Source organism: Bolinopsis microptera, chromosome 4, assembly GCF_026151205.1.
Source record: "Bolinopsis microptera isolate Bmic1 chromosome 4, MBARI_Bmic_1.0, whole genome shotgun sequence".
In the NCBI taxonomy this organism is placed as follows: domain Eukaryota; kingdom Metazoa; phylum Ctenophora; class Tentaculata; order Lobata; family Bolinopsidae; genus Bolinopsis; species Bolinopsis microptera.
This window is the reverse complement of record NC_087075.1, coordinates 10,181,400-10,290,823: the sequence shown is the minus strand read 5'-3', so window position 1 is coordinate 10,290,823 and position 109,424 is coordinate 10,181,400. Positions and strand designations below refer to the sequence as shown.

Sequence of the window (109,424 nt, the reverse complement as noted above, 5' to 3'; positions counted from 1 at the left end):
AAGAACATTTAGATGCTTCCTCCTCCACCTCGTCCTCCTCCTCAGTCCTCCTGGGTCCTCTTCCTGGGTCCTCCTTCTCCTCTTCAGTCCTTCTCCTCCTCAGTCTTCCTCCTCCCGCTCAGTCCTCCTCCTCAGCCATCCTCCTCAGTCCTCCTCCTCCTCAGTCCTCCTCCTCCTCAGTCTTCCTCTTCAGCCCTCAGGTCCTCAGTCCTTCTCCTCCTGAGTCCTTCTTCTTCTTCTCCTCCTCACCATCAGTCCTCTTTCTCCTCCTCAGCCCCCTCCTCCTCCTCAGTCCCCCTCCTCCTCTTCCTCACTTTCATCTCTCAATAATTTGTTCAATTTATAATTATTGTTGGTGTTATTGTTTACACAATTTATTGTTATACTAAAATGTTTTTAAACGTATTTGAGTCTGACTCAAAATGTGCTCAAGAATCTTTTGGCTTAACAGAGTTTCACTCTCCAGTAATAATAATATGGAAAAGTTGTTACATGATATTTTTCATTTAAAAATTCCCTTTTCATCCCTTTTTATGTTATTCTTTGTACCTAATTGAGGATTAAAAATTTGAGAAAGGACCATGGTCATTAACCGGGCTACCCATTTCTGCAAATAGCCTGTTACAAATTGTGGAGAAAATTTAAATCAAAAGTTACAATTTTTGTCCGTTTTTGTCCGTTTTGTCCGTTCGGTACCCTATTTTCTGAAAACGGACAAAATTGAACGGAGAGGGCTCTGGTTAGAGCAAAGCAGACACTATCAACTATACTACAGTTGTCATACGTTGTATGACCCGCCGCGCACGAAGTGCGCGACTCCCCCTGTATCGTCAGGACGATAGTGAAACGACCGTGGGGGTCGCAACGACGCAACGTGATACAATACTAGAGTTAGTTTGTAGTTGGTCTATACATCATTATTTCATATTTGCTCATAACTCGTCAAGATTAAAAAATGATTTTCATGCTACGTAATAGGTCTTATTCGAAATCAGCGTAAAAAATACATTGGTATACTTATAGCTTACTTTCACAATAATCACAATCCCACAGCTTACTCATACAACAAAAACATATAAGTATCATGTAGACGAAACGGTCGAAATTTAATTGCAACCATGTATAATTTTGTATGCTAATTTCGAATTTGGAGGACTTCGCCGCTTCGACTAGACACGCCGCGCAAACTAGCATTCTTGCTTCGCATCGTTGCTCTGCTTCCCCTTGTCATACGTTGTATGACCCGCCGCGCACGAGTGCGCGGCTCCCCCTGTATCGTCGAAACTCTACAGGTCACTATAGTGAAGCGACCGTGATACAAGCTTCCCCCTGGTTTGTTATTGTTTGCAAATTGACTATGACCGCCGCCTTTAGCGTTTTTACGATACACTAGGGCCGGGAGCCGCGTACTCGTGGGCTAAAACATAAAACCAGGTTTTCGATCATTGGATCGCGCCGCGCATCAAATAATGTTTAGATCGACGAGATGCCGCGCCGAGCTGCAAATAAAAGGATTAACTTCGTAAATTGACGCTTGTTAGTGTGATGTGAATTTTTAAAAATTTATATTTAGTTGATCATTTTATTTATTAAAAAAGTTGTTAACAATTTTTATTACGTTCAATTTATTGGATTAGTCTATTCATTTTTGAGGATGTCTTATTTTAACAGGTGATACTCGTAAAATATCTGTTCCATAGGATTAAACAGGATTAAACAGGATTAAACATAAATTTGTCAATGAGAGCCCTAACACTCACGTCTTGACTATACATCAATATAATAGAAATAAATAAATAAATAATGTGCAAGAGTTTTCTTAAAATAAAAATTTAAAAATCATAAAAATTTAACTTCGTCACATCTTTTGTTGAAAGAGAAACAAGTGCAAATAAAATAATTTAATTCCCATGAACATGTTCCAAAATGATATGATATGTTGATCGTGATATGAAATGAAATGAAGCTCGACTTGACCGTCACGTGTCCGCAGAGGAGTTCCGTTGAGGTGTAGCGGGGACTTTACAGCTGGACTTCAGCAGATCCTTCTTAGTGACTTCCTTCTTCGGGAAACGCCTGTTGTTTGCTCTCACCAAGAACCTCGCTGTCTCTCTTATGAGGCTGGTATCTGTGAATAGCCCCTCTAAGTTAGCGAAAAGACAGGTTTTGGCTCTCTGACTAAAGCGGTGTCGGTAGTCTTCATACAGGGAGCAGGTCCGGAGGACGTGTACCTCATCTTCGATGATGGGGTCGAAGAATGGCATTTCTGCGAAATTTTCGAGCATGTCCATGTCCTCTGTTGAGCAAGCTTTACATATCCGAGGTACGATCTGGTTTCTTTTGTGGGTTCCATGACGTCCTGTCTCAATATTGAAATTGTGTGAGCTTGATCTGAATTGAGCCAGCTTTTTGGATTCAGCGTGCGACAGATTCATATTGAGGTACTGCTCATAGCCAAAACTCATCTTTATGGTGTTGTAGAACGTTAGTTTCTTGTTGTTCCATCTCTCAGTGTTCCATATCTGCCTGAAGTTGGAACGCATCGCTTCTTTGATTTGTGAAGGTGAGAGTTTTAGATGATGTCCATTGGGTTGGTTTAGAACCGACCGTGCGGTCTCGATGTTGGTGTTCCAAGAAAGACTGAGGCTGCGTTGCTCTTTGAAGGCATGTCGCACAAGACTGTTAGATCCAGCTTTCTCCATTTTATCTAATCTTTCCCAGTAGTTATACACTTGGGATGATAGCTCTATCGCCAAAGGGTAGCGTCCTGTGTCACCCCAAATTGCCGCATTTGATGTTTGTTTATTGACGTTGAGAGTCCACTTGAGAAACGAGATGTGAAGTTTTTCTAGTGGATCTTGCCTGATCTGTTTTAGGTTGGGAAAGTTACCCGATGAGAAGGCACCCATGAAGTATGTCTGAGGGAGCCAAATCTGGCATCCATAAGAGACTACTGGGACAATAAGTGCATCGAAGAGTTTAAATATTATCTCTTTCCTTATGTGTCGTAAGTCTATCATGCTTTTAAGCGAAAAATAACTCCGAAGTCCTTTCTGCCTAAGTTTGGACTGTGCGACCTTCAGGGATCCTGTCAGAGTGAAAGTCATTCCTAGGTACGTGTACTCACGAACTGAGTCGATCGGTGTTAAACCAAAAGCGAAGGTCTTGCTGTCTTTGAGTATACGACCAGCGCGGTTGAACACCATGATAGCGGTTTTAGACATGTTGACCACTAGGCCCCACTCCTGACAGTAGGCGTACAGAACAGAGAGCATTTTATGTAGGCTTTCAGGATTCAAAGCCAGAAGTACTAAGTCATCAGCCCAGAGCAGATGTGTCACCTTGATGGAGTTAATGATGGGCACTTCGATGTTATCTAGCTCGTTCAGTTCTTCGGAGAGGGCATGTACGAAGCATTTGAACAGTTCCGGGGACATGGGATGCCCTTGTTCAGTTCCACAGAGGACGTCAATCTTCTCAGAGAGCTTGTTGAGGAGTTTTATTTTTGCAGATGAATGGGTGTACATGTGTTCCATACAATTGAAAAATCGCCCTTGAACTCCTAGTTTCCAAAGTTTGTAGAGTAGCGCTTCCCTACAAACAGTGTCAAAAGCCTTTGCATAGTCTACAAAGCAAGAGAAGACTCGTTTCTTTTCGACTTTAACATATTTTTCAATGCATGTTGAGAGCGTTAGTATGTGATCTGCTGTTTGAGCACCCTTGCAGAAACCCAATTGGTTTGGAGTATCAGGGTTCACTACGGATCTAAATTCAATTAGTCGGTTGAGCAAAATTCCCGCAAAGAGTTTTCCCAAGTTGCTGGCCACTGCTATCGCACGGTAGTTGTTTGGGTCATAAACATTACCCTTTTTATGTAGCGGAGTCACGACAGATGTGCTCCACGGGTAGACACCAAATGACAGACATTGGTTGAATAGGTGCAACACAGCTGATTGCATGTTATTTCCCGATGATTTTAGGAACTCATTAGATATCATATCTTCGGACACTGCCTTATTTTTTTTAAGCGTCCTGATGTTGTTACACAGCTCTTCAGAAGAGATATCATGGTCGAGAATTTCCGTAATGCTTGATTGCGTGGTGTCTTTTACCATCTCGTTTTGTAGCCCTGTGATTTTTAGGTTGTCCATAGATGGTTTGCTGTAAAGATCTTTGAAGAATTTACAGAAATTGAACATATCAAACACGTCCAGCGTACTGTCTTTAGTTTTCATCTGTTTAAGTCTCTTGAATCTCCCCCAGTTGACATTTTTGCCTGACTCAATGTCTCTGCAGAGTTCTTCAATGAAGGCAGACCTCTTCGACTTGATGAGTTTCCTATAAGATCGACGCGTATCGTAGTACAATTCCCTGAGATATTGACTTGATGGGTTTTTCCCGTATGATTTAGCCAGCCTATTAAGCTCCCGTTTGCTGTTGATGCATGACCCATCAAACCATGGGGATTTTGGCTTCATCCGGTGCCTTTTGACTCTGTTCTTACTTCCTGGTTTCGGTTTGGTTTGCGAGTTGGATTTTTTCGGCAAAACCGTGCCCGCTAATTCCTGGTACAGAGAGACGAGATTACTATTAAGTTCGAGTACGTCGTTTTTATTGTTGCAACGGGTTGCCGATATCCTGGTTATCTTCGTTTGGAATTCCGGAGAATTTTGAGCAGCCAGAAAGTTGAAGTGAGTCCCTTCGTCTTCGTTGTTCCATTTGTATTTAGTGGGCGCATCTTCAAGAGAATCGAGAAGATCTGACGTATCAATTGTGGAGTTAGTACACTTCAAGTCACAAATGTAGGGTTTGTGATCAGAGTGCTTGTTCAGCTCAAGGATTTTAAAAGAAAGTACCGCTTCTTTGAGGTCAGGGGTAGCTGCCATGTAGTCAACTACACTGCATCCATTATAGTTGACAGATGTGAACTCTCCAAAGATGTCCCCTAAAGTACATCCATTGAGAATTTGGAGTTTGTTACACGCCAGGAAGTCCAGTAAAAGAGATCCCCTGGCATTGACTATTTGGTCCTTACTGGCTCTTTCAGTGGTTCCAGGGTAACTTGCTGTATTGAAGTCTTCAGGATCTGAATCGGGCTCGAGTTCTTCTGCAGCAACGTTACGGTTCCCTGTACGAGCATTCAGGTCTCCAACCAGCAGGATCTCACCCATATTTGGATTCTGTGCTCTGAACTCCATGATTTGCTCTAGAGTGGTCATTTGGGGGTTTGGTCCACTCCCTTTGGCTTTACGTTTGGCTTTGTATGAAGACTGTTCCGGAGAGTCGTACACATTAATAATGGTGAATTTGCAGTCGTCTTGCGGAAAAATTGTCACGGCTTGGAAGTCAGGGCAACCTGTATTTAACCTTTTCACTTTTCCTGAGAGTGAGCGGTGAATTCCGATACAGATACCTCCTGAGCGAGAGTCCTTTCTAGTGCTATTGAAGCATTCATAGTTAGGTAGGAAAAATTCTCGCTTCGTTTCCTGGAGACATATATTCCATATATTGGACCGTCGACGAGTCCAACTCGGCGCGCGTCCTGGTAGGTTATATATAAACCTACAAGTCTTATTGAAACCATTCATAATTGACGATGTCAATTCTTCGCAGCTAGCTCAGCGTTTACTGGGCCGCGCTCAGCCTGTCATTCCGCCTAATGTCTATGTTTATGAACATGATAGCCTGAGGTCCCCAGGTAAATTTTAAGCGGGTAATATCTTGTACATGTAGTGCGATGCGTTACATACTGGGCCGCGCCGCGAACTCAATAATGCTTCTCGCAACCACCTCGCTAGATCGGCGAGGTGCGCTACTGGGCCTCGTACCGAGCTGCGATGAATTGACATCTTCAATTAAGTAATATCAGGTCCAAACTAATGATACATAACACAAAGACTTCATTGTACCTGCTTGATACATGTTTCGTATCCCAAATATCAGAGATTTCGGCGGCGCGCGCTTCGCGCGCGAAAAGTGGCATGCAACGTATGTCAATAACCTGCATGAAAAGCATTAATATACGTTTTCTACATTTTAAGTGTAGTGACTTGGGGTCCATACCCATGAAAAGTTACCGGCTGGTGGTGGTACTAGAGTTGGTTTAATTTAAACAGACGGCTTGACCTCGCGCGCAACAACAAGCATGATTTGCACGCGTGGCGTATTCCAATGTTCAGGCAGCTACCACGTGACACAATTCAGCCAACCAGAGTACAGGAATCCGCAAAGTTAAAGTTGCAAACTTTTGATCGGCCCGAAAGGGGACTTTTCTGGAGATTTTGATATAACTCAACAATTACGTTGTCTTGAATTTTCCTCCTGGAGAGGTAACGTTACATTTAAAAGAGAAACATGTTACAAAAAACCGGAAGTCTCCAACTCTTTTACTTTCAAAGTTAAGCCCCATCCGGTCAGGGTTCCTGGGTGTAGCTGGCTGACGCCGAATAGGGTGTTTTGGCCGTTCTAACTTAAGACTTTTAAGAATTAAAGCAGCCGTATTCATATTGATCTTCCAAACCTACAACTTTCAAGGGCTAGAATTCGCTGTATTTTGCCGTTAAAACACAACTTGAACTGTTTAACTTCATGATTGGGCCGTAGTTCAAAAGCAAATTGGCAAGAAGTGGTGCTCACGGTCTCACTTAACGTCACTTATCGCTCAGTTAAGAGCGACCATGGTCTTAAGCGACAGACAGCCTGCAGGCATATGATCCGAATACGAAATATCCTTGTGTTCGGCATTTAATAGCCCTAATTGGTTACTTCGTACCCATGAAAAGTTACCGGCTGGTGGTGGTACTAGAGTTGGTTTAATTTAAACAGACGGCTTGACCTCGCGCGCAACAACAAGCATGATTTGCACGCGTGGCGTATTCCAATGTTCAGGCAGCTACCACGTGACACAATTCAGCCAACCAGAGTACAGGAATCCGCAAAGTTAAAGTTGCAAACTTTTGATCGGCCCGAAAGGGGACTTTTCTGGAGATTTTGATATAACTCAACAATTACGTTGTCTTGAATTTTCCTCCTGGAGAGGTAACGTTACATTTAAAAGAGAAACATGTTACAAAAAACCGGAAGTCTCCAACTCTTTTACTTTCAAAGTTAAGCCCCATCCGGTCAGGGTTCCTGGGTGTAGCTGGCTGACGCCGAATAGGGTGTTTTGGCCGTTCTAACTTAAGACTTTTAAGAATTAAAGCAGCCGTATTCATATTGATCTTCCAAACCTACAACTTTCAAGGGCTAGAATTCGCTGTATTTTGCCGTTAAAACACAACTTGAACTGTTTAACTTCATGATTGGGCCGTAGTTCAAAAGCAAATTGGCAAGAAGTGGTGCTCACGGTCTCACTTAACGTCACTTATCGCTCAGTTAAGAGCGACCATGGTCTTAAGCGACAGACAGCCTGCAGGCATATGATCCGAATACGAAATATCCTTGTGTTCGGCATTTAATAGCCCTAATTGGTTACTTCGTACCCATGAAAAGTTACCGGCTGGTGGTGGTACTAGAGTTGGTTTAATTTAAACAGACGGCTTGACCTCGCGCGCAACAACAAGCATGATTTGCACGCGTGGCGTATTCCAATGTTCAGGCAGCTACCACGTGACACAATTCAGCCAACCAGAGTACAGGAATCCGCAAAGTTAAAGTTGCAAACTTTTGATCGGCCCGAAAGGGGACTTTTCTGGAGATTTTGATATAACTCAACAATTACGTTGTCTTGAATTTTCCTCCTGGAGAGGTAACGTTACATTTAAAAGAGAAACATGTTACAAAAAACCGGAAGTCTCCAACTCTTTTACTTTCAAAGTTAAGCCCCATCCGGTCAGGGTTCCTGGGTAAGTATTACAACACAAGCTTATTAATCAAGAAGAACAATTTGCAATTGAGGTAGACACTAGACAGGTAGCTCTGGTGGGTGCATAATTCGTATGCAGTATGGTCTTCAGTCTTGTCTCTCCTAGATTAGCCTGCTTATTTAAATTTATTTATCTTGTTGCTTAATTTCTCGTTTCTATAGATACTATGCAAGGGCATGTTTTTCTAAACTTAATATATACTTTTAATTTAACAACTCAATGCAATAGTCAAATTCACCATACCCTTTGTGCATTCCTAAATAGTGGTATGTCTTAATTGTTGCTGTGATTGATTTAAATAAAATTTTGTTGTTTTCTTGTTTTGTTTTGACGGATGTTACTCGTCTAAATTTCTTCGAAGTAGCGCGCGCCGCTTTCTTCTCGAAATGGCCCGATGGCCCGAGCTACGAAGTAGCGCGCGCCGGGCCATTGTTAATGATCTGGCCGGCCAGATCATTAACAATGGTCAAATTTTGTTTGACTGCAACACCCTACTAGTCAGTGTAATAAGCGCAAAGCGCGAGCACAGAACTTTTTTTCTCCGATTTCGATAAATTTGGTACCAAAAGTTGTCTAAAAATGTGAATAAAATAAATCCACCGTGTAGCAATTTTCGCTAAAAATGCTACACGGCGCTTGTTCGCCGCGCATGCTTTTTTCGCGCAAATTTTTAGTTTTTGGCCTATAACTTTCACATTTTCAGTTATTATCACGTAATTATTATGGCATTGTAATAAGCTCATCGAGACGAAACTTTTGGTATTAATATTTTAAGATTTAAAGGAAAATTATTTTCAAACATTTTTAATCTGAACACAAGGGTCCCCCCTTGTGTGAAATTTTGACAAAATTGTTGTGCTTCAAATATTATAATTTTGGTACTAAAAGTTGCGTCTGACTAAGCTCATTACGATCCTGTATGAATTATTTCAAACTATTTAATATGTTCGGAGTTATAGGCATTTTAAGCAATAAATTATCCATTTTTCGTCCTTTGTACACTCTTGCGATGCACAAAAGGCTCACATACAGCTCGACGTTATCGTGCTACACGGTGAATTTTCATTATTCACACTTAGAGGCAACTTTTGGTACCAAATTTATCAAAATCAGAGACAAAAAATTCTGCCACATTTTGTACCCCAAATTTTGTACTCCTTATTTTACAAAAATTAAACCCAATATCTGAGAAAATTAAGTACAATAATCTTCTCTGATCAGCTGTTCCATCTTGTAAACAATTTTTCCACAGCCTTTGAAAGTTAGCCTCAACTTAACTTATAATCCTCCAGAGGGTATAGGAGACCGACAGTGTTTGTTATCTTCCACTAATCCCGAAGTTTCACTGCCATGGCCAATAATGTTGTGACAGAGCTTGCTTAGTTTTAATGGAACGTGTCCAAAATCATTTTTAAAGCAATTTATGATTGAATACTAGTGTTAATTAAGTGTTTGATGAATCATATTTATAACTTACTATATTGATACATTGATAGTAAATCGTCCAAAAATTTTGTTCGAAAAACAATTGACTTTCGTACCATTTAAATAAGTAAGTTATTTAGCAGTTTGACACACATGTACCATGTTGAACCTGAATACAAATAATACGGTATGTTTCATGAATCAAATTGAAATTTGATTAGTCTTGATAACCTTTCTAATTCTTTCAAATGAAGTGGGCGCACGCGCATCTCAGCACTCAAGCTGCCCCTGCATTTTAAACTCGAAAAACAATTGTTAGCCTTCACATATATTTAGATATTAACAAATACATTACTATGGCAACCATCATAAATGGATAATGATTTTTGGAACAGCATTAAGGGCCGGAACCAAGAGTGCCCAATGTCATGACAATTTTACGACAGGATGTGACAATATGAGCAGGGAATGACAGGGAATGACAAGGAATGACAGAGAATTTCAAGGAATAATGACAGGGAATGACAAGGATTGACAAGGATTGACAAGGAATGACAAGGAATGACAAGGAATGACAAGGAATGACAAGGAATGACAAGGAATGACAAGGAATGACAAGGAATGACAAGGAATGACAAGGAATGACAAGGAATGACAGGGAACGACAGGGAACGACAAGGAAAGACAGGGAATGACAGGGAACGACAATATTCGACAAACCGTGGGAAAAAGGGCACTCTCGGTTCCTGCCCCATTAACTATATAATATTCCTCCTGTAACATAAATAATGTCGTGGATTTGTGGTTTCGAAATGTAAAATTAGCGTAATTCAATTCCTTATCTTCACATATTTATATCAAACACAATTCTAATGTTATCCAATAAGTTTGTAGTGAGCAGCGTGATATGACAGAATAATAATGGCACAACACAGTCACACGGGCTCAGAAGAAGATGTGGGGGACCTCTTTAGTGATTGTTTCTGGGAGATGAAAGGGTTTAAACAGGTACATACTACATATCTATTGTTGTATATTTAGCTTATTTTTGTCCCTGATCCACAGCTGTGTGAGCAGGAATTGGTTAGCTAGAGGCAATCTATGGTAAACTGCTGTCAAGTGCTACTGCCTACTGCAATACTAATAGAATGCTTTATTGAAATTAATTTCAAACTAAGTACATATTGATAGCTACCAAGCATGTAAGTATACAAAATGATTATGCTAGTGTAATTTGGACACAATAGCTATGTGTAAAACTGATTACAGAGGGGGGGGGGGGGGGGTTAAAAATTGTCCAAAAAGTGATTACGTAATATGTGAACGACCCCTAACTTGCACACATCTTAGGTTGTAAAAAGGATTGATGACGGCGCTACTCTGACCGACAATCTCACTCAACTAATACATGAGCGTGCAGAACTGGAACTGAAATATGCCAAAGGTCTCAAGACATGGAGCAGAAAGTGGGAAGATGCTGTCAATAAGGGACCTGAATACGGTTCATTAGAACTAACAATGAAAAACCTGACTGTTGAAGCAAACGAAACTGCAGATATTCATTTGGATGTGCGTCAGAAGCTGACTGGGAGCTCTCTTGAATCAATAAAACACTGGAAAAACTCAAATTATCAGAAAACTTTTGTGAAGTGGAAACAGACAGCTGCGGCTCAAGAAGGGTTTGATAAAGTGCAGCGACCTTGGGCTAAGAGGTTTTTGAAAGTGAGTTTGATCGACCTGAAATAGATGTTTTCTCCTCTTTAAATTGTGTTGTCTCTGTTACTTTTATATAGCAGCTAGAATTTACGAATACCACCTCAGGCTATGGGGGTTTAGATTAACCTAATATTTCATTTTCTTACCAGTTTTATGTTACACTATATGTCTTATTTTATTTATTATATAACTTTTTTTATCTAATTTCTGTTGCTGATTAGTTAAAGTGTCCGAATGATCAGGTAGAAAAAGCAAAGAAAGCATACCACTTAGCAGCTAGAATGTTAGAACAAACAAAAGGTCAGCTTGATATTTATACGCGGGACGCCATGACCACATCAGATGCCCTTAAAAAGATGAAAGATAAGCTTAGCAAAGCAGAAACAGAAAGTGACAAAACAAGGGATAAGTACCGGGACAGGTTAGTTTCGTAGAGGTTGAGCAGTGAGCAGGTTTAATTAGTTTAATTAGTTTCGTAGAGGTTGAGCAGTGAGCACCGACCAGGTTTAATTCCGAATATTATTGGAAAACAACTTATATTCTTGTGATGAGCACAGTTCAGTTGTGTCGACCTATATAATGACTTTCTCTCACTGCAGTTCAACTTAGTTAGGAGTTTACCTGAACTTGACGCAATCAGTAATATTTGGACGACTTATCTGAAATCAGCAGCAAGAGCATCAAGAAAAAGTCTAATCATGATTAAATACACATACACAGTACACGCTGGCTTGTTTTTGTGTGAAACTCCTCACAATTTAATGTTACATTGCGATAGTGTCATAAATACCTACACATATGTTTTTATGTGCATATTTTCTCTGACGATGAACATGTTTTAAAAAGGATTATACGCTAATGTCATGAAAAAGGTTTTTTTCTAACATGCAACTCATACAAAATAGATTTAAGTACAAGACACATTTTTCAGACTAAACGAGTTGGACATGGCAAACCAGCAATACATCAACGAAATGACAGTGGAATTTGAGAAATGTCAGGCAATGGAGAAGATAAGAATAGAGTTCTTTGTTGAAACGATAACGGACTATCTGAATTATATCGACGTTTCTAAAGACGCCAGGTAATGTTATTTAAACATTTAGAATCTTTCAACTTCAATTCAAATTTGAATTATTAAGCATGCAAACATAACTTCATAAAACATATATATAACATGCGTAATTTAATTGATTCTATCTATTTTTAGAAAACCGAGCTCATGTATATTGTATAAGAATATGCATATTGCATATTAAACATTTACTAAATATGAATCTAAATGAATTCTCCTTCGCTTTGGCCGGCATTTAATAAAATAATAACTGGACGATAAGTACAAGGAGCGTACAAATTTAAACATTCTTACTTTACGCGAACAGCAGGACACTAATCTTACACACTTACACGTGACGTAATTCAACGTCCACCTGTCTTTGAAGTACAGTAATTAATATAATGTTATCTCACATATGGTTCATATTAACCAAACATGTTAGATTGTAGAACTAATTTATGTTACATGGAGTGTGTGTACTGTGTTTACTGTGTACAAACAGCATGTACTATATATACATATATTGATTATAATACATATGTACATTAAACTGTGTGTATAATTTATATTGTATATAATGTGTATTGTAATTTATTGTAGTTTCGTATATAAAGGTGTGGTTCCATCTGTAATTAATACCAGGCACATGATGATAGGGTTTAGGCTACTTTACTGCTCATGCTGGTTGAGGAACCAATGTGGGCCAGAGGGTGACCAATGTGGGCCAAAGGGTGACCAATGTGGGCCAGAGGGTGACCAATGTGGGCCAGAGGGTGACCAATGTGGGCCAGAGGGTGACCAATGTGGGCCAGAGGGTGACCAATGTGGGCCAGAGGGTGACCAATGTGGGCCAGAGGGTGACCAATGTGGGCCAGAGGGTCACCAATGTGGGCCAGAGGGTGACCAATGTGGGCAAGAGGGTCACCAATGTGGGCAAGAGGGTCACCAATGTGGGCCAGAGGCTGACCAATGTGGGCCAGAGGGTGACCAATGTGGGCCAGAGGGTGACCAATGTGGGCCAGAGGCTGACCAATGTGGGCCAGAGGGTCACCAATGTGGGCCAGAGGGTGACCAATGTGGGCCAGAGGGTCACCAATGTGGGCCAGAGGGTGACCAATGTGGGCCAGAGGCTGACCAATGTGGGCCAGAGGGTGACCAATGTGGGCCAGAGGGTCACCAATGTGGGCCAGAGGGTCACCAATGTGGGCCAGAGGCTGACCAATGTGGGCCAGAGGGTCACCAATGTGGGCCAGAGGGTGACCAATGTGGGCCAGAGGGTGACCAATGTGGGCCAGAGGCTGACCAATGTGGGCCAGAGGCTGACCAATGTGGGCCAGAGGGTCACCAATGTGGGCCAGAGGGTCACCAATGTGGGCCAGAGGGTCACCAATGTGGGCCAGAGGGTCACCAATGTGGGCCAGAGGGTCACCAATGTGGGCCAGAGGGTGACCTAAATTGTGGGACTAAATATACCTCAAATCAGTTACCAAGTTCATCTTTATAATATATTATCTATTATCTGTTGCTGTGTAAGGACTAATGTACCACCGACCTAATGATATTGATACGAAAAAGGCCAAAGTTTGTTCAATCATTCAATTTAAAACTAGTATATAAGAGATTAACTTGAGTTTCAGACTTTCATTAGATTTTCTCGTTCTTAAAAATAACACGGTAACTAAAAAAAGTTTCTTCTTTTCCCGTGTTGCTGATTTGATCCCAAAATATTCGAATCCTGTTACATTCCTTTTTATACCCCACCCATGAGCTGTACTTTAATTAACTTACACATCACCTACTTTAATTAACTTACATATCACTCACATATCTTAAGAGGACAGGAAGACTCACCAGCATACACCTCTATGTTATTTGCTATAAATTCTGATATTTTTATGGAAGGGAGACGGGGTAGACCATGTTTAAACTTATTAGATGTTATTAGAAAAGACTTGACTAGTAGAAATCTTGATATTAGACTTAAGAATTTGACTGATTTCGAAGACCTTAGATTTTTAGCTTTAGATAGGGAGGAGTGGAAGAAGTTAGAAGATGGTTGATGTTTTTTGTTTTCTTTTTTATGCGTTTTGATATCTATAAGGTGCCTAGGATGCTCTTTTAAAGAGATATTTCGTACTTTGAAAGATTTACTACTACTACATATCACCTACTTTAATTAACTAGAACATATTTATCAGTTTAATTAACTAAACACATAGCTTACTCCAATAACCTTAACTTGGTCCGGTCTGATAGTCTAACAAGAGAGTATACACATTTAATTACATAACAGGCTAACTGCATGATTATAGAATAATAGAATACATCCTGTAGGAAATGCTCTTTTGTGTGACCAGTGTACTTGTGAACGTGTATTATATAATACAATATATACATTGGTAGATTAAAATGTGGACATTGTTAGAATTATAAGTTGGTGTTGTCCAAGTTGGTACTCAAGGTCAGTATTAGCGGTGGTAGTTGGGGTAAAGTGTGATATACAGATTACGACACAAGGAATTCAATATGAATCGTACATGTTGTCCAAAAACGAAATCTGATAACGATTAGTGATACGAAATTAACGTTATTCGTAGCTTTTGATTGGAAAATCAACCGGTTTAATAGAAGCAACATTTTAACTGTACACTCTGCAGAGTGTAAACCACCTATTGAGAAACTTTTGATTCGAGTCTATTTCCAGATGGTCCCATAAATAAGTTAGTAACGATTACAGTTCTCGTTTACTGTAGTTACTGATTCATTGTACTTCTTTTAGCCGGTATCCGATAATTCAATGCTAATTTCATTAGACAATGTAGCAGTTATTACATGAAGTTTTTTTGTTTCTAACTATAAGAATTATTACTGCGTTTCGTCATTATTCGTGTGCTTTCGTGTGCTTTCACCGCACGGGGGGTAGTACATGATTCGTGTGCTTGACAATGAAATGTCGTTTCACCGTACTACAGTACATGATAGTGTATATTTCACCATTTCAATAGCACATTTTGAGAAGCTACTATCAGTCATTACTTCATTAAGCTTGTTCACTAATTTCACACATCGTACTACCACTCTACCACAATGTAGTTTTAAAACATAATACCTACTTAGTAATAAGTGATGACTGAATAGTTTTAGTGAACACTGATCTCATAATGTCTGGATACCATCTTCATACCTTTCCCTCGTTATCTAATACCCACACGTGACGTTATATAGGGGATGTCAAGCTTATTGGCGGTAAAACATCATGTTTTTTTTTCTTTGAAGTTAAGTTTTACTAAAAACACAGTTCTTAACAGCTACATCCACTTTAGGAAGGCTGCTGTGTGCCGCCTTACCAGCAGCAGCAACAATATCTACATTTAATGGTGTGATTACCTTAGCAGCTGCAAATAGTAACACTCTTTATTTGTTATATAGTAGTGTTGCAAATAGTAACATTCTTTTCTACGATCAGCAAATTTAGAATTTAGTGCTCTGTTGACTGTTCAAGACAAATACTATCAATAAATGAGAACTGTATGATAATGAGTGATGTTGGATAATGAGTACTGTGTGATCTCTACTTATATCACAATCACGGAGTTGGCTATTTAATTAGACTGATTGGGTTGAACAGCGTGCACAACAACTCACAATGTGTACTGTGTGTACAATGTGTACTGTGTGTACTGTGTGTACAGTGTGTACAATGTGTACATGTGTACTGTGTGTACTGTGTGTACTCTATGTACTGTGTGTACAATGTGTAGTGTGTGTACTGTGTGTACTGTCTAGTCTGTGTAGTGTGTAGTCTGGTATAGTACAGTTAGTGAAGCCTCTCCAGTGTAACCGTGTAGGTGTGGTGTCGTGTTAATTTAGATAAGGTTTGGCTTCTTTCAGTGTTATATATTGGTGTATATATTAGTGTATATTAGTGTATATATTAGTGTATATATTAGTGTATATATTAGTGTATATATTAGTGTATAGTGTGTATATTAGTGTATATCAGTGTATATATTAGTGTATATATTAGTGTATATATTAGTGTATATATTAGTGTATATATTAGTGTATAGTGTGTATATCAGTGTATAGACTCTTTGTTTTGTAAGATGTATTGCTGTTGAGAGCAGTTTTACTGGCAGCAAATCGTGAGATTACGATTAGAGTGGACACATACACTGCTGTTACTCATGTACTGGTTACTGGTTACTGGTTTCTAGTTACTTGTTACTGGTTTCTTTCTACTGGTCGCTGGTTACTGGTTTCTAGCTACTGGTTACTGGTTACTGGTTTCTAGCTACTGGTTTCTGGTTACTGGTTTCTAGCTACTGGTTTCTTGTTACTGGTTACTGGTTACTGGTTTCTAGTTACTTGTTACTGGTTTCTTTCTACTGGTCGCTGGTTACTGGTTTCTAGCTACTGGTTACTGGTTACTGGTTTCTAGCTACTGGTTTCTGGTTACTGGTTACTGGTTACTGGTTACTGGTTGCTGGTTTCTAGCTTTCTAGCTACTGGTCGCTGGTAACGACAACTTAAAAGAATTAAAGATTTACAAATGACAATATAAGGATAATGTAACACAATGGCTCTGTAGTCTTTACACACATACACTAGACCTTGTTTACATTAGACTTTATTTTATTAAATTACTGGGAGAAGTGTACACTGAGAACGTTACAATCTCCACCTATAACAAAGTAATAACCTTATTTAAACAATAACAAGTCGTCTATAAATACAAATAAGTTATTTATGTGACACAATATTACATGATAACATCATGTAATATATAGTTAAGTAACTGACAAGGTAATTACAGTAGGGCTTCACTTTAATAGTTAGTGTGTAATACAGTACAGATCATATCATCGTTAATTTACACTCCTTTTTAAGAATCCTTGAGTGTGCTGTTTTACACAAGTTTACGGTGTAGTGATGAGTTTACCTGTGAGGGGGTTTATTTAAAATTTGTTTTTACTGTTAGACTTAGAGTGACAGTTGATGGTAATTTTATGCGTCCTTGTGGTAAGAAAATGTAATTTGTGGCTTCGATCTCACCAATAAGTTAGCCTACTTAAAATTATTAATAATTAACATTTAAAACGATGAAAATGTAAGGAAGTAAAAAACTCCCCAAAATAATACACTATTGGTAGTTTCCTTGAACTTGCGATTTTAGGAATGTTTAGAAAACCTTGTCAGGAATGTCTATGTTAAATCTGATCTGCTAGTCACTCTCCCTTCTCTTCTCAACTAGTCACACCTTGTTTATAATAAATACCGTAATACTCATTACGTGTTTTATAAACGAGGATATTTATCTGCCACCAAAGAATGTACATTACAAACAATAAACTTAACCGAGAGTAAATTCCAGCTGTGCTGTTAAAAACTGTTAAAAAATCAGCGAAAAGAACTATTTACCAGTTGCAATATTAGAAGTAGATGATAATACAGTTAAGGAATGTCTGTGAGTGGGGGCTAAAAATAACTTGAAGAAATGATAACATCAAGAATCAAGATCCAGAGAGTTTAAGATAGATTTGTCACAGCAAACAAGCATGTTTTAGCTGCAAGTAAGATACGCAATGAGCATCGTGTAATCTAGACTGTGTTATGTGTGTTAAAATGATGGAATTTGATAATCTTAACAGAGGTTACTGTTATCTAATATCTTTATATGTGACATGTACAATTGTGTGGAACTTAATCAATTTATATTGCAACTGATTGTGTGTTGAAAATTTGGTAACAAGTTAACACTATATAACACATTATAACACATTATAACACATTGTAACACATTATAACACAATATAGCACAATATAATGACGTGTACTTAACGTTAAAGTGCCATTCTCATCACATTATCGGTTACTTGTTGTAATACGCTTCTAAAACAAAGCACTGAAATACCTCCTATAACTTGATATCGCAAGATCATGTTATAATTATAGTGGAATTTAACCTTTACAATAGTCATGTTATATCTCATGTTTACGATACACTTTACACATGTCTTATCACATTCTCTAAAACAATATGACAGATTATTTTATGTTTAGTGAGAGAGATGACTCATGTGGTCTAACAATCAAACTAAATTAGCAAGTTATTTTAATTATTTAAAAAATTATGCTATTGGTATACCCACTTAGTTAGCAATAAAATAAATAAATATATAAAATAAAAACTTAAATCACAGATCGTGTAAAAATTAAAATACATGTCTTAATCACGATTCTTCATTTAATCTATTCTACAATTAAATTTGTTTGAAAATCTCTAAATATCAAAATGAGAAATATCTTAAAATTTCCAAGCATTGTCATTAATCAAAAGTTTTCTCAAATCATTGTCAATGTCATGCCAAAAAAAAACACATTTTCTCAGAATAGCGTAAATGCCAGTAATCTCACACAATATAATCGTTCTAGAAAACGATTATTGTGTTGTAACAACAGTACACTTCCACCAGAATGTTAACACATTTTGTGTCTGTGTTTACTGTGTAAACTGATATATAGTAGAATTGTTATATGTAATACTATAGCTGTCTGCAGTATGAAAAGTAAACTTGTATGCCTACCAGTACTAATACTTACAACTTATATAATACTGTCTAAAGTATTAAACTAACTTTACTAGCGAAGTAGTGTTAATAGTTACAACTTGGTAAGAATTAATACCTAAAACCTGATAAGTATTAATACTTACAACTTGGTAAGAATTAATACTTACAACTTGGTAAGTATTAATACTAACAACTTGGTAAAGTAAGAATCCATTTGTTAAATTACACCTGGTTGTGTACTGTGTGGCCAGGCTCATAAAGCAGGTGTGTTTTAAAGAACAATAGTGAAGTCACACAGGGCCCGTTTACCCAGTAAATCTTATAATATGGGTGGTATAGTATAGGTCTATATAATATTCTATATAATATAGTTGGTTACACATTACACAATGTGGATTCATTCCTGAAGAGGTGAATCATACATAACTGAGCTAGGTACTTCAAATCTCACATTTAAATACTCCTCAAATTACACTGTTATTGAGTGTGTTGTTACTAAGTAGTGTTGAAAGCATGAGTTCATTTCCTTTGTAAAATAGCGCTTTGTTAAGATAGGATTATTAAACCTGTACACACAACTAGGGTAGTAGCTGTACTCGTTGCAGGGTGTTAGTTAGCAGGGTGTTAGTTAGCAGGGTGTTAGTTAGCAGGGTGTTAGTTAGCAGGGTGTTAGTTAGCAGGGTGTTAGCGTGGGTGTTAGCAGGGTGTTAGTTAGCAGGGTGTTAGTTAGCAGGGTGTTAGCGTGGGTGTTAGCAGGGTGTTAGTTAGCAGGGTGTTAGTTGCAGGGTGTTAGCGTGGGTGTTAGCAGGGTGTTAGCAGGGTGTTAGTTAGCAGGGTGTTAGCACTGTGTTAGCAGGGTGTTAGCGTGGGTGTTAGCAGTGTGTTAGCAGGGTGTTCCTAAGGTTATTTGTAGTATATGTTGTGTGGGTTATCACGGTTTTTAACATTCTGAACTTTAGGGTGTGAAATATTCTACCTCTGCCAGTGTGTTATTTGAGTTTTAAAATTCTTAATGTGGCGAATAAGATTAAGGTCACACCAATAACATATTAATAATAAAAATGTAAAAATTTGAATTTACCATACTATAGGAGGTATTGGAAATAGCAAAAATGATGCCTGATTTGTTCATGTGCTGTCTGTATACACTGTACTCAGTACAATTAGATACTGAAGTAACATATTTGTTTTGAAAACCCTGTTATAGCACTTGGCTTACATAAAAGTATTTATATAGCCAAACAAGGATACATTTACTAGATATTAACGGTCTCCTGTTATAAATATTGGACGGTTCTCTTGTAAATTGATTTAAATGGAATATAAATTTGTGTAGGGAAAGGATGGTTCGTTTGGTGCTGTGGAATTCTAGGAAGATATTATTTTATGTAGGCTAATATCCGAATAAATTAGAATCATTGGAATTATATTTAGAATGAGAATCAAATGAAATTAATGCTAATCTTAAACGTGACCATCGTTGAGTTTTTTCAATAGGACTTTAATTGTCACATGTTGAAAAATATCCGCCACACATTTTCATTCTTCGTTAAAGCACTTTTTCAACATTTTTTTGCAGGTTGACGAATTCCTTCCAAAACATACAATATGGACTCACTGAGATGACTATTGAAGAGGATTTAAAGAAATATGCGGATCAAAAAGGAACAGGGATGGCGATGGGTTGGCCCAAATTTGTGGTATGTGTATTCTGGCATGGGCAGGAGCAAATAAAATATGTTCAGTATTTGATTTAGAGTTGTGTCATGACCTAATGAAAACGTGCAATTTACAATTACCGTAGATCTTATTTCCGTATTCAGTCAAATTCCAACTATTCCACAATAAAATTGCTAATTTAATAGATGATTTGATGCCATTATTACATCATGAATGTGGAAGTGAACGGGGACACACCCAGCGCCTTAATAACCCTATTAGTGCCGAACTAATTACAACTTTACGTGACGCGCGAAAACGTTTTTGTGATTTAAGTTGTCACATTATGCAAAGATCACGCGCATAATCGAATTAAAGCGCGCGCATAAATTGAGCTGCATAAAATTTCTAAAATTCAATTGGACAATAAATCCTAAATTCTAACTTTCTAACATCTAAGCTGAGGTCTGTAGCCTTACGACTGCATTAATATCATTTCAGGAATACGATGAAGTTGGCAGCACATTACCAATCGGAAGTCTCCAAATGAAGGACAGCAACAGCAACAATGGTTACGAAGATAACAGGTGCGTTATTCCTTTTAATTCAATCTTTCGCTACCTCTTCTTGAACCGTTACCATTAACAAAGTTTACGAAAGATCTTCTGGTTGTTGTTATGCAGAGGTTTCTCAAATCTCACCTCAGTTATAATGAGATAAGGTTACCCCGAGGGTCTACGTCGAAATGGTTTCCATTTCACCCGCACACTCCGCCATTGTTGTGAGTTCCCCTGATCCTCCCCATCAGCATGTTCAACTCAATCTTCCTTCCTGTCAGCTCATTTCTTGTATGCTCGACAGTCTTGCCCAACAAAGGACAGCCCTACATTGCATCGTTCCCTTCAGCCCATCTCTTACATGAATTATAAGACTTCTCTCTTTGCCCAACTCCTCATTAAACCCTTCATATTCTAACCTTCATATAATAACCTTCATATTATAACCTTCATATAATAACCTTCATATTATAACCTAACAATTTTTATAGCATCTTTAGACAACCCCCTATTAGCCCTAGACTCATGCATCAAGTGTACAAAGGATTAACTTGAACAGTGTTGGTGTACTAAGATATTAGCACTAAGATATAAGACAGCTAATGACAAAACAAATCTCTTACACTACACTAAAGCTTTGTTTAACTAAAACCCGATATCCGACCTCATGTTTGTGTAATATTCCATCACGTACAAGAATCCGTTGTAACATTACGCCATGCTAAATACCTATGTAATATTACGCCTTGTAAATGTTACAGGTTGAAAGCTCTTAGATTTCAAAATTGAATTATCTAATCCGTTACTTTTCCCTCAGATCCAATAAAGCTGGCAGTGCCATTGGAGCTCCCATTGGAAATCCCTTCAACGGTTTTGATGATGTTGACTCGGAGTGGGGTGATCAGAATGCATATGTTGCTATTCCCGCGCCTGCAGCCGAGGTAAGATGATATGTGTGGTCTGGAATTATGGGGCGTGTTTACATGCATATTGCATAGTTGTGTGTGTACATTTACATGTGCGTGTGTGTACTTTGATCTATCTATATTCGGTTTTTGTTGGTCATTCATTTCTCATTAATTTGGGCGTCAAAAAAGCTTTGTTCAGAACTAATTTAAAATTATGTAATTGTATAATATAATTAACTCCATTAAAACACGTACATATTGCTAGGTTCGTGTAATGGCCATGTTTGATTACTCGGGAGCAGAGGCAGACGAACTTTCCTTCAAGGAGGGAGATGTTCTTATACAGGTACAATAATTATACATCAAATATTCGCCCCAAAACAGTCAGTTTCGATAACAGCATTAAGTTCTGTGCTGTTTTGATGAATTGGTTATTTTTCAAGAGTGGAAGGAATTTTTGGCAAATTTTCTCACCATTTCTTAAGCGACTTATGTTAATTGTACTAATTAAGCTAATTATTATGCTAATTATTATGCTAATTAAGCTGATTATTATGCTAATTATTATGCTAATTATTATGCTAATTATTATGCTAATTATTATGCTAATTATTATGCTAATTAAGCTGATTATCCCCCAGTTGGACGAAGAAGACGAGAACGGATGGTGTCGAGGTTTATTAAACGGAGTTGAGGGCCTCTACCCTGGGAGTTACGTACAACTAATGAAGTAGCACCACTAACAAGTGCCTGATCTAGTGATATATCTCCATTATGTTTCTCACCACTGAAGTGGAATGTTCCAGATTACCCTGGACTCATGGATTGTTCTGGAACAAAGAGATTGTTCTATCATAGTACAGATGGTACAGAATCTTTGGGGAGAGACTTTCAGATACCAAAAAGCTTACATTTCTCTCCCATGTATCCGAAACATAATTTCTTCAGCATACAGCGAGAACTGGGGAATGTCTCCGGATGGAAAGAATTTTTTTTTCGAATTTTATGGAGCTGGTATTTTGGTATTGTTTGACCGCTTTGCATGAGAATCTGATCACTATTTTACTGAAGAATATTTCGACAGTTTTTTGGTTGGTGTGAATTTCGAGAGGATTATTTGATGTACAGTGGAATTTTTATAAAACCTCGGCATCAGTTAAAAGCAGTAGTTTCCATAAAAAAATGTCTCTGTCCCATCAAAGAACGGCTTTGTTAAAAGTTCTTTGAAAATGGGGGAAAAACACAGAAAAATGCCAGTTTTCTGCTTAAAGTCTAGTCATTAATCACGTGGCAAATAACATGGAAGTTAGCCCTCTCTTTGTACGAGCATATTGTGGGATAGCTTGATTTTGTGCCCCCATGGGGTGCTAAAATCACTTTTTTTACTTAGAGCTATACTGATTTGAATTGTAATATACTGTTGAGCTACTTTGTAAGTGATTTGAAATTGATTGGATTTAAATTTATAGTAAGTTACAAGTTAGACAAATTTGCATGGTCTCAAAGCATTTCTGTGTTAATTTTGGAGTTTATCATTTAAGAAGATGAAAATACCAGCGGCCAAGGACAGTCAGGCCTCTATTCAATATGGCTCTCTATTTTACGCGATTTTGAGGCCAAGAATCTAGCATAACATGGCGCCTGAATGGAGTGTTTACGCCCTTCGATAACTTTTCATATTCATTCCAAGTGTGGTACTAATCCCCTTATACACGAAAGTTATACGCGGATGTCAATCGTCAATCGTCTGACTGTACCGGTCACTTCTCACTCACAGTCCGTGTTTTCTACTTTGGATTGATAGTGATATGTCCAATGTTAGATACCTACTATTTTTTGAAGCATCTCGATTTTATAATGTTAATGGTCAGACTTTTCTGGGACCACTGAATATTGAAGTAAGTGTTTCTGTAATACCACTCTGAAACACGCCAGTTTCTGCCATGCTAAAGTAGAATACTTGTTAAATATCATTCACTGAACAGAATTTATACAATTTCATGAAAGTTTACTAACAATAGTTCACAAATAATTGTAGTTTTACTGACTAAAAAAACAAAACCTATATATCACAATACCCGAACAAGTTTGTCTCGGGCTATTTATAATATCACCAGTAAAACTCCGGTATTTGACTCTTTCCTGCTTGCAAAAATATATTTTAATTTTTCTGGATTAACATGCTTCCGGGAAAATGGAGCTTTAAATGAATTTAAACTGATCCGGTGACCGAAGTTTCACTATCTGATCTCTACGTGAGGAAAAGTTATGGAAAATAGTACCAGTATTATTGATAGAAATTACCACAACGCAACCAAGAGTAGTTTTGATCGTGTGCCAGCAAGAACTTAATCAAGAATTAAGTGAGTCTTGTAGTCAAGCCACAAAGCCGTGCCTTCTAAGTTAAACAATGTACATATATCTTATCTTATCTTATCTTATGAGGATTCGTTGCGACGCAACAAGGCCATCGAATGAGTCGACCACCTTTGTTATTTTACTTCGGCATTACCTGCATTACAATGTAAACCAGCACTTTCAAGGAAGAGCTTTACAAGAAGCCGAAGGATCATTCCTAAGGCCAGCGACGGTTAAGGCACTATGCCACACTTTCTTCGCCCGAGGCTTCGCTGTATTGATCAAGCACAGCTCCTCATTTAACCCTCACACCCGATTTCTCGAGCATTCGGCTGAGTGAACCGTGGGGCTACATAGACCACTCGGGATCCTTAGCAGAGCGTCAACGACGCTCACCCCACGACTAGGCAGGCAGTTGGATTCGAACTCGCAACCTCACGATTACAAAGCCGATGATTACAGATTAACCAACTGCGCTACCTGGCTATATTTAAAATATGCTAAATTATGTAGTTTTGTGAGTTGAATGAATGGCATGTTTTGCTAGAAGACCAGGAATTAAAGTAAAAATGAGTAGGGTTGTGATAACACGATTACAAGCTTTGAGATTGAGATCACAGCTAGACCACACCGAGGGAGTTTGTTTAGATGTTGACTTTCGTCATGGCTGGTGCTTTTTCTAATTAAATTACTTCTGAAATTTGTAGATCAAATGAATATAGTCCATTAATTTAAACATGGTCCGTGATTCGTGAAACTAGTGTGTAAAGTTAATTAAAGTTAACTAGTGTGTAAAGTTAATTAAAGTTAACTAGTGTGTAAAGTTAATTAAAATTAACTAGTGTGTAAAGTTAATTTCTATGAACAATATAGTCCCAACTTGATGCAAAATACTGGTATAAATCACTAAGCTTACCTTCGTACTTGTTGGTTGTTTAATGTGTTACTGGGGGGCGCTCAGCCTGTCATTTCGCCGAACATTATATAGCCTGGGGTCCCCTTTAGTAGAGGCTCTTACGGGCATTGTCTGCTCGATACGTTAGGGACCACAGATACACCTTACTAGACGTATTTTTGACCGTAGAATCGATTGAAAGTGGTTTCAAGATGATTGGACTGATTGTTCTGGGGTAAAATCGCAAAAAACCGATTTTTGGGCCAAAAATAGGCCAAAAAACCATGTTTTTTGATATTTTGAGCAAGTTAATTTTGTTGGCATGCCGGCAAAACTTGCATAAAGATAGCTAAAAGACAGCCGCACAAGATTGTATAAAAATAAAACAAATCCCTCTATTTGTTCTGAGGTAAAAATCCAAAAAAGTGGTAAAAATTTTGACTTTTTTGCTTTAAGTTTGAATAATTTTTTGCAGTTGTATTAAATCAACCCAAAAATAGTCACATCGTGTTTGCCTAAATTTTTCCTTTCCGAGAAGTACCCACTTCATATACTTAATCGAAGTTTGAATATTGTCACTCCGCAAGCGTTTTTGCCAAATTTTCGACGCGCACTACGCGCAAAAGCATTTAGTTGTTATCAATTGGCACCCGCGCGTTCATCATAAATTTCAAACAGCTATAACTCAGCGAGATTATGTCCGTTCTAGCTCATATTTTCACACTAAATAGAAAATAATGTGATCTTATTGCTGACAAAATATGGATATAATTACTTTATTTGCCTTAGAGTAATAGACTGTCAAAGTTTAAAACGCGCATTGGTATAGCACGTGACTAATAAGGCCAAATTTATACTTCTTAACATATTATCGATCCTTAGACATCATACTATTGTGTCCAATTAGCGGTTAGGTCTCTAAACTCGTAGCAGAAAACACGTCTTTTTGCCCGTAAGAGCCTCTACTACTTGTGAGTTGGTTGTATGGGAGGAAGTTGGTTCCATGCACATCAGACAGAAAATAAGATGCTTCTCCGAATAAAAATGATCAACAGGATCGGAAAATATATTTTGTCGGGATGTATTTTACCGGGAAGTATTAATATTGTTGAATGGTTTCATGTCATATGAAAACGTTATGACACGATTAATTTCAAATCAGTCGAAATCACTAAGAATTCAGAATTGACAAACAATATTTCTATTAAAGGTCCTCATATATAATACGTCGGCTTTATGTTATTCACTTCGTTATATTCACTCTACATCATTTACAAATTTATATGTGAGGGAACTGCGATTAAAAAAAGTTGCAGTTTACCTCAAGGCTCGATGGTGTCTACTGTATATATAACAACTAGCTGCCAAATTGAATCGTTCCCCATCATTTAATCCAAAAATATACTATGCGCGCCGCTAACCCAACCAAACTATCATTGTGAATGAAAAATGACAAACTTTGTATTCATTTTATGTTAAGCGCGCGCAGTGAAGTTAGCTCATACGGCAAACCGTGACAGACAATGATTGCCACAATTTCGATATCATATTTTAGGATTCACTTTTCATAATGCAGTTCTTATGATCAAGTTGAAAAAAAAAACGTGAACTTGTGATACCTTTGTTGCTTAATAATGCATGACTCCCATTGCAGCCTTTGAGTTAACAGAAGCGACGTACAGTCCGATACCAATGATAGGATGCAACTAAAAACACCGTGACACTTACTGAGCCAACAAATATGTACCCCACAACTGTCAACATTATCCTGTTTATTATTACTTGCAATTAGATATCAATTTTTCGAGGTTACATCACTCCAAATACCAAGACCGCAAGACATTTATGACGGCAGTTACAGCCGGGATTTAAGCGTCTCGTTATATGAATTTTATCAATAAGAGGAAACCGATGTCACTTACTACAATAAGTGCGGTTTTAAGAGTACCTTGTGCAAATGTTAATCCAGACACTGGTAAATTCGGAGTCCAATGAAGGTGAATCTGGTCCTGTTAGAACGAATAACTGGTAGATCGTTCTGCCTCGTTTAAGTTAACTACTTCAAGCAAAAGTTCCCGGATTTGTTGAGAAATGTGTGCATAAGGAAAGAATTGAATTTTAAAATCTATCTGTTAACCACGTTTACGTAATTCCAACGAAATATACTAATTATATCAAGCTTAGAAAAGTACAGACCATGTTACCTCTAAATCTACTTGATTCAATTGAATGTATGTACGTATTTTCTATTATTTCATTAAAAAAATAATGTTACCTCTAAAATAGTTGAATTTTGGTGTTGGAATTTTTTGAGCATCTGTGCGAGGTGACAGGCAGTTTGTTACTTTCGATATTTCTTGAGTTCAATCAACCTTAATAGCTTCCGAGTAAACTAAGCTTTATCATTTACACAAACACTTCTCCCTGATTGGGAGAAAAATATCACGTGATCAATTTGAAGCTTCCTGATTAGACGTTAAAAATAATCTGAACACTGATTGGCTGAACAAGCTGCACCGTGTTGTGTCACGTGTCGGTTAATTGAAAAGGAAACTCTTACTTTGCCTCCCGTACGTATTATTCGACACATATTTATGTAGCTAACTTTCTACGGCGGCAAAGTTACCCAAATGTCCTGGTCCAGCTCGATGAGGAGTAATTACTCGGGCAGTTCTCATGGTGAGGTCACAGAACCATTGATGACGTCACGAACACACTTAATGACGTCACGGTAGAATAACCGTGCAGAAAATTCGGTCATCAATTAGGGATAGCAATTATATTGATGCACATCCGTTTTGTGGAGGGCACTGCCGTGTGATTGGTCAATTTGCTCACACGTGACCTGTGGGAGACTGCTGATTGGTTTTTAGCTGGAATACTCGAAAGTGATTGGTTGATCGCGATTGCTGAAGGACCGGTGCCAACATCTTCAGTAATAATTTTACCATTGTAGCCAGATTGTGAATAACTTGTAAATATATAGCGGTAAAAATAGTGGTAAATAAATGAGTGCTGAGTAACATGATTCTGTATACAATAATCCCAAATATTTTACATTCCTCACATTTATAAAGAACAGCAGAGTTTTCTTTCTTTAAAACAGAAAATGGTTTATTCGTGGCCTGAAATTGTCATTTCATTAATAAGCCTGCAGTCCCGATTTAGTACGACGATATTGCTTGACTAGCTTGCTGGTCACTTTAGCGTACTGCATTTTAAGTCATCGTCGTCTTTCCAGATTTTAGAAGTTATAGTCAACATGCTGTGATGTAAATCGATAAAAAGCAAGTAAGCAAATAAAAAAAGGCCAGTGCATGGTATTTGGTGCGCAGGACCTATTGTACAGTTATAAGTGAGAAATCTATGTAGTTATTAGTCATATCTGCAACACGTGACATCTTACCACGTAACATCATATACAAGATGTACATTATATAAAACATCCTGGTACTGTATCAGCACACATATATTTATATATTATACAGTGTGTGACAATTGTGGTTTTAATATTTCGAAACTAACGGCAGCAAGACCACTACGGGGAAATCACTTTTGGAATTAAATACTTTTATGAAGGAGTAATATGGTGACCTTTGAACTGTGTAAAGTGATGGAATATGTGGCTGTAACTGATCGTGTTAATTATAAATAATGAAAGTTGTGGAATGTTGAATTGTTTCTGCTTCGTAAGATAATTTATGCTCATCTTTTAATTTAATTATCTTTTTAAATTTAATTACGAACGTTTTCGAATAGAAGTCAAGACAGACACATTTTGTTTAAAATAAAAAGCACAAAATACTTTTTAAATTCAAGGTCAACACATATACACTGTTAATAGACAAGCTCTAACCAATGGTTATGAAGTGACTGGTAAAAGATTTGCGAAAATGGCGACAAATATAAATTAATTTTTAAGCTATCATGGCTGACGAGAAACAAGGACAGTTATCAAAGTTTTCAAAATATTTTCAAATTTGTGAAAATAGTTGTTAACATATTTTGCATATTTGAGAACATACTTGTTAACATAGTTGCATTCTCTAAAGCATAACAAACATGTATCTAACATAGTTAGATACATGTTTGTTAACATCAAGTTGCTGGTAAAATTAGAAAAACATGGCGAAAAAAGCTGTGGATGCAATATGCAGTCACCTAAACCATTGGTTTACACAAGCATCATTAATAAACTTTTAGGGTGATTATTTACATTTTACATAGCACATCTTATTTACACGATGATAATAGAAACATATTTAACATATTTTATGCTCTACATAACTTGCATATTTTATGCTCCACATAAAACATAAAAAGGTCGATCTCGTGATCGTTACAAACATTACTCAGCGCCTATTATCTCTCAGCATAGACTGACAAACAGAATTACCAGCGATTATAATTTATAATGCTCTCGGCAGTTAGAGTTTAGACGATGCATACTGGTATTGTACCGTCAAAACGCACGGCCAATCAAATGCAGGTGTCAGAGCTGCTGTCATCCAATTAATACAAAGAGATGAAATTTAATATGTCCCGCATCTTGACTCCTCGCACTATAGAAAAATAGTTTTAATCATTGACAAAAACCTCTCTCAATAAATATATGTGTGTGTCTAACTCACTAAATAGTATTAAGAGTTAAAATTTTTATTATAAAAAACAACTTGCACTTCTGTCAAAACCGTCACTCTTAAATGAACTACATCTCTGTCAAAATACGTGCGGAATGCATGATGGGAAAAGTTAAAAGAATTTATGGAAATCTTACGCTGCATCGTTTACCTCTATACAAATACAACCAATAACAATTAAACAGTTTCCAGGTTTTATCTAAGACATCGTTAAACCAATACTTATTGTCTTCATGTGCTAGAGATACGAATTTAAAAGTCGTAAAAATAGTCAACTTGCTTTAAATGATGCTAAAAATTTCAGTTAGCAATTAAGCAATTGACACGCATCACACTAAAGTCGGTGTTTAACGGTGATAGAATATAATATAGGCTCGAGAAAGAAGGTTTGGTTTTTAAAGCGATCGTCTTTTAAATGTTGTGAGACATCGCACTAATAATTTAGTCATAAAATGGACACAACAAAATGGTAATCCGTGAGTGTAAATTGACTAATATAAAATAACCAACTGCGCTGCAAGTGACGTCACACAACGCCACGTGACGTCACACAACGCCACGTGACGTCACACAACACTACGTAACGTCACACAACACCACGTGACACCCCACTAACTGATATGAGTGGGGATGCCCTGGTTTTGGAGGCCATGTACCATCTGATGGTCGTGAGGCCCCAACAGGCCCCTCCCTCCCAACATTGTTTCGCCCAACATCTCACCTAGCTCGCAATCAATCTTCTCCTGCTTCACCGAGATGAGGCTGGTCAAAGTGTTCGAAATATTGTTGGAGTTGGTGAAACTGTCGATGGTGAGGGGGAGGGAGGAAACCTCGCAGGAGAGAGGAGAGGGGTGGGTGGCGTAGGGTGGTGAGTGAGAGTTGGAGTGGCGCGGCGTGCGCACGTGCGGCGTGTTGGGGTGCGCTGCGGCTGCTGGGTAGTAGTTGTCGTGTCGTGGTATAACTGTGTGTATAAGACCTGGAGAAGAGTGGGGTCAAATATAGTTACAGGTATGAAAGTGGGGTCATATACAGTTACAGGTATGAAAGTGGGGTCAAATATAGTTACAGGTATGAAAGTGGGGTCATATACAGTTACAGGTATGAAAGTGGGGTCAAATATAGTTACAGGTATGGAAGTGGGGTCATATACTGGGATTATTTATATGGAGAGCCTGGATATTTCTTAAGACAATAAATTCATTAAAAATCAATTAACTTGATTAATTGGATCATAATACTAATAGCTTACCATTTGTAGAGGTGGTCGTTGTTGAAAATGTTGAGCTCGATATAGCTTGAGATGGGTTTGGTTTGTAGTTCGTATAACTCAGGAAATCCAAGTTTATCTCCTGAATCAAAATTACAAAGTTAAAGTCAATGATATCAAGAGCTTCATTCTTATCTGGTTCAAAAGTGAGATTCAGCTGAAAAACATACAAGTTATATCTCATTTTACTTCAATTATTCACAGTTTAGATTTCAGCACGCGTCCATTAATGTACTCATAATTCGTTATTAAAAATAAATAATAATATGTGTCCAGTATTATTAGGAACACAAATAAATACAAAAATAATGAAAAATTTAAATGTACCAACCTCAGTCTTAATCTCAGGACTAGCCTGGCCGTTATTGTTGGAACCCTTACTTTGGAACCTCCCGCCCTCTCCTCTCACTCTTCTGCAGGCGTGTAGGTGCCGTGATTCGTGCAGGTACTTCTGTAATGATAAGGTACTTTTAGGTACTTGAAGGTACATTTACGTACTTTAAGGTACTATTAGCAACATTCTTAAAATCTTATTGTGCAATTGTGATATCTATATTATAATTCAGAGAATTCTTTTTGTTTGTACAATGTTTGTACACTGTACGACCGCCCACGTGCAAATTAGGTAAAAAGCAAAAGGTTGCAAAGTAACCATGGTAACGAGGGTTATTACACGTACGTGCACGTGCAATGATTGTTTTAACGTAATTTTTATCGGTTTTGTTGATATTACGTTGTTTTTAGTACGAGCAACATTTTAATCGGCTGTATCTTCGGTGGGATGAATACTTTTTGACGCGATTTAAACTTACTAACAAAAAATACTATTAGCTTTCCCCCTGTGACCACGGGTTTTCTAGTATCACAATAATTTTGTATACATACAAAATTATTGTGATGTGGAACCACCTCAAATATGTATAATATGGCCCACTGCCTTTTAAATAATATTCATTTATGTGTCATTTTATGTTCACGATAAGGTAAATGATAAAACTTCAATCTTATAGGTAAAATATTAATTTAAAAACTCAAGTTAAATCTCATCAGATTTTAAAGGTTTTGAATCTAAAAAAAGTCTTCAACCTAAATTTGAGATGATATGGTTATAACGACATCTCAAAACCATAACCCATTATTTTAAAATTGGTTATTGCCAAGCAAGTTAATTTGCTTCTCGGCCACGTGTGTGTCACTTAGCTTCCCATTAGAAATCGAATCCCTTTTGACGACAAAAATTTAAATTATTTGGACCTCGAGGGGCTCCGATATAATAGAAATCAAACAAAATTTGTGGACAAAAGACTCGTGCTGGGATTGGAGCTGACCACTCGCTCGAGAATTACGAAAAGATCAAAATTGAAACAATATCTTTGACCTGGTTCGCCAAACCTCGGTCCCTGACCGGACATCTAAAGGTTAACAATAAATTATAAAACTCTGTAGTAGTCAAACTTTGAGGATTTCGAGGAAATCGATTGAAATATCACTGAGCAACTTTTTTTCGCTGATAAAGCAAAATATCGTAAAGCTTTAGTAAAAAAGGAAGAGGGGGACTGCAAATAATCAAATATGGTGTCAACGACCAGGGGCGACACATCAGAGGTACAATACGGATACGGTGGGTGCGAATGGCCGTACCTACGCTCCACGCTCCATGAACTCAGTAGCAAATCATCATAGCATATTGGTCACGTGTAACAAATAACAAATACAATGAGAACAGCCTAAGTCCCATATGGTCAACCGAATAAGTTGGATAAAAAAGTTATTCGCACGTTACAGAGGTTTAATTCTAATGATTTTAAAATAAAATCAGAAAACTCAAACAATTTTTACAGCAAAGAGCCTTACCTTTCGAATCTTGGGTATCTTGCCGTCAGCTTGCAGTTTAGCTCTGGCCTGTCTTCTTTTCAGTATCCTATGGTACTGTTTAGCGTTAACATATAGTGGTTCCTCTCAGGAGACATCTCGTGAAGCGAGGGAACCGGGTAACGGGTAACGGACTGGCTGGACGGTATCATCTGAAATAAGGGGTGACGTTAGAGGGAACCGGGTATTGTAATGGGTAACGGACTGGCTGGACGGTATCATCTGAAATAAGGGGTGACGTTAGAGGGTACCGGGTAACGGGTAACGGACTGGCTGGACGGTATCATCTGAAATAAGGGGTGAAGTTAGAGGGTACCGGGTAACGGGTAACGGACTGGCTGGACGGTATCATCTGAAATAAGGGGTGACGTTAGAGGGTACCGGGTAATGGGTAACGGACTGGCTGTATATTATCATCTGAAATAAGGGGTGACGTTAGAGGGTACCGGGTAATGGGTAACGGACTGGCTGGACGGTATCATCTGAAATAAGGGGTGACGTTAGAGGGTACCGGGTAATGGGTAACGGACTGGCTGGACGGTATTATCTTAAATAAGGGGAGAAGTTAGAGGGTACCGGGTAATGGGTAACGGACTGGCTGGACGGTATTATCTTAAATAAGGGGAGAAGTTAGAGGGTACCGGGTAATGGATAACGGACTGGCTGTATATCATCATCTGAAATAAGGGACATACTAGAGCTGAAGAACATGTATGAGAAGGAAACTTATTGCTAGTTTAATATCGTGTGTACGTGTCTTGATATGCCTGATTTTCCTTTTCATTGCAGCACGAGAATTAGGTGTGATTCTTGATAAAATATGCACGTATCTTGGAAGATGAGGAGAACAAGAGATCATTCCTGGTTTATAGAAACAAATTAAGTTTTAAAAAATTACCTTCTTTGAATGATCAGATTTTTAAATCAGGTGTGAACGTTTTACACCCCTAACTTTAGTGTTTGAATATGACATCACCCTCAAGTAATCCACAGTAGAAAAAACTTGGAAAGTTAACACACACACTAAATATATCAATATATAATAGTTCAGTTAATATATAACAGTTCAGTTACAACTCGAAAGGTCTTCGCTGGAGTATCCGTTAATTGATATAATGTTTAGTAGTTGTATTGTTAAGGTTTTGGAACCAACCATACACACTTATCACTTATGACAATTCGCGGGGTACCTCCTGTCCCAGACTCATCTAGTTAATTAATTGATTAATTAGTTAATTGATGTCGAGGAACTCAGCAAAAACCGAACACAAAAACCTGCGGTCTGTCATCGCGACAGATATCCCTTTATCTATTGATATATGTAATATATATATATTATCGATAGAATTACGGTTAGCGGAATTATGTTATTTTTTCGTAATCTGTCAAACATTGAAGAGGCAGCTACTTTGGCGCAAATCACTCAGAAAGAGAGAAATAAAATAGAGCTGCTGATATAAAAGCACAAAGACCACGATTATAAAACTCTAGGGAACTCAGAAATTGAGGCTCATTAAGAGAGTTAGTTGTAGGGGTAGGCAGTTAGAAGGTACATTAAGTGCGCATATTATAGGTTCTAAATACACAGACCTACGGGAATATTGCACTTGCAGCTGACACACAGTCCAAACGGACGTGATGTTTGATGTGTTTTTACAGGGATTGATCTACCTGGTACCTGTTAAGTAGGTACCAAACAGGTACTCAACAACTCTATGTTGGTACAGAATGGGTGCTCAATAAGTACTGACACTTGACAAGGTACTTAAGGGAACACCTCCAAAGTGTTATCTCTGTACCGGGATAATATCAGATCGTTCGTACGTGTGGGATCTTGGAGTGGCAATGTATGCTTGGACTTTAAGTCCAGGTTTCGGGCAACTGCTCTCATTACCCCATATCCTTACCTCGTACAATTCCGGTATTCTTTCCATTGCTATTTGCTGAGTAAGTAGTAAATGCTTGAAAAGTACATACTTGATGCTTACATAACCTATTTCCTTATAATATGCAGTGTCATAAGGGGAAATATGCTGATTTTAAAGATGAAATATGCTGATTTTTGATTTATAAATTATGCACGTGTTCCTGTAAACAGAGACTAAAATGCGTGCTGGTTGGCGGGCAACGGTCCAAGTTATGCAGTTCTTGCACTGCAAAATACAATTTGATGACTCCATGCCAGGTATCCACGTTACTCTTTGCCTGGCTAAAATTAACTACAGGCCCAGTTTCAGGTGAACCCTAAATGTCCACGCCAACTCCCTAACCTTAAATCCTAAACTAGGCTCTCCCTAAACCCTGGCAACATCTCCCTAACCCCAGATCTCAGTTTTAATGCAGCTGTCTAACTGTGAGTCTGGGAGTACGGTCCTATGCTCCACGGTCATTTCGCCCGGGTCCTTAACTTTGGAATCGAGCTAGGGGATGCGTAGTACCTGGAATTAACGAGGGTACTTTTACTACATTTCCCCCTTCCCATCCAGGGTTAAATACATTATAATTCCAGCTCCTAATCTTACAAGGGAAAATACAACCCCCTAATATAAATGAGTAAATACAACCCCCTAAATCGTCCAGGGTTAAAAGCTAAACGGGGCTTGTATTTAGTTTAAATACAAGCCCCCCCGGCCCGGGTTTAAGAGGTTAGATACTGGTCCCGTTTAGACAATTGAAATGATCCAGGATAAATATGACGAGTCTTCAGTCTATTCTTTAGAAGAATAAAAGAGACAAGTTCCCGGGACCTAGGAGAGTAGTTAGGGTCATCTGATCATCATAGGCTCAATCCCAAGATCCTGTGTGCAGTAATGTTAGCTGTCTCAGAATTTCAGGGACCTTCGAGAACAATGGTTTAAAAAGGTGATCTCAAGCATCAAGGGGGGATTAGCTTTTGACTCGGTTCGATTGAGATGAAATGGGTGATGACATCATAACATCGTCACCCTAATAACATGACTCATCACGTGTCACTCGAAAAGAGCACCTAATGTTACCTGTATCTCCATTACATAGTACATTTACACTACCACGGACCGCCCTTGTTGCCTGGTCCCTAACGGAAATACCCATTACTTAGAAGTAAGTCATGTTCCACGCGCCACTCATTGGAGGAAACAGGGCGCGCTCATTGGCTGGATATTGTCACGTGACCTAAACACGCGGCTCTGATTGGACGAGAGCTGGTCACGTGATGCGGATAGGTTGTTAGGGTGGATAATTGCACTCCTTCTTTTCCTTAAAGCAAGGGAGCAGTAGAAGTATAGTACAAGGAAAGAAAGTAACAAGCTTGCTTGCTCATCTATAAGCATTAAACCTACAGAGGGGAATATATTCTCTCTACCCTTACTTTCTCCAAAACTGTTTTTTGGGAAATGAAAGTCAAACCACTACGATAAATAAGGAGATTGAAAAACGGATTGAACAAAATTAATTCTGGTCCTATTTCTGTTTCTATTCCCGGTTCAGTTTCTACTCCTGTTCTTAACCATATTGAGATGTTTAGAGACGGTAGATCAATGCTCTGGACATCTCCGCAATCCAACCCGGGTCAGCTGAGATTTAGTAAAATTACATGTCTTACAGAGCAGTCAGTCTACTGTCATTAAAACTTTATGTCGGACACAGATCTCCTGAAAGAGACCCCATCAGCCTTACTAATCAAGATATTCATGAACATTATGATCTTTAATTAAGTAACCTTAAGATTAGAGTGATCCTTGATCAGGGAGAATACAACGAGGCCTCTTTATTGAGGAATTAAACAATACAATGGCCTTTCTCCTCCCGAACTTCCTTGAATTAAAGTCCTAAGCATTTTGAGTACAATAAATCGTAGATTCGTAATACACCTTTGAATATATACTGTACGATTGAATGCTATGCTGTCTTATGAGGAAAGATTTAAGAGACCATGTTAATTTTTGTGAGTACTGTAAAGAATTGTTGGCGGGGTTGAATTAAAAAAAGGCTACTTTCCGAGAGAAACATTATGCTGACGACACAGATTAGGATAAGTTGATTTTTACGGAGTACTTAATTAGTACTGTGGAAACTTGCAGGGTTGTTTTTTAATATTTTTTTGATAAATGTAAAAATAGTAAGGGTTATAAGTCAAAAAATAGGTGGTTTCACTTAAGGCCGATCTTATTGAATAAATCATGATCAGATAAAATATATTCTAACAAGCACGGCTACAATTAACAAGCAGATGTTGAACAGTTTTCAACTTGGCTTGATTCGTATCCGTATCTGTGGTCATCACACGCTGACCAGTGACCAATTGCCGTTCAATATGTACACTTGTGGTCACTAAACTATACAACAATTAACATCATATTCAAATCAGTCTATATACTATCAATCGAGTACAGAACTGACCTATACCTTAAATCCGGGTAACCTCATGACAGCATTAGTTTGGTTTCTGCGAACCTTACCTTCAACTTGTCTTCAGTGGTCTCTGGACCTAACTTAAGAGTATATGCTACCATTAGTGTCAATTACTAAACCAAAAGAATTCCCAACACACTCAGCTTAAGTGTGACTTGTGTGAAACAAGCCCAGTTTCGCACAAATCACACGTTATAACTGAGAACCATGTCTAAAAAGGTGTGAATTGTTTGTGAGGGTGTGATGTTTGAGGGTGTGATACTGGGATGTGTCTCTTTACTTCTATAAAGCACAGTCACAAGGGTCATCTTAAACTGCTCCGTTCAAATCTGGCAGTTCGAGAAATGTGTGAGTGTGACGATGAATGATAACGTGTTATGGAGTAAAACGTGCAGTGTTGCGCGCAGCAGTTTATGAGAGCGGTGGGATTAAGGGCTGAACGGGTGGTCACTGGTCGGCACCAGTGGGGTGGTGTAGTTCCGACTAGTGGGTGTAGTTCCGACTAGTGGGTCCTTTGAGCGAGCTAGAGACATGTTCAGTTCGGTGGTAGAGTAAAACCTAGTCTAGGTCGGCAGATTGTTGTGAAATTACTCCGTGTACTTTGCATGTTGTTTGAAATAAATAAGACGATTGAACTACTGAAAGTATATGGCAGGATTGTTCTCAAGACGTTTAGCGACGTTCAACGGCCACAAAGTTAAAAATATGGCTGTGTTATTGAAATAGACAACATGGTTGTAACTGCATGTGATGTCACTCATGCAATGTCTGGGACCTTAGAACTGGATTACTTGCTGTGTTTTGGCGTTTAAATGGCTGACAACAAGTTTTAGCAAGGTATACGATTTGGTTATTGATGCACATTGCACGTGCTCCACAGTGAATATTCATAATATAATAATATTATGAATGGTCATAATGCCGAGATTACTCTCAGAGTTAGACTCAGAAGATGGTAGAAGTATTGTAGGAGCAGCAACACTTTACCTAGATAATCCTTTTAACTAGAAATGGACGGTTTGTATTTCTGTAAAACTACCTGAAAGTATACGACGAACGGCTAAACGCAAGTAAACATTAGTTGAAAGGTAAGCATGCAAAACGTTTTGCTTACCCTTAAAGATCCGTTTTTATAAGATCAAACGCCGCGGCTGATATCCATTTTGTATATTTTCTCAAACGCCACGGCTGATATCCATTTTGTATATTTTCTCAAACGCCACGGCTGATATTATCAATTTTGTATATTTTCTCCGTCAACTATAAAATGTCTTTGCCCCCACCACCGATACTTATGTCACAATACAAGTATTTGTTACTTCTAGCAGTATCTTTATATTTAAATGTGTTTATCGTTTACGTAAGAAAAGTTTTGGTTCGCGAAAAGCATTTAGCCATTTGAATAGCCAGACTATCACAGACAAAATAATCTGCAAGCTTTTAAACATTACATCATGCTGATCTTCAACAACTGCGATTAAAATTTCCATACTCCAAAATCAACCGGATCACATTTGAACGTGTTGTTAATGTGTCTCTATGAAACAAAAAATTCACACGTGATTAACCAATTAACACGTGTCTAATCACTGAAATCATCAACCGATACTGAAGCACTCGACATGGCCACACCTCCTGACTTTTCATAAAACATTGACATACGCCATCTAGTCTCACACCATCCTCCCCTTACTTCATCATAATGGAGATTACGTAACTACAATTATAATCACAACAATATACTTGTCTTTAATATGTTTTCTCCGAGCTTTATATAATACGAAAAACATGGAAAATCTTTTCCAACAGCTCTCTCACGATGAGCAAAATTTATTTATACTTGTCAACTTTTATCTAGCTGCATACCAATAGGTAAGCAAGATTTGACGCGAAAATAAAGTTGGACACTGGAAAAGTCAGAAATACACAGCAATGTTATGAGAATTATAAATTATTTTTTGGAAAAATTGTATGACATGATGTATCTAACGTTTTTGTGGGGAGACTGTACTGTGCTTGGTGATAGTGAGGCGTGGTGTCTGAAAATATGTGGGTAATTTAAGTTTGTACTGAGGTGATCAGGCTGATTTAGAAAGAGAAACTTGGTATCTATTTGAAGTTGGGAAATTTAATTTGTGGGCTGATCTCGTTTGGTAACGTTTTGAAAACCTAGCTAGTATTAAAACCTTCCCATCCATCAAACTCAGCAGCATAGCAATGTTTGACGAAAGTGCTTGTGGTTTCACACTTCACAGTATTATTGGTAAAAATCCTCAATATCTGCTTCAGGTTATAACAGCTAGAATCTAAAACGGCGCTCGGTTGCACCAGAACCAACATTTACCGGGATAAATATGATACCAATATAAATAGGTCCTTGAATATAAAAGGAAAAATTGTACTTATAAAACCGGTAGGAGCAATACCGTTAACTGGGTGCATTGTAACAGTAACTGGTAAACTGTCTGATATCTCGCGGTGCTCAGAAAACTTTGATGATAAACGAACATTATTATTAAGTTGTCTGGTTTTATTCGAAGATCTTATAGTTTATACTCATATTCTTCCAATCCCCATTTTCTTAAATTTTCGGTTTGCAATGAACTAAACTGTAGACAACCGAGTTTTATGTTTACAATTTTTCTACGAAATTCACGATAAATAAGTAGGTGTTTTATTCGTGCATGATTATATCTCCACTGGTTTTGTTTTAAATATCCCGTTAGAAAGGTCAGACGATTCTAAAATACTTAAAACGGTCAAATGGAACGAAATAAAAAAGACGGTTCGTGGAATTGTTCATGTTCTTATTCGAGGGATACTTGGGAGGTTTATTTGATGGAATCGTGAACAATTTTTAGACTCAACATTTGATCTTGTGTTCAAAATAATAGAGATGGGTCAAACTATAAGCAATCCCCAACCAATCAGGCCATTGAATTTTATTGATTGAACTTTGAAGAGATCACTGATTAAGTGCCTGGATCACGTAACCGCAAGATCTTAAAATGGTCATAACTCGGCTAAATTGGAAGCAACCAACTTTTAGGAAAGCACTTCAATTATCAGACCAAATGTGTATGTGCCACACCCTCTCTGATCAATGAAATTTTACGACACTTTCAGGATACCTAAGTTTGGCCCATATCTATATTCTCTGAAATTGTTGTCCAATTCTGACGTGAGTTATTTATATTAAAGGGTTGCATGTGGGCAGTTACTTCTGATCCACCCTGTAAGTTTTCTAAGGAAAATGTTTATGTTTAATGGGATTTGATATCACGTAAAATTTGTAACTGTCCGAAATTAGAAATTAAACCAAACAATGTATACTCACTTAAAGGTAACTACCAGTTTTGTTGCGAAGTTGTCTAGCCAGAAACTAGCCTGTTCTGTTAATAAAACTTCTAATGAGGGGAATATTGAGAACTAGATCATCCCTAGACCTACCCTACAAGACCGAGGAAAGTGCACCGTCCCTACCCAGTCCTACTAGTCTAACCGCCCGGGGCCGGGCCTGTATAAGACCCCAACTTGCCTGTATGTGGTCCCTAATTAACCAGCCCGGGACCTGTAATCTGTATATAGTCCCTACCCTACGCTGGCTGAGCTATATATCCTGACTATTACGTAATTGGAACCCACCTGCCTGCAGCCAAGGTACATTATATTTTGATTGTTGATACTTTACTACGTTCCCTCCTCTCCGCACTACCAAGTACTGTATTTCCTCCTCACCATTTCTATTAGGTCACACGATCACCCACGTGCGTGTCACGTGATGAAGGTAACCACTGATCAGTCGGTACCACTGCAGGGGACCAATTCGTGCAGTGAGACGCGCGCACGTGTCACAACAAGTTAAATATAGCTCGGGAAATGGGCCAATGTGGAGGAAGATAAGAGTCACGTGACAACAAATGGACCAATGGGAAGCTCTCAGTGTCACGTGGGTAATTTAATTGTATTGCCATGACAACATATCCGTGTTGAGCTCCAAGGACCTCCCCCAACAAATCTTGCTGCACAGCCTCCGAACACCCAAACAGCTAAATAGGGCCTGTAAAATATAAAACTATTCTGTGGAATGCGTTCCCTGTGGAATGTAGTATTCCCTGTTTTAGATAAGGAGGAAGAAATACCAGCTAAAAGTTTAAAATCTGCAGAATACGGCGTGACTTGTGCAACAAGTAAGTACTTGTAAACTAGACATAAATATTTGTTGCAATGTCTGGTTGATGTTGGTTTGTCGTCAAAGAATAAGGTAATTTAAATCTTAAATTTAATTTCAAATATATTTTTCTTTAATGATCAAACGAAAGTTTTGCACAGATTAAACTATTAAATTGTGATCATCTCCTTGAACATAACTTCAAAACTATAATGTTTTTTCAGATATACTATAAACGTCTGTTTGGTGTTTTGGTATTAGCTAATACAAGTAACGAAAGTATAGGAAGTAGGAACTTATAAATTTTCCCTATGAAATTGTCCAGTTTCGGTTTGAGTTTTGCTAATAAAAATTGATGATTTCGTTAAATGGCTTTATATTGTAACTGACTAAAATCTTGTCTTTATCTAAGTGGTTGAACACCATACTCAGTCGGTTCAGTGTGTTTTGGTCCGGGCCTTGCTTGCTGGCCCTGCCATGGCTCTCTAGCTTGGGCAGGTTTAACTTATATACCGTAAACAAGTCTACAACTATTAATAACTTTTGAACCAGGTTCCAGCTGTAAAGAAAGATCAAAGAGTCTAGTGGGAGCGCATCTGTGGCCGGACCAGGAGCTGTAGAAAATCAACAATATTTCTTACGGAGCTTTTCAGACGGTATTACTGAATTTATGAAGCCAAAAATCTCGTATCTAAGACAGAGCTTTGTCTACAATAGTATTTTAAGGGGAGCAGTATGGTTTGTTTGAGATGTATAATCACACATGTTTAAAACGTTAAATAGCTTGATCCCAGATACCTGTTAAACGAAACATGATGTATTGGCAGGAAAAACGAAATCAGAATATATTGTTTTTAGTTGTGAAATTTGAAATCAGTTTATTCCAAAGCTAATGAAAATTAAATTAATTGACGTAATTTTCGATCAAGAATTAGTTTTTTTATATGAGTTTTTAATTGAGTTCTTTTGAACTCAATTCTTCTGAGATTTAATTGATCAATGCTAGAAGCTGATTGACTAATTACTGTCACGTGTCAGCAAAAATATGTTTCACTTCCCCATCAGAATCTAAATCTATAGAACCTGTCGTCATTTGCACAAGTAACCTTGTTCTAACTTTCTTTAGATAGTAGTGTTTCTGATATCGCATTATTCCTTTCATAATCATATGAGATGAAGTAAGTAAGTACATGATTAAATATGTTTTTCATAGCAAACTTAACCATATGGCTTAGCCGATATAAGTCGTAATTTATTCAGCGGTAAATTATATGTTTTTTCCTTGTACAACTACATATTATGTAAGCAATCTACGGTGCGTGTCACCGATAGCACACAAATATTAGCTCCTAAATTTTCAAAAATGACGAACAACTTCCTTTTTGTATGCTTAATATCCATAACGTCGAAAACGCATAGACACTTTAATGACATATTTTATAAAATTCGCGGTGCCAAAAGTGTCAAGAACATGGAAAAATCTTTCGACGCTTTTGAAATTCAGCATGTCAAAAATGCAAAATTTCCAGTATAATTGTCAAATTCCAATTCACAGACTAAGTTATCAAGGATCACACACTCGGACTGACACGTCGATTAGACTCGAGCAATAGTTCCACCGACCACCTCTAACCCTAAGAAATCGTATAACTTTTCAACAACTTTTCTCTCTTTTAATCGTCGATCATTAACATTAAGATTGACAACACCGCCGAAGTCATGTCACAAACATTTCGTAACTCTCTCCAGCTGTCCAACATTAAAATCCCAGGAAGAAAGAAGTCAGAGGATGATCCAGCACACATATTATAACTCAAGTTAAATTGTGTATATAAAACATAACATTATACAATATAATGTTATAATGGCGGACATTAAACGTCTATTTACACTACACAAAGGCATTTTAAAGCAGCACACAACTAAGTACGGGTCAGAAGTAGGAAATACACGGTATTAGACGCTCTTTGTAAGGTACGTACTGGCGAGAGAGAGTGGAATTCATTTGGTTGGGATTCCTTTTGAATGAGTTTTAAAGAATAGGAAGGTAACGTGGAATTAGTTTAAGAACAGTTTTAATTAAAACATAGCATGTGGATATTCTGTTTTTTTGGTTTGAACATGATTTGTGCTTTTAGTCCAGGGACGTGGATGTTCCTATCATATATAATCACAGATCAATGACTGGAACAACAACCCACTACTCTAATCACGTGACAGTAACAAACCACTCAAGGTACACTATCATAGCAACGAACCAATCAAGATGCAGTATCTTAGCAACGATAAGGACTCACCATGAGATGGTTGAGACTGAGGGAGGAAGGAGGAGACGGGTTCTGGAGAGCACAGGACAGTCCAGCAGGAGAGTAGGACAGACCGTGTGGAGGGGAGATGGAACTGTGTGATAAACCCTGGAGTAGAGACGGTTAGTTAATATATATATATACTTAGTTTAGGGAGCTGTATTAGTTAACTTGGTTGGAATTAGTTAAAACAAGATTAGTTTAGGGGACTTATATTGGAATTATATTAGTTAACACATATGTTTAGAGTTCAAAACTTCTGATAATTCTGTACATGCGACCAAGGGGAACTTCTATTATATTTATGTTCTCAAATTATTTGCTATAATATGGTAGTGTTGAAAGTATTAAAACACAGTTAATACGTACTTAGTTTAGAGAATTTTGCTGGAATTATATTATTATTAGTTAAAACATGGTTAGTTTAGAGAACTAAAGTGGGTTATAATTTATTTGTTTAGAGGATTAAGTTCGGTTAGATTTAGTTATGTCATGTATGTTAATTTTGCTAGAAATTTATCAGAAAGTTCTCGTCAAACGCTTAATAAGAAAGCTCACACGTTAGCCCGCATTTTCATCAAGATAACCCTTCCTTTTGCTGATTGAACCATTGAAGATGAGTTAAGTATGTTGTGTAATTGTTATCGATGCGGACCTAACGTCTGTCAATAAATGGTTCAGGAAAGAAAGACATATCGGACAGCCGGGTATTGACCCGACATTCACGCAACCATTGGTCTTTGACAGTTAACAAAGAGTTGCCCTTTGACAGGGGTAAAACCTTTGTCAAAGACACCAATACGTGCCGAGATGTCGGTCTAATGCCCTCCTCCCTCTTCTACTCGTTCTCATCAATTGTTGAGAGACATAAGGTCACCGAGATGAGAATTCCTCTAAAGTTTTCCTGAGACTTTTCAACGAGCTCTCTCTCTCTCTGTCTTCAACGAGCTATCATCATGTCATCCCCTTCTGAGTACCTAACACACCAGGGCTCCCCGATGCACGGTCAGAACAACGCATTGTCCACACTTCCCACAGAATGTTAATGGTAACTTCCCAATTAGTGCCCGGTTAACAAGGAATATTAATGAGGTCAAGTGTGTTACTATTAATAGCCCTGAAGATCCGGGTACTACGGGCCACGCCCTTGCACACCCACCACGGGGCTTATTATGGCATCTACTATATCTACTATTATATACTGAATCTTCTATAGTTATACACTTTATCTACTTCAACATGGATATTATTACGGATTATTACCGAATTAAATTCAGGATTATGAACCAGGCCCTCTATTTAAAAATATTCTTTAATTATCCTGTTTTTAATTAAAACTGTGCTCGATTTCTCCCCAATAACTGGCGTAACGTGTTAACCAATATAAATCGATTTACCAAGAGTTTCGATATACCGTGCAGACTGCATATTATTCAAAATGTATAGATGTCAAGGATTGTTGTTCGATATTACCATAGACTAATAATAGAATAAGTCTGTTCCAATTGCACTCTAGTGCTTCTTATTTAAGACGAAAACGAGTTCAGATTATTAGTTCTTGGGGCATAAAACTTCACTTGCGTAATCAACCATTAACATTTCCAGGCTTTGTTCGATGTTTCCTAATGGGGCTATTAGTTCCATGGCTCCCAATAAACGGGGGGTAGCAAGAATGTTGATAGAAAATTACCTCATGTAAATGAGATTGGGGGAGGAGGGGGTCTAGAGTAAAACGAGGAGATGACGTATAAAAATAAATAAATTTGTATTATTTTGTGAATTTATCAGATGAATATTATTGCTGGTCCACTTATCGATTTAGTATGTTAAATGTTTCAGTTCCCTGCTTTGCAGGCGTGAAAAGTGATTCGGTCTGGGGTGAGTTGTTATCTAGTAGAGCTTCAGTGATAATAGTCGTTAAGTCGTGCAGCTCAACAAAGTTCATGTTGGAACATTAAATCATGAATTTTAACAGTCAGACCTCGTGATTTATTATACTTGGAAATCTGGCACAGCCTTCATGAGTGACGCAAATATCCTGGCTGTACTTATTTTGGGAATATTTCGTTTCTTACTCTCAAATTTAACTTTTACTTACGGCGACGTAACATTTAAAATTCTCAGAAAAGAAGAAAAAAATGTTCTAAAAAATATACTTTATATGACAAAAAACACTAGATGTACATCCGGCGATTGGCAATTAGGGCAGGTGTTGATTTAGACTGCATGTGTGCAGTGGACATAATATGTGAGAATATACTAAAGTATGTCTACACTTAACACTTTAACCATCAATACCATGCTTCAATTTAAATATATCCAGTCCATGTTTCATGCAATGGGAGGGTGAATGTGTTCACATGTTGCTTTCCTTTCTGTCAGCCAAAAAGGGATATTTTCTGTGGGAACTTTATTGTATGTTGGATAGTTGGGCCGGATTTTTCTCTTCTTCTCCGAGAAAGTATTTAATTACGCAACCTACTGATTACTTGATAACGACTTATATCGCCTATCGTAGTGGGATAAAACGATTTTTTTTCGTGCGGAATGCTTGGACGGCAATTATGAATCAGTCAACACTAGCTGAGAAATTGTTACTATTTTACCCTAGAAAAAATATAAAACTTACTAATGTGAGATAGTTAGGACATCTTGGTACGCGGAGTCACGGAGTATGTTGAAACAATTGTCAGGGTAAATAATGGAAATTAGCACTGATATGAGGCCTGGCCCGTGAATATAGAGCGGAATTCCATGCAGTAGTGCCTTTAACGGTACAAAATGACTGTCAAACGGGTGTCAAACACGATCTTGTAAGTGTTGTTAAGAGTGTTTGTTGACAGTCAACCAGACGCTCTGACTCTCGACTGTTCTCAGTTGAAAATGGAAAATCCACACGAAATATCTGCTATGCGTGTGATGTACTGTATCATGTGTAGAACGAGCTTCCGAAAACAATTCATGTTGACTGAATATTTTAGAGATTTTTGAAAATTGTTTTAACAGTTCGTAACATTCTCTGTATTATTATTATTATTGTTGAGAGGAAGAAGTGCCGTACTAGACAGTAATATAGCGACCGTTCACTGGATTTAATATTGAATATTTAATATATTCAATATAGTGTATATTGGTGGGATCATGATTTTGGGATCAACAAGTTGCTGTCATCGACAAACTGTTTTGTTTTTAAAATGCCAAAGTGGTATAGGCTCATTAACAAGTATAAGTAAATTTGACTGAATATTTAAGAAATGATGGAATTTATGAGGGAGTTTCTTGTTCAATTAGTTAAATCGACAATCTCTGAGATTATTCATATTTACTAAAATTTGAAGAAAAAGTCGTAAGAGCAAACCTGCATGACATCAGGGGATGACTGGTTGAAGTAAAGTGACTGTGGGTTGGACTCGGTGGGAGAATGTATATCGTAGACACTGTTCAGATTGTTCAGACTCAGGTTTCTCGTCTGAAGGGTAGCAACCAACCCACTTCCATAATGGTCCATAGAGCCAACAAATTCCACAAATTAAGAAGCACTAGCTAAACAGGGCCAAACCAAGTTCTCTAATCCCGTCTCATCAACCCAACAAAAACAATCTAATTTTTACAAGTATTCTGTTTTATTTTCGGTGGGTAGACTAAACTGAGCAGGCAAATGGCAACACAATCAACTTACGGCAACATGAGTTTGTAGAATAGGCCACGCTCGACCTGCAAAATACTTGCAGTTTTATCCAGTGCCGAAAATATATAGCGCTGAAAATAGTGAATGAGACAATTGTTAACGAAGCGCGCGGCGCGATAGCGAGTCTGCGATATGGAATCTGTGGTCTAATCTGGAATTGTTAAATTTATAACGTAATAAAAATTATTGGATTTTCTCTTGTAATTCAAAAATCCTGAGTTCAAATTAAAATTGAAAATGAATTAAAACTTGACGTACATTTTTGCGAAGTAAATAGGTTTACAAAATACAAATAAAAAAACAAACTTTAAAAAAATTACATAAACATGTTAACTTTTAATAAATAGTTAAATGTATTTTAATATTTTGTAAATCTAAAAACCGATAATTTAAAAAGTGGTATAAATGATTAAAACTGCTATCAAAATATTTTTAAATGTTTTTTGATTTTGAGCGATGAAAACTTCTAATATAAATCACATTTTGGCGCCGCGCGATTGCTTTTTGTTTGCAGTGAGTCGCAAAGTCATGGCAAAGTCGAGCGCTACCTAAACCGGACCATGGCTAATTATTCGTCTCATCGAAATATTCTGTAATGATTGCAGATTGCTAATGATTGCTAGTCTGTCAGTATCAAGCGACGGATTTTGCTGTTTACTTTTGGATTAGTCCTCGGTCTGCGAATTTAACATTTAACTTATTAGCGAATAATTCTTTACATAATAGTGACAAGTGTTGGAAGTATTGATAAATGATAATATTTAAAACTTCTGTTTTCTTAACAGTTTCTTGTTTCACCTCCGTCCAAGGCAAAGATGGACGCTCTCGTTAATTAAGTATTATTTACAGCTGAGCATAAGGGTTAAATTAAAATTATGTAACCTTTTGGTGGTGTATAAAAAATAACATTAATTATTATTATAACTGTTTAGTCGGACTCCATTTGTTTGCTGATTTTCAGTTCGAGGCTGGTGTGTGCCCATGATTTTAATAGATGAATCTAGTCAACAAATACTCCATTATTGTATGAGTCCACCATGATTTAGATAATCCTCAAACATTGGAGTGTGCCGAAAAGTTTATTGAATTAAAGTTTACGATTTTAAGCTCCATTTATTGTTTAGACATAGAAGGACTGTTGTCAGAATGTAGAATGATACAGAGCCGCCTTCAGAAGATAAATGTTACTAAAGATTTCAATGAAAAGAAGGCGTTCTGCCGGAGAATGCTCCAGGGTAAAGTAAAAGAAGCCACACGACTAATAGACAATGAGAAGAGAACAGGCATTCTTCCTATTAATGATGACACAATCAAACAGCTGCGAGAAAAACACCCTCCTGCAACGAAGCGTGATGGGCCAGAGAAACATCCAACAATTGATATAGAACCTGTACTGTTTGAAGAAATTGACGGCGAAGCCATCAAAGCTGCTGCCAAGAACACCCATGGATCAGGAGGCCCCACTCTCATTGATGCTGACGGTTGGAAACACATTCTATGCTCAAAGAGCTATGGAAAATGCAATGATACCTTAGCTCAAGCCATAGCCGATGTTACTAAAAGATTATGCACTGAAACCATTGCACCAACCATGCTCAGTGATCTTCTTGCAAGCAGACTGATCCCCTTGGACAAGCGACCAGGAGTCAGACCTATCGGCATTGGTGAAGTCTTGCGAAGGATTATGACAAAAACAGTAACAAGAACTATCAAAGAACACATTAAGGAGGCAAGTGGATCCCTACAAACCTGCAGTGGCATTGAGTCAGGTATAGAAGCCGCAGTTCATTCAATGGCCGAGAACTTTGCCAACAAAAACAGCCAAGGCCTTCTCCTAGTTGATGCATTAAATGCGTTTAACAGTTTACACCGAGAGCTGGCTCTTGATACTGTTGCAACAACCTGCCCTGTGTTTCACCAGTTCCTTAAAAATACCTACCAAGCAACAGAGGCGGCTCGTGGGAGCTGGCTGGCAGTTTTGTTGGGGGTCCAATCGATGGACTGGGGGGGGGGGGGGGGGGAGGGGGGCTTGGGAGCCGGCTCAAGCTGATCCCTCCAAACTACCGATTACATTACACACAGGGCCTTGTAAATGTAATGTGTAACACTTTACAGGCGACAGCAAACAAACACAAAAACTTATAACATGGGTGAAACAGGACACCAGTCCACACGTGTACAATCTCAGCCGCGCAGTATCATATAGCAGTCAAATTGCAAAGGGTCCTGGACCCCCAAATCGAGGCAAATCATAATAGATTACCTATAGTGGGATGCACACGATGTGCTTTGTAACGTTTACAATTAACTATGTGTTAAAACTGCGCGGCTGAGTAGTCCAGAGGTAGGATTGGACTCCCTACAACACAAAATTTCACGAAGATCACGCGTGCGCTTACATTAAAACGTATGATAGTAAATGAAGACCTTTATATTGCGATTTGTTATTTCCTAACACTATTACTAATTACTATTTCTATTTTAAGCACCAGCCACCAGATAATAATTTTAAGGCGTCCATGGACGCCTGGACGCCCTCAATAGCCGCCTCTGCCAAGCAAAGAGAAAGCTCTTCATCTCCGGCTCAAAGTCAGGGGAGTTCATCTGGGGTGAAGAAGGCAACACACAAGGAGATGTTGCAGCAATGCAATTTTATTCCATAGCCACCAGACCTATAATAGATGATCTCAAAGCATATGCAGAAGCAACTATGGTGTGGTATGCTGATGACAGCTCTGCATGTGGAAGCTTCATCCAACTGCTCCATTGGTGGAATAGACTCTGTGAAATAGGCCCAAGATATGGGTACCGCCCCAACGCAAAAAAGACAATTCTGATTGTCAAAAACCCCAAAGAGCTAATAGAAGCAGAAACCCTATTTAAACACATGGGAGTTAAGATCACGACATCCGGAGAACGCCATCTTGGTGCTGTTGTAGGCTCAAAAGAATTCAGGGAAGAGTACATCAGAGAAAAAGTCGAAAAATGGATAGTTGATATTGATCAACTAGCAGATGTAGCGACGGAAGAACCACAAAGTTGGCTTATTCGGCCTTTACTAAAGGAATATGCCACAGATGGAGATACTACATGCGTACTATACCAGACATTGGAGAGCACTTTGTCCCACTAGAGAGCAAGATCATGTATGTGCTCATTCCAGCCCTCCTCGGTCGCCCTGTCAACCAGCATGAAAGAGATATCCTTGAACTCCCTGTTCGATGTGGAGGCCTAGGTATCATCAATCCCGTCAGGATATCATCTCGTGAATATGCATTCTCAGTGGCACTCACTAAAGATCTTGTGAGTTTAATCAACCAACAAGACCAGGATATCACCAAGCTGGATATGGGCAAGATGAAAGAAAAGAAAGAAGAACTGAGAAAACAGAAGGATGAGTTTCTACCACAAAGGTTCAAGATGCTTTATAATGGGTCAGATCATCTTCTTAAGAACCACTTAAACCAAGCAAGAGAGAAGGGAGCATCAACATGGCTTTCAGTATTACCTCTAAAGGACCTCAACTATGTTCTAAACAAGCAAGAGTTCCAAGACAGCATACGCCTACGCTATGGATGGAAGATCCAAGGAGTGCCCTCTAAATGTGCTTGCGGACATGCAAACAGTGTCTACCACTCCCTTGATTGTAAATTAGGTGGATACGTTTGCATGCGCCACAATGCCATTAGAGACACTGTAGCTTTCTTCCTTCAAGAAGCAAAGTGTAAGGATGTAAGGATAGAACCTGCACTCCTACCTGTCCAACCAACTTCATTCTCCAGGAAGACCAACACCCAGGATGAAGCCCGTCTGGACATAGCAGCTGTTGGACTGTATGCACCATTCGAAAGAACATTCTTTGACATCAGGGTCACTCATCCTAATTGCGACTCCAATACATTTAAGCCACTAGATAAAATCTACAGTGCGCATGAGAAAGAGAAGAAAGATCTCTATGAGGAGAGAGTACTTCAGTCAGAGAAAGGGTCCTTTGTCCCACTAGTCTTTACAACATCCGGAGGTATGGGCCCACTCTGCACTGTGTTTGTAGATCGTATTTCTGAAAGGATAGCTGACCACAATAAAGAAGCTAAGAGCCAGGTCAAAAATCACATCAGAACACGATTCAGGTTTGATCTGCTACGAAGCACACTCATAGCACTCAGGGGAATCAGAGGAAGACAAAAAGCCCAGCACCTTGGACTGGATGACATATCCTTCAATCTCATTCCTCAGAAGACGAGCTTTGAGCTCTCTTAAGTTTGTTTATGTAAATTTTATAGATAATTTATTGTAGCTTTTATAATGTGTAAAATTTTACGGACGAAATGATCCCAGGGGGGACTCCCAACCCACCGCCTCGGCGGGTAGTTGATTCACCCTTCACAAGCAAGAGCCACTTTGGTCTACTTGCTGTGAGGTGTCTCAGCTACATGGGTTGGGGGTCCCCCCTTTTTTTTTATTTTATTTTATTTTACGTATTTATTTATTTTTATTTTTTTTATTGTTTAGAATATTTTGATTTCCTAATATTAGAGTCGTCTTAGTTCCTTTTATTCTTCACTAACGTAATATATTCTGATTTATTCAGCAACTTTGCTTCATTTCACTGAAATATATATATTTTTTCACTGAATTTGGAGAAGAGGTACATTTTGGTAAAGAGTGATCCTATGGAATGATCACTCAAGACGTATCTTCCTCATTAATCTTCTTTCGTTTGAACAGAAATTCAAATCAATGGGGTTGAAAAAACACCAGAATGTTCAAACCTATTAGCTGGATATCGGACACACTTGCTTAATGCTTCACAGAGATTTGAGCAATAGTTGTCAGAGATTGGATGTGGCAGGAATTTTGCCCGAACTGGAAATATTGCCTTGACAGGGATTTTTATCAGATGCAGGATTTTTAATAGAGTGGGATCCTATCCTGCTCTGTAGGAATCCTGGTTGATTGTAACTTACATGTCTACTAATGTGATGTAGCAAAACTAAAGACTCTTAAAGACATGTATGGGTTCATTACTTTCAGGATCCGATAGGGAGTGGGGGTTTTAAATTTTTTCTGAAATACTGACACCGATATAATTCACATGGGTGAGAAAGAATCTAGGGGTGTGATATTTTGCAGGATGTCAGTAATTCTCATTTGATTTTTCCACTGCTTCATTCAGTTAATAAATCTGTAGTCTTCTAAGACTTCCAGCTCTTTGAAATCCGTTAACATTGCCACTTCAATGGATTTATACCAGTCTAATTGTAGCTTGCTCAATTTATACTAATTCTACTCCAGATTTAAACAGGATCAGGATATAGTATAGAACTGTATACCTCTCTTACTTTATCCGTTTACCTTGGCTGACCTTATGTCATTTTCATTCTAAAATGGTTCTATACATACATGTTACATGGTAAGGTCTCCTCCTAGTCGTTGGAGTGGCCTGCATCACACACATCGCGTTGGCGGCGTAACATATGTCTCCACTGTACTCGGTTGGTAGCCAAAGCTTCTGTCGTGTTGTTGTCGATGTTTTCAACACCTGTAAACTTAGCAGCATCTTCGAGTACGCAGGACTTCCAGTTCTTACGGGGTCTGCCCCTTGACCTCTTTCCATAATTTGGCTTCCAGTTCAACAGAAACCTCGGTAGTCTAGAGTCTGGCATTCTAACTACATGTCCATACCAACGTAGCCTGGCAGCACTGATGAAAGTCTCGACTGACTTGATGCCAGCCCTCCTAAGAACTTCTTCGTTGGTCACATGAAAGAACCATTTAATCCTAAGGATCCTTCTCAAGGAGGTTTGATGGAAAACCTCGAAGCGTTTCATCTGCTTTTTGGTGGTGTTCCAGACTTCAGCTCCATACAACAAGATGGTGAGGACAGCAGCCCTATAGATCCTGATCTTGGTTGGAGTCTTTATAGTTCTGCTATTCCAAATGTTCCAGAGCTGATGAAAGGCGCCATTAGCCTTCTGGATACGGACATCCAGGTCTCTGTTGATTGTCCCATCCCCACTGATAGTTGCACCCAGGTAGACAAAGTTGCTAACCTGCTCGACGGGTTCACCCTCAACCGACAGCTCAATACAATCATCCTTGATGAAAGGTCGCTGGGAGGCGCACTTGCTTACAGCCATGCATTGGGTCTTCTTTGCATTTATTCTGAGCCCAGCGTAGGAGCTGTAATGAACTAATAGATCAGTTGACTCCTGTAGGCCTTCCCCTGAGTTGTCCATAATAGCCATGTCATCAGCATAATCGGTGTCCAAAATGACCTTTTCCTCGACCGTCTTCGTCTCTTTCTGCAGCACTGCGCCTTGACTGATGATCTTGTTGGTCTCAGCCAGAAATGCAGAAAAGTTTAGGCAGAAATTAAAGACAGGAGGTGCTTGAATGTCACCCTGACCTGTGCCTGAGTTAACATCAAACCAGTCTGTCAGCTCCCCATTAACCCTCACGGCACTCATGGTACCCCCAAAAAATGACTGAAATATTCTGACATATTTTTCAGGCAGCCCATAGTGTCTCATACTGCACTAAATAAAGTCCCTTCTGATAGAATCGAACGCTGCCTTGAAATCGACAAAATTAATGTAAAGAGGAATGTTAAACTCAAGACAGTTATGAATAATAGTTCGGAGAGAATAAATCTGATCAATACATGAGCGGTTCTGTCTAAATCCGCACTGATTCTCCCTGAGAAGACACTCCATACCAGCATGTAACCGCTTAAGAAGAATCATCTGAAAAAGCTTAGATGCTGTAGACCTTAAGGTGATCCCTCTGTTGTTCCCGCAGACTGAAGTGTCTCCTTTCTTCCCAATAACAATGATCACACCCTTTAACCAATCTTCAGGAAATGGTTCTATACTTTTTTGTAAATATCTGAAGTGGGTATTTATGTAATTTTCGTATCATTTTTGTGTTTACCTTCATAACCACAGTTTAATGTTAAATCTAGGAGTTTCAATCAGCCCTGGCTTGATTTACTAACACAATGCATATGTAGGCAATTGTTTTAAAAATGCCATCCCAAAAAGAATTGGTGTCTTCTGTAAAAGAAATCCTTAAAACTGCAGATTTAGACAACCTTTCAGCAAAGCAAGTTAGGTAAGTACTATCTGAAATGTTGACAATAGCCTTTTAAATTTAATCTCCATATTTGCACGTGCTGCACCGTGCATTGTTTGATTTTTTGTGATATTCATCAGTACCCATAAAATATCAAGCGGCTGTTCAAATTCAATCCTCCCTTGTTCTTTTGCAACACCTCCCACTATTTCACTATTTCACTATTTCACTATTTCACTATTTCACTATTTCACCATTTCACTATTTTACTATTTCAGGAAACAGCTAGAGAAGGACTATGGGTGTGATTTGACAGAACACAAGAAGTTTATTGATAAGACTATCATGGAACTGATAGATGAGATGGGTGTGTGAACTTATTACTTGATTTGCATTTTCTTGCTATTTGTTGATTTAATGACATCTTTAATTTATTATTTGGAGTCTGGAGTGTAAATTTTGTAACATGCTGTTGCAGAAACTCATCAAATTGCACATCTTTTATTTTTCATGATTTTATAAACTTTAAGATAAACGCTGCCATGAGTGTTGAAGCTAAGGAATAACATATCAATTTCCCTCTAGAATCGGGCAGTGAGGAAGAGAAAGAACCAGAAATTAACAAGCGTGCCCCATCTCCTCAACCAGGTAATAATAATATGTGAAATTTGTGAAATTTGTGAAATTTTTATTACGAACAGTGTATTTCTTTCTCTGCAACCATTTTACCTATAGATCAAATAGGGAGTAAGTATTCTGGTGGGGATAAAAGTAGGCTCACCGTTCCAAAGTTGTGGAAATTCTTTACTCCTGAAATATACACTTTTGGGGATCTGTGAAACTTTCTTTAAATTCAGGCCCTGTAAATCGGGGTTTAAATGTACCATCAATTAGTTGAACAGTAAGTACATGCGCTTACTTAGAAACAACTGATAAGGAATTATTAATAGGCTATTGCATGATAATACAGGTTGGCTCATGATATTCGTTGAAAACGTACCAAGGTGTGTACAGTTATGACGTGATATTTTATACACCTTAAATGGCAGATTTTAATTTTTAAAGCTTTAAAGTGAGCACTAAAATGATAAGCAAGTGAAGCAATGCAATATTAAAATAATCCTCTTCGTACATTTAATGGTCAGATTGTAAGTATAACTTGCCGCTGGTTAGGGTTGTAATTAATTAAGGTAAGTATCATTGATATTGATTAGTGTACTAAATTTGTGAACAGCTAATCTTGATTTGTATATATATATAGACTGTATACATTTCGTGAAAACGTTATCCCAAGTAGATAAAGATATCAATTTCATGTCATTATTCTAAGGCTCTAAGGGAAGATCAGATTACGATCGATTTGAGTGTATTTTGAATATACCCAGCAATGAAAATGTTTAAATAATGATGGTAATTAGATAATGTTACTAAATAGCAGTACACAACTTTTAATTACATTTTTGAAAGCATGCACACGCTTAAAAGGGCAAAAGGGCACACATATTTTAGTGAACATCAAAACCACGACCATACACGGCAGTATCGAGATAGCCCGACCACTGGTCCGCGGACCACTGTCTGCGGACCACTGTCTGCGGACCACTGTCTACCAGATCATATTACTGTATAATAACAGTATCCCCTGAATCAAGCAACAGGTGTTTGTGAATAGTTGATTGGTTGCCAGATCATATGAATGGTATGTATGGTATCTTGGATGCAATTAGTTACGACTAGCATAATTAATTGTAGCGTAGTAAATTACTGGATCAAACTATTGATTACGATTCAAATGTGGTCTCTCGGATATAATTAGTTACGAATAATATTGATTGCTCAATGAAATAAATGATTACGATTAAAATGTGGTATATAAGTCGTTCGTTTTTGGTGAAGTATTATCAGTTGCCATCATCAACAACAACAACTATTCCAATTCCTGACATGGTACTCTTCTGTCTAATGGACGAAATTAATGGACCCACCGCCTCCCTAGAGAATGCTAGAGACTTCCTATTCCAGAAAAACCTCCTAAAGAGCTCCATGTCCTGTCCTGGGTGTAATGCATCTATGTCCCTGGTTCCCTGCTCGTCCTCGAATACTGTTATTATACAGTAATATGATCTGGTAGACAGTGGTCCGCGGACAGTGGTCCGCAGACAGTGGTCCGCAGACAGTGGTCCGCAGACAGTGGTCCGCGGACCAGTGGTCCGCGGACCAGTGGTCGGGCTATCTCGATACTGCCCCATACACGTGTTCTAGACGTTCGTTACACGTGTCATGCACGTGACCATGGCAACTATCTACAGTGCAACCTCTCTGTGCATGTTTTTGCTCAAAACAGGCTAATTAGCTAAAGGTTATAGAGAGGCACCCAGTATAATAGAGAGGTATACAGCTGTATAGGGAGGCTTGCCTGTACAAAACCCTGAAGGGCCCTCAGTTTAGTTCGGGATATAGCTATTAGCTATCAGTGAATAACTGAATAAGGGATCTTAATTGTATCTTCCAAAATAGCGCAAATTGTCATGTGATCATTTATATCTCGGGCAAACGTTTTAACTTTAAGGATCACGATTATATGTTTTACAGTGCCATTATTTTTGCAACTCTAATTTAACGTACTCTCCTTACAGCCGTAATAACTTAAATCGTTCGTGATCTTCGTTGAAAAAGCTAATACGGCTGAAATAACTTATATAATTGAAATAATTGATATAATTGATATAATTGATATAATTGATATAATTGATATAATTGATATAATTGATATAATTGATATAATTGATATAATTGATATAATTGATATAATTGATATAATTGATATAATTGATATAATTGATATAATTGATATAATTGATATAATTGATATAATTGATATAATTGATATAATTGATATAATTGATATAATTGATATAATTGATATAATTGATATAATTGATATAATTGATATAATTGAAATTTGTTCATCTTATTAAATTAGGCAAGATAAATAAAACTTTAACTGTCAAATAATTTAATACAGATTTAAATTTAATGCGTTAAGGAATCACAAAAAAACTCGGAAGAGATATGAAAAACCATTTAAAAGTCTTGTTATGTATGGCCTCGGTAAATGATCATACGGTTAACTGTTACTCATTAAGTGCAACTTTACAAACCTTTAATTTCAGAAAAGAATCACAAGAAAACCAAACAGACACAAAGTTCTGACGGTAATTTCTACTTTTTTCGAGCACTTTCTTTAATGAGATCGTATCAATTCCATGTTGAATTTATTATTAATTATAAATATAGTTTCCAGTATTTTGCCTTGAAAGGGCCGTCGATATCGGACCATTTTGTGGCCAGAAAATATCACAAGCAACATTTCAGATGATTCAGTGTCATCAGGCTCGGATACTGAACTCGAAACTACTGCCCCCAAAAGACCGGTCTCCAAGACCCCCGCCAAAAAACGTGAGTTTTTTCAGATCGTACTTCTTGCTGTATCTGCGTTAGATTAGGTTATGTTACGGTATCGACTGATCAAATTCTCACATTTTTTAAATTTCAAAATTCATACCAATTAAATTTTACATCAATGATTACAGTTACATGTTTTACACAAAATCAAAATAACTACTATGAGGCAAAAAACATGTAATATAAAAGCTAGAGAAATATTCGTGATACTCAACACTACCAGACTGCAGCTGGATTGATAAACATTATGTAAAACATCTGTAAAACCATAATTATATAATATATAGGTGCCGACTGACAAAACACAGTTGTTCAGGTTGCTCTTGTTTCATATCTTAGCTAATTAGTTTCACATCAAGAAATCTGCTTGATATAATCTTGATATATCCATCCAGGTGGCAAAACAGCAAATTCGAATGGTGAGTAGAATTTGTAACTACCGTACTCATCACCAAGATAACTCAGGATATATTATTCAAGATTTTGCTGTTTTCAAGCTTCTATGGCGCAATCGGTTAGCGCGTTCGACTGTTAATCGAAAGGTTGCTGGTTCAAGTCCAGCTAGGAGCGAGTCTTTTGCATTTTGAAGTAAATTTTTCTCAGATAATGAACATGCTCATTTTATTTCAGATGTTTCGAGTTTTGCACAAACGTCAAATCGTGCATGTAAAAAGATCAACAACCGAGGTAATTTAAATGTAACATTAACTCAGCAAGTTAATATAATATAGAGATATTAACCACAATCTAAAGAAAAGCTAAGAAGAGCTAATTATACATTATAGGCTATTATTGTTTTTGAGCTCAATATGTTTAGTCTATCCCATTTGTAATTTCCCAGAATTAAGAGTAGAGCAGGTCAGAACAGCGATTTAATTATATAATTTCTATACACCGTTCTTACTTCTTCCTATCCGACCACTGCTGTACAGTTAGGAACCAATATATCATGGTGTAACATTGGCTTAATCATGTGATCCTTCTTTTTGGAGGGAATAAGGCCTTAGCGTTGGTTGGGAGCTTACAATGGGAGAAAGGGAGATACTCCCATGTCCGTGTCTTAAGAGTCGTGAAACATCTTTCTGCCACAGCTATGGTACGATCAAATCACTGTATGAATTTCAACCGGAGTTTGACACAGCAGCTGTATCTTTCTGGATGTCCGCTTCTCGGTACGGGTTCTTGTAAACTACCAATGCCCGTCTGAGTCAAACTGGTGGCGTACGCCAAATCTTGCGGTGTAACAATGGAAAGCGCGGTGACATTTTCGGTGATTTATTTTAGTCCGCGCACGCACTGTCATATTAAGATTGTCCGCAGTCACTGTACTCTCAGACGACCGTAAAACACAGCACATCACATGGCATCTCTCAGTCTCCTTTCTAAATTAAAACTGAATCAACATCAAGCTTAACTGTAACTTCCAAAACTTTGTGTGCTTCAAATTATGTACTGAAATTCATCCAGGGATTTGGCCTTCAGAAAAACTTGTTTAAAGTTTTATATTTAAAGTTTTATATTTAAAGTTTTATTGTCTCGTAAGTGATAGACTGCCATCAACAAAAAATCAGTCATAACAAAAATATTTCAGGTTCAAAAACAGATGTGAGGGTGTCACCCGAATTGGCAAAGATTATTGGAGCAGAAGTTTTACCTATGTCAGAAATAAGTCTCCGACTTCATCAGGTTAGAAGAGCAGTATCTGGGAGCATCTCTTGAACTCCGTAGTGAAATACTCTCGCCCCATTTCTCTACCGTATACCGGGGTGTTATTCCTGGTGTGAAGCTAGGGATACTATTTTCAAGAAATTGTTGTGGGAAGTGGGACTTTGACAGTTTTGTTGGGTTGGCGACTGGCGAGCGTCCTGCCCCTGCTTCAACCATTGCTAACAATTATAAAACATACTTTTATTGTTATAAAACATACTTCCTCATTCAGGAAGCTCTGTCACGGCAATTGCACGAGGGTTACGACAGAATGTATATCGTCTGTGACGAAGACTTCAAAGCAGTTTTCGGTCAAGACAGAATTAGGGTTTCCACACTGACAAATCACTGTAAAAAACACATCTTCAAGATTGAGAAGGAGAAAACCGCCAAGGATAAGTCCCGATCAAAAAGTGGGTACCTACTGTTCAATCTGTCATTTTTATCCTATTATGTTTTGGGCAGTTTTCTCATTTGTTTACGTAATTGAACTCCTATGGTCAGACATTAAAACATTAGATTACAATGCTTTATTGACAGTCAGCAAAATGATAAAAACGTGACCAATCTGCAGTATCTTTTTAAATTGTATTTTTTTGCAGATTCGATGTATAGCAAGAAGTTGTGGCTGAGTCCCACTCTATCAGATGTTATTGGATATAACTATATGTCAAGGTACTTCAAACTTTGACTTACTAAGTACTTACATTAAGTACTTACATTAAGTACTTACATTAAGTACTTACAATAAGTACTTACATTAAGTACTTACATTAAGTAATTACTGAGTATTAACCTCTATAAGCCTTTTTATTTTAAAAAAATATGTTAACCTCTCCTCACCGTGCAATGAGTAATCAGCAATTAGATAAACTGTAAATGTACGTTCAATGTTTCAGACATACGGTGGTTAAAGAGATGTGGGCATTGATAAAAGCTCGAGGTTTACAAGACCCCAAGAATAAGAAGTTTATGTTGGTAGAGGAGGATATGATGCCTATCTTTAAAACTAAAAGAATTCAGACTTTCGGTGAGTTTTAAATGCACATGTTTTAAATGCACCGAGTAGAATCGGCGGCGAGCGTGGGCCTGGGGCTACACATAAACGAAGGCAAGACCAAGGTTATGACATTAAATATGGAGGATCGATCTAGCGACCTCCAAAGTCCATCTGGGAAAGCATAGGAAATGAGGATGATATCATCTACTTAGGCTCCTGGATTGAGAGCACAAGTAGGGAGATAAGGGTTTGAAAGGGAAAAGCATGGGGTGCCCTACATAGACTGAAGGATATCTGGAAATCCAAACTCTCAAAGAGCCTTAAGATTAGATTGTTCATAGCCGATAGCGGCTTGTGAGTCAGTACTGTCACTACTGCTCTACGGATCAGAAACCTGGACACTGACAAAGGCTCAAGATAAAAGATTGGACAGGACATACACAAAGATACTGTGGATGGTATCTCATGGAAGGACAAGGTCAGCAATATAACTTTGTATGGTAGCCTACCAAGGCTGTCAAACAAGTTACGAAGCAGGAGATTAAAAATGGCGGGAAACTGCATCAGACATCCTGAGCTACTTGCCAGTCTGATTTAGTCTTATGGGAACCGATGAGCATGGTAGAGCACAGAAAGGCTGACCAAGACAAAGCTACTTGTCTATGTTACTGAAGAAAGTTGGGACAAACTCTAAAGAGGGCCTGCGAACCCTGTTGCTGGACAGGGATATATGGAGGGGGTTATCTGGCGTAGATCGGACTTAGTTCCGACATAGTAGTAGTAGTAGTAGCAGTAGTAGTGATAAAAACAAGAATCAGTAGAATCAGATTATTGGTATGTACATGGTACATTGTACATTGTATATACCAATAATCTGATTGTACATTGTACTGTCGTACTGGTATATACACACACACATATTCAGCCTTACCCCCCCCCCACTATAAGAGATTAAAATTACTCAGATCTTTAATCACGCAATGATTAACTAATAAGTTTGTACAACCAATCACAAACAAGAATCATTGTGACTACGAATCATACCTGCAGGAATGATGAAGTACCTGTCGGGGCACATGTGCGCAGAGGAGAACGAGTTTGAGTACTCACGCGAGTACCCAGAGTACAATCCCCCGGAAGAAGCCCCCAGTAACGGCTCCACTGAGGGATCATAGCGGGAGCAGAGGAGCTGGCGCGCGGTAACACGCAGTAACACGTGCGCGGTTACACGTGGTAACACGCGCGCGGTAACACGCGGTAACACGCGCGCGGTAACACTTGCTCGTGCGGTAGCAGCACACTCGTTTGTGTGGTGATGGTGTGCTCGGTACTGTTCTGTAGACTGATCAGGTTGTTGTTGTTAGGTCAGGTTGTGGAGTTGATGGATTGGTCCAGGATGAAGTTGGATGTTTGGGGGATCATCGTCAGTCGCCATTTCTCCACGAGATTTCAGATTTATATACCCTTTGAGAAGGATAATGTCATTGAGTTTACATTTTATAGAACATTTGTTTCGGTATCTTTCGCTATTTATACGATAAATACCACAAAGTAGAAAATGGCGATGATCCCTCGTGTTACAGACTGAGAAAGGCTAGGATACAGTCGGTTGTAGTTACTTTCGTAGCACCAGGCCGTTGTTTCCTCTCAGTGGCCATTGAGCTATATTATCAGTGCTGATTTAATGTTGGGATAATATGTTTTAAAGTATTATATTTATAAGTTGATTATTCAAAAATATGAGACATGATCACAGGATGTGTGCTTTAATCCAAGATTATATTTTTAGTTTATTCCCTCACTTAGAAATGACATTTCTTGATCTATTTTAGAATTGGAAGCATTACACGGTACGTCCTTTCTTGGTTGCTTTATATCGAAGCCTTGCTGCAAAAACTATCTACATAATATGTAACTATCTTTTCGGGCTCATTTGTTCAATTTTTGCACTAAATTCAAATCGTCTGTGTCCAACAGAGCCTCTAAAGTAAGGGAATCTACTATCAGCTATTGTATACATTCATTTTATCAGTTTTCAAGGGAGGTTAATTTATCGAACCCCTTGGGAAGCGACATAAAGTTTAGTTAAAAAACTGGAATAAATAACTAAAATCCATGTATTAGCATATTATTTGTTGATCTATAAATTATTCTAAATAGTTTATTCGGCCTTCTTAACTCGTAATTTGCAATTGTAAAGATAATTAAAAGGGTTAAGATAAAATTTACAGAAGATTCAGATTTTTCGCGACGGAACGCTGTTTCCTGATATTTGTTCCGCTCAAACAAAGAAAGCTGCTTTTTTGAGTTTTTGTTCTTTGTTTACTCAAATTAATCTTTGGCTTTTGAATAACATGAGTGTTATGCTGTAGAATATAACTTAAAGTCAATGCTATAGGGGGTATAAACGTAATTTGAATCATGATAATTTTAAATGTTACATTTTAGTCAATTCCAGTTGATGACTTTTTGAGGGAAGCGTAACATAATTTTATAGGTTTTAATATTGAAATTAAGTTAAATAGTGAAACGCCATGATAGGTAATTGGTACAAAATTTGATCAGAAAAATTGTTCTGGCAGTACTAGGTCTCTTACAACTTTAGGATAGCAGGTATGAACATGCCAGACGATTATTATTTGTATTATATTATTTAAATCTGTTTTTCAATTTCTGTGTTTATTTTTCAAATATACAAACTGACCGACTGACTGACGACCCAACATACTTAAACTATTTAACATTCATTTTCCCTACTACAAAATAATTCAATGACTTTAAAGAAAAAGATAATATTCGTTAACATATCCTGAGATTAAACAATACACTCCCAATAGATGTGACAATTAAGCGGTGAAGGATCGTGTTGGTTGCCATGGCTACCCTCTGTTACAAGTGTTCACAACGAAAAGCGGTGGTGGACGCTAAGTTGCGTGCTAGATGTGGGGGGACAGTTAGTACTGACGCTGAGACTGTGGTGAGTTAACGAGGGGGCCGGGTTTTGAGTTATTGGGGGGCAATAACTCAAAATGTAATATGTTATAATAGAAAATTTGAATTTGAGGAGACAAAGCACGAATACGATATTCAGTATTTCATAATTAGTGTAGTAATTATAATTTACTCAGCTATTTATTTATAAACGTTAGGCCAGGAATGTGTTCATAACACCGCCGCACCACCAGGAGTTTGAAGCGTACCTGTACCAACAAAGCCCGCTCTGTATCAGATGTTCCGTGCTAGTATCCGGTATGTCACGTGACACCGGCAGGGAGTGAGGAGAGTGAGGGAATGTCCTCCAAATCACGACAGGTAGACTGGTAGACTACGTGGTGGCTTGATATATTAGAGTCATTATTGTAACGGTATATTAGTGCGAGGATATTAGTCGTGTTGTGTGTGCTTAAATCTTAGTGTCGTTTTTGTGAATTAGGAGCGATTATTCGACCACTTTTTTGAAGTTTACAATTTAGAAATCAAACTTTTGATGACGTTTCCTAAATTATCTTGAGTACTGTGGCCATGATTTTCACACTGATACTCACAATATCATTGTTTCAGTCTAAAGCCTGCACGCTGGCCCTGATAGCGTTTACCCTGATATTGACCACTGTACTGATTCTCATCTGTATCTTTTACCAGACCTTTATCGGTAAGCTTTGAGAGGCTGCTATTAACAGCTAACACTTTGAACTAAAATAACCTGATTTACTTTTGAACGATTTTCGCCGTTTTCTGACCACCCTGTTGACATGAATCGTAGAACTAAACTTCACATTTCAGTTAATTTGACGTTATCAGCGACAGCGATACAAAGTCACTCCAGTTCCTTCGTCAGCGAAGTTACCAAACTATCACGTGACGTCATCAACAAGAGCTATGACATCATAGCAACCACACTGAATAATACAAGTGTTTACTCGTTCCTAGAAATAAGCGAGGAGCTGTATCCGGCTGATATTGATGGAACGATATACACTATCGTTTTAGTCATTCAGGTTAGGATTTTTAGCAATTTTGTTAAAATACAAAAATTAGTTATTCATATTTAATTTTTAAAAGAATCTCAGTTAAACTCTTGGATAACAAACATTTGCAATTTCTTGGCCGTTTGGCGCTGGATCCTCATTTCCCAAATAAGTTCGATGGACTCGCTTGATACTATTTTGAATCAAATTCATACATCAACAATACAAAAATACAAGGGCGGGTCTATCCCGAACGTTGGGATGGCCTGAGGCGCTTATCTCCTTTCCAGTAACCCTAAGCCACATACATCACGAAGCTATAATTTCAGATAACTACGGTAGTGTTGAGACAGCACCACTTACATAGCATAGTCCTAAGCTTACTCTCTTATACTGTCTACAAGTTCTCTTATCTTGCTCCAGGTTGGAATGCCCAGGATTTAACTCATTTCTCGCAATTTTTCCTGAAATTTTAAATTTGTACAACGAGTTGGGCCTCGATATTTGTGATAAACTATTGACAAACTAAACCAGGAAAATTGCTGGTTTTACTCAACATTTTCCCGTAACTTTCAATTTCTACCCTAATTTTGACCACCCCCACTCCCCCAGGAGTATACCATTTGTATTACAAAGTTCTGAGATACTGTTTACTTGCCTTATCTGTGCTGCTAGTTTTCACTACAAAGACCACTGTTGTTACTGTTTCACAGCGGTAAGTAAAGTTTATATATCCCCTTATCTACCAGTCACACCACTACATTATTATTATGTATTGAATAATATTGATATTATAACTAAGAGTTCAGAAGTTAATTTATTAGGCTTGGTCAGGAAATCAATCATTAATATTGAATGTTGATTGTTGAGTTTGAATCACATTCGACGGTACGGTCCAACTGTTTTTATTTGACCCGCTACTGTTAAAGTTTAAAATTTAGCTCCGTTCAGAAAAAATACGCCGAAACCTGTCATCAAAGTGAGAAGATCTCCAAAAAAGAGAGAATCTTCTCCTCTAGCACCAAGCTCGGTTAGTTATGATCATAAGCCGCCAGTCAGCTCTTTTTATCGTGATATCTTACTTACTTTAATTTCTTACATTACTTTATAAATAAATATAAATATAAATATAATATAAACTTATGATATTTACTAGTGTGTTTGTTTCAAAGAATCTGTAATACTCTCTTATTATGACATATTCGTGAGAGACAGTATGTATGTACTATGTGATAATATCTTCAATACCCAGGCCATGTTCTCCGAGGACGAGGACTCGAAACCAACAAGCAGAGCTGGCGAGTCTCCAGCCAATCTCAGCCTCCTTTTCAACTCACCAGCCAATCAGAGTGGAGTATTTGGGTCACGTGGTACCCTCACAGCCAATCAGCCCCCAGGAACACCGCTGAAAGATGTCAGCAACAAGTTTGATTTCATGAAGATATCAGGATCTCCTGTAAAGTGTCGTCCCACTAAACACTCAGCAGGTTGGTTAAATGTCAGAGTTTGTGTCCCTATTGCTGGTGTTAGTGGTAACTAGTGGTAACTAGTGGCAACTAGTGGCAACTAGTGGTTACTATTACTATATTACTATACTATTTCTGGTGTCATAACTCGTAAGATGTAAAATTAACGAACCCTTGTTTGCCATTGTTCACTGGTGAAACACTTCCTGAGACTCTTAGACAACCTCAGGGCTCAGGCTATGGTCTTTATTCTCTTGAAATGGACATGCTAAAGTAAGAGTAGGCCAGTAAACAATAAACATTAGTCGTATCCAACCAGTGGTAACTAGTGGTAACTAGTGGTAACTAGTGGTAACTAGTGGGAACTAGTGTTAACTAGTGGTAACTAGTGGTAACTAGTGGTAACTAGTGGTAACTAGTGGTAACTAGTGGTAACTAGTGGTAACCAGTGGTAACTAGTACTAGTAGCAACTAGTGTTAACTAGTGGTAACTAGTGGTAACTAGTGGTAACTAGTGGTAACTAGTGGTAACTAGTGGCAACTAGTGTTAACTAGTGGTAACTAGCGGTAACTAATGGTGCTTCCTTATTCCTATATTTCAGCTGCTCTCTCAACTCCTTGCCCTCATCACTGCCCAGCTTACCAAAGCTTTTCCTCCTTTGTCTAAAATAGCGATCATGTGACAAACAAGGGAACGATACTAATTCCAGATACTATGTCTAGCAAACATGATACAGTATCACAATTTCCCAATTCCCTACAAAGGGTAATGTTCATTTCACAGTCATTACTTGCTTACTGCTAGATATAACTCTAGACAATGTCTAGACATTGGTATGAACTGCAGACTGCTGCCAATATTTGACCTAAATCCTGGTGGAATTAGATGTGGAGATGGTGTGTTTAGTCCAGGTAATTACCCAGGATGTCCAAGGTACCCCACCTAGGTAACCCAGCCCAGGGTATCTCACTAATACGTCTACATGATGAGGCACCTAAAGTTCCAGAGGTCTGGCTAAGTCTACTGTATCATGGATAACACCTTGCTAAATCTTGGTATGACGGTTCTGGGGACGTGTAAACCATATGTACATTTATCCGGTTTCCCGGTTTGAATAACTAAATTAAACAGGAGTTCGTAGAGCTGAGCTTTAAAAAAACGCTACAAAGTACCCAACTATAAACTAACCAAAAAAAAATTATCAATCGTAATCATTAACTGCTGTTCACATAACTGCTGATCAATTGAATATATTTAATCCACGTCGAAAATTGACATTTAGCAAATCAAGAAATTAAAAAAGTAAACCACTGATCTAAACGTTTTTTGAAATCATGATGCATGGCTTTTGTTGCAGGCATCAAACATCATATAAACAGATTATGCTAAATAATTTAAGCCAACTGTTTCGTAATTTACTTTATTTCACCTTGGTCCTTAAGTTTCTGGAGGACTTTCCGTCCTTCTCAAATCAGTCCAATATCCACTCAGTCTCAGTCTCAAAAATTTTACTTTTGTCTCAAAATGAGTATCTTCAGTTTCAACGGCTGGTGCTTCAGTTTCAACGGCTAGTGCTTCAGTTTCAACGGCTAGTTCTTCAGTTTCAACGGCTAGTTCTTCAGTTTCAACGGCTAGTTCTTCAGTTTCAACGGCTAGTGCTTCAGTTTCAACGGCTAGTTCTTCAGTTTCAACGGCTAGTTCTTCAGTTTCAACGGCTAGTGCTTCAGTTTCAACGGCTAGTGCTTCAGTTTCAACGGCTAGTGCTTCAGTTTCAACGGCTAGTTCTTCAGTTTCAACGGCTAGTGCTTCAGTTTCAACGGCTAGTGCTTCAGTTTCAACGGCTAGTGCTTCAGTTTCAACGGCTAGTTCTTCAGTTTCAACGGCTAGTTCTTCAGTTTCAACGGCTAGTGCTTCAGTTTCAACGGGTAGTGCTTCAGTTTCAACGGCTAGTTCTTCAGTTTCAACGGCTAGTTCTTCAGTTTCAACGGCTAGTGCTTCAGTTTCAACGGGTAGTGCTTCAGTTTCAACGGCTAGTTCTTCAGTTTCAACGGCTAGTTCTTCAGTTTCAACGGCTAGTTCTTCAGTTTCAACGGCTAGTGCTTCAGTTTCAACGGGTAGTGCTTCAGTTTCAACGGCTAGTTCTTCAGTTTCAACAGCTAGTGCTTCAGTTTGCTTTATCTTCAGTCCGTTTCTGAGAGACATTTCATATGTCAAATGGACTAATAATGAACACTGCATCAAAGGACCAATTCTCAAATATACTAATAATTTGAATAAAGGCCTGAAAACGTGTAAATAAACTAGAAAATCCTTCTTGTACTTACTCGTACTTGGAGAGTGCACCGGAATCATTCGAGTGTTCTGCTCCGAGGAACTCTGTATTACTTCTCTCTCCGGTCCGCACGATCATAGAATAACTCTTTTGTTTATATTAGTGCGATCCTTTCCTTTCATGACTGTCTTTCAGCCTGCAGGTTGTAAGTAGTTAAATTAATTAATCCTGTTTTGGAAATGTTATCTTCGAATGATTTTTAGGAAAAGAAGCTTCATTACTATCTACCTACCACCTAAGTTATCGCGGAAGAATTGTCCATCTTACATATTTCAACTTGCAACGAGTTTATTTTAATTAATATAAAGTTAAATTGTGTTATTATAATTGTTTCAGTTAATTACAGGTTAAATTATGTACCTGGAAGTCTGTGATGAAGGTTTTGGATATTATTTGTAGATGTACTAGTAGTAGTGTTTAGATGAGAACAGAGGATGTTTAGGTGCTGAGTGCTGACCCCTGCAGATAGATATAGTTGTGATAAGTAACTATAATCAGTAAAAATTCATACTGTGCATAGATGTAAGCAAACCTTGAAATTGAAATACAAATTATATCATATAACTTTAATTGTTAAGATTTAATATTTAGTAAAGGTTCTTAACTTTCTCGACAGCAGTACTGATTTCTCTGAAGCCGTTCATCCGTCGACAGGACCTCTTCCTCACTAACTCCTCTCATGGGATCCTCAGTTTTCAACAAATTTGATATCTTTAGTTAAGGCTGCTCGGCAAACACCGTCTACTAATTTAGACTGTTTGGTTTGTAAATTGTGACACCATCAAAGACTTGAAGTCAATGAAGTGAAAGAAAATAGTCTGTATAGTATATACAATATACATACAGATTATGTTCCTCGTCAAACCTTTATTATTTGTTCCAAACCCCCTTCCCGAGATCTAGAAACTAGTACCTGGTATAAAGCCACCAAGATGGTGAAATCAGCACATTTCAACCACCTTTCACTGGAATTTCCTCCTTTACCATACTCACGAATTCCAACCACCTTACCTGGATCAAGTAGACAATCCTCCACCTTGACCGCTATACCATTTGTTGTGTAGTTGGTGGGACAAGCCGTGCACTCTGCCACTCTGCCTCCTGCACTGTAGCTACCTTTACTACAGAGCTGACATCCAGTGGTACCATCAAGGTAGTACCCTCCACTACACGGCTCTGAGGGGAGGTTTATAGCTGTTATATTTGTGACCTTGTTATTAGATGATGGGTTATTTAATGGATACGATACACCAGAATCAGGTTATAATACTAGTATATTTTAAAATGTCTAGAGATACTGATAAGAAGACAGTGAATGATTACTGTTATCAATCTTACTCCAAGTGCAGTCTTTCTCTGAGCCTCCTTCTCCCTCCAGCACTGTTTTCCCGGCTGGACAGCTGGCACATGATGCATCTACCCCTCCTAGACTGTAGGTCCTTACCCGGCAGGGTGTACAGCCCCCGTTCATAGAGTCCACGTATTCGCCTGTGTTACACTTTCCTGGATATGATTGGTTTTTAGTTGAGGGGAATTATTTTTAAAAATGTGTATTCTTCAAGGACATGACATCTTGATATGTTTCTCGAATAGCAGTCGACTTTGACAGTCAAAATTAATGTTTCGACAATCATTGTCTTCGAGCGTGCTAAATCACTCTACACTCGATTGAAACCAACTTGAATTGATGTATTTTTGAACGCTGATTCCGGATCACCCCACAATCCACATGACATAGGGTTAAAATTCTCCCCTGTCTTACCGTTGTCTTTAAAGTATTCCTCTTCCCCGTCCGGCAATCCTTTATCCTCGATGAATGCTATGAAATGGACATCACTATTGAAGAAGGCAGGACATAGAACTGCATTCATCATCGGGAAATCATCGGGCACACGATAAGTGGAGATCAAAATGTCGTTGCACTTCACATTTAGGCCCATCCCTTGGTTGCTTGGAAACCTCTCAAAGGACCAGCGTTTATGCTGAGATGTTGGAATCAAGGCCTTTCCACTTTCCTTAAATTGAGATTCCAAATCACAGGGAAATATTTGCTTGAAATATACTGGTTCAGCAATATCGGCATAGTATCTAAAATGGATATTCCCGAGGCTGTTCTTATCTTTGTCCATGAACTTGATCCATGTTTGGCCGTTTGGCTGGGATGTTCGGATCTCTAATGGAGCTGCTGCCCAGGAAAAGAGGTATTCTTTCTCATGTTCCACAGCTCGCCAATCTGCTGATGATAAAACTATTCAAACCGGGATTAAGGATGCTATTATGGTAATGTAAGTTATGATGGCATTCTTTTTAAACGTCATTTGTTTTTGTGCAGCCACAACACTAACTGTTAGAAAAGTTATATGTGTGTAAAAATAGAAAGGACAAAAACAATTTTAATCGAACGATGGCAAACTTAATTTCAAGACAAATTGATCTCACCGTGTTGTCTGAAGGATTCACTGGCTGTGTCATCATTTGGAAACTCTATGATCCGCACATCTCCTCCCAGAAAAGCGTTGCATTTGGTTACATCTGGGGCTCCCGCGGGGGCGGAGGTCATCTCTATGATGATCACTTCGTTAAACTCAACAGTCAGACCTCCTGTTACCTTGCTGATTACAATCCTGTTCTTTGGCAACGGTGTGTCCCCATATGGTTCAGTTGGCCCGGCGAATGACATGCAATACTGTATCTGGTAGACAGTGGGCGATGATGGACCATTATAGATCATAAATAGGTCAGCTAGAGTGGCTCCGTCTTTGTCTTTGAAGATGATTTTTCCTGCTGCGTTAGATAGGCCCTCCATGGGTACATTTTCTACAGAGGCACATATTAGGTGCGGTAAAAAAATCGAAATTATGCGGTACCGCATCCGACTATAAAGGTAAAATGTGCGGTAAGGTGCGGTAAATTTTTACCAATTATGCGGCAAATGTGCGACGATTTTTTCGAAATTTGTGCGGGAATTGTGCGGTTTTCTTTTGCATTTTCTGAAGGACTTTGGAAATTCTAAACGTATAACCGCCGCTCTTATCAAAAATAGGTCTGTTTATGTGTTACTGAGGGTTTAGTTCTTTACTAAGTCCATGATTGAACCTATATTGAGATTCAGTTATCTGAGAACAGTGACTTGATCTGGTAGTGGTAGAGATCAGGAGACAGTTATTTGAAGACGCCTCTTGATAGAGTCGATCAGATCCCATGCGTGATCGCAAATATGTGACACGCTTGTTGGCATTGATCGTCAGTACTTGTAAACCATTTGATCCAAGATCCATTAAGCCCACTATAAAGCCAACGCTACAACGAATAGAGCTCATTACCCGATAAAAAGGGCAGCAGGTATGATCGAAGTACGGTAACGACGAGGGTTCCATAACGACCTGGGTCACGGTCCCGAAAGGGCCTGGGTAACGGTCCCGAAAGGGCCTGGGTAACGGTCCCGAAAGGGCCTGGGTCATGGTCCCGAAAGGGCCTGGGTCATGGTCCCGAAAGGGCCTGGGTCACGTGGTAACCGGGTCACGTGGCCTAGGCATGGGTTCCAAAAGGGCCTGGGTCACGGTCCCGAAAGGGCCTGAGTCAGGGTCCCGAAAGGGCCTGGTTCACGTGGTAACTTGGTCACGTGGCCTAGGTATGAGTTCCAAAAGGGCCTGGGTCAGGGTCCCGAAAGGGCCTGGGTCAGGGTCCCGAAAGGGCCTGGGTCACGGTCCCGAAAGGGCCTGGGTCACGTGGTAACTGGGTCACGTGGCCTAGGTATGAGTTTCAAAAGGGCCTGGGTCACGGTCCCGAAAGGGCCTGAGTCACGGTCCTAAAAGGGCCTGAGTCACGGTCCTAAAAGGGCCCGACTTTTAAAATATTTTGGTTTTTACACTCGAAAATCTTAACGCGAAAATTTCAAGATTATGCGAAATTACGCGGAAAATGCTAGATTATGCGGAAATATGCAGAAAATTACAAAATGTGCGGAAGTGTGCGGAAAACAATAAATTATGCGGAAATGTGCGGGAAAACGGTAAATTGTGCGATCCCGCACCCATCGCACCTAATATGTGCCTCTGATTTTCTATTTCAAGGGGTCGTTCTGCCAGGACGAAAGGAATATCTCTACCTTTTTCTACTGTCGTCCATTCCCAAACTGAAAGTTATTAAAACGTTAAACTTAATATTTAAAATTTTAATAGAATAACGGCGAATTTTATTTTTAAACAAATTGATCTTTTCGAAAATTCAGAAATGTCTCTTAGCCTTATTTCAGAAACCATATATTAAGCATATTAAGTTTAACCATATTGTCTGAAGATTCACTGGCTGTGTCATCATTTGCAAACTTTATGATCCGCACATCTCCTCCCAGAAAAGCGTTGCATTTGGTTACATCTGGGGCTCCCGCGGGGGCGGAGGTCATCTCTATGATGATCACTTCATTAAACTCAACAGTCACACCTCCTGTTACCTTGCTGATTTTAATCCTGTTGTTTAGCAACGTTGGGCCCCCATATGGTTCAGTTGGCCCGGTGGATGCCATACAATTTTGTATCTGGTATGAGCCGGGCGATGGTGAACCCTGAAGCTCATGAATCAGATACATGAAAGTTAGAGTGACTCCGTGTTTGTCTTTGAAGATGATTTTCCCTATTGCATTAGATAGGCCCTCCATGGGTACATTTTCTATTTCAAGGGGTCGTTCTACCAGGACGAAAGGAATATCCCTACCTTTTTCTACTGTCGTCCATTCCCAAACTGAAAGTTATTCAAGATGTTATCCTCTTGAAACTTTGCTGACGAACACTTTTTAATTCTTATTCCTCATAGCACGTTAAACTACTACCTGAAACGCGCGATTAAAAACACTTACCTGTTTTCAACTTAAAATAATGATTATATTTTATAAAACTTACCTTTCTGAGCATAGTTTACTCCGATTGTAGCAAGTAATATGCTAATGTAGAGCAACTGCATCACCAACAGCAGACCTCCAGGTATCACATGTTACCCGGCTTGGGTTATAGAATCAGAGCTGATCAATTTAATAAACACCATGAATTTTGGTGACAAAATTTGCTGTATTTTCCGAGGGGAAACGAAGTTTCGAATTAACACTATCTTAATTGGAGTTAGAAAATAGGCCTCTGTGGATACAAAATTCACGCTCGAAGGGCCACTACATCAGCTTCCTCTTGGCCACGTATTCAAACGTCGAACAAACCACTTTAATTTATTGACAGCATTACTGAATTATATGTGCATTACGACTCCTTACTGAAGTAAATTACGAATTTATTTTCTTGCAAAAGCAGGAACGTTTATAGAATAATTCGTGCGTATTTAAAATAAATATTTTTGGAAACGCAAAATTTACACCAATTGGTAGAATTGTCATGATGCAAAACACGGGAGGTAACTCTGAGAATTGAAGAGGGCAAGTTGTTGGGGCTCAGGGCTTTGATAGACTTAGCAGATCTTGAGATATTGATCTTAGGGCGGTGGCAATCCAGTGGCAATTCAGATCATTGAGCGTTACTTGTCCTCATCTAGAGGAAAGACCCAGACGTTACGAATCCACCTCGTCAGTGGTATTTTAAACAATAGTCTGTCACAAGTTCGCATGAAGTATTTTCGAGAAAAATGATAAAGACTAAGATAAGCTGGCAAAATTCTACGAGGAAAGCAGCTACAGAGTTGCTCTCTCGATGGTGAGGTCGACTCAATATTCCACGTCCCTTGTTGTGAATCCCATTTGTAGACAGCCGAACGACTTCACAGTTTGTAAAACCAAATACCCTCTCCCGGGAAAGCTTACGATCTGTGGTAGATCTAAAAGGTTAAAGGAAGGTTCAGGTAGATTTTACAGATATGTCACTGGTAATGGTACTGTCCCGGACTTACCCAAGATAGCAATTAGATGAGATATCAACACATTAAAAACGTGTTGCTTTAAAAGAATTAGCTCTTAATCTGACGTGGAATTACATCATTTGGTTTCTTGCGGAAACTACACTTTTTACATCATACATAGAAGCAAAGAGGCAAAAATGTAGCGTTAAAAAGTGTACAAAAGTGTAAGTGCTTTTCGTAGATTTTATCTATATGATACTATATAATAAAGATTTATAAACCGTCCAAAAAATAGCCGAAAAATTCACAGCAGTTAGTATTTACGTTAATAGAGTGTATTCTATTTTGCTACTTTCATTCAAATTTTGAAAAAATCTGGTTTTAACGAAGAGTAATAGACGCATCAAACTGTTCATAAAAATTCATAAGTATGATGATAATTGAACCAACAAATAGAAATACAATATCTGAAAGTTTTGCTAATAGCAATTTGGTTGTTAACCCCCATGTTATATCAAGCATTGTATGTCAGTCCACACGATGATCATTTTGTAAAAAAGCTGATCACACTGAACTCTCTACTTGAGTCCAACAATTACAAAACGTCATAGCAATATTGTAATTGACATTTATGTCAGTTAACAAAAGCTATAAAAATGTCAATTAAATAAAAACAAATTTAAAGAATAGTACAGCAGGTTAAATAAATCACGTGATAACATTATTATATTATTCAGTGACTTATGTAATGTGTACATGCGAAAAGTAACACTATCTAAGTCAAAGTGTAAATACCGTTATTAACAGGACTCTTATCTAGTTTACATATAACAACAAAGTAATTATAAAAGATCAAGTAAATACCTATAAATCGATTATCAAAGTGGGTCCTAGGTGTCCATGTATCTAATTAGCAGAACCTATATTTTGAGAGTATTCAAATTTAGCAAATTATTCGAATATTTTGCTTGATGTTGATTGTTGTGAGTAACACAATTTATTAAAAAGTTCTGAATATATTGCAAAAGACACCCACTTTAAATTAACCGAACAGTTGCGTGGAAAAATAGCACAAAGTGTAATTTAGCCGAACAGGTCGAATAATACAGAGATTTTGGTTTGAAACAGAATTGAAGACACAAAAGTTCCATTAGGAGCTGATTTCTGTTTCCAATTTTTATCCACCACTATAAAATACGTATTGTATTTGTGAAATTGCTTAGTTCCGATATCTACTATCACTGTGATGTACCTTTTAACACCGGCATGATCAATATCTGCTGTGATTTGGTTCTCATATGAAGTCTATAAAAGTGACAGTTAGTAAATACGACTACCTTACTCGGGATTATTACGACCGGTTTATTAACGACCGGTTAAAATATGGTTCGGGAAAAATATGGCGAACTTGCTCAAAACCCACCACATTTTCCCGGTCGCCATTTTACCGGTGTCCAACCTTTCAATTTTAGATTCAAAAATTTTGTCTCAGATGTAATTGATAGTGAGATTGTTGTTACTTATAGGAATTTTTTGTGATCCCCTTTCTGCTTGTAGTAACGTGTTGGTAGTCTAGCACTCTAGCAAATTCGTTGTTTTGAATTAGCATTAAATGTTTACGTGTATCAAATAACCATTATGACTCAATTTGTAGAAAATCTTCGAAAGAATGCATCGTTCACATTGTTTAGAATTATGAATAAATGACTGATGAAACTGATTCATGTTATTGACAGTTTTAATTAATTCAAGTTTTAATTTAACTGTTACTTTTACTTTGAGTCCTATTTCATTATGTAGAGATAGTCAATACCTAAGAAATTGAAAATTGGCCTATTTAAATCAACTTTGACAATAAGGATATATGACAAGAATTGGGCAAAAAGGTGAATTTTTTGCAATTTTAGCCAAATAAAGTCGAAAAACCTACAAGTGTCCCAATAGTCTTCTTTAGTGAATATAAGACAACGATTAAAATATGAGCACCCTTACCCCTTGGGAACCCTAAAAGCTGAGACGGCGGGTTTATTAACGACCGGTGAAAATGTGGTTCGGGAAAAATATGGCGAAATTACCCTAAACCCGCCACTTTATCCCGGTCATAATAATCCCGAGTAAGGTATATGAGCTTTAATAGCTGTATACCACCACTTTCTAACAATCAATAATCTTTTCTAACTATTTGAATAGTTCATTAAAAGCGCTATTTGAATGATCATGTGTATTATCTAAGTAGTGATAGATAACAACCTCCTTATATAGTATTACTGGAGACAAGACTGTTACAAGTTCAAATCATTTCTTTTTTATAAGACCTGTTCGATTAATTTAGGCAGCTTCATTTGTCACAATCAGGCGTATTTATGGGTTACCAGTCAAGGTTATTTTATCATGGTTTGAGATGGTTCAGAGCTGCTGTAACCCTCACGACTGTATAAACCAGTCCTCAGGGCTCCAATGCTCTATCTACGAAGAAGAAACTAGCCCTCAACTCTGTTACTAATTGTAATGTAATTAGTAACTAAGAACGGTGATGAAATAAAAGGATAACCGATTGACTGGTAACGGTATTCTGGCTGATTAATTTGTGATCAGAAGCTAAGCAGACTGATACTAAGCTGCGTGTCACAGTGAACTGATGAGGAAATATTCAGGACCGGAATATTTGTTGTAGAACCTCAACCATTAGAATGAAAATTTAGTGTCGTTCAAATAATTTTAAAATGTTCAATCTGTAAAACGTGTGGTATTTGGCTTCAAGCAGGTTTGTACTCATATTCTTCCTGTGACACACAGTTTTAGTTCATCAGCAGTTTCGTGTTGATTAAATACAAATCTCCAAATATACACTTAATAACAAGGCACTTAATTACCTGGACAGATTTAAACTTATTAACTTAGAAGTTTGGTTAATGTTAGTGTTTAATTGTATAAATTTATTTGATGAGTTAGCAGAATATTTCAATACCTGATTAAATCTATCCAGTAAAGTCTATCTTTAAACTTTAAAATCAGTGGATATCTTGAAAATGTTATGAGATGAGTGGTGGGTTTAGAAGGAAATTGTTTTTTCGACGTAATTTAACTATCCCGGTCCGTACAGTACTTAGAATTTTGACAAAATTTCACTCTGGAGAAGTTATTGCACCTTGATAACAGCCACATCATGGTTTGAAACTTGGTAAGTCATCTGCTTTTTGTTTTTTTTTACGGTAAAATTCATAAAAATGCAAATGTCAATATTTGCTATTAGTTTACCTGTAAAACCCTGCATTCATCATGTTACAGAATTTGTTTTTGTTCTTAGTGATTCGCATAGCCAATGATATTGTATAATGAAAAATCTGTTCATTTTTTGCGACCATTACTAATACTTGCAAATTCCACATCAAATTTAAGATCGGGCCAGCTGCAATTTACAACAGTCAAAATTATCATCTAATCCTGAACTAATTCATATTTTTATAAAACCCTTTTTAAAGTTTAGTGTAGCAATATGTAATGAGTTCATTATTTGGGTTTGGTCACTGTTACCACGGTTACCCTCTCCTTTTGATTAAGATAATAAGGTGCATACTGTATATTGTATAACATACTGCACAAATACTACCTATTCATATCAACGATCGAACTATCGTCCCTAATTTTCTCGTGGATTGGTGATGTGACGCCCACTGTTATAGTCCAGCTTTCTGATCTTGTCAGGTACTTATTTGTGCAGTTTTAAGCAAATAGCTGACTATATAAGCTATTCCATCACATACCTTATCGAGCGTTATTTGACAGGACATGAACGGCTGACATAATTTTGAAAGGACTTTAAAATGAACGCTTGAAGGCATTCATAATCAGTATTTAATTTAACTATCTGATCGGACTTTATTTGAACGGACATTAAAATTAAATTTAGGGCCTCGAGCCTCCAATTAAACTTCGTTCAAATAAAGTCCGATAAGGTATTTCACGTTACCTTGTTCTGACACCAATAAGATATCCTGTTTTTATGTTTTACGTTACGATACCTATCTTGTGAAGTTAAATTCAAATTTTACGCATTTGTTTACGTATCATTACATCATATCATTTGAATTTCGATGCAGTCTACGGTGATTGTGATTTGCAGTTGTGTGAGATAATATATCATAACAATAATATTCACATAACATGTAAATTGTAGAAACAGTAACCTGGCAATATTGCACTAAAACTCCTTAGTAAAGTATACATGATACCAAAGGGAAAGAGTTGACCGGGGAACATCAGTTTCAGAAGCCTTTTGGTTTTACCGGACTACTTAATTAAGCTACCAAATTATTCAATGATATTTAAAAAAGTTTATCTTAAAGTGTAACAATGTCCAGGTTACTGTTACAAGATAAACAAGTTGATAACTTGATATCTGACATTTTTACTGGAAGCGTTTACAAACTACGTCACCAGGTAACGAATGAGGTGATAATATTTGTATAAGCTTCCATACAAAATAGCAATATAACAACAAAATATAAATAAACAGTAAATCAAATATTTTCCAGTTCCACTTGAACAGGCTGATACGCCGTGTTAATACGACAACAGTTTCTCAAGTCCCTCCATCTTCTAGTGACCCACAACTGTTGTCTAGTAGTTTCCCCATAAATGTAGAATGATGAGTGTTTGTCAACAATCATCTGTGTTATGGGATCTCCTGTGTTGTTGTTGCTTTCAGGGTTACCCTCGTTGTTATTATGATCTCTTTCAAGTGGCCCTCCTTCTGAACTTGCAACATGTTTACCGTGAAAGTGGAATGTTGCGTGTTTACTCACAGTTTTTTTCTTCTCCTTCGATTCAATCCATTTTTCGATTTCTTGTTTACACTGAGTGGTGTCCCATTTAGAATGATGGTATTTAGTGAGAATCTTAGTGGGAGCTATTGTGCACCAAATCAGACATTTTTTTTCCCACGCAGCTTCTTGTAGAAAGAAATAATCTTCACAGAGTCTATCAAATTCTTTAAACTGTGTGTCGGAAATTTCATCAGTTTCCTTAAAACTAAAGTACCGTACAAAGTTTTTATTTTCTTTTCCACCTTACTACAATTAGCTACAACACCAGGACTCAGCTCATCATCAGTGATAGCGTCAATACTGCGAAACACACCAAGTTCTTCGCAAGTATTGATAAAGTCAGTGTTGTCCTCTACAATGAAATCAATACCAGGGAAGAAGTATAACAGATGACTGTGCACTTTGTGGTAGTTTGTAACTTTTTTCATCAGCCACTCTATTTCACTACGATTCTGAAAACGGAGCTGATCAATGATATCACTGTCTTCGCCGCTCAAGTCCAGCTGTCTTTTAAACTGGTGGGTAAAACAGTCTTTAATTCCCCTCATGAACCCTTTCAATGAACACATGTTTAGTTCCTCTGACTCGATCTTCTCATGTTTTTATTCCTAGCACACAGTAGAGACAAGGTTTCATGACTTGAAGTCGGAAGTTCAAGTCCGTTGAGAGAAGTATCTTTTTACCGTTTATCTTCATCTCCTTTTTAGGTGTGACATGACAGTATTGTTCCACTTTACTAACTTGTATAGTGTGTCCCATGTGTTTAAATCGAGTGTTTACGTTCGCCGATAGAGGCTTTCCTTTCTTGTCTGGGTTTAGTACTGTGAAGTAAATAATGAGCAGAGCACCATATATCAGATACAGTGCTACTGATACATAGCCCAGGTACTTTATCCAATCACTATTAGCTTCTAGCACGCCGATACTTGCTAACACTGTCACACTGATAACTTCAACGAGATGAAACGTGTAGATGCTGAAAAAGTACAGTGGTGATCTCAGGTGATCTGTGTGAGGTGTACTACCAGACAGTAAATCTATGGGATGTCTTAGATTGACAATGAAGCCTTCACTCCACGATAAGCACAGTATCAGCACAAATCGTCCTAACGTGACTAATGTTGAGTTCTTGACACCACCCTCTTCCAATAAGTAGTCCCATGTTACACACTTCCTCTGAGTGGATTCGCATTCATATGCATCAAATCTCTTGTGATAAGCTGATAAGTGAATTATCAGTGTAATAATCATGTGTAGTCCAATACCAGCAGCAAATATCCAAGTCTTGTTGATATACGCTGATAAGGTGTACAGAATTAGGCGCATCATGATGCGAGATAATACAGCAGTAAATTTTGCTATGAAAACAAGATTCGTCTGTATCCCGGTGAGGGTACTACATTTACCATCAGCTGCACGACATAACTTTTCAAACCCAGATATTTTGTAAGTTAAAGTGACGATGCCGTACACTGTCGAACAATACGTCAAGTAGTTTTCTTGACTCAGTCCCTCCTTTGGAACAAACGTTTTGTAGAGTATGATTATTTTTATTAATGTACACGGTACATTTTCTAAAATCTTCTCCTGTACGGTCAACCTGGCAAATTGAAACTTCTTATCGATCAGTTGACTCAACTTCTGCCTGCTGTGTAGAGCCAACTCAAATGCAGTGATGACCGGGTGGAGCTGAAACACGGTTATAACATTCATCAAAAAGTTCTTAAGAGAGTCACATTTCCACGGTACCAAGAATTTAAGATATTGTCCCCGAGAACTACCTTGTAATGAGATGACTGGATCAACAGTACATAGTCCAAAACAACACTTATAATACCGTAATAACGACTGATAGTTAATGTAAAACAGCGGAATAATAGAAAACACTAATATCCCGTATCCTTCGTAACGTATATGTTCACTATCGTTAAATATTGAATCTAGACCTATTTTTATATCTAAGACAATATCAACGATATACAGCAACACAAATTTCATTATACTTAGCAACACAAAACTGCTTATCATTCGACACTTGTGCTTCTTTTCCACGCAGCTAAAATATTTGTTTATGATACCAGCAGCAATTTTAGATAACCTTTCATTGTTACCCAGTACAGATAACTCCCTCATATAATCAACATGTTTTACTAGTAACTTGGTGACCAACTGACGGTTGTTACACGTGAGCTGTAAAACAATACTTTCCAATATTCTATATCGACATGCCTCTGATAGTATATCAGATTTTAACAACCTAAAACAAGCGTCTATAAACTGTTGTGTAGAGAAATGTTCGTGTAATATCAAGCTGTCAAGCAGCATATTTTTAATACAACCCACAGTCCTCTCCAACACTACCTTATCTGCACAATTGTTTAATAAGTCAGTCAGTAGTACAGGTATATTAATACCCTGTTCACTGGTAACACTAGCTATCTGTTCCTTGATATCAACACTACTTGTTATGTTCTGTAACATCCCCAACACGTTACTCACTATATTATTATCTGCTCCGCTCCAGGTCTCTATCAGTGCTGGTATTAACAAGATAACACCGTGTTTAGCGAGGTAGAGGCTGTTAGTGTTGTTAGGATAAGCTATACTCCTTAAAGTAGCAGTGATATTGCGCACTACCTCTTTATCAGTGCATTGTTTACACTCTGTAATTAAGAGTTTAACGATGCCTTTCCTGACCAGTAATCTTTTATCTTTATCATTCCCTTCTTCCGCTACTCTACTGATGACATAGGTAAGGTCCCTCCGATACTGTAGTTCAGTGTTATCCTCATACAACTCACAGAACTTTTCCATAAAGTTGATTGTTACTAGTTCACTGATAACTTGTTTTTCTAAATCTTTCTCACTTGCAGGTATTTCTTTCATATTGTCAGCTAACTTGCTTATCTCTTGTGAGGTAAAATTGTTTATAGGTACAAGTATTTCTAACAGTTCTGAGCTCTTCACGGGGTTAAGATATTTATGAAGGAGTATCGCTGCTAGCACGATTACTCCACTACTTCTTGTAGTACTAGATTTAATAATGTCTCTGACAATATCCGAGCTGCTTCTTAAAGTATTGACTAATTTTTCTGCATGACTCTCCCCACAGTCTTTGGAATCAGGTGTCTCATGAGAAACAATACTTACTATCATGTCGAACAACGTCTCCACAATATCATCATTACTTCTCCACTTAACAAGTAAATATTTTATCTTGCTGTACAACCCATCTTTTACAAGACTTGGTAGATGTACCAAGTTATCTTCGCATGATATGATTCTGAGAAGTTGTACTACACAAAATATTGTGTATGAGTCGTCTAATTCTGTATAGTTTTCCAGTATGAACTGGGAGATTCTACTATCCACTATAGATTGTCGATCTTGTTGCGTCCCATCAGAGCAAATTATTCCTATCATGCGGAGTAACCTCTTCACAATATCATCATTACTTCTCCACTTAACAAGTAATTCTTTTATCTTGCTGCACAACCCATCTTTTACAAGACTTGGCAGGTGTACCATGTTATCTTTACGTGATATGTCTCTGAGAAATGTTACCATGTTCAGTATTGTGTCTGAGTCGTCAGATTCTCTACAGTTTTCCAGTATGAACTGGGAGATTCTACTATCCACTATAGATTGTCGATCTTGTTGTGTCCCACCAGAGCAAATTATTCCTATCATGTGGAGCAACCTCTTCACAATATCATCATTACTTCTCCACTTAACAAGTAATTCTTTTATCTTGCTGCACAACCCATCTTTTACAAGACTTGGTAGATGTACCATGTTATCTTTACGTGATATGTCTCTGAGAACTGTTACCATGTTCAGTATTGTGTCTGAGTCGTCAGATTCTGTATAGTTTTCCAGTATGAACTGGGAGATTCTACTATCCACTATAGATTGTCGATCTTGTTGTGTCCCACCAGAGCAAATTATTCCTATCATGTGGAGCAACCTCTTCACAATATCATCATTACTTCTCCACTTAACAAGTAATTCTTTTATCTTGCTGCACAACCCATCTTTTACAAGACTTGGTAGATGTACCATGTTATCTTTACGTGATATGTCTCTGAGAACTGTTACCATGTTCAGTATTGTGTATGAGTCGTCTGATTCTGTATAGTTTTCCAGTATGAACTGGGAGATTCTACTATCCACTATAGATTGTCGATCTTGTTGTGTCCCACCAGAGCAAATTATTCCTATCATGTGGAGCAACCTCTTCACAATATCATCATTACTTCTCCACTTAACAAGTAATTCTTTTATCTTGCTGCACAACCCATCTTTTACAAGACTTGGTAGATGTACCATGTTATCTTTACGTGATATGTCACTGAGAAATGTTACCATGTTCAGTATTGTGTATGAGTCGTCTGATTCTGTATAGTTTTCCAGTATGAACTGGGAGATTCTACTATCCACTATAGATTGTCGATCTTGTTGTGTCCCACCAGAGCAAATTATTGCTATCATGTAGAGCAACCTCTTCACAATATCATCATTACTTCTCCACTTAACAAGTAATTCTTTTATCTTGCTGTACACCCCATCTTTTACAAGACTTGGTAGATGTACCATGTTATCTTTACATGATATGTCTCTGAGAACTGTTACCATTTTCAGTATTGTGTATGAGTCGTCTGATTCTGTATAGTTTTCCAGTATGAACTGGGAGATTCTACTATCCACTATAGATTGTCGATCTTGTTGCGTCCCATCAGAGCAAATTATTCCTATCATGCGGAGCAACCTCTTCACAATATCATCATTACTTCTCCACTTAACAAGTAATTGTTTTATCTTGCTGCACAACCCATCTTTTACAAGACTTGGTAGATGTACCATGTTATCTTTACGTGATATGTCTCTGAGAACTGTTACCATGTTCAGTATTGTGTCTGAGTCGTCAGATTCTCTACAGTTTTCCAGTATGAACTGGGAAATCCCATTATCTACAAGACATTTCCGATCTTGCTGCGTCCCATGAAAACCGATTCTTCTTGTCAAGAATGTCATGTCCCGTCTGAACTGAACCTCGTTATTATCGGTGTAGAAGTCTCTAAAATTAGCACAGAACTCCGTACCAAGTATCCTCTCTATGACTTCGGGAACAACCAAATCAGCTTCATCATCTGGTATATAAGCACGCAGTTTATCCGCCACACAAGTTATTTCTTCTTTAGTTAACAGCTTGCAATTTACAGGGAAAATGTCACCTACTTGATCAGATTCTGTCATAACTCCAAATTTGTACGAGCTGCAGTATTCCTGAAATTGATTGTTTTAATGTTGTTTAGGAATTCAAAATACGCTCTTTTAAATGGGAATAGCCAGTCAAGTTATCGGTTGATTGTGGGTTTTATTTCCTTATGCGTGCCATTGATGATTATGAAATAGTATAGAATGTAAGTAGCAATAATTTCTTTTAGTTAAGTTATGTGTTTGCTCACATTTGGAAACATTTAATTGTTTTTTAGATTTTACCTGCCACCTGGTGATTCGTTCTCAATTTCCCCGATCTGCGTCTTTTCACTGCACTTATTAATGTATCACCAAGGTTCTAGGATAATAAATAGTTTGCGAATCTTCAACTGAAAGTCGCAGTGATAAACTTCATATGAATGTTCAGAAACACTATTCTTTGCTTTTCTGCTTTATTGATTAGTTTAAATAATTTATCGGACGTAATTTGCCCGGACATAAACAATGCATGAACGGACATAATTCTGAACGAACATAAATATGAACGTTGAAGTGTGTCCGTTCAAATAAATTTTTATGAGGAAGAAAATTCCCACATCTTGCAGTTTGGGTTATAAACTAATATCATCTTCACAAACCTCGGATGATGGGTCCGAAAAAAGGTGATAGAGTTGGATTTTAGTCTTTAACTTGTTCAATAGCGTCCTGAGAGGAAATTAATAACGGTTGACATTAATACGGTTGTAAATAAAAACGACCGGTGTATGCAGAATTGTAACCACAATTATTGTAACCACAATTGTAATCGTGCACAGTTTTTAATAAGGATCATAACTCATAGACTAGAATCCCGACTTCATAACCAGGACATAACCAGGACATAACCAGGACATAAACATGACATAACCAGGGCAGACAGGCGTCATAACCGTGTCATAACCAAGTCACAACTAAAAAGTGGTCACTAGCCGGCTCTTCAAAAGCAGTCATTAGCCAGCTACTAGCTGGCTAGTGACAACTAACCGGTCACTAGCCAGCTACTAGCTTCTTTATCAAATTAAGAGTGGCTACTATGTGGTAACTAGCTGATAACTTAAAAGCGGTCACTAGCTGGCTACTAGCCGTGTGTTAATTGATTGATACCGCGTTAATGTGATGCATAAAAAGTAGCATTAGACGGCTGATATCACCACGGGAGAAGGAGAAGGATCATTAATTATATTTCTCTTAAAACTAAATCTCGCTTTAAAGTTTAACCCAATTGGTTCAGTCACAAAGTCACCGAACAAAAGTACAGCTTAAATTACGGCGATATCAGATATAGTTACAACATGCTACTTTCATACATTTCCCCTCTAAACTCTTTATCCACAGACGCAAGACACGTCGTGTAAATCAATCAATTACCTTACAAGACATATTTATGGCGGCCTAATTTGCGACGACCGAAATTTTGGCGGTCCGAAAATATGGCGAAATTGAACAAAAACCGTCAAATTTCGGACGTCACAGAAAATAAGGGTATTTTTCATCATTTTTTGTGACAGTAAGCAGTAAGGAAATTTCTGAAATTCGGTAAAATCATGTTCAAACTTAGTCTGTATTAAGACTGTAAGACTTTCATGTTAGCTCATACATGTATTTTAATGCAAATTTAAACTGTATTGCTTGACATTCAATTCGTCATTGGTGTGGTGATAATTTGTCCCAAGATGCCAGAATTTATTTATTTATTTTACTTGATATTACTTTTTAGAAACAAAATAAAGCAGTGAAGGCACAGTCATTGAAAGAAGCTAAAAGATAATGCGACGGATTCTATTACGACGACCGAAATTTTGGCGGTCCGAAAATATGGCGAAATTTTCGGAAAACCGCCACATTTCGTACGTTATAAATATGTCTTGTAAGGTAGATTGAGAAAATGTAAACATAGCGCAGATATACGGAACAAGGGTTCTAACTTCTATTTCTAAAATTATGCAATTGATATTGGGGCATTTGGGGGTTCTTATTCAGCGGCTTTCAGATAGATTCTAAAAACAATACAAAGGTATATAAGTCTTACTTACGAGTTGGTACACAGCTGCCGAGTGTCTTTATTCGTGAATTATATCTCCGATCCACAACATGTACCTATTATAGAAACGTATATAATTAGTATGATATTATGTGTTATTGTTAACACCAGTTCACATACCATTTCATCTCTACCATATAGATCTTAATAACTACGGCTAAGTTATATCAGTAACTTTACAACGTAAGATAATCAAATAACGCCAAGAAATATACCTCACGTAACACAGAGAGCACGAAGAGAAATGACAAAAAAGTTACACTCGAAATAATAATTTTATCTTACACGAAAAGTTACACTCACTAATTCTAACACGGCTCATCTCCCGGTATTACATAATTCACATTCCAAAACAATAACAGAGCTACTTTTCTTAGATCATGATACTGGAATGTGCGTGCTGTGTACGCTAGTGCGACGTTCGTGCATGCTCGTAAGTCATGCGTTCGTGCGTGCACGAAACTTAACCGAAACCTTCCACGTAATTAAATGAAAACCAAAATAACATCGAAAAGAATTATATGTATTTTCCGTTTAGCTGTTTCCTAAATTGTTGGATAGCAGCCAGTGCAGGATATTTAGGAACTGAAACTTATGGCGCTAAATATTTTACAGCATGCGCTTTAGTATTTGTAAGTAAGATTCCAAGACCAACAAAACAAACAAACAAGAATGTTGTAAACCACAGCGGTATGAAATTACGGCTTAGCGGTAATAGTAAAGATTTAAAATTTGTTATCGAATGAAGAGAGCGGGTGTGACCCTTTCATTAGCCAATAGGATCGCAAAATTTCTTAAGGTGAGTTTAACAAATTACCTGATGCATAAACAAGCATCAGGCTGCGCCTCCGGATTGGCGAGTATTAATTAATCGTGATCAGTGCTTAGGACACATTTTTTATCAAAGGCATAGAATGCAAGTCATCTTTAACGCTCTTAGGGGCTGACCATACTATGACTGTTGTCACGAGTACAAGCACGCCATCTAAACACACTGAGCTATGCTATTTGTCATGATTTTAAGCACGACCTCTAAACTTACTATGACAATTGGCATGAAAATAGTAAAAAGTGAGTGCTGTCACGTCGGCGGGGTGGTGTAGTGGTTAATACTTTTGCTTCCCACGCGGACGGCCGGGGTTCGATTCCCAGGCCGTCCGCGTGGGAAGCAAAAGTAGTGAAGTAGTCTCAAACAATTTCTGAGTGAAAATTTTCGAAGTTTTTATAAAAACTACTTTTCCACGGTTTCAAGCAATATCGATATTTTTGAGCCAATAAACATTTTTATGATTTAAAAAAATTAGCTAATTAGTAATTATCCAATTATCTGATTGTCTGACGTGAAAATTTGTCTAACAAAAGTTTTTCTCGTCGATAAGAGAAACAGTTAACACCCTCAATTAATTCGTAACCTTCTTCGATGTTTACAGCTGAAGATATTTGACAAAAAGGAGAGGTGGTAAAAAGTGGCAAAAGTGGCCTTAAGACACGTGGGAAATTTTGGAAAAGTTGGTCAGCCGAATGGAACCTAAAAATGGAACCTAAAAACGTCATAAATACGTCGGTAGATCGATTTTTCAGCCGGATTTGTCTGTACTATTTCTGTCTGTACTATGTTTGCACTCTGCACTGCCTGTGTGAATGTCCATGTCACGCCAAATATTGACCTTATAAGGTAATCGTGACGTCACGTTATCCATGACAGTTGGCATGAGTTCTGAACAGACTGTGCCTGCAGTCACGTCAGGCACGGATTTTTAGCTAGGCACGGCTTTTGAAAAGCCGTGCCTAAGGAGTTGTACTTGTCACGTATCCTTGGCTCGCCCTCTAATCACACTACGTGCCTCTGGTCATGACTGTCGTGCCTGTTGGCATTACATCTGACCACACTATGACATTAGTCATGATGACAACAGTCATAGTATGGTCGGGCCCTTAAACAAAGATGCCAAGATGGGCCTTAATTTGAAGGAAATGAACATTACTATTATTTACATGACGTATATAATATGTCACTCGAACAGGGGTGTAGGAATGATTTTCTTCATGAGGGGCCAAAATCTTTGAGTTTTTCAAATTTAGCGCACGCTTTGGCCACAGCCTGAATTTCAAAAACATCAAAATGTGTAAAAGGCCTAGCTGAGCAATTTGGCAATAGAGATCATTTTCAAACACAGTTCAAGAACGATTAAAACAGTACGATTTTAAATGCATATTAGGTCCTGTAAGCAGCTCTCGCGAAATAAGTGTAGTTCGAAAAAGGGATGCATATTGTATTCTCTCGAAAACAATTTCAGGAAATTTGCTTCCAGAATTGAAATCTAGCAATGTGAAATGATAAATCCAGCAAGATTTTGTTGTGCCAATTTAAGGGTCAAAGGAAAAGTCCTGCAAATTTTGAAAAATATGCTTACAGTAATAGGTCTTACTCTCAAAAAGGGTGCAACATGCAAGAAGGGAGAATCTGGAACAATCTTTGGAAAATTTGTTTTAAGGAATGAATTCTAGCAACGAGGAATGTAAATTTGGACTACGAGGGGCAAACCGTGTCCTGCTAATTTACTAGATAATTATTATAATACTGAACACCGCATAAAAGAATAATCAGTAATGTTATCTGAATTTTATAATCGCTTATAGGCTTTTGAACTTCTGATGAATCCTGACATATAATATCAGAATATGTAATATAAATTATCACATTTCTGGTTCATGCCAGCTCACAGTGCAGCTGGATTGTGTCCTGCAAATTTATTTGAAAATACTAAACACGGCACAGAAAAGTAACCAGCAATGTTATCTGAATTTTATAATCTCTCGGTTCCTGAACTTCTGATGAATCCTGACATGTAATATCAGAATATGTAATATAAATTATCACATTTCTGGTTCATGCCAGCTCACAGTGCAGCTAGATTGTGTCCTGCTAATTTACTTGAAAATTCTGAACACTGCACAGAAGAGTAGCCGGCAATGTTATCTGAATTTTATAATCAATGCTGTGAAATTTACACTAAACGTATTATTCGAATTAAATTCGCATACGAATTTTTCTCTGAAAATTGCCGCATTTAAAAGAAAATACGGTAGTTGTTTCACAATAGTTGGTTTTGTATGGTGGACTATTGCCAAACATGTGCTTCCCGCAACACGTGGGTACTGACCAAGATCGCACATGGAGTAAACTAACTTTTCATAATAAACTTGAAATCACTTAATTTCCTCCACAGTCTACTTGTTGAGATTTGTATGTTTGAGACTTGAAGTATAACGTCATATATCCAACTAGATTACAGATTATAGACTCGAGAATGCTGTGCGTTCCCACAGCCGCATTTTTTACCAAATTTTCCGCGCATTTCTTGGCGAATTTAACAGCCCTAAAAATTTAACAGCCCTAAAAATCCAACATCCGACATTATCAAAATAAATAGAAAGAAATGATGCAAAAAATGTTACCACTCAAAGATAACGTTTTAGCCATTGCGGACATTACGTTCATTATCGAATGAGGAGATAGTGTGGCCATTTCACTAGCCAATAGAATCGCAGCATGAGGCTGAGCTCATCGGGTAACCATAAGTCAGAAGAATGGAGAAGTTCCAGCTTTTGTGTTTCAGTGACCTGTTATTTGTGAATAACTGTGAAAACTCTGTTCACCTCTACGACCAACATGGTATTGCGTGTTACAGAGATAATGGAACATTTTTTTCGTAGAAACTATAGATGATTGATGAAATGCTATTTGCCGTGGAAGAGATGCTCTCATCACAGTTGAAGATTGGGGGGGGGGGGGGGGGTCAACCTCATTTTACCTCATTCGGCCAGCCAAAAAAGGCAAAATTGGGATGAGGTAAAATGAGGTAAAATGAGGTAAATAAATCTAGTTTTCTAAGCCTTTTTTAGAGACAAAAAAGGTTTATTCGAAGTCATTATACTATAATTCGAGGCTGTGCATGGTCTCCCATGATATTTAATGGTTTATTAGGGGTGATGTGGTCCCTGGGAAGGGGCATTCCCAGTTTAACCTACTTACTCTCCAAACTTGGGGTTAATAAAACTTCGCATTATAATTATTATTTATGAAAAGAAAATTGAACGTTTCAATTTCCATAATCCATTAGGAAATTGTTAATAGCACTTGCTAAGTTTTGTAAAGGAATTAGCAATAACTTTAGTGTCACTTTGGCAGTTGCCAATTTATGGGGATATTTCCGCATTGCATGACATGGACCATTTAAATAATATCTTAGTTTGATATTGCGATTATCGAGTCACTCTGAAACAAATTGTGTCTAACTAGACCAAATGTAAACAACAGTTGTGCATGGAACTGGATTGGATATCTACATGAATTTAGTCGAAATTGCATAGTGAAAGGTCATTTCATAATAAATTACTCATATAAACTCATACTTCATACAATTCTAAGTTCTTATGTACATGTTCAATGTTCATGATTCGCTGTAGTATAAAGGGCGGTTCACAAAACCACTTTTCGTTCAAATAATTAGATATCACCTCTAATTAGTTGCTCTATAGGATCAGGAACAACCAAACAATTTTTTGTGTCTACGGTTTCGTATACTACTGACTTGGGCCACGCCCATATTTTTCACCAATTTTTAACAGGTAAAATTATCTAAATCGTCAATTTAGTCACGAAGGAGTTTGGAAGGAGTTCTAAATGTGTGCTCCTCTAATATAAACAGTAGGAAATGGTTAACTTTAGTCGAGGTTTCAGGTCTCTACAATGTCGGGAAGTTCCTGCAGGAATTTGCGCATTGCGCTGAAGCGCAAGATTCACTGCACCAAAAGCGAAGGTCGTATAGACATGAGACCTTGACTAAAGTTAACCATTTCATACCATTGCTATCAGAGTATGCCACTTTCAGAGTCCTGAACACACTCCTACAGCTCTTAATCGTCAATTATATGAATTTTACCTGTTAAAATATATCATCTTTAACTGATATCAATTTAGTTTAAAACACTGTTAGTTTTAAAAAAGAACATATTACTTCACACCAAACTAACGCACAATATGATAATATAAAAAAGGAAGGTTTTCCTTGGATTCCGAATTCAACTTTGATTATATCCTGGCACTGATTATCATTTCTCGATTGTTCTCCATTTTCCAATGCAGTCAGCAAGTTCCAATTTAGGTAGACTAGGTTTTCGAATCTTCATATTATGTTCAGAAGCAGGCCAAAAGGGGTTGTTACCAGAGGAATATCTTCTTGGAACATGGAATTAATGAGGTCTTCATTTATTTCTTCATAACTCGTCACTGACAGTCCGGACAGGATGAGCATTGACGAGATCCACTGATTACTACATAGCTCGTCATTGATAGGATCAGTATTAAATGAGGTCGAATGATTACTTCATAGCTCGTCACTAACTGGATCAGCATAACATGACTAACAACTAACGAGGTCCAGTGATCTCTTGCTGATACGTCAAAACAAGATCAGTAAATAGCTATAAATATCGAAAAAAATTAGCTTAGAAATTACAGAGTACAAATGCCTTCTTCACAACTAACTCTTTGGCCTCATCTTTTTAAATCACTCATTCCCTCTGAAACAAGATAATGCTTAGGACTAGGAGGAACTTAGCTAACATTCTTTTGTAGGATGTTATCACTTATCATATCTGTTATCCAGCATAATCCCACAACTAGACCCTCTTATTCTGGAGTCTTGACAATGACAGCAGCAATGTACACTATTTTGATTGTCCAGGTCTCCAAGAAAACCTTACTCTTTATATTCTCATATTGTGTGTTAGTTTGGTGTGAAGTATTATTTTCTTTTTAAAAACTAACATTGTTAAACTAAATTGATATCAGTAAAAGATGATATATTTTAACAGGTAAAATTCATACAATTGACGATTAAGAGATATGGGAGTGTGTTCAGGACTCTGAATGTGGCATACTCTTATAGCAATGGTATGAAATGGTTAACTTTAGTCAAGGTCTCATGTCTCTACGACCTTCGCTTTTGGCGCTGTGAATCTTGCGCTTCAAGCGCAATGCGCAAATTCCTGCAGGAACTTTCCGACATTGTAGAGACCTGAGACCTCGACTAACGTTAACCATTTCCTACTGTTTATATTAGAGGAGCACACATTTAGAACTCCTTCCATACTCCTTCGTGACTAAATTGACGATTTAGAGAATTTTACCTGTTAAAAATGTTTGCCGAAATTTACCTCATTTTACCTCATTCGGCCAGCCAAAAAGGCAAAATTGGGATGAGGTAAAATGAGGTAAAATGAGGTAAAATGAGGTTGACCCCCCCCCCCCCCCCAAGATTTACTGGTTTTGATCATCGATTTGGAATGACACCACGTGGTTTCTGAGGTAAACCCCCTAGCCACGTCTGCTTCTTCTTATCTTCTCCTATATTCTCTTATCTCTTCTTTATCTCTTATTCATCCTTGCCAGAATTCACCATTTCTCACTGCTCTACAGTAGTAGTTCGACAAAGTGGGAGGGGATCATCAAGGGAAAACTCCTCCAAATTCGATTCAGGCGAACTTTTGCTAGAAGATTCTTCGGATGCTATATTAAATGTTAAACGATAAATCCTCGCTAAAGATTGTTGACACTTATTTTGTGGTGTATCATATTATGAAAAGAAATGAAGTATTTATAACCCGCTCATATGATTAACCAACAACACAAGGAAGTTGGTTAACCATGTCAGAGCGGCTGAATGTGAGTGATGTGAGCAAATGTGTAAAATGTGAACAAAAGTATAACCTTATATAAGGCATAGAAAAATTAAAACACAAAAAAGTATTTTCATTTTACCAGAGTAATTATATTATTACTACTACCAGTGTTGGGTTTCGTGAGGCAACCTTCTAGCGGGTTACAGAACCAAAAATTGTGCCGTATATTAATTGCATTTCTATGTATTTTGGAATAACAAGAATTTCGCCGCGGTGACGCACGTGACAATCGCGTTTTCATTTAGGCCTGCGAACTTGAAAAACTCTGTGCGCATTAGTGATTAGTATAGGTGTCGCCGTCGATCTGTATGTGGTTTGGTTGTAAGGTTGTGGATCATTTTATATTTTGCGCGGTGTTTCGTTTCATGTAAATAATGCTTACATCATGTGTTGTATCGTGTGGCGTATGCCAGCTTTATTGACTGTTATTCTGTCTCATCTTAGATATTATCTGCATCTAACTTTCATTAATACATTTTGATGCTTACTCGACACTCGTACGGCACCATCGAGCCCTTGATTTTGTATAAGATTCTTTAACAGCATGCCACAATCTTCTTTGCTTCCTGAACGTTAATGCATAGTACAATCTGTTTTCAATTATGTATTCTTACCATTCAGTGCGATACTAATTAATGATCAGCCTGCAGCCAATACATTGCATGAGTTTATCAGCTGAACACTAAAATAACACTTCCATTTACGATTCCGTTCAAATGATTAATACGTTATACTCCTGAATTCGAGTATTAACTTATTAAGGGAGAGTGGATTATATTACGAAGGAGCAGACTTTTCTCTATATCGTAGCGGCGTTGGGCCACCTCATATATTCAAACCCGATTACTTATTCCCTACGATCTTTTTGCCTTCTGCAATGGCAAGGAAAAAATGTGAGTTTAAAATAGTAAACTTAGTAACTAAAATAACTAATGAAACTAAAAAATAAACGACGTTTTGGCACTGATAATTGGCTTTGTACTAAGACTATTGAAATTTCAAACAAACATGTAAGGTGGTCCTAACTTGGTTTACCATATTATTTTTGGTGCATGGTAGTATTGATTAAAGGCATAACTAGATTTTGGAAAAACGCTTGCGGAGTGAAAATAAATAAACTTCGATAAAGTATATTAAGTGGATACTTCGCGGAAAGTTATAATTTAGAAAAAACACGATGAGGGCAAATTTCAGAGGCAAAAAATAATGCGGAATCGCATATTTGCACTTTAAGCTGTTCCTCACGCATTTTCGGTGCCTTATTCATGTACCTACCTCAATAAACATTAAACAATTTCGGTGCGTTACCTACCTACCATAATGAAAATATTGACTATAGAAATGGAACAAAATCTTGCCGTCAAATCATAGCATCATTTTCTAAATGTATGCTATTTTTGATGAAATATCAAATATGAGTGCTGAGTAGTAACTATAGATTTCATTTTGAGAATTCAGATTGTGTAACTTTTTCAGAGTAATAGGACACCAAACTTCTATGGTGAAAGATTCCAATGAACACAACGATTACACTCTTAGTCTATAATCAACCGTCATCATTTTAGAATAGTTTGAGCAGTTTTCCAACACAAAATCGTACTTAAGAAAATTAGCCGCACAGTTGCCACACATTTCCCAAATATTCACTGCACTCGAGCAAACTTTGGCAAACTTGCCACACACACTAAGCAATTAGTCGTACTTTTCACGACATTTTTTTTGCACTTAAATGTTATGCCTGGCAAATTTTGACCGCTATTTTGGATTTTTGACCTAAAATAATCATAGTTGGTTTGTGCGTACTTTACGCACTTTTAAAATTCCACATATTGATCGGCCATACAGTTGCAATCGGGTATTCTCAAAATTAATTTATTGTCCAGTGTCCACTTACTAAATATAATGTTATAATAACATAAACCCGCCACGCAAAGGGTTTATATAACAGATCATCCCGCGCTAGCGGGATGATCTGATAAACACATACGAGTGCGCGCAGCGCACGAGTTTTGTGTTAATATGTAATCCCGAAGCGCCAGCTGAGGGATTACATTTATTTAGCCCTGAGCGTGAAGTGTTTATGGATTATAATTATCTCCGGCGATTTCGACAAGGGATTTATACTTTAGAGTATATTCAGTTCATCAATCTGAATGTCAAACCGATCTGTCATAGTGGAGCAATAGCTTGAACGTTAGCAGGAACAAGAGCTGGAAGGAGAGCAAGCAAAACAATACTATTTTTAGGGCACGGACAAGGGTAGCTGGCTAGTCGCCAACTTCTCACGCCACGCGTTGGAGAAATTCCAAGAATTAGCTGCTTTGGCAACTTTCCCAGGAATTTGCGTGTAAAAGAAGTGGACGGTTACGATGTTTCATATCACGTGGTGCGCTTTCGTGTCACGTGGTATAGACTCGGCGTATGCTATTGGTGGCACGTGGTACGCACGTGACGCGCCCACGTGATCGCGCGTCTAACTGTTCTACTATTATCGAGTTCTAATCAGCAGTATCATTGATTATTGTAAGTCGGAGAATTGAATGATAAACATCAGTTACGACTAAAAAGCGGGCCGGGTTTATACAAATTTCCGGGGCGGGATGATATCACCTTGAGATGTTTATCTAACAGCGGGCCGGGCTGAGTGATAATATGATCCCGCGTCGAAATCCCGGAGATATTTATAAAGTATTAAATGACACGTTAAGAAGCTTATTAAGGTCGTTTTTATTAAATCGAACAAATGTACTTCTTACTGGCCAATGTTCAAGTACAGTAAATCCCCGATTTACCGTGCCCAGATTTACCGCAAACTCCGATTTACCGCGGCCATCTCCTTTTATTTATTTAATAGGGCTTAACATGCATAATGTTAACAAACAAAACCCCGATTTACCGCAAACCCCGATTAACCCTGAATGTTTCCTTTCCCCCAAACTCTGAGCTGCAGTAGATCGGGGTTATACTGAATATATAATTATAGATACAAAATAATACAAAATTGTATTTTCTTAAAGCAAGGGTCAGTTTCTAAGAGTTACAGATTAACCCTACCATAATAAACACAGCACAGTTGATTTAACTTTCCAATAAAAAATAAAGTGGATCATAATTTGTTGACACGTGACAGAAATTCAATGAAACAAGAAATTTAATTTTAGCACATTTTACAGAATCAACAAATTTATAAAAATGAAAATATAATGCTCATTTGGCATATGACTTTCTGTCTTTGGCAACTAATTGGGTTGTAAACGGACAGGCAACTAACGGGGGCAAGGAATGTGCGGGCCTGAAAGCTTTTGCACACACTGAAACGTTTGTAAAGATGAGTTTTTGGACACAAGGCTCTTACTTGGAGACAAGGCTCTTACTTGGACCAGATACAAATTGTTGGGAGAAATAAATTGTTGTTACTAAGGATTGCAGTCTTGTTGTGACAGAAACTCTACACTATATTATTCTTAAATTTATGGTGTGTAAAATGTAAATCAAGAAAATAAAATTCCTCTTGAAGGTGAATATTATCTATTAGTGGGATGGCGAAAAATTATGGGCTTTGCATTAATGGTTATAGTGCATTAATGGTTATAACGAAGCCAATCAGCTTAGACTATGAACCAATCAAACCCCAGAATCACTATCACATGTCAATAATATGTCTCACCTCCCACCAGACTACCAAAGTCTACACCTACACCAGTCCTATTTGCTCTTAAGTTGGCAAAGTTATTCGACCAACACATGACATTTAAAGACTTCTCCTAGTACTCCACTGATTTCAAAGGTGTCTTATCAGGGTCATCAGATTTTTTGTCAAAGGTGATTAGCCGCATCCCAATAGCTATTAGAGCTGACAGAACAGATAGTCCCGCCAGAATTAGAGCTGAATCTGAAAATATGGAAAATAAGATATTTACATTCCTTGATCCTCAAAGTATACTATTAAAAATAAATTTTTCTAAAATTGTCAATAAGATTATTTTTACACAGAACAGTCACTGTCAGTCTTACCTGGATATGCAAAATGGTCATCGTGAATTACCTGGATATGTGAAAATGTCATTGAGCACTCCTGCAAGGAAAGGTCCATTATAGTAACTAGTCTCGTACCCTACCAGCCACATTGCCGTTATTCTCGTCACTACTTCTGGGGACGCCTTGCCGATTCTCTCTTCCTATGAGAGTTTTTAATTTAAATTTTAAATGTGTGAAGAGTTTTCCACCTGAAAGCTTTGATATTAATTTTAACTAATTGGGTCGAAATCTGAAATATTTATTTTGTGTATGATAATTATTGTTACTCCTAGCCTGTGTAAATAGCTTCATATTGTTTTCTCCTCAAATTGGGGGTAAGGGTTTCAGTAAGGGTTGCGGTCTATCCTGAAACTTTTATAATTGTTAAGTAAATTAGTTGTAGAATCAATTTGAATAATGTATTACACTTCCAGTTCTTTAGATACAACGCTGATTGTGATGTTACTTTAGGAAAACTTTATTGACCATTACATTCATCTTTTGGCCAAGGAAAAACGAACGAAAGTCGTGCACTGATGTGAATTAAGTTATATTGTCTGGTTTAAATTAGCTGACCGCTATACTATAGGCTTCATCAATGGTTGACTGACTTTAAAAAACCGCAAAATAAAACTGCTGCAAGGATACAAAAATATGTTTCTAAATCTGTAAACCTGAAGATTATAGAGCGCTCGAAGGGTAGCGATTGTCATAAGCGGATCCCCAATTCCCGCCAAAAGAACTCCAGGAAACGCTAAGATCGGGGCTAAGCTATAAACCGAGGTTAAAAACTGAGGAGGGAACGCCAGCATAAGTCCAACACCAATCAAGAGGGCTCCACACAACATAATAGTGTAGTGGTTGAGGATCTTCCTCTGGAGTAGCACCCCAGCTGCGAGACTCCCGATAACCATTCCAACACATAACATTATTAGTACTGTGCCTCCGTATGATAAGGACTTGTTGAAGGTCTCATGAAGGAATGGAGCCACAGCTACCTGCAATATAAGGGTGGGAGTTATTCTATGTGGAGTGTGAGGGGTGAACTTGTAAAACATGTTTATATAAGACCACTATCACATATTTAATTTAGAATCGAAGGTGTAGGACGTAGTTAATGCAACAAAATTTGGTTTTCACCTGAAAAACTCCGTAGTTGACATTGATAAGCATAGTCGCTATCATCGGGATAGCTAGCAGTTTGGATAGTCGTGAGCGGTTAGACTTAGATTCAGAAGGATAGATTGATCCGGTATTTTGGTCTGATGCCTCGTCTTGAGTTGCCAGATAAGCCTTTGACTTAGGGATGACAAAGAAAGCAACTGAACAAACTACAAGAGTTAAGCTGGATGAAAAGATAAATGGAGTTATGTAGCCAAAGTGTTCATACATAAAACATCCAAGGCACTCCGCAATTCCATGACCTCCGAAGTTGCCAATCATTGTCAGACCATTCACAAAATCGAACATATCCTCAAAATGAGCATGAGCGAAATCTACGGGATATATCGAGTTGGAATAGAAAAGAGCACCTTGGCAGATCCTCAAGCAAAAGGAAACTGAGACCATTACATATGTGTTAGGAATGTAGTAAACGAATCCGGTCGCCAGCGAGCTCAGGGCCAAGGGCACCAAGAATATCACGAAGATGTTCCTGTTGTTGGTCCTCCTCATAATGGCCTCCGTAACTCCTGAAAAGTACATGATAATGAAACCTAAGAAGCAGCTGGTCTCCATGGGCCCGTATACTGACCCGGGGACCCCTCTTCTTTTGAAGGCATCGGTCAGGAATGCGTACCTTATAGAGGAACAAATACTGAATGACATACAGCAGAGCATAAGAAGACCAAGCACCACTACTTTTCTTGTTGTTCCCATTTCTTTTTTAGAGTTTTCTGGATCGCTCCCAGTATCTAAAATTGAAATTTTCTCATTCATTTTTCAAATATTACTCAATACAGCATAGAGGTACGAAACAATAAATTCGAGGAATTGCCCCCAAATGCAACATAAAAGTTTTTTGTTTGGAGTTTCTATCGGTCTGTATTTCACGTAGCCAGCAAACTAATGGTTAACCAAAGCGTGTTTTCTTTGTCACTTGATAACTTCAAAGCACGTGACAGCTCCAATCTCCATGCCAACTGGTTTGGTGATACAGATTGGTGCTGCAGCACTGTTGGACCGAGGGTAAGGTCTTGGTCGGAGCCGTTAAGGCCCTTATCGAGGATTTTATAACTTCTTTTTAAGTAAACAAAGAACTTACGCATTGGAACGGGCAGGTCGTCTTCCCCAATAACCTCCAACCCCAGCTTTGCCATCCTGCTATTACTTATTATACTTTTATTTAAAAAGCTATCTACTTTTATAAGGTAATCTTAGGAGCAGAGAGATGAATATTACAAATACCCTGTTCTGCATCTTTAAAAACATATTTACCCGTTAATTCAATTTACTTTCTTCAGAAAGGACACCAAATACTACAAGACGACATGTGGCGTGTCTTAAGCCTGCTAGATTTTCTTTGGATAGACCAGCCGACTTACCACCTCAGGAGCAACCAGGTAACTGCTCGACGGGGGCCGGGGGGGGGCTTTATTTCCATTTACGGATATTTTCCTTACATCCATTTAATTTTACTAAATGTTGATCAGCAATTCATGAATTTCTAGTTTGCGAAAATTGTTAGATTAGATGTGCCCTAATTTAAGTATTGAAAGCCCAAAGACTTCAATGTAAATACTTTCCAGTATGTTTTAAAGAGTGTTCACCACTTCAGATCCCTTAGAAGATGTCAGGCCACGGTTTGACTCCACCTGCTCAGAGGAAGAAGAGAAAACGGAGGAGGAAGGGGTTATTGTTAACGGTAAGTTCTGGTATTACAGTTACAGCCAGTTGGACTAGTGAGAGGCGGTACTTTACGGATATCAGGGTAAATCTACTGATACTACTGATTCTACAAAGCTACAAAACAGTCATACAATAAATCAGTATTAGGCAAAAAGGTGGACATGGCTGGCAGGCCAAAGGGAGGAGCTGCATTCTCTAATGAAATTGATCATAACAAGAACTGACTAGATTCTGTGCTCTAGAGCACAATAACGGTGTCCGGTAGTCGGTACAACCGGTATAACCGGTACAACCGGTATAACCGGTGGCATTGGTATAACCACCGTCAAAAACTTGGCCTGCCTTCACTTCGGAGTTCCTATCGCAAATTTTCAATATTGTATCAGTATTCAGTAGGAAAGATTGATTCATCGTCCTCAATTTGAACATTTCATTTCAGAAAATTACCATATATTTATTTCCATTTTTTCAGATGCCCTCCCACTAAAACCAATAATCCTGGTCCTGGTGGTCTCAGTTGTTACGAACTACTATTTATTTGTGAACTATGTCTTGGTATCCTGACAGTTGTACAAAAAGAGGATCGAGTCAATTCTTTCATTTTGGATGGAGTTGACGGAACTCATTTATTGACGTATAAAAGTAAATTTCCATCGAAATTTACTTTTTGTATATTTTTTATTGCATGGCTCCGAAAAAGTGCTTAATTCCAATTCCATACACCAAATTCAGCAGATTTTCAACTTTTCAACATTTTCACGATTTTCCGGATTTTTTACATGATTGGTGTGGACTGGGATGACAATCTATCAACGATTATCTAAAGACGGAAATGACATTTAAAAGTTATAGGACGTTATTTGACCGAACATAGCGTGATCAACGGTCATAATTTTGAACGGACATAAAAATGAACGCTCGAAGGCATTCATGATCAGTATTTAATTTAACTACTTTATCGGACTTAATTAGAACGGACATTAAAATGAACGCTAGGACCTCCAGCGTCCAAGTCCAACTATTGTCCGTTCAAATAAAGTCCGCTAAAATAAACTGTATGAGAGCAATGTTTGATCGGTAAAATTAGCAAGAAAACTAAAAAGTTAAGTAGATCAAAAAAGGACAAACTACTGAAGCGACGATAAATCTCCGAGTCCAATATGGTTTAGGTTATGAAACCCAATAATAGCATACGGTGTGTAACGTAGAAGATTACAAGCAATTGTGTCCACATTGAAAATTGAAACCCAGCAGTGATTTGAGGTATAGTTATACAATTGTTGAGTTATTGGGCAAATACACCGACTTGAACCCCAGTACTAGCAGTGATTTGTACGCTTTTCATGTTCGAATGTATCTGTGACAGTATTGTTGCTTTCGCTTCAATTAATAAAGCTACTGTAAAAAATTTCACGATTGTTACTCAATGAGCCGGCTATAACGACCACTTTTAAGTAGCCATAATTTGATAGCATCATGTTTATTATAGACTGGCAGATAGTTTTAATTTTTAATTTTAATTTTCAACAGTTTTAACCTTATTTTACTGCAGTTTTTGACGTATAAATAATTAATGGCTTAGTCTGCAGGTTCCGACACAAACTCGATCTTAGCACCATTTTATATGTTATTTGTTTTAATTCCGTTTGATCTACTTATTGGATAAATAAATGAGTTTTAATTTTATTGTCATCTCGTGTGCCGTGGGGGATTTTGTTAAAATTAACTGTTAAAGCATTTAGGAATATTGGCAAAAATATTGATAAACGATTTATTGTTTTCAGAAACAAATGATTGTTTGAGAGTTGAGACTTCAACCTTGTAGTTGTACTTTCAACTTTAGTCAGAGGAAAAATGATCAAACATAAATAATTATAAATTAACAGTTATGAATAAAAGATTGAAAATAAAAACATAATTTTAAATTAAAAATAATGTGATGGATATGAATTGCCATAGACATTGGGTGCTGTAAACATTGCTACACGTTGTATACCTCTTATCTTATATTATAAGAGGTATACACTATACAGCGTGTGTCAATGTGTTCTTTAAACTTCACACTAAAGTCACAGAATGTGCATCATATTCTAAAAAGTTAAGAAAACGGATTCACCTAAATAAACTGAAAACTGTTGCTGGAGTTTTTTCTTTAATATAAAGCTACTGTTCAAGTTTAAAATAATAACGAACTAGCCTGTGAAATTGACGTCTAGTTGCAACTCCCATTTTCATTTCGACACCACTGCCTCGAGGTGTGAAACCTTAGTTGTAGTTCACGTACGGAACGTTCACTAAAACTCATCTCACGTTCTGAACGTTATGGATAAATTACTTGTAGTGTTCAGTAGGATTCACGTAATCTAATTCGACACGTACTATAGTTCGACAAATTAAAGTCGCCAGATATCACCCCTGTCGTACTTCGGTACGTGTCGAACTCGAAGCAGACGAACTAGAGTCCAGGTAGTGTTATCTAGTTCGACAAATAGTTTCTGCTTGTGATCCAATGGCTATTGCCGGGTCCTTATCATAGGATCACAGGGTTCAATGGCAGATAAATGATAAAACAATTTTCTGACATCTAGCAACCATGAGCCGTTAGAAATTCCAGAACCTTTCAATATAGTTTTAATTCTCCTGTTTGCCACTCAGTTCTGGTCTAGCTAACAGGAAAATAGATTGATATCCGACTGTTTTCGATTTAGCAGCCAAATCTCTAGCATCTAGACCGGTACTCTGTTACTAGTCGTTTGTGATAATATAAAGTGTGCAGTATGTGGTAGATATTTATATAGCGTACTCTACAATCTAGATCTATAAAACGGAGTACGAGTTACTACGTTAGTCTTTTATCTCTCCGCTAAGTCTACAATTCTGCTAACTAACAGTAACAATTGACTTATGAGTATGAGGACAATCAAACGTTCATAGATGTCCATTAATAATTATCAGTTGTTTAATAACGTTCACTACAAAATGACTGGAACGTGTTACGCGTTCAATACGTCAAAATCCACCGTTCACTACAACTAAGTGTGAAACTGAACCCCGGTGTATACTGTATACCTTATAATCGGACCTTAATTGAACGCTGGAGGTCCTACTCCTAGTATAGCGTTAATCTTAATGTCCGTTCAAATTATAAAGTTAAAGTCCGTTGACATTTTTTACAAAATTATTCCACTGCGGTTGCGCGAACTCATGTTTAGGATATGGCAACTTTTTAATTTCAGTCAATTGTAATTTCTATCATCGGATTCGGACTTAAATAGTAAACTATATCATATTGGATCAATGGAAAACACATCGATGTTGCATACGCCGAAAAACCGGTCGAAAATACGCCGTTTTTCAAAATTCTAAGAAGTACGTCAACGTGATATACGGCCCATTTTGCAGTTTCAGAAAAAATGTTTTTTATGTTAAATTTTGTCCGAATACGCACGTATTTCTTGCAATAAACGTTTCCGCAAAGTACGCAAGTAGTTAAAGTTAAAAGATCAGCTGCCATGTGCCACACATCTTTCATCATAATCTGCCTAACCAGCATAATCGGCATCATAATCTGCTCGAATACAAATTGCTACCAAAATGGCCCGATGGCTTATAAATATAAAAAGTGACTAAGAATCTGATTAAGGCGGAAAAAGTGGCCGCACATTTTTTGGTCGGGTGACTATTTCATTATGACTATGTTCACCTTCAAGTTCAATTCCATAATATACTGTATCGTGAGCTTTGCTGATTATATTACCGAGGTATTGTTAGCTATTCAAATTTGCCAAAAAGTGAAAATAAAACTATCGTCGGCGGGTCCAGAACCCGAATGCTTCAGGAAGAAATGTAATATTTATATTTGTAAACGCGCGTTTTTAGCGCGTTCCTGCTAAATCATAAATGCTCAATTTAAAGAATCGATGGACGAAATGACAAATGACAGATTTGAACGAAGTACGTAAAAAACACGTTTGAGAAATACGTATTCGTATGCCATACGTTTATACGATACGCTATACCGATACGTATTTGACATCCTTGGGAAAACAGGTTATTATAAAATTTAAATATTCTAAGTATCACATTATAATTATATTTATATTATGACTTACCTGGGGACCTCAGGCTATTATGTTCATAAACATATAGAGATTAGGCGGAATGACAGGCTGAGCGCGGCCTAGTAATATTTTTTCTTGATCTTCGGCTTCCTTGTTCACTTCTTCGGAGTTACTATCTTAATCTACCTACACATCTTGTAAAAATTTACAATTAGGGGTCGTTCACATACTACGTAATCAGCCGAGGGGGGGATTTCTTGTAAATGTAAGTTTATAACCTATCAGGACGCGCGCCGAGTTGGACTTGTCGACGGTATATTTGAAACAAATATTTTACGAGTATCACCCAAATAATTTAAGAGTATCACCCATTGATTAAGGGACTTCCAAATGCTTACGGTCGATTACAGGGGAGAAGGGGGGGGGGGGGGGGGGGGGGGTGGGTTTAACGGGCGATACTCGTAAAATATTTGTTCCATATATTGGACCGTCGACGAGTCCAACTCGGCGCGCGTCCTAGTAGGTTGTAAACCTACAAGGGTGGGTTGGTCGTTGATTGCGTAATCAGAATTTTCTTTTTTACCCTCTAGAATAATAACAATTTGACAATATTTTAATTCAAATTTCACTCTGATAGTAATAAAATTTAGACATTGATCGAATATCCGGCTATAATACATAATAGTAAGTAGTTTAGAAAGTGCTTGGCCTGATTAGATTTCATAACAATGATTTCGGCTCATCATGATAGCATAATCAGGGTAGCATGAAACGTAGAGAAAAATGTTTTTTAGGAAAAAGTCACTTGTCACTGCTGCTAACAGTAACTGCTGCTAGCGGCGCGCGCGCGCGACAGCAGCAGTTAGCAGCAGTTTATAGCAGGAGTTAGCAGCAGCAGTTAGCAGTGCAGTTTCTCTGCACTATGGCACCCCTGTGGGGGGGGTCAGGCCATGATCTTACTTGATTCACGATGTCAATCCTTCTGCCTTCGCATCTCGCCGATCTGTGGTTGCGAGAAGCATTATTGGATGCGCGCGCGACCCAGTAGTGCATCGCGCTACAATGATCTTACATACAGCATGTATTTTTCACTTATATAATTATCAATTATATAATTATACGGTCACTCACGGCTCTTAGTTTTACTAATTCGCTCGCCCAAAAATTTCACGTGACTTTGGTTTTTATGGTTTTGCAGCCGTACAAAACGGTTTAACATAAACAAGCTACTATACATTGACCATTGTTAATGATCTGACCCGGCGAGAAGAAAGCGGCGCGCTACTTCGAAGAAATTTAGACGAGTAACATCCGTCAATACTATACATTAAACCCTAATCCCAACGACCCAACCCTAACCCTAACCTTGACGGATGCGATGTTACTCGTCTAAATTTCTTCGAAGTAGCGGGATGGCAAGTGGTACGAAGTAGCGCGCGCCGGGCCAGATCATTAACAATGGTCAAACCCTAACCATAACCCCGAAGCTACCCATAACCCTTACCACAACCTTGTATCACGTCGTGACTCCCATCGTCGTTTCACTATAGTGGAGTTTCTACGATACAAGGGGAGCCGGCGGGCCTCATACAACGTATGACAACCACAACCCTAACCCTAACCCGAGCCCTAAACAATCGAATTCATGTTTTATAACTAGCCTGTCATGTCACGTGACCAAAAGGGTTTTTTGCCCATAACTGTCCAGGGAAGCATTTTCACCCTACGTCATGGGGGGTGATTCGGAATCAACGTCCAAAAATACACCGATTCAGATCAATTTCATACCCATGGCCATGGGGCCTTTTCACAAGAATTTTCTTAAAATTTGGGCGAGCGATTTAGTAGGACTAAGAGCGGTTACTCACTGTTCTGAATTTTTGATAATATAATTATGAAGTACTGTCGAGAATGGATGTCGACGTTAAACTTACCTGGGGACGTCAGGCTATCATGTTCATAAACATACTGAATAGAGATTCGGCGGAATGACAAACTGAGCGCGGCCCAGTAAGGTTATAAAAAACGTAAAATATAACGTAATGAATACTCGACCTGTTCACGTCACGCAACTCAGTTCCATGTTGGACACCATGGGGAAACAGAAGGACACCGAGGAGGGTTCACATCTTGCGGGGCATGGGTCAAGTGGGGTTCACACCATGGGGAAACAGAGGGACACCGAGGAGGGTTCACACCTTACGGGGCAGGTCAAGTGGGGTTCACACCTAGGTGATAGCAGGCCAGGAATTAAACTGGAATTAAACTTGAAATTACCAAGGAGAACACTTGAAATTACCAAGGAGAACACTAACGAACTCGTTTTGGCTATACATCAATCATAAATAAATAAATAAGTTCAGATATAAAATAAAAGCCGAATAAAAGTATGAAAATAAAATCCTAAAATTTAACCGCGTTACAATATCACGAAGTGGAAATAAAATCAAATATAATAATTTAAATGCTAGTAAAAATACTGAATGTGTGCATAAAAGCAAGTCCAAGGAGATAGGTTAAACTCAAATACTACTTGATAGGACGATGAAGGAGATGAGTATAGTAGGGGAGTCGGGACGTGAAGCGAGTATTAGGACTTAAACTTAGGATTTCGAAGGTTTGAAGAGTCTGTTAGGTGGTGATTACTAGGACTTCTTAGGAGGTGATTACTAGGACTTCTTTTCAGGAGGATGTCGAAGGTGAAAGGATTCTGTGAGGTACTTTCCAAATTCAGTTACATGGAATGAGTTCATGATGGCCCCATATTCTTTGAGCATTATGAGGCTTTTAAGGTTGTCTGAGAGGTTGGACCGGAGGGAGTTGTAGCTGGGGCATTCATTTATGACGTGGTCCTCGGTTTCAAGGATAGGTGTTTCAAAGAATGGTAGTTCTTCGAAGAACCGCATGACGTCGGTGTCTGACGAGCAGCAAAAGCGACATGTTTTCAGTGCTGTGTTGTAGCGATCTCCAGTGTAGCGACCTTTCTCAATTCTCAGATCGTGACTGCTAGATCGAAGTTTCGCAATGTTAGCTCTTTTGACCCTGCATGGGAGCTGTAAGTACAGTTCTTCACCAAACTCAGCTTTGACCGCAGTGTAGAATGACATTTTAGGCTGGTTGTGAAGATCCTTCTTCCAGTGGTTAACAAATGTTTCGTGTATGTGTTCACGAGCCGCAAGGGTGTGGGGTAGGTGTGGCTTAGCGACAGTGCTCGTCTTGATGATAGTAGACCATGCATCATACCAGGTAAGGTTCAGCTGTTTCTGTTCCTGAAATGTATGGTGCAAGAGGGTATTCACGTTACCTACTACCGCTTGTGATGTTCTACAGAAGTAGGCAATACATTGAGGGAGGACGGTTACTGTCCAGGGGGTTCTACCTGTATCTCCGTAGCAGAAGTTGTTATTTGCCTTTTTGTGGACACCCAATATCCATTTAAGAATTTTCAAGTGAGTAGTTTCAAGAGCATCTTTTGCTGCTGCTTTGGGAAGACTCGCTTCTTGATTTTTCGAGAGGATGGCTTTCACGATGTTGGTTGATGGCAGCCAAATAGGGCATCCATATGTGGCCACTGGCTTGACTAGGCTATCAATGAGTTTTAGCATCGTGCTAGTGGTAAGGGCTCTCGTGTCAATAGTTCGTCTCAGAGAGAAGAATGAGCGAAGAGCTTTCTTCCTAAGTTCATCGATTGCTTGCTTGAAGGAACCGTTCAGGGAGAATTGGATTCCTAGATAGCAGTATTTTCTGACAGGTGCGATGTCCAAGTTGCCTAGTTTGAAGCCGTAAGCACATTTCAGTATTCGTGAGCTTGTGTTAAAGACCATCACGCTGGTTTTGTTGATATTCACAGACAGCTCCCACTTTTCAGCATAGTCATGCAAGCAATTGAGCAGTTTCTGTAAGCTGCCCGCATCCAGCGCTAAGAGTACCAGGTCATCTGCCCATAGGAGGTGACTTACTTTTACACCGTTTAATAAAGGTACATCCAATTCCTCGATTTGTTCAAGTCTGATAGAGAGCTCGTGGATATAGAGTTTGAAGAGCTCGGGGGACATTGGATGTCCTTGTTCTGTGCCGATGGTGACGTCGATGGCTGCGGATAGCTTTTGAATCAGCTTGACTCGGGTTGAAGAGTTATTGTACATGTGGCTGATGCAATCGAAGAATTTGCCTGTTATGCCCATGTTGCCCAGCTTGAACAGGAGTGCTTCCCTGCATACGCTATCGAAAGCCTTGCGGTAGTCGACAAAGCAGGCGAAAAGTCGCTTCTTCTCTTTCTTGGTGTATTTCTCAATAATGGTATTCAAGGTGAGTAAGTGGTCGTTACATTGGGCTCCCCTCCTGAATCCAAGTTGATACGGTCGGTCCGGACAGGCTATTTCTCTAAATTCGATTAGCCGTTTAAGGAGAAGGTTCGAGAAGAGTTTGCCGAGACAGCTCCCAATAGTAATAGCACGATAGTTATCAGGGTTTTGCCGGTCACCCTTTTTATGGAGGGGAGTTGTGATCGAGTTGTTCCAGGGGTAAGTCCCATGCTGGAGGCAGGCATTAAAGAGTTTTACCACGACGAGTTGAAGTGTCTCATTGGAGTTTTTCAACATCTCGTTGGATATCAGGTCATCGGACACACTCTTATTGTTTTGGAGTTTTTTGGTCGCATCTTTGATCTCCTGTAAGGTAAAGTCGCGATTCAGTTCATCGACCAGTTCCTTGATAGGCTGCGAATCATTGGACGTAGGAGTAGGAGTGCCATCATCCTTGGAGTGATTGTTCACGCCACACTTTCGATTGTAGAGATCATTGAAGAATTTGTGAAAAAGGAGAAGATCGTAAATGTCGAAGGGTTCCTCATCTTTGTGCTGGTCAGATAGCCGTTTGAGCGCTGCCCAGTTAACCTCACCACATTCGTTTATCTTCTGGTTCATCTCGTACAGAAATTTCCCCTTTTTCATCCTCTTGATTTTTCGGTACTCCTTTTTTCTGAGAAAGTGCTGGTCACGTAGGAAGTTGCTGTGTGGGTTACTGTTAGCATTTCTGTCAGCTCTGTTGGCTTCCCTTTTAGCCTGTTTGCAGCTTCGGTCAAACCATTTTTTCTTGCTGGTGCGTTTGCCGCTTTTGGTCGTAGTAACAGAATTCGCAAGATTGTGGTATGTTGCGACTAAGTCTTCATTAAGCTGTGCAGCTTCGTTTGCCGTATCCACAGGTTGATTAAGGAGGCAGTCCATTTTGTCTTTGAATGACTGATCACTCTGTGCTAGCCGGAACTTAGTCGCTGTATCGGCAGAGAGGTTCTCTGATCTGTTCCATTTAAAAGATTTAGGAGCATCTTGGATATCTGGTGATTCAAGACTGGTAGAAATCCTTCTTAACCTCCTTAAAGTTTATTTGGGTTAGAAACGACATCTGGGTCCCTACCCTCGCACAAGATTA

General features: G+C 38.1%; 5 protein-coding genes and 1 non-coding gene across 8 annotated transcripts; 4 read left to right on the top strand and 2 right to left on the bottom strand.

The window, feature by feature from the left end:
- The first annotated feature begins 10,171 nt into the window (after positions 1-10,171).
- Positions 10,172-23,791, top strand: LOC134814001 (protein kinase C and casein kinase substrate in neurons protein 2-like). Its single transcript, XM_063821958.1, has 9 exons — positions 10,172-10,298; positions 10,641-11,012; positions 11,249-11,427; positions 11,938-12,090; positions 20,215-20,335; positions 20,796-20,881; positions 21,669-21,792; positions 22,025-22,105; positions 22,401-23,791. Exons 1-9 carry the CDS (start codon positions 10,212-10,214, stop codon positions 22,491-22,493), a joined length of 1,296 nt encoding a protein of 431 aa, XP_063678028.1. The 5' UTR covers positions 10,172-10,211; the 3' UTR covers positions 22,494-23,791.
- Positions 23,792-28,870: 5,079 nt separating this feature from the next.
- On the bottom strand, positions 28,871-50,725 carry LOC134813786 (uncharacterized). Its single transcript, XM_063821667.1, has 8 exons — positions 47,019-50,725; positions 43,652-43,768; positions 33,238-33,273; positions 33,043-33,078; positions 32,774-32,875; positions 31,251-31,370; positions 30,902-31,001; positions 28,871-30,628 (listed from the first exon to the last, which is right to left on the bottom strand). The coding sequence occupies exons 1-8, from the start codon at positions 47,166-47,168 to the stop codon at positions 30,264-30,266; spliced, it is 1,026 nt and encodes a 341-aa protein (XP_063677737.1). The 5' UTR covers positions 47,169-50,725; the 3' UTR covers positions 28,871-30,263.
- Positions 50,726-54,359: 3,634 nt separating this feature from the next.
- Positions 54,360-63,263, top strand: LOC134813876 (uncharacterized). The gene is made up of 12 exons (XM_063821768.1): positions 54,360-54,461; positions 54,701-54,789; positions 55,008-55,070; positions 57,596-57,637; positions 57,798-57,881; positions 58,283-58,306; positions 58,518-58,574; positions 59,479-59,573; positions 59,827-60,007; positions 60,197-60,269; positions 60,494-60,624; positions 61,645-63,263. Exons 1-12 carry the CDS (start codon positions 54,376-54,378, stop codon positions 61,767-61,769), a joined length of 1,050 nt encoding a protein of 349 aa, XP_063677838.1. The 5' UTR covers positions 54,360-54,375; the 3' UTR covers positions 61,770-63,263.
- On the top strand, positions 58,384-58,457 carry Trnan-guu (transfer RNA asparagine (anticodon GUU)). Its single transcript has one exon. It is a non-coding gene; the product is annotated as a tRNA-Asn (tRNA).
- A 166-nt stretch (positions 63,264-63,429) lies between the features above and the next one.
- On the top strand, positions 63,430-101,749 carry LOC134813990 (uncharacterized). Its single transcript, XM_063821944.1, has 11 exons — positions 63,430-63,571; positions 63,780-63,906; positions 64,156-64,246; positions 64,378-64,592; positions 64,892-64,985; positions 65,175-65,277; positions 65,514-65,592; positions 65,815-66,049; positions 99,549-99,647; positions 99,863-99,949; positions 100,406-101,749. Exons 2-11 carry the CDS (start codon positions 63,886-63,888, stop codon positions 100,495-100,497), a joined length of 1,116 nt encoding a protein of 371 aa, XP_063678014.1. The 5' UTR covers positions 63,430-63,571; positions 63,780-63,885; the 3' UTR covers positions 100,498-101,749.
- LOC134813989 (glutamate--tRNA ligase-like) lies at positions 67,164-71,175 on the bottom strand. Of its 3 annotated transcripts, none has more exons than XM_063821943.1 (6): positions 70,801-71,175; positions 70,124-70,597; positions 69,700-69,864; positions 68,722-69,537; positions 68,354-68,497; positions 67,164-68,220 (listed from the first exon to the last, which is right to left on the bottom strand). In XM_063821943.1, the coding sequence occupies exons 5-6, from the start codon at positions 68,437-68,439 to the stop codon at positions 67,467-67,469; spliced, it is 840 nt and encodes a 279-aa protein (XP_063678013.1). In that variant the 5' UTR covers positions 68,440-68,497; positions 68,722-69,537; positions 69,700-69,864; positions 70,124-70,597; positions 70,801-71,175; the 3' UTR covers positions 67,164-67,466. The 3 variants fall into 2 exon arrangements, 1 of the variants encoding a protein (XP_063678013.1); XR_010160083.1 differs by having other exon boundaries at positions 70,124-70,594.
- Positions 101,750-109,424: the final 7,675 nt, after the last annotated feature.

Coding starts and splice junctions, on each gene's coding strand:
- LOC134814001 (XM_063821958.1), top strand. CDS start 10,212: ATGGCACAACACAGTCACACGGGCTCAGAAGAAGATGTGGGGGACCTC. Junction 11,428..11,937: donor AGGGATAAGTACCGGGACAG/GTTAGTTTCGTA, acceptor CACATTTTTCAG/ACTAAACGAGTTGGACATGG. Junction 12,091..20,214: donor GACGTTTCTAAAGACGCCAG/GTAATGTTATTT, acceptor ATTTTTTTGCAG/GTTGACGAATTCCTTCCAAA.
- LOC134813786 (XM_063821667.1), bottom strand. CDS start 47,168: ATGGACCATTATGGAAGTGGGTTGGTTGCTACCCTTCAGACGAGAAAC. Junction 33,079..33,237: donor AGTCCGTTACCCATTACCCG/GTACCCTCTAAC, acceptor CCCTTATTTCAG/ATGATACCGTCCAGCCAGTC. Junction 31,002..31,250: donor GTCCTGAGATTAAGACTGAG/GTTGGTACATTT, acceptor ATTTTGATTCAG/GAGATAAACTTGGATTTCCT.
- LOC134813876 (XM_063821768.1), top strand. CDS start 54,376: ATGCCATCCCAAAAAGAATTGGTGTCTTCTGTAAAAGAAATCCTTAAA. Junction 58,307..58,517: donor CAAAACAGCAAATTCGAATG/GTGAGTAGAATT, acceptor ATTTTATTTCAG/ATGTTTCGAGTTTTGCACAA. Junction 60,625..61,644: donor TAAAAGAATTCAGACTTTCG/GTGAGTTTTAAA, acceptor TCATACCTGCAG/GAATGATGAAGTACCTGTCG.
- LOC134813990 (XM_063821944.1), top strand. CDS start 63,886: ATGTCCTCCAAATCACGACAG. Junction 99,648..99,862: donor ACCACCTCAGGAGCAACCAG/GTAACTGCTCGA, acceptor TCACCACTTCAG/ATCCCTTAGAAGATGTCAGG. Junction 99,950..100,405: donor GGAAGGGGTTATTGTTAACG/GTAAGTTCTGGT, acceptor CCATTTTTTCAG/ATGCCCTCCCACTAAAACCA.
- LOC134813989 (XM_063821943.1), bottom strand. CDS start 68,439: ATGATCGTGCGGACCGGAGAGAGAAGTAATACAGAGTTCCTCGGAGCA. Junction 68,221..68,353: donor GGTGCACTCTCCAAGTACGA/GTAAGTACAAGA, acceptor AATGTCTCTCAG/AAACGGACTGAAGATAAAGC.